Genomic DNA, 120,801 nt, shown 5'->3' on the forward strand with positions numbered 1-120,801 from the left:
AGGGTCTGCTCCTGCTCCTGCTCCTGTGCTGGTCCCTCTGCCTGGGTCTCTGTCTCAGTGTCTGGATCCTCCTGAGCTGAATCCCTAACCACGAGCCTAATCCTCTGTCCTCCAATCGTCACGGTGCCTGGAGGGGATCCATGGAATGCCTCTGTCTCAAGAACTGCACGCCGCTGCCGTGGCGTGAGGTCATCACCAATCCTCAGGGCACCTGAACGACCACCCCTCTCGGCTGCTTCAGCCGCTGCTGCAACTGCCTCTGCGACCTCTGCATCTCTGTCACTGGCCTTGCGCTTCTTGGTGGCCAGCTTCTTGCCTTTCCCTTTCTCTGCCGCTGACAAGCGACGGGGAGGATCACCTCCACTATCACCCCCTGGGGAACCTCCTGAGCCAGCTGCCGGACCACTGACGTTCTTGGTACGAGCCATTGCAAAACAAGCGTCCGACAAACAACTGACTGACTATGGAAAACAACGCGCTGCAGAGAATAGACAAGATAGGGTATATATAAGAAATTATAACAACTAGAGGTGAGTAAACCCTATAGATCGCAAGGGTAGATGAGAAACGAGAGCGAATAGCTTACGAACCACGGACGAGACGCGTTCCGGATGAAATATCACGATCGGAAACTGCCCGAGAACGCGTATCTTCTCCTTAAGGTGCTGCACATGGTTAACAAAGAAGATCGAGGTCAATAACCCTTTTCTAATCCAATGAAACAAAACCTCAAACACCTTAAGGGCATGGATCAAAAGGACTCACCCAAACCCTTGAAATCTCACGAAAACAGATCCACGCGAGAAGAGGAGGGAGGGAGACGAGTCCGCGGCGGATCTGGCGCGGGGAAACCTCCAAGGACGCCAGAGAATCGGCGAACGGACAACGGCGGCGGCGAGTCGGCGTCTTAGGGCACGGGCGGCTTGGGCGAAGTCGGCGGAAGAAAGAAAAACTACCGCGCGAAGCCCCTGGGCGCGGGCTTTATCCGCCCGCCACGGGGTCACCGGACGCTCTTAATGTGGCACCGGACGCGTCCGATGACCACCGGACTCATGCGCAGAGAGATATGCAAAACTGCATCGCACCGGACGATGGGCACCGGACGCTGGTCTTAGAGTCCGGTGCTTCAGGTCACGCCAGGTGAGCACCGGACGCACTACACCAGACGCTGCAGGGACACTGTTCCTGCGTCCGGTGAGTGCAGTCTGGCACACTCACCGCACCGGACGCACAGAGGCAGCGTCCGGTGCATCGTCCGGTGCTCCTCTGAGCACCTTTTCAAACTAAGCACCACGTCCAAATTTGACCCAACCAAGTTCCATTTCCAAAAGCACACAATTAAACACTAAATGGAACTGGTATGAGTGACTTCTCTCAAACCCTCAAATTTTCTCAAATATTTAGCCATAGGCTTAGTAGTTTTTATGAAAATAGTTCGAGAAAATCACCAAGGAGCATCGTATGGCCATAAAGCTAGGGGTTTGAATCACAATGAGCTTTGAATGCTCCCTCTATCTATGGACGAACACAGCGCATGCTCAACGATTAACCGAAAAGAAACGGTCAACTAACAAGCATGCATATGATATGAGTTGTAATGCAATACTTGAAAGTAAACTAATGCTTGTCAAGTTTGATCCAAGGTTAAGCTTTTTCACACACACAAGGGGGTTATCTTAACCATGTTAGACAAGCCCTACATGCAAGTTGGATTTTAGATTTAGTATGCATGATATGCAAAGCAAAAGTTATTTACAAGATTCAACACACAACTTTTATCTCTTAGTGAAGTTGGATAGGTCAAGCACATTAAGTTCATTTCTCAACATACAAAACCTAGCTTCATCTAGGGGTTTTGTGAAGATATCCGCCAATTGATTTTCCGTTCCCACATTCTCTAGAGATATGTCACCTTTAGCAACATGATCCCTAAGGAAGTGGTGGCGGATGTCAATATGTTTTGTGCGGGTGTGTTGAACCGGGTTGTTTGCAAGTTTTACGACACTTCCGTTGTCACACAACAAAGGTACTTTGTCTAGTACTACTTCATAGTCTAGCAAAGTTTGTTTCATGTAGAGTATTTGTGCACAACAAGCACCGGCGGCAATGTATTCCGCCTCGGCCGTTGACAAGGTAACACTATTTTGTTTCTTTGACATCCAAGAGACAAGTGATCTACCTAGGAAGTGGCACCCTCCGGATGTGCTTTTTCTATCAATCCGGCACCCGGCATAATCCGAATCGGTATAGCCTACAAGTTGGAATCTTGCACCTTTGGGATACCACAAGCCTAGGCAAGGTGTGAATTTTAGATACCTAAGAATTCTCTTGACCGCAATCAAGTGAGATTCCATAGGCATTGCTTGATATCTTGCACACATACACACACTAAACATTATATCAGGCCTAGATGCGGTGAGGTAGAGTAAACTTCCTATCATGGAGCGATAGAGAGTCTTGTCAATTGAGTTACCTCCCTCATCCAAGTCGAGATGCCCATTTGATGCCATGGGAGTCTTGATTGGCTTGCAATCCATCATCTTGAACCTCTTGAGAAGATCTTGAGTGTACTTCTCTTGAGAGATAAAGACCCCTTCCTTCATTGGCTTGACTTGAAATCCTAGGAAGAAGGATAGCTCGACAATCATGGACATCTCAAACTCCTTGGACATCAAATCACCAAATTCCTTGCAAAAATCTTCATTAGTAGAGCCAAAAATAATATCATCAACATAAACTTGGCAAATGAAGATTTCCCCATTCATTTTCTTGGTGAAGAGTGTTGTGTCAACTTTCCCAATCTTGAAGCCCTTCTCAATGAGGAAGTCCCTAAGCCTCTCATACCAAGCTCTAGGAGCTTGTTTAAGGCCATAGAGAGCCTTGGACAACCGGTAGACATGCTTGGGGTACCTAGGGTCTTCAAAACCGGGGGGTTGCTCAATATAGACAAGCTCATTAATATAACCATTTAAAAAGGCACTTTTCACATCCATTTGAAATAACTTGATATCATGACTAGATGCATATGCAAGTAGGATACGGATTGCTTCAAGTCATGCCACCGGTGCGAAGGTTTCACCGAAGTCAAGACCTTCCACTTGTGAAAAGCCTTTTGCCACAAGTCTTGCCTTGTTGCGCACCACTTTGCCTTGATCATCCTTCTTGTTCCGGAAGACCCACTTTGTTCCAATCACTCTTGCATCTTTGGGTCGCTCTTCAAGTGTCCATACTTGGTTGCGAGAAAAGTTGTTCAACTCCTCTTGCATGGCCATGATCCAATCCGCATCACGAAGAGCTTCCTCTATAGTCTTTGGTTCATCTTCAAGAGACACAAAAGTGTGATGTTCAATAAATAAAGCATGTCTAGAACGAGTAGTTACACCACGTGATGGACTCCCGATGATGAGATCTTGAGAGTGATCTTGGAGGAGATGTGATGTTCTTCTTGGCGCCACTTGAGGGGTTGGTTGGGGAGCATCAACTTCTTGTGCTTGTGCCACCGCTTGCTCATGAGTGACTTGGGTATCTTCATGAGCGTCTCTCACATCCTTGTCTTCATCTTGTGGACCTTGTGAGGTGGATGGTGGCTCAATGACTTGCACATCATCATCATCTTCTTTAGGCTTGATGTCTCCCACCGGCATGTTCTTCATGGCATCCCAAAATGGTTCACCACCTACATCATCAAGATTATCACTTGCTCCTTGGGAGCCATTAGTTTCATCAAATTCAACATCAAAAGTTTCTTCAACCATATTTGTGGCATGGTTAAAGACTTTATATGCCTTGGACTTTGATGAATAGCCAACCAAGTAGCCAATGTCACATCTTCTTTGGAACTTTCCCAAGTGTTGGCGCTTCTTGTAGATGTAGCACTTGCACCCAAACACTCTAAAGAATGAGACATCGGGCTTCTTCCCATTGAGCAACTCATATGGTGTCTTCTCTAGGAACTTGTGAGGAAAGAGCCGGTTTGAAGCATAGCATTCCATGTTGATTGCCTCGGCCCTCATCTTCTCCGAAGTGTTATATTCATCTAGCATTGTTCTTGCCAAGGTGATCAATGTCCGGTTCTTTCTTTCTACAACCCCATTTTGTTGTGGTGTGTATGTTGAGGAGAACTCATGCTTGATTCCCACTTCATCATAATATTCTTCAATGTTGGTGTTGTCAAACTCTTTGCCATTGTCACTTCTAATTTTCTTGATCTTCACATCAAATTGATTTTGGGCATTCTTTGCAAACTTCTTGAATATTGATGCAACTTCGGCTTTGTCTTGCAAGAAGAATGTCCAAGTGTACCGGGAGAAATCATCAACTATGACCACGCAATATTTGTTGCCTCCAAGACTAGCATATGTGGTTGGTCCAAACAAATCCATGTGAAGTAGCTCAAGCACTCTTGAAGTGGAGAGATAGGCTTTGGTTGGATGAGTGTTTGCAACTTGTTTGCCCGCTTGACATGCACTACAAAGCTTGTCCTTTTCAAATGTCACATCCTTCAAGCCTCTAATCAATTCTTTCTTCATCAACTTCTTGAGTGTGCCCATTCCAACATGTGCTAACCTTCTATGCCATAACCACCCAAGTGAAGTCTTGGTGAATAAGCAAGTCTTGACATCAACTTCATCGGATGAGAAATCAACTACATATAAGTTGTTGTGCCGGAAGCCTTTGAAAATCACTTCATTGTCATCTTCCTTGGTCACAATAACTTCCTTCTTCTTGAATAGGTATTCAAATCCAAGGTCACATAATTGTCCAACCGAGAGCAAGTTGAAACTCAAAGATTGCACATAGAGCACATTTGTGATGGAGTTGTCATTTGATATAGCAACCTTTCCTAGTCCCTTGACTTTTCCTTTTGAATTGTCACCAAATGTGATCTTCTCTTGGTTGTCAACATCTTCATCAAGAGAGGTGAACATCCGGGGATCTCCGGTCATATGTTGAGTGCAACCACTATCAATTACCCAATATGATCCACCGGTCTTGTAGTTCACCTACACACAAGAGATCAAGCTTGAGATTTAGGGACCCACATTTGCTTAGGGCCCTTGACCTTCTCTACTAGTTGCTTTGGCACCCAAATCTTCTTTGGCCTTTGCTTGTTGGGCGGCCCCATGAAGTTAACCTTGACCTTGCCACACTTGTCTTTTCTTACAATGTAGTGAGCATTGAAAGCAAATGGTCTTGCATGCTTGGGCAAGGATGGTGGTAGTGGTGCCTTACACTCATGAGCAAAGTGTGCTTCTTGACCACACTCAAAGCATCTCTTTGGCTTTGGCTTGCTTGGTTGATCATGAGTGGCTAGAGACTTGATGAGCTTTGTTTGATGAGCTTTATAGCCAATCCCACTTTTGTCCATCTTCATGACGGTGTTCATGAAAAGCTCACTTTGAAGGTCTTTCCCTTTGGTGAACTTTGCTAACCCCATGGTTAAATGTTCCTTCTCTTTCTTGAGCTTGTTGTTCTCTTGAGTTAGCTTCTTGATGATTGGGTCATTGTTGCTTGCTAACTCATCCAAGATGAATGTCTCATCTTCTTCTTGCTTGTCATACATCAAACCAAGCTTGAGATATTGATTTTCTTCTTTGAGTAACTTGTTCTCATATGCAAGTTTCTTGTCTTGATCAAGTGACTCAATCACAATGGTCTTGTGCTTGGCTTGGTCTTGCAACTCTTTCTTGAGCATGACAATTTCATCTTTGAGCTTGATAGTGTCCTCATAACTCTCGGCCACTACCACTTTCTTGCCCTTGCAATCAACACATTTGCTTGTGCTCTCCACAAGTAAGTCATCACAAGATGTGGCTACATCAAGCTTAGCAACATTGTTAGTAGCAACATGTGTTTCAATTGCAAGTTCATACGCAATCTCAAGGTTGTCATAGTTTGCTTTTAGAGTTGTTAGCTCTTCTTTTATTGCTCTATATCTAGTGATAAGCTCATCATGAACACTCTCAAGTTTATCATGTTTTTCTTTGAGCTCTTTTAGAGAGAGTTTGAGCTCCTTGAGCTTAGTGGTCATGATCTCATTTTGGTCTCTAAGCTCATCACTAGACTTAAGCTTTGTTAGAAGTGTTTCATTTTCAAGTTCAAGATTTTCATTTTCACTTCTAGCTTTTCTTATGACTTTTGTGTACTTGTTTAGCAATTTTACAAGTTCATCATAAGAAGGTGATTCATATTCACTATCACTTTCACTACTCTCATCCTCACTTTGTACCTTCCGGTCACCCTTAGCCATGAGGCATAGGTGTCTAGAGGATGTAGATGGTGGTGAAGATGATGGTGATGGAGCATCGATGGCAATGGCGGCAACCTTCTCATCATCACTTTCATTGCCGGAGGATTCACCACTTGAGCTCTCAATGTCGGTGAGCCAATCACCAATAATGTAAGCCTTGCCATTCTTCTTCTTGTAGTGCTCCTTCTTCTTGCCACCTTTCTTCTTGTATTGCTTCTTGTCATTCTTCTCATCATCACTTGAGTCATCTTGCTCTTTGTTTTTCTTCTTGTACTTGTCCTTCTTGGGCTTTGGACACTGATGAGCAAGATGACCAAGCTCACCACAATTGTAGCAATCCATCTCGGAGATGGGCTTCCTCTTGCTACTTGTGAAGAACTTCTTCTTCTTGGAGTCAAAGTTGACTCCATTCTTGTTGAGCTTCTTCAACATCTTTGTGGTTCTTCTCACCATGAGGGCAATAGATGCATCATCATCACTTGAAGTTGATGACTCAACTTCATTCTTCTTAGCCTTGCCCTTGTGAGAAGCCTTGAGAGCCAAGTCCTTCTTCTCTTTCTTGGCCGATGAGAAGCCATCTTGGGGATTCATGTGCATGTACATCTCATGAGCATTGATCTTTCCCAATATGGCGGTTGGTGTAGCGGTGGAAAGATCTCCTTGATGAAGCACTGTTACTATGTGCCCATATTTTTCAATGGGAAGCACACATAGTATTTTCCTCGCTACATCCGCCGCACTCATTTGAGTGAGTCCAAGTCCATTTAGCTCCTCTACAATGACATTCAAGCGAGAATACATTTCATTAGCATTTTCTTTGGGAAGCATTTCGAATGTATTAAGCTTGTTCATCACTAAGTGATAGCGTTCCTCGCGTTCACTCTTTGATCCCTCATGGAGCGCACAAAGTTCCTTCCAAAGAGCATTGGCAGTTTTGTGGCTCCGAACGCGGTTGAACACCTCCTTGCAAAGGCCTCTAAAGATGTGGTTTTTGGCCTTCGCATTCCACTTCTCGTTTTCTTGCTCTTGTGGAGTAAGAGCAGTGGCTCTTTCCGGAGGGGCAAACCCTTCGGTCGCGGCTTTTAGGCACTTTACATCGCATGCCTCAAGGTATGACTCCATCCGTATTTTCCAATACGGGAAGTCATCCCCATCGAACATGGGTGGCGGTCCATCCCCGTTAGACATCTTTCTCTAGGCGGTGAAGCCTAAATAATGAGCACTAGGCTCTGATACCAATTGAAAGGATCAAGATGCCCAAGAGGGGGGGTGAATTGGGCTTCTCTAAAAATTTAAGCAACCTACAAGCTCCAATTCAACCCCTTGTGCCTAGTGTTACCTAGAGAGCTACCGGATAAAAGTTTTGCAACCTAGTTCCAATCCTATTCTAGCATGGCAATTCTAAGAATGTAAAAGCACAAAGTAAATGCTAGAAAGTAAAGGAGTAGTGGAAGAAAGTGCTCGGCGATGTTTTGCCGAGGTATCGGAGAGTCGCCACTCTCCACTAGTCCTTGTTGGAGCACCCGCGCAAGGGTCTTGCTCCCCCTTGGTGCGCACAAGGACCAAGTGCTCTCTACGGGCTGATTCTTTGACACTCCGACACGGTGAATCGCCCAAAACCGCTCACAAGCTTGACACGAGCCACCCACAAGAACTCCGGGTGGTCTTCGTGCCTCCAATCACCACCGAACCGTCTAGGTGATGGCGATCACCAAGAGTAACAAGCAAAGAACTCTCACTTGGCCCAAACAAGGCTCTAGAGAGTGGTGGATGCACACTTGACTCTTGGAACTCACTAGAGAAGGATTCTCTCAAGAAAACACTCAAATCTCAATCCTCTCTAGGCTCTTGCAAATCTCTTGCTCCACAACAAGGTTCTCTGATGTTCAAATGGGCAAGAGACCTCTCATGGACGAGGTGGAGGAGTATAAATACTATCCACGAAGTCCAAAGGTCGGCCAACCGTTTTCCACTAAAAACGGGGTCACCGGACGCATATTATGTTGCACCGGACGCACTGCAACGAGCGTCCGGTGCTTCATAACGGCTACCTGTACTTCTCTCTGACAGGTCACCGGACGCTAACTCCCAGCGTCCGGTGCACCGTCCGGTGCTCGAGGGAACTTTACAAGCTCCCTGCGCATGGGACCGGACGCTACCCTGTGCGTCCGGTGCTAGCGTCCGGTGCTCAGGGAAGGCTTGCAACCTCCCTGGGTATGGGACCGAATGCTACCCGGTGCGTCCGGTGCTAACGTCTGGTGCCTAACCCTAAGCACCACGCTGTTCCAACGGCTAAGGACCTCACCGGACGCACTCACAGAGCGTCCGGTGTAGCGTCCGGTGCCCCTTTGGGCACCCAAACTTCGTCGAAACCTGATCGCTCCAAAACAAAGTTGGTTCCTCTCGATCTAAGGACTATCTCTGAGCTGCCTAGTGCTAGGTTTACCAAGTGTGCACCACACCTAAACCTAAAGCCTTGCCTAAGTCAGGCTACTAGATCAAAGCCCCTCTTAATAGTACGGTCAAAGGAAAATAAAGTCCTAAACTACTCTAAGTGCCCTTCTTCACCATATGGCACTTAGACCTAGTCTAGTCTTGACGATGTCCATCCATCCTTTGAAAACCGAAACGATTTCCACTATTAAGTAGGCATGTACGTCCCTATCCATCAAGTACCTATTTACCATGACCTTACCTATGACTTTGCCTCTGCAAAACACACGTTAGTCATAGTAATCAATAATGTCATTAATCACCGAAATCACTAGGGGCCTAGATGCTCTTTCAGGCATATACCATCACTGCCTTGGTAAGGATCCAGAAATACCATAAAAGAGAGATATGAGAGAATCACACAAGGAATCTCTGAGTTTTATTTGAAAATCTGCAAAAACTCTAGAGCTATAGCTGATCAAGAATAAGAGACATGGCACTTGACTAGACTGTTCTATCTTTTAACTACTCAAGACAGAAGTAACGGTTACAAGTCCCATAGTGAAAGGTAAAGTAAGTAAGTTTTAAGTCTTGACAGTTTACTCTAACTCAGTGATGAGATCTTTATTTAAAAGCATGTGTACCGTCAATTTTTAAAGTATTGCAACAACTTCTAATCCATCGTTGAGTCTATCCTTGCTCAGGGACGAGCAAGAGGTAAGCTTGGGAGAGTATGTTGACGGTCCTTAAGTATCAAATTTAATTATCAAATAAATAAAGAAAAGGATCCAAATGAAATCAACATCTAGACTTAGAGTTTTATCTGACAGAATTCCACGAGTTTTGGTGTTTGTCTATTTCTACAGGGGGATATCAGGAAATACGGAAGAAAGGCCCACACGTTGGGATTACATAGAGATATTAACGTGCCGCGCAATTATCTTACATCTATAAGACTCCAGAAGCCACGGGAAGAAAGCGGAGGCCGAACGGGGCCAGAGGCAGGGCGCCCGCCCTCCTGCCCTGGGCGCCCGCCCTCTGTTGGAGTCCAATCAGGACTCTGTTTCTCGGGAGATCTCCACCGACCAAAAGGATCAAGGATAACCGTTCAATCAATGTCGGTTTGATCCAACGGCCCATATTCACTTGAAGGGACTATAAAACCAGACCCCCTGGCCCCTGGAGGAGAGAGCCTCTCAACCCTAATTCATTATTCTTCAAGGGAGAAGAAGCCCCTGATCAAGATTAGAGCCACCACATCAATTAGATATCTAGATTAGCATAGCTACATAGGATTAGAACTAGAAGGAGTCAATCTTCGATTGGTTTCCGGATCTGTCAAGAGGATTCTTGGTAATTCTCTAATTGTGCTTCTAATTGCTTTCTAATTATCTTTGTTCTTCAATATTATGAATATGACTTTGTTCTACTTCAATATATTGCTTATGACTTTGCTCTACTTGCTTATATTCAAGATTATATTGTTCTTAGTTTATCATAGTTATGTACTTGGCTTAGTTAGATTGGATCTATATACATGCTTAGGATCGTATAGCGTTTATCCATCGGATCCATGGGTAAATGATAGATATTGTGTAGGCGTGGTGCTTATACCGTATTTATCTGCGATTGTACCCAATATGCCAGATCGTGGGGTAGTTCGTGATAGTGACAGCTTCATTGATTCTTATATAGTCCCCCTCTCGTGTATTGGGCTGGCAGAGCAACATTATTACAGGGGAGTGATTGCTATGTTTCTCATTTACCTTGCTAATATCACTATGCATGGGCGTAGTCTTGTCTCACAATGATTGCTAAGTATGCTTGCACTAATTATGATAATGCTAGACTATATAGTTGAGAATAACTTAGGAAATATTCTTGTAGTTCGTTCTAATTCCATGCTAATGACTTTCTAGAGTATCTAATTGAGGTGCTTATAATATTTATTATGTGGCTAAGTTATGCTGATCAGATTAATTATCTTTGTCACTATTTATTACTTCATATATCTTTTATGTGACACTTACCCCTGTATGAAAGAGTTAGATAAATGTTCTCAATTATATATGCAATGATAGATACTCAATCTTATATTTTATTATGTAATCAATATTGATGATTGCTAATCCCTTCCTAGTGGTAAAAAATATAAATAACGATACCTAAAATACTTCCCGGTTAAAATGCTACATCGGTATTAATCTGTGCACTTGCAGATCCCATTCATTATTTATTTAGAAGAGCAATTGCATATTTCAATACCGCGTCTCTCATGTCATGCTGGGGATGACAACTTCGCTTAAGTGGTATGAGGGATAGGTTTGGCATTTTTGGCACCGTTACTAGAATTAGAAAACTGTCTACTTTTGGTAATGATGTTAAGAATACCCAACAGCAGCTTCAGATCCCCACGAGAGTGCTACGTCGCCTCCCTTTCCTGCCAAGAATCCAACGGCTATTCATGACCGAGGAATCCGCAAAACAGATGACATGGCACAAAGATGGCAAACGGTATAATACTGAGAAGATGGTACATCCGTCAGATGCTGAAGCATGGACGTACTTTAATGACCAACATCCTGACAAAGCACCTGAGGCCCGTAATGTACGTGTCGCACTAGCAACAGATGGGTTCAATCCTTATGGAATGATGGCTGCCCCATACACATGCTGGCCCGTTTTTGTTATCCCCTCAATCTCCCTCCTGGCATCTCATTTCAGCGACATAATGTATTCCTATCGTTGATAATTCCTGGACATCCGGGTAGTAATATGGGTGTGTTCATGGAGCTTGTGATTGATGAATTGATCCACGCTTGGGAGAAGGGGGTATGGACATATGACCGAGCTACAAAGACAAGCTTCAAAATGCATGTTTGGTACCACTACTCCCTGCATGACTTCTTGGCATATGGGTTATTCGCTGCCTAGTGTGTTCACGGGAAGTTCCCATGCCCAATATGCAAGGAAGCTGTGAGGTTCATTTGGTTGAAGAAGGGTGGCAAGTATTCATCGTTCGACCAACATCGTCAATTCCTCCCTCTAGACCATGAATTCAGACAAGACATCAAGAGCTTTACAAAAGGTGTCAAAGTGATAGACCCTAAACCGCACTTGAGGACTGGTGCCGAGGTTCGTGCTCAGATAGATGCTCTCGTGCCTAATGAACAAGGTGGTTTTGTGGGATACGGTGAGGAACATATGTGGACTCATAAGTCTGGCTTGACGAGGCTCCCCTATTTCGATGACCTTCTTCTGCCACATAACATTGATGTAATGCACACTGAAAAGAATATCGCTGAGGCGCTTTGGGGAACACTCATGGACACTGATAAGTCTAAGGACAACGTTAAGGCTAGAGTGGACCTAGCAATGTTGTGCGATAGACCAAACCAACATATGAAGCCTCCTAGTGGCCGAAACAAGAACTAGAAAAGGCCTAAGGTGCCTTTTGTCTTAGGCATCGATCAAAGGAGGGAAGTACTAAAATGGATCCAGACGTTAATGTTCCCAGATGGATATGCAGCGAATCTTAGTAGGGGAGTGAACTTAGCCACTATGCGAGTCAACGGGATGAAGAGTCATGACTACCACATTTGGATTGAGCGGTTTCTTCCCACGATGGTCCGAGGCTATGTCCCCGAGCATGTCTGGCAAGTGCTGGCAGAGTTGAGCTATTTCTTTCACCAGCTTTGTGCCAAGGAGATATCTCGGACCGTCGCTCATGAGTTGGAAAAAGCGGCACCTGTGTTGCTTTGTAAGCTGGAGAAGATCTTTCCACCCGGCTTCTTCTTGCCGATGCAGCATCTGATTGTGCACCTCCCGACCGAGGCACGTTTCGGGGGGCCTGTGCAGGCCCGTTGGTGCTATCCAATCGAGAGATGTCTAAAGACTCTTCGCAAAAAATGTACAAATAAAGCCAGAATTGAGGCTTCCGTTGCAGAGGCATGCCTTCGAGAGGAGGTGGCAAACTTCACGACGCTATACTACAAGCCAAAACTTTCTAGCAATCATAATCCACTCCCTCGTTACAATGCCGTCGCAAATGAATCAACCCTCAGCCTTTTCTAAGGCCAACTAGGCAGCGCAAGTAGATGCTCACCGAAGCTATTGGGAAATGAAGAGTGGCGCAGTATAATGCTATATGTGTTGAGGAACCTTACGGAGGTGGAGCCATTCATCAAGGAATTTGTTCGTGAATTCTGGCATCAATCAAGGGATCCTACCTCGCATGAACAAGACACCCTTGTTTCGGCAGGTGCAGGAGCAGGGAGGCCTGATTTCATTTCTTGGTTCAAAAATAAGGTAATGTTGAATTTAGGTTGTACATTCGATCATCCAAGCTTATTGTTAGTTAGATTAATATAACAATCTATCATGCTTGACCTTGTAGGCCCAGACCGGTTCGTCCATGAGTGACAAGTTGAAACAAGTTGCAAATGGCTGTGATGTTAGGGTCAAGTCATTTGCTGGCTATGACGTGAATGGATATCGTTTCCACACAACCGGTTATGAGCAGATTCGACCCAAACGAAAAACCACAAATAGTGGAGTTTGTACGCTTGGCATGGATGGCCTCGACTATCATGGTAGAATTGAGGAAATCATTGAGCTCTCTTTTCATGGAGACAAACCTCTTAAACCTGTCATGTTCAAATGTCACTGGTTCGATCCTCGATCAACAAGACGAACCTCTCATCTTGGGCTAGTCGAGATTCGGGAAGATTCCATCTATCCTGGAAAAGATGTATACATTGTGGCTCAACAGGCCGTCCAGGTGTATTATACTCGATATGCCAACCACGACAAAGAGGATCTTAAGGGTTGGGCTATTGTGCACCAGGTATCTCCACATGGTAAACTACCTGCACCAAATGATGATGATTACAACTTCAATGCAAACACATATGATGGACAGTTCTATCAAGAAGATGGGCTACCAGGGACATTTGAGATCGTCTTACCTAGCCCAATTGAAATGGAAGTGGACAACGAAATGGTTGATGGCGAGGTCGATGGAGATGTGGTGGTAAATGCGAAGGACATAGCAATGCTTGAGCAATTACTTCTAGGCAATGATGATGATGACAACATAGAACCTTCGGATAGTGTTACCCATTTGGACAATTTTGACAGTAATGATGAGACCTATGATCCCAATCATGAAGATTATTCCTAATACCTGTAATACTATATTTTTTTATTTTGTGTTTTGTTTATATATTCTGAACCTATTTCTAATATATGTACTAATTAATCTTGTTCATTCTTTGTAATTGCAGGTGATTGAACCAAGATGGCGAGCAGACGTCCACGCCGTGAGACGCCCTTGGTTTACGGGAGAGACCGCTCGCGCCTTCGAGGTGAGGGGTCCTCGTCCGGGGCAGCGTCTATAGGAGGTGGCGAGAGGACGACCAGGGGCAGTCGTCGTAGGAGGCAGCGGTCTCCTCTAGCACCACGCGAACTTGTGCTGGAGGAGGAGCACGTGACGGCCATGACCACAAACACGTCGGGGGACGAGGCAGGTCAGCACACGGGCGAGGAAGGTGAGGGAGCCTTGGTGCCCGATTGCGAGGGAGGCGAGGCGCTTGAGGGCGAGGGAGGCGAGGCGCTCGAGGGCGAGGGAGGCGATGCGCTCAAGGGCGAGGGAGGGGGTACCACTGCTCGGACTCCCTACGAGCGAGGTCCTGTGAGCCTGCCTCCGGTACCGCTTCCTCACAACCGCGCAGTGATTCGGCCTGTGGCAAAGAGGTAAGTAACTATAGATGTCATCACAGCTACTTCATAAGATATGTTGGAAATCATAAGAGAAACTAATAAATTTTCTTAATCACTTGTGCAGGACCTGGTTGGTTTTGTCGGGTACTACAGCACGCACCCCTGCGAGCGTCCTTGGTGTTTTGTGCAGGAAATGGTACCCCGGCATTGTGAAACTGTCTCAGGAGCCGGCCTCCAACTGGGATAGGTACGCGCTGGCCACGGATGACACTTACCGCAACAAGCAGGAGCGAGTATTAGCGGAGTTTTGGGTAAGTCTCTCTCGTAGAACATTGCTTAATACATCATATTCGTTGGTTAAAACTTTTATTGAAATAATGAATGGATACATTGGTTTTGTATGTAGAAATTTTTCAAGGCCGAAGAAGGACTTGAGGCCCAGGCGGATCAGGCGGCTACTACAGCTTGTAGGAAGTACGTCACCGAGATGCACCACAATGCGCGCATCCAGTCCCACATAGACTACTACAGGTCGGTACTTCACCATTCCCTCCCCAAGCCTCAAGCAAGACAGGTTACGCTGACCCGAGACCAGTACCTTGAGGTAGGCGAATAACATTCACAATGATTCATTTTGATATTAAGTGGGTTCAATTTTATGTTCTAATGTGTCAAATACTCTGTTGATGATTTGTAGGTGATTCCCTGGTGGTGCCGATCGTTTCCCGAGTGCTGGGCCATGATCGTGGACAAATGGTTGTCACAGGACTATGTTGACACGCACGAGAGGCAGCGGGAACAACGTCTGATGAGGCAAGGTCCGACTCACCATCAAGGCAGCCGCAGCCTCCCTGCATACAAACAAGCATATGTAAGTGATTTTTTCATTTCTTTTGAGACTCAATTATGCTAGATTTCTCACCATCTTCCCGCCTTTCTTGCAGGAGGCTGCGCACCCGGGCGAGGAGGTCTCAGAGTTCTCTACGTGGGCTATGTCCCACATGGGCAGGGCGTCGTCCTCTGTCTCCTTCGATCCAGCTGCCCCCCACAGGTGTACTCTGACCCGAACGTGTACACTAAAGTTCAAGAGTACATATCAGCGGTAAGGGAGATCCATGGGGAAGATTACAATGTGCGCACTGAGCCCATTGATGCAGAGGCAATCATGAGGCTCGGAGGAGGCAAGAAGCACGGACGACTGTGGATTGCACATGGTGCCATTGACCCCTCCACTGTTCGAAACCTCGACGCTATCCGAGCACGGAGCACGAGCTCCAGTCAGGCCATACGCCCGCGCCCTTCTCCAGCACTGCAGCAGGTTGAAGCACTCCAGGTAATGGATCTCTTACTCATCGTATGTTCATATTTACACACCAAAATTAGAAGCAGATTACTGATATATTGGAGTGAAATATTGTAGGTTGAGCTGCAAGAAACGAAAAGGCAAACCCAAGAGCAGACCACGGCACTAACCGCACAGCTAGAGGCACAGAAGACCGCGTTCGAGGGAGCGCAGAAGCAGATGCGGAGATGATGGCGATCATGCAAAGTCTTGGGCAAGCATCGGGTGTACCTGTGCTGTTTTCAGCTCCTCCACCTCCTACTCCTACAGCTACTACTGTAAGTATAAAAGTCCGCTTTTCACTTGTCTTTGCATGTATGTTGGCCTTCGTGCCGTTGTGGATGTCGGCGTTCGTGCCGTTGTGGATGTCGGCCTTCGTGCCGTTGTTTTTGCAGGTTTTGTAAACCTCCCTGTTTAGGGGAGGTGCTGCCAAAATTTTTAATTGAGTCTAATCTTTTTGTATTCTTAGATTACTAGATGCAATCTCTAATTTCTAAAATTGTTTTCCCATATTACTCAAACATGCAATCTCTTCTTCTTTGTGCAGCCTCCGTCCGCGGGTTCAAATCATCCTGCGAATGTGTCACCAGGTGATCAGGTCTTTCCTTCACCATCGTCTCATAGGCTACCTTGATGAGGACTCGTGGTAGGTGATGTGGTTGGACTTTAGCGTGATTTGTGCTTTATGGTTGTGACTTGTGTTTGGATTTGATGAACATGTTGTAATAAATATGTGAACGATGATGAACATGCTGAGACTTGTAATATGGTTGCGATATTATGATATCACAACCATAATTATGAACCACAAATCATAATATATGTATGAAATGTTTATGTCTATGGAATGTAAAAAACAAATAAAAAATAAATTTTTCTGGCTCTTTGCCGAGGGCCTTGACCATAGCCCTCGGCAAAGATTGGGTCTTTGCCGAGGGCCTTGGCCATAGCCCTCGGCAAAGAAATTTAGGGGAAAAAATTCTGCGTACATTCTTTGCCGAGGGCCTCCTTGTAGCCCTCGGCAAAGAATTTTTTTAAAAAAATTCTGGTCATTTTTTTTGTCGAGGGCCGCTAGAGGAGGCCCTCGGCAAAGACTGGGTCTTTGCCGAGGGTCTCCCTGTAGCCCTCGGCAAAGAGTTTTTTGAAAGAAAATCTGCTCAATTTCTTTGCCGAGGGCCAGTGGTAGAGGCCCTCGGCAAAGACTCCATGCCGAGAAACGGCTCCGTTATAGTTACTTTTCTTTGCCGAGGGCCATGTTGGTCCTCGGCAAAGGCTTTGCCGAGTGCCCGACAAACGGCCCTCGGCAAAGGCCATCTTTGCTGTCTAAAAATTCCCCGAGAGCCCTTTGCCGAGGGCTTTTGGGCCTAGCCCTCGGCAAAGAGGGCGCGTCCAGTAGTGTTTATTGGTAGACGACAATGCCCTTTATAACAGTAAGATTCTACGATGATTTCATAATAAATCTCGAGAACTACCAACACAATCTTTCAGATGTGCTTATAGGGATAATTTTATTATTCTTATCTACTGTTTTTTGATGTGCCCATATGCTACTACTACAATTGGATGAGCATTCAAATCCAAGTCCGTGAACTGCTCCTCCCTTCTTTTTTTTACTTGGAACCTTAAACAAAGACTACATGAGTTTAACAAAGAAGGAATTCAAGAAACAAAGAGTGAAACACAAGAAAATAAGACAAAGCCTTCTAATTACACCAGAGTCTCTATGGGAGAGCAATAACAATTCTCTGAAGAAAGTAAGCCCGCAGGCTTCTAAAATCGGGTCAATTCCATTAAAATTGTGATTATTCTGTGCTGTCCAAATTCCCCAACAAAGTAGTATCACTGTTACCATGAATAATTGGGGCTGCAGTCTGTCTTTGAGGTAACTTGTGATTTCAGGAAGTGGATGTCTAAGTTGATAATCTCCCAGCATTGATTTGCAAACTGACACTAGAGAAATAGGTGTTGTGTAGTCTCCTCGGTATCTTGATTACACAGGACACAACTGTAAGAAGGTAGATACATGTTTCTCTTCTCAAGATATTTCTCATGCTTAATTAGTCTGTCCTTGATGAGCTATCAGAAAAAGATTTTGTGCTTTGCCTCACAAAAGCAATCCCATAGCCACTGAGCTATCTATCAGGGCATTGTAAGCACTTGATGGCACAAAAAATATTGGAGCCCCAGATGTACTTCGGGGTGTCACTATCATTATTCATCTACAATTTTTCCACTTTTTGTGAGATGATTTGCAGTTGTGTGAAGGTTATTTCAGAAACTTGCAGGTGGAGAAGTTGGCTGATAGCCTGATATCATCTTGGTTGCAGACAGACTTTTTCAACAGAGATATACTTATTCTTTGCATAGGATTACAGCTCTGGTGAGGTGGTTTTGAGAACTTGGTTACACCAGCTATCTTCCGTTTCCAACGTATGCGCTCAAATTGAACAATTAACCATTGCTCCGTCAGAACAGGAACATCCAGGGGACTGAGAACATCCAAATAAAACTGCGCGCGGCATCTATCGCCTGCATGCGGCTTTGCACGTGCGACAGCTTTGCCCGCGGCAGGAGCTGGAGGCCTGGAGTTGGATCGGAGCGTCGTCGAAGAGAGAGAGCTAGCCTCACGTTCAGAATTAGATAGCTGGATCGGCCAGCCATCCATGTTCCGACGTGATCACTGACGTCGTGACCACAGATTGCGTGCATGCATGCACTGCCGGCGAATCATTGGCTAGGCGATCCTATGTCGGGCGGGCCGGGTGCGCCCGGCAGAGCCGGCGGTTACTTGTGGCCTCTCCTTGCTGTTTGTCCGTTTGCCGCCGTACTGTGTGGCGGGGCGGATGGGGCGTCATCCTCTCCATGCGCCTGCAAGCGACGTCGAACGGCCAATATGTATTCCCTAGCGCGGGACTCGAACTCTTTATGGTGCTTCTCGAAGGCTGGACTCCTTCACGTACACAAAAGGCCTTGTTTAGTTCGTGAAATAAAAAGTTTTAAAAAACTATAACATTCTAGCGAAATCTGTCAATCATACACTAATTAGGTTTAAAAGATTTGTCTCGCAAAATATCAGGTTTTACAGACTCAGACTGGTAACGAAAGTTCAGTGCAGGAATAAGGCCAGCCAGATGCTAGTCGTCTTGAAAGTTCATCATCTAAGCCCCTAAGTGGGTGTTGATGCGTTGATGACAATATAATTAAGGATCTAATGAGATTATTAAGTATGGACATGTTTCCCAGATGATTGATTCCCGTCGTCACATCAACCATTGCATATTCTGACACCAGCGAAAGTTACTTCCATGTGGACAAGTGCACGAACGCGGCTACAAGCAGGGCAGCCTTGAGCCTGACGTTCCAGGGGATGCCGTAGCTTCCCTTGCTGACGAGCCCCCTCACGAACGGCCAGAAGCAGAGCACCAGCCAACCGCAGCACACGAACTCCCCGACGCCCGGGCCACTGGGACTGGGCACGCCTTCCCCCTCACCGGCGACCAGCCTCCACGCCCCAAAGACGACGGCGACGATGCTCAGCATCGTGAGCGCTGTCGGCGGGATGAACACCGGCGACGAGTCAAAGGTGAACCGCCCCGGGTCGGCGACGGCGTCCGCACCACCATCAGACGTGCTCTGCTGCTCCTTGCGCGTCACCTCGAACACCGTCTCCGAGAGGCCGAGCGTCTTGAGGACGACGGTGAGGAACGCGAGCAGCCAGGCGGAGGACGACACGATCCGCTGCATCCGGTGGTTGTTCCACCAGGCGCGCACCGAGAGCCGGCAGTCCTTGTACTCGCCCAGGTTGTACACGTTGTAACCTAGGAACAGGGCCAGCAGGATGACGAAACCCGGTTCTGACGCCTGCATCACATTGACAACAAGATGAGAATTCATCCAGGGAAGGTTTCGTTTCACCTGAAATGGTACAATACATTGTACTCTTGGTAGAAATTAAGATCGGTTTTACCGTACCTTTGGCAGGAAGGAGTGGTTTGCGATGACGCAGTAAGGTCCGAGCAACGCGTAGCACAGCTCAAAGGGTGCCCTAATGGCCCACACGTCGATGACTAGGTAGGCGACGCACTGCCGGAGATCGAGGCGCTTGAACGCGGCGAGAAGGAACGGGTTATGGCGGCTGAGGAGTATCTCCAGCAGGCCCGTCGCCCACCTCTTGTACTGGGTGAGGCTGCCGGGTCCGCCGGTGGGCGCGCCGCCGAGGAACGCCGGCGGGTCGGGGTTCAACAACGCCGTCCTCCAGCCGGCGGCGTGGATGCGTTGCCCCGTCAGGACGTCCTCGGTCATGGACCCGTAGACCCAGCCGACCTCCTGACCCCAGCTCGTGCCGGTCTCGTAGCTGCAGGCGGAGACTTGTTTGGCTGCTTCGATGAGACTCGTTAGGTCTGCCACAACCTCAGTTGGTGTTCTGAACATGTCCCCTGAAATGATGCTCCTCGCCGACTCGATCAGTTCTTTCGAGCTGCCAAACTTCTTATGCAGCTCCTTGTAAGATGGTGAATCTGCCAGAGTGTATGTAGTACAGTGCAGTTGCATGATCAGAAGAATACACCGGCGGAGAGCAGTCATTATTTTCTACAGGTTTTTCACCCCGAGATTTCACCTTTGATGCCGATGGTGGTGGTGGAGTCTGGTGGCACGCCGTAGATGACTTTCCTACGGTGAAAGCAACCTGTCCCGCCGTAAAATATGCCTTGAAGTCCGGCAACTCCAAATCCAACTTTCTACGTAAGCTCACAGCCACAGACGACAAGGTTTGTGGATATGTATAAGCTAATAACGTCAATCGCTGTTTCTTTATGAAGTAGTACTTATATGTATAATAACAAAGACATGCATGCAGTGTTCGTTTCTCTTAGTGATCAAAGTACTCCTATGATAATGATTAATGATAGTGATCTGTACGACTGTACTGTACTACCTCGTATATGACCTGCATCTGGTTGCCGAAAGGATCGTCCTTGAGGCCGCCGTAGAACTTCTGCGGCGCCTGAACGAAGCCGCTGTGGAGCTCGTCGTCGAAGCCCAGGAGGAGGCACATGGCGTGGAGTGCCACCTGCGGGTTGTTGGCGAACATGTCGCAGTCCACGTTCAGCATGATGGGCGCGTTGGTCACCACGCCGGACACCCTCGTCTGCACACCACAGCAATGATAGGCAAATGTTCAGGCTCAGGAGACAGACACCTCACCACTCGATCACTGATTTGCTAGTGCACTACACTACGGCGGCGGCGAGCTAGATAGCTTATCCTGACGATGATGCCATGCGTGGCGTTGCCACTCATGGCAAGCAATATGCGGCACGCCTCTAGCTAGAGAGCCTGAACTTGCTGTAATTCTTGCTACTGGCCGAACACCGATGATGCACGTACCAGGACGTTCATGGCACCGGCCTTGAAGTAGTGGTGCTGTGTGGGTCTCTTCTCCCGCGAGACGTATATGAGGCTTGGGATTATTCCATCGCCTGCAGCATTCTTGCTGTCGTCGTTGCTGCTGTTGTCCCACATCAGGACCTGAAGGAACGCTCGCGACAGGAGAGAAGAACGTTGCCATGTTTAATTCGTTAGCCCCAACAAAGAAAACAAAGCAACAACGAGATTTATATATAGGCACGTGTTTGACGACGACTATAGTATTTTTCCATGATGACGCTGCTCGATCGATCAGTTCGTCTCTACCTTGATTATGGTCGGGTGATTCCTGCGGTCAGCACCCACGAACTCAGCGAACTCGCCGTCGCCGCGCCGGACTAGAGACTCCTCGGCGTTCTCGATCCGGCGGACCAACTCCTCGTACTCGTTCTACATGCATATATACAAGAACGCCAACCGATCAGACACTGGCAGATCGGATGTTATTGACTGCAGAAACAAAATTACACTAGTTATATATATAGTTTTACCTTCATGGACGTCCAAGCGCGCAAGAACTCAGCGTCGTCGTCGTCGGCTGCGGCCCCGCCACGCTCGGAGAAGTAGACGAAGGGGGCCCTGACCTTGACGCCGTGCTTCATGCAGAAGGGCACCCAGAGCTTGGCGAACTCGGCGGCCTCGCGCAGCGCGTAGCAGGTCGCCGCCGAGCACCCGTCGTCGGAGACGTAGCAGGACAGCTTGCCTGCGGGGTAGTCCAGCGCTAGCAGCGACAGCACCGTGTTCACCGTCACCAGCGGCGGCTCCAGCTTCGGGTCCGCCGTCGTCACGAACATGTCCACCGCCGGAAGCTCGCCGTCGCTCATCCTAGCGATCGACGAAAAAAAAATAAATCATTACTACGAGCGTTTTCCTGGAAAAACCTAGTGTAGCCTTGGTGGCCACCACTTAGCGTACCGTTCGGCGAGGCGTTCAGGGTGCGTGTCGAAGCGGACCGGGTTCCATTTGGCGTTCATGTTGAGGAGCCACACCACCGTGAACCACGCCTCGCAGATGAGCGCGGCGACACAGCACCACGCCGCGCCGCCGCCGCCGCCGACGGCCACCATCAGCGAGGACACACGGTGAGCGAGGAGGGCCAGGAGCAGGAAGAGAACGGCGAGGTCGGCCAGCTTCCACGCCGTGCGGGGGAGCGGGACCCTCTCCTGCAGCTGCAGCTGCAGCTTCGTCTTGGCGCTCGCCATGGCCAACAGAGCTAGCGAGCTAGCCAGAGACGACGGACTCGCTGTTGCTGGTCACTCTCAGCAGTAGCATGCGAGAACCACAAGAAAACAACATACGGAACCAGTTGGTACGGGTGAACATATATAGATAGACGACACACGCTCGCAGCCAAGGTATATTGTCTAGCTTCGCCTGGCACATGGTAGAAGATTCTCTAAATCTATTTTATTTATTGATCTTTTCCCTCCTTTTTTTCGACTAGAGTGCGTGGTTATAAGCAGCATATTTCTGAATACTCGAAGCTCGTCCAACCAATAAATACCTATTAACAGTAAAAGTCCAAACTGTCGATTCAGTCCACAGCACATATATGGATAACCGTAGTGTCAGCATACAGACACAGACAGGCGTTTCACGACACCACAAACAGCACGATCGTTGAAGATTCACCCAGATCCATTCATCATCCATCAGCAAATTAAACCAGCATTCAAATTCACAAATAAAAATCTGAGAACTCCTTCCGATGCTCTCTTTTTCTTTACTTGGAGCATCTACAATATTGACATCAAAGACAGAGCCTCTAGTTTCTAATTTCTTAGTATAAGGGCTTCCGTCCTCTACTTTTCGGAGATTTGTTTTTAGCACGCCAAGTCCAACAAGACTATCTACGTCTGAGCTCCTATTGCATTATTTATCATATTTTGATATAATATTTACATATATCCTTCATATCACCGCTATAATTTAAACTTAAATATCTGTAAATAAACCATACAAATGAACCATATTAAAATTTAAATTTTCAAGTAAGACAATTTAAATCCAAACTCAAATACATTCTCCTAAGTACCTAAAGGTCTATTAGAAGGGAGTTCTTATTTGATTGGATGTCTATTGAACAAAGGTATATAAAAATAATAATATTACACTAAGCATGCATGATGTTTCATACAACATGAGTTAGGTCTTGTTAAGTTTGCAGAATTTTTTGGATTTGGCTACTGTAGCATTTTGCTCATGTGCATGACTTACTGCTTATGTGCAAGCATGGCGTGCCACTTTTTGGATAGGTCTTGTTTATGTGCATGATGTTTACTATTCATGTGCACGGCGCGTCGGTGCTTATATAGGTGCTAGATAAGGATGAGGTACTGTTAATTTATGTATGGCATGTCTCATGTGCATGGCATGGAACTGTTTATGGGCATAGGGCTTGTTCACCATGAACAGTAAAATGGGTCACTACCATGAAGCACAGGAATAAGGGTAAATGATAGATCAGCAGCAATACAAATCCGAGAACTGCTCCCCTTTCAGTCCTTGTTTAATTTATGAAAATTTTTAGATTTAACTACTGTAGTATTTTCGTTTGTATTTGATAATTATTGTCAAACCATAAACTAACTAGGCTCAAAAGATCCGTCTCGTAAATTACAGATAAGCTATGTAATTAGTTATTTTTTTATCTATACTTAATACTCCATATATATATACTGTAAGATTTGATGTAACAAGTAATTTTGAAATTTTTTGTGAACTAAATAAGGTCTTACTTTTTAGATCCTTTACAAAATACTCCTGTATAGCAGCGCCTTAAATTTGTTATTATCGGGGAGACGTGGAGAAAGCTAGCTAGCTAGCGCCTCTCGTTCCCCGACGTGATCAGTGACGTCGTGACCACAGGAACAGATCGCGTGCATGCACTGCCGGCGAATCATTGGCTGGGCGATCCCGTCGTCGGACCGGGCTGCGTCATCCTCTTTTGCTGTTTGTCCGTTTGCCACCGTACTATGTGGCGGCGGACTGGGCCGGGCGTCCTCCTCCCTGCGCCTGCAAAGCCACACGTCCAACGGTGAGGGATGCAACAGTGACGGATTTAGAATTTTAATTATAGGAGTACAGATAAAAATAATATATAGTTCATCAACATGAACATAACATAATTATATTACTAAACAATGATAAAATAATTGTGAATATAGAGTATTGAGGTTGTTATATGGGCTGAATAGACTAGCAATTGTATATAATAATGTATCATACATATTCATATTATTAAAAAATATATATACTAGATGTTTTTCAAAAAAATTTAGAGAAAACTATACCCTCATGCTAATACTGTAGATCCGCCCCTGGCATGGAATGGAATGGAATACTCTCGGGATGGTGTTTGGTTAGGAGGCGGCGTTGAGCGAGGACGTCCCTAACGCGAATATTCGTATAAGATGTGTATTAGAAAATTAGCAAATAACTTTATGTTTCACCAAATTATTTTCTAACCAACTAAATCCTGGATAGATTTTAGAAAATGTTTAGTTTTATTTATATTATTTGTTTGCATCTCAAAATAGAATTTTTTTTTTTAGTGTGACACATGGTTGGATGCACGTTATTCAAAAGGTATTCACATATTGGATCCGTATTATGCTAGCTTTGGATTGGATATACGTGGTCTCATTGTTTGGATTTGGATTAGAAACATGTGGACAATAAAAGGGAGATACAGATGGAGAAAGTGAGGTAAGATAATATGGATTGACTGACAAAACGTGGAGTAGGAATTGATACCTTTTTAATATTAAATTCATATATAGATTAAAAAACTACACAACAGGTCATGCATGACACCCTCCTCCCCTAGCGGCCAGCATGCATTGGGGAGAGCATAAGACGTTCTCTCTCGGCTCCAAAATAAGTGTCGCTATAATATCTGTATTGTCAAACTCTTTTAAGGTTGACTAACTTTTTTAAAAAAATATATAAAAAATATTTATATCTTCAAATAAGTTTATTAGAAAAATAGATTCAACAATTTATCTAGTGATACTAATTATGTATTATAAATATTAATATATTTTGCATATATTTGGTCAAAGTTAAAACTGTTTAGCTCCTCATGAAGCGAGAACGGCACCTAATTATTTGTGACGGAAGGAGTATGAGGCTAGTCTCAATGGAGTTTTGTATCCTAATTTTCAACACTTTAATGTGCTAGAAGTAGTTTAGACTTTATTAGAAATAGTGTAGACTAATTTCATCCCAACTCATTTCCTCCCATAAAACTATGTCCATAGCTCTTCATTTGTATTGTGCCATTTGCTAAGTTAATAGGTTATTGGAAAAAGTCTACATAACCCCCAAACTATCTAGGGTGGACTACTTCAGCCCCCGAACTATGAAACCGGATATTCTACCCCCAGAACTTTCAAAAACCGGTCAAATAACCCCCTCGAGTGGTTTTGGAGAGTGGTTTTGTCTTTTTCTTTTTTATTTATTTTTGCTGAATCTTTGAAAAATCATAATAAATCATAGAAAAATCATAAAATGAAAATTTTAATTTTGTTGGACTCCTGATGTGTTGATCTACACAGTGAATATATAATATAGTATACTTTAGTACAAAGTTTTTGCTATAGCTTTAAATCTATATTTTTCTGTAATTAATTTGAATAATTCATATATGCAGTTCCTGTGGTCCAATTGTGGTAAAATTTTTATGGTGGGCTCATTATTATATGCTTGAACTATGGTAAAAATTTCATAATCATTGGATCACGTATAACTTAGTTATAGATAAAGCATAGATTTAACAAGAATAAAGCTAAATAAATTGATAACTAAGTTATATGTGATCCACTAGATATGAAACTTTTACCATAGTTCAAGCATACAATAATGAGCTCACCATAAAAATTTCACCACAATCGGATCATAGGAACTGCATATATCAATTATTTGATTTAATTACAGAAAAACATAGAATTAAAGCTACAACAAAAACTTTATACTAAAGTATATCATATTATATATTCGCTGTGTAGATCTACTCATCAGAAGTCCAACAAAATTAAAATTTTATTTTATAATTTTTCTGTGGTTTATTATAATTTTTCAAAAATTTAGCGGAAATAAATAAAAAAAGAAAAAGACAAAACCACCATTCAAAACCACTCTAGGGGTTATTTGACCGGTTTTGAAAGTTCAGGGGGTAGAATATCCAGTTTTATAGTTCGGGAGGTGAAGTAGTCCACTCTTAATAGTTTGGGGGTTATGTAGACTTTTTCCATAGCTTATTTAATGCCATGAAACTCGCTTGATCGCGTAAGCATAGACCGGGAGCACAAGGACCCTCTGCAACAAGGCACCGCGTGTGCTATTTCAAATTTTCAATTGGTGTAGCTATGTAAATAGGTAGATGTCACTTTCATTGGCCACATCGTCGATGAGGTCAGCAAATTAAACAAAACGGGTTATGTTTTCTAAACGGTTATTGTTCTTTTATATATCGAGCGTCTGTTTTTAATCTACTTGCATCCTAGTATTCCTTCTTCCTTGTAACAAAATCTATATGTAATATATTTTAAAAAAAATTATTCAATCGGTAAACAAAGCTTACACTAGTACAATCAAACCTATAAGAAAGGTCAATCAATATGCTTGCTGCAGTCCTAATCGGTGTGCGGATATCCGTAGCAGGTGAGACAATATGATTCTTTCTCGAAAGAATGTTATAGCCCGAGTATTATTTAGGCACCTATGTGTCAGCGTCTAGACTCGTCGCCTAGACACTAACGAGTATAAGTCTACGTGTTTTCCTAAACTCGGATGGTGATGCAAGTGGAACACAGAAAATTTATACTGGTTCGGGCTAAGGATGCCCTACGTCCAGTATGAGATCGGAGGTCTGTATTGCCTTGCACCCAAAGGTGCTTGTAGTAGGGGTATACAAGCAGGTTGCGAGAGAGGGCTAAGTCCCAGGTCTCGACTTTATGTGGTGGACAGAGCGCTACTTGCTACTCTGAATGTGTGTGGTCTTGTTTGGAGTTCTAGTGTTGTGAGCGTGGTGAGTCTGCCTTGGATGTGTGCCCTGGTTCCCCTTTTATAGTCTCAAGGGGACACAGGGTTTTTACATGTGTGACCGGTGATCTTCTTCTGATGAATAGTGAAGCCACAGTCCCGACCCTGTAGAAGCTTGTCCATCCCGTCCTTGGGGTATGGCTGGTAGAATGGTTACTCCTGTGGAGGGTTACCGAGCCCTGTTGAGGTCGTGGGGGTCGGATCGATGATACTGCTGTGTGTCCTGTAATAGTAGGAGAAGACAGCCAACAGTGGCACAGGTTAATCACTTCCATACTTCTTTTACTGTGAGGTGATACTTCACGGTGAAAGAGGTAAGGCTGCATAGTGGAAGAGGTAAGGTTGGCCTGGGTGGTTGGAACAATTGTTGCCATGTCCTGCCGCAGTATGGGGATCTCAGCGTATGTCATGTCGAGGGTACGGCCACCGTGCTTTGGAAGCCTGGCTCCGAGATGGGGACTCGAGCGGGGAGGTGTTTGCGCCCGAGCCCAAAAGGGGTCGGGCGAGGCGGAACTCGCGCCCGAGGCCTAGGGGTCGGGCGAGACGGAACCTGCGCCCGAGCCGTGGTGATCTTGGGTGATTTGTCTTATTTCCTTTTTTTGTGATTTTTTTTATTTCTTTAATTTGGATATCCATTTTTATGATACTCAACACTATGGTTAGTGAACACAACGTCGGACATACAACCTGTGGGGGCAATTTATGTCATGGATCAAAAGTTTGCCCTCGGCAGGCATATCAGGTTGTAGACCATGTTAGTTTCATTACTAAATGTGCACTATTTCAATACGGAGGTAAATGTGTCACAATTATTATTATTTTTTGGTTGGAGGTACTCACATGTAGGTTGAGATGGATTAAACGTATAGGGGCTTCTTAAACCTGGCTAGTAGTGATCGATGCTAATTAGATGAATTGATAAAAAATTGCCATAGGCGTACATGTCATACGCGTAGACATCAGATTATTCTGGTGGCAACCATGTTGATCTATAAGTTTGGTTTGCTTTGTTACCCCCGAAGAAATGTCGGTTGTATATATGTACGCATCCGTCGCTGAGGGTGTGATATTACTAGTCTGAGCAGAAAAAAAATGAAAAAAAATTGCCATAGGCGTACGTGTCATACGCATAGACATCAAATTCTGGTGGCCAACATGTTGTTCTATAGGTTTGATTTGCTATGCGTGCATCCCGCACACACCATGCCACCAGCACACCAAGTACCACGGTCTCGTGCTCTGCGTGTGCCTTCATGGGGCACGCCGCATGCCCGTCCATTTCAGCCTAGTCGCGCCACTGTGGCTCTCCAGTACGGGACCAACAAACTAAATTACCCGAGGAATGGAAGCAGAATGAATCCATGCGTTCGAGCTGCTGGACTGATGCTGATGGGCCTGCTGCTCACCTCCCATTATTCAGTGCTGGACTGGAGCCACGAGTTGGAAATGGCCCGCTGGTCAAGCCGGGTGTAGTGAGGTCGCCTGCACGTACTCCTTCTAAACCTTGTCGTTCCTAATCGCCTGCACCTAATCTAGTCCATTTGCAAATGCACCCAGTTAACAGGCATCCGCGTTACTCCATTTCAGCTGATCGAGTGTGTGCAACTGCATCCGCATGCTGGTGGCCGCCAAGTGCAGTTGACATGATTCAAGGAGATGAGTATATATAATGACACTGAACAAGGAACATGACAGGCCTGAGCCCACCCAACCCAACAACATCCAGGTCCGTTTCGAGATCTTCTGCTACGTGACATTGTGACATCTGCTCATACGACTTATAACAACCCGAGTCTAGCGATGATCGATATGGAGTGATTCCGAGATGTATTGAACCGCATACATAGTTTTTTGACTCAGTCATAGCATGCTGCTCCTTATGAAATTCATCGACAATTTTTTTTCAGATAGAGATGCTGGCTGGAAAACATGGCTGCTCAGTGAGGTGTATCCCTTCGACTGTCATCTCACTGCCCCCTACAGCTACCTCTGGAGAATTATTGCTGACGAACTCAATACTTACCGTTCAATCACTTATGTCATCCTTGGTAAAGGTGCGTCCACCTCCTCTGATTTGATCACTGGCTTCCTCGTGGCCCCTTGTGTTCCTCGCATTCTGCCCTTTTTTCCCGCTCCACCATGTCTAATATTTCGGTGCGTGACGTTTTCCTTAACGAGTATGATTTGCGCTTGCGACCTAGGCTGACCAGTGCTGCTAGCAATGAGCTATGCAGCCTCCTTTCTTGCTTGCAGGGATTGGCGTTGAGCAACAGAGATGACATGCAGCTGCTCAAGTCAACAGGCAAACCCTTCAAAACGTGCAACGCCTACGCCGCACTGGACACTGCAAGAGACGCCATGGATCCGTACGGGCGTCGGATTTGGAGTACTCATCTCATCTGTCAAATAAAGTCAAAAATTTCGTGTGGTTTTTCTTCAAGGAAGACTCAACACGAAAGACAATCTCCACTCGAAGCATGTTGTTGATAACACATTGTGCCAACAGTATGCACACCCCGTAGAGAGCAGGCACCATGTGTTCTTTGACTGCCCGCAGAGGAACAACATCTGGACAATCCTCCGCCTTGATCATGTGGCCGACCTTGACACTGAGGGTCTGTGGGCGCCGACTCTGCCGTCAGTATTGGATCCTACTCTATGGCCCTTCATCCTTCTAGCGATTCTTTAGGGGATCTAGGACAATCGAAACGGAGCAATTTTCCGCGGTGAAACTTTCCAAGCCAAGCTAGTCTTGAAAAGGGTCTGTGACGACCTTGTTGTCTGGCAAAAATGCCTTTTGCACGATCTTGTAGACAGCCTTCACGGCTAGCAAACTTTCATTCCTCATTGTAATTCGGTCGCTGTAAACCCCGCTAGGTAATCGGCGGGAAACTCTTTGTCTCTGAAGGTGGGGAAACTCTCCCCCCCCCCCCCGTTTTACTTTCAAAAAAATAGCATGCTGCTCAATTTATCTCAATAGTGTAAAATAAAATAATCAGACCTTATTTAGTTACACCGGAAATTCAAAAACTTTTCAACATTCTCCATCACATCAAATCTTACGGTACATGTATATAGCATTAAATATAAATAAAAAATAACTAATTGCACAACTTGTAATTTGCGAGACGAATGCTTTGAGCCTAGTTAGTCCATGGTTGGACAATAATTATTCAATACAAACGAAAGTGCTACAGTATCCAAAAACTTTTCAATAAACAATGCCTCAGGCAGAAATATGAAAAGAGAAAAGAAAAACATTATGAAACTATATGTCTCAAAGAAAGAAAGGTGAAGAAATCGATGTAATATGAAATTTAGTACATCAAGTCTAGTATGCACGAGTGATAGTGTATGAATATATTATACTCCTACATGCAAATCCGAAAAATCATATTACAAGAGAAATGACATTAAATTATTATTTTTATTTATTGTTGAAAAATAAAAATAAAATGGCATTAAATTTATTTTTATTTATTAAAAGTAAACAAAGTAGCCGACAACATATATGACATACGGAGCATGCTGGCTTGCCCTCGTGAGAAGGTGGACGAAGTATTATGTATTATATATGGATTTTCATAATCCGATTCGGATCCTCCTGAGGGCAAGACATCAGGTGTGCACACGCGGCCAATTATGGAGGCTCGGCACGTCTATAGCATCGGCAAATCTCCTTAATAGGATTCTTGCAACAAAAGAGACCTAACTAGCATAACCACGTCATTGGTATTTATCGGCCGTCGGATCGGGCTCACGAGCGGGCCAGATCGTGCTCTCCTTAGTTGTTTTGCAAAAACACCCTCAAAATTCAGTGGAATTCTTGCAAAAAAAGGCCCAATTAGTATGGCCACGTCATCGGTATTTCTCGTCCGTCGGATCGGGATCATGAACGGTTTGCAACAAAAGAGGCCCAACCAGCATGACCACATCATTGGTATTTATTGGCCGTCGGATCGGGCTCATGAACGGGCCAAACTGTGCTCTCCCTAGTTGTTTTGCAAAAACGCCCTCAAAATTCAGTGGAATTCTTGCAACAATAGAGGCCCAACCAGCATGGCCACGTCATCGGTATTTCTCAGCCGTCGGATCGGGATCACGAACGGATCGTACTCTCCCTAGTCGTTTTGCAAAAAAGCCCTCAAAATTCAGTGGAATCAACCCGCAGTCCATGCCTCCTCTCAATTGTTTTTGAAACAGACCCTCAAACTTTATCGAAATCAACCCGCAATCCAGGCCTTATAAATGGGTCGGCCTGACTCCCGCTGAGGCCATACATCGTGGACCTGGGCCTTACTAGGTCGAAATTGGCCCGAAGACATCTTCGTATTTTCGTTCAAGTTTATTCTTTATCTAAAATGGTTGAAATTTTGTAGAGGACATAATAAAAACAAATAAAAAATAAAAATGTCAAACTAAGTTTATTGAACTCTACACAACTACCACTGCACTGCAAACACATAACATCACATATTTCAATGATTTTTTTGCTATTAATGATAGCTTAACCATACCACTTATAAAATAAAATAATTGAAGATTTTACCAGCTTTATAGGCATAAAAAATATATAAATATACTTTCTTCAACAAAATACCATTATGTTTATGTATTGCAAATTTCACGATTCGAGATCAAATTCTCCTCGTGTCGCAATTACATTTAGCTTTCGACTATCATGGTCTTCCCTCCTTAATAAATACTTTTAATATTTCTTCCTCCATAATAATTTAGCCAAAAAAGTGATACCTCTATATCGATAACCAATAAAATATATTATGTCGCAATTACATTTAGCTTTCGGCTATCATGATCTTCCCTCAATAAATATTTTTAATATTTCTTCCTCCATAATAAATTTAGCCAAAAAAAAATGATATCTCCATATCGATAACCAATAAAATATATTACTTAAATAATATAAGTTTGCAAAATTATACCAAATGTAACAACGAGCTGCAGACCGTGACACCTATATAAAAATAACAAAGCGACAAATTTTTCTTACCTATGTTGCTTAAAAAAATGTGCATCTATCTACATACAATTATTATTACTCTACGCTTGAAATAAATATTTATCCTACTACACTTGGCAAAACAAATTCGTATGGAAAAAAAGTCCATCAACGCCGCGTGCATTTCTAGTTGGGATTTAAGCTGGCCCATGTTCCTCGGTTGCCCGTACAAGATTAATTCAGGGGTGGATCCTTGAATTGAATTTATTTTAATAATTATAATTACAATTTAGGCCGTATCTCTGAACCGATCCACGCTACTCTGTAGGCCGTATCTCTGAACCCCCCGATCCACTAAAATCTGTTGGGCCTGGAAAATACTGCTTCGGGCTAGGCCCTCGGCCTTGGCCCACAGCCTACCTAGGCAAGACAAGATTGTGTAGCCGGCAGTCGGCACAGCAACACCAGCACAAGCTTTTTATTATGAGAAAATAATCACACCAACCAAAAAAAGATCAGATAAATAAGAAATGGTCCAGAATCCAGGTGGTACCAGCACATATGGCCAAGCACGTACCCGTCATACTTACTATAATAAACTAGTACTAAATTACCATTTTGTCGGGTCACATCCAACTTGTGTGATCTAGCACTAGTAGAACAATCGCTTGTAAGTACTCTCTATCGAAAAGAATATGTAATTTTGCTTTAAGGAATATTAATATTTTAAATATTAAATAATTATCCTAATTTTTAAATAGTGATAGTATATTATTTATTTGATGTTATGGATATTATTTTATAAAAATGTTTAAGATAGTTTGATGGAAGGTTAACAACTTGTTAATGAGCCAAAAGTCAAGGTGACTCATCAATAAATAAATAAATAAATAAATTTACACCTTACATTAAAGATTTTAAAATAAATATTAATTTTGTCTATGTTTTTATAATTATCATAACAGTGGGGAGTTTTTTTGTCTTATTTTTTACTTCTCAAACTGCATTTGTGCCCTTCATGTCTTATACAGATTTGGTTATGTTCATTCAAGTTACAACAGCTCACACTTAGTGGCCTAGACTCATACGAGTTAGAATAATTCATGTCTAACTGTGATCGGTATGGAGTTCCAAAACATATCTCATACACGATCTAAACTCATAACTTGTGCTTTAGAACACCTCGCGTGTAGTAATAATAAATAGTCTGATACATATATATTGAGTTCTATTGTAATGTACATATATATTATTTGCTAGCAAACAAACAAACAAATAAATAAATAATATGGCCGCATTTGTTTGGCGGTCCGTATGAGATCATTATCACGCCACCTCTTTTGCCAACACAGTGCCCATCCAGTCATGACGTGTGTACAAGACTACGAGTACAAACAGAGTACGTACTACTGTATTATCCTCTCTCCCCTTGGAGTATTTTTATATTTGCGATGCGGGGTCTGGTCTTACCAATTTTCCTTGAGGAGACCAGGAGAAGAAGGTTGGAAGGATGGTGGGAAGACCGTGAAAGCTACTGTAGATGCATTTTTTGTGGCTGGAATTTGATTTTGGGGCTCTGGAGAAAGGTGGGCAGCTAGCTGGTGACTGTGACCAGGGTTGTTGATGGCGCATTTGTTTATATACGGATAAATACGTCTGATCGAGACATCCGCTGGAATCATGGGATGTGAAAATCACACGGATAACTTAGGATTTGTTTAAATCTAGCGCCTAAAGTTTTAGAGTGTCATATAAAATACCGAATGTCACATCCTCGGTACTCCAAGAAACAGATTAATTAAGCTTAAAAGAATCATCTTGCAAAAATTATAATATATATAATTAGTTATTTTTTAATCTATATTTAATACTCTAAATATATATATATTTCAAACATCCGAGATAGGAAGTAAACTGTAGGGCCTTAAATTCTAAGAACCAGTCTCGCCGTATATTGCCAATAGATTGCATTTCTGCTACTATAGATGTCCAGGTGATATAGTATCTCATTGGCCGTCCACTTTGGCCTTGTTTAGTTCGCAAAAATTTTCAAAATTTCTCATCACATCGAATTTTTGATCGCATGCATGGAGCATTAAATAAAGACAAAAATAAAAACTAATTACACAGTTTAGCTGAAATTTATGAGATGAATCTTTTGAGTCTAGTTACTCCGTGATTGGACAATGTTTGTCAAATAAAAACGAAAGTGCTACAGTAGCCAAAAAAGCCAAAATTTTGCGAACTAAACAAGGCCTTTGTTTAAATGTCCATTTAGATCACCTTTAGATTATACTCTCTTCCTCATTCTTTTTTACATTTTATATTAGATTTATTCTAAATCAAATATTCCTAATTTTGATTGTTGATTTAAAAAATATGTAGTAATTTCACAGCGTGTGAGTTTTATATAATGAAAATATTTCATGTAGTAAATCTGCAATATAAATCTTTTTTTTAAATAATAGAACAAAGTTCTAGCCTTTACCATCCGTAGATGATACACAATTGTACAATATAAATATCTTATGTGTTAAGTTATACATTTTGTTAAAAAAGATTGGTGGTAACGATATAAATATTTGACTTAGGACAAACTTAAATTAAAGCTTAGAGGGTAGTACTCAGATAAAATAATCTCTAGGTGATCCAAACACTCTAGAACAACAAATCTATAGTTCTCTTAGAAAACAAAATCCCGCTACAAGTTCCATCTTAGGCCGTGTTTAGTTCGTGAAGGAAAAAATTTTGCGACACTGTAGTACTTTCGTTTGTTTGTGGTAATTGTCCAATCATGGCCTAACTAGGCTCAAAAGATTCGTCTCGTAAAATTTCGACCAAACTATGTAATTAATTTTTATTTTCGTCTATATTTAATACTCCATGCATGCGCCTAAAAATTCGATGTGACGGAAAATCTTGAAAATTTTTGGGATTTAGGGTGGAAGTAAACAAGGCCTTATACCATAGTGATCCATGTCATCAAGTAGCTAAACAATCCCATGCTGAAATACCTCCTCAACAAGCAATATAAACACAGTTAAGTCCACCCACTATTAAGGAAACGGAGAAGTTTGGGCATTCTCTATTTTTGTGGAAGGATAATGATTAGCTTCAACAATTTAATGCCTACTAATTTAATACCATGAGATGAGGATTAGCTCGTTTGGTTTCGCCACTAAGTTAAAAGAGTCATTTTAGAGTTGCACATGCTGGCCAAGGAGAAGGGGAAATTTGTTATACCCCTATATTGTCTCTTCTCTCATCTTTCGTTCCATGTCTATTCCCTGTATTCTCTCTTCTCCCATCCAAATCCACCGTGAAGGCTTCACTTGCTAGCACGAAGGTCGTGCCTGCTCTCGTCGATTGACTCGTTTGGCGCGGGGACCTCTCCTAGCACCGGCTACCTCGACTTCATTGGAGGCCTCTCCCAACATCACTGCCACAGCTACCGCCTACCGATGGACTCTTGTAGATCTAGTATGGTGTCCACGCCCACCATGTAGAGCCCCACGCTCGCCGCACTGGCGCAGAAGAAGAGGAAGGAGGGCGTCAACGAAGGAGAAGAGGAGGAAAGGCATCATTGGAGAAGAAGAGCTCGGACACTGCACCTTGGTGGCATAGTAGGAGAGCACTTGATGTCGTCGAGGTCAATCTCTCCTTTGATGTCGAGCAAGGATGCATCTGCAAGGTGAATAGAGAGAACAAAGTGGGTGCAAGGGAGCGGTGGATGGCACTATGGTTTAGGGAGTAGAATCTAGTGGATGGTACAAGATGGACATATAGTCTAAAACGACATTTTTATGGGACACAGTTCGATTCCTAGAACGACACTTTTATTGGGAAAGAGGAAGTATGTATAGTGGTATCACATTTCTCAAATCTAAACAAGAGATTTTGAATGCGTTAGATATTTGAAACCACATATATAGATGTATTCACAAGAACATCGTATAGATGTACTTAACCATAATATGGGCCTACACCTTCTCAAGCTTGTTCCATCATGCGTGCGCAACACTCGACACAAAGTTGATTTGAGAAAAAAAAAAGGAAAAACGCAAAGATGTCCATGCATGACCACTGTCTAAAGGGCTGTTTGGCACTGCTCTATGAACTCTGCTCCACAAACTCCAATATGGAGCAGCTCCACAAAAAACTACAGTTCGTAGAGTACCTCTTTAGGTGCTCTCACAACTCCACCCTTTTTCCTCGAGCTGAGTGCGTGGAGCTGAAACTGTTTTGCTAAAAAGCGTAGAACAGAGCTGCAAAACGTGGAGCAGAGCAGTTCCAAACATCCCCTAACTTCGAAATCGAACCCCTGTGGCGGCCGCGACCGGCACTATCGTTGACCCAAAGATTTTTTTTACGAGGCAGTTAGTGGAGCACTAGTGTACTAGTTTTAGAGTGCCCTTTCCAATAGGCCTTGTTTAGTTGGCCAAAAATTTTATGTTTAGTAATTACTATAACACTTTCACTTATATTTAGTAATTACTTATCTAACTATAGACTAATTAGGCTTAAAACATTCGTCTCGTAAATTACAAATAAACTATACAATTATTTATTTATTTTACCTTAAAAAATTTTAAAAACTAAATTAGGGCTAAAGAAGATGATTATCTCGCAAGGCAAGAAGACAGCAAGACCATGGCCTTGTTTAGTTCCTAAGAAATTTTGTAAAAAAATTTAGATTCTTCGTCAAATCGAATTTTGTGACACATACATGGAGCATTAAATATATATTAAAAAATAACTAATTGTACAGTTTGACTGTAATTTACGAGATACAATTTTGAGCCTAATTAGTTTATGATTAGACAATTTTTTTAAAATACAAACGAAAATGATAGGATGTATATTTTGAAAAAAAATACGCCTAAGGTCTTGTTTAGTTCCAAAAAATTGGTAAAATAGACACCGTAGTACTTTCGTTTGTATTTGACAAATATTGCCCAATTATGGACTAACTAGGCTCAAAAGATTGACACTGTAGTACTTTCGTTTGTATTGGACAAATATTATCCAATTATGGACTAACTAGGCTCAAAAGATTTGTCTCGTAAATTACCGTTAAATTGTGTAATTAGTTATTTTTTTATCTATATTTAATACTCCATACATATACAGTAAAAATTTGATGTGACGAAAATTTAAAAAAATTTGCAAATTTTTTAAAACTAAACCCCTGTCCCCTGCCACCCGCAAAAAGTCGTCGGGGTCTGTGCGGCGGCCGCGGCAGCCCGCAGGAGATCCCAGCAGCAACACGGCGGCGTGATCCAGGAAGATTCCTGCAGGCCACCCCACCAGAAGGAAGGAGAGGTGCGCGTCGCGTGAGCGTGCGTGCATCTCCGCGGACCCACCACCCAAAAAGGCCAAAGCGAAGCCGCCTCCACCACCAAGTCACCAACCGCACGCCACCTGGCATCTCGCTTCCGCGGACTCGTGTCTTGGGCCCAAACAACCGTCTCTGACGGTGGGACCGACGCGCTTGGGGACCCAAACATCGTGTGCACGGGTAAGCTAGTGTTTGTATATCAGCAGTTCAGCACAGGGGAAAGAGCGAAAAAAGTGATCATGGCTATGTTAGTCCAAAAAGGCCAGCACGGAAATGGAAATCAGCAGAGGGGATGAGGATTCCTGAATTTCTGATTCGGACCTCGGCGTTTCCGAAAAATCCATTTTGAGATAGAGTTTTTTTTGCTTGGTTCATATTTCTCATCATATTATCAACGAGTTTATTATTATGATCCTAAATGCAGGGCTGATGGACCAGGGTTTTTCATCCGTGGAACTCTAGAACACGAGATGTTTGATAAATTGGAATGGCGATGAGAAATTGTTGAAGCTATTAGGCTCACTAAAACAGCGACGTATTGGAGCATACCACATGTGTACCTTTTTTTTACAGAGTTCTTAGTGAGGAAAACTAATAGCGTCGTTATGTCCATAATTAATGACGTTATCCGAGCAAATAAAGTTACGTGTGTATTTTGTCGTCATATAGTTTCTGTCTAGCTGCTAATTGGCCAATATGCATGCATTGTGGCACGTGAAAAAAAAATGCTCTCAACTACGTCGAGATATATATCGCGTGTTTTCTTCGTTTTGCTATAGCAAAATGAAGGAAACACGTGATATACATGTCGACGTAGAGAGAACAGGCGCATCAAATAAGAACCAATTTGGCAATGACTCATAGAATGCAAGCATGAATGCCAAATGAACGGATGTCAAGATCAAACATCAATTCATGACTGTACCTTTTTTAACATTCAAACACCTACCCTGTGGTGACGAGTTGACGACCAACAACCTACAGGGGTATCGGTGTAATTTGCATGTTTCCCCCTGGTGCACGCCTACAAGTCTGCAAACTAATATTCCAACATATAAATACCGCCGGGCTCCCGGCCGAGCTCCCAAATTCCATTCCGCTCCCTGCCTTCTCCGCCTCCTCCGCCTCCGCCTCCTTCCGGTCTCCAGTTGTCTTCCTCCCGCCTCCTCCCGCCCCCCTCCCGCAGCAGCCTCTCCCGCCCCCTCCAGCCAGCAAGCGAACCCTAGGCGGAGGGCCACCTTCCACTCTTCCAGAAGCTTTCCCAGGAGGGGAAGCCAGGATGGCGGCGACATCGGCGCCGCCCGCGAGCGCCCACGCCAACGGCAACGGTAACGGCTCCCTCGCGGGGGTGGCGGCGCCCGTGGGCGCGCCCACCAACCCCATGGCGACGGCGCTGCTCACCGATCAGTACCAGTTCTCCATGGCCTACGCGTACTGGAAGGCCGGGAAGCACGCCGACCGAGCCGTGTGAGCGCCCTCTCACCCCTGTCCCGTCCCGCTTCGTTGGTGTGACTTGTTCGGCGGTGCCGGTTGGATTGGGTTGGATCGGGAGCTCGTGATCTGGCGCGAGCGTGGTGGGCGGGACGGCTTATCCGTGCCGGGTTAGGTTTTGAGGGATGGGGCTTTCAGGGCCATGTATGTATTGGAGTTCGGCCCCTCACTGCTGCAATTCCCTTGTTGCTTTTCTGTTGCTAATGTGGTGCTATCGTTTTTGCGGTTCTGATTAATGTGCTGGTAGCGTTTGTTCTCATACGATCGGTTGTTTGATATTGCTGAATTTTTCCCTCTTATTACTTCCTCACCGTTGTTTGTTACGGCAGTGTTCTCTACCTCGTGGATCATTGATTGTTCAGAGCACTTTATCTATTTTCGACTCGGTGCTCTGGTTTTGCTCTGCCTTTGGGAACCATTTTCGTGTGTAGTTATCTCTTGTTGCAGCAGTGATATTTCAAGCGTCTCTTCGTCTCGATATCTACTGTTCATCTTTTATGTTTCTGTGTTAGTACATTTGCTGTATGTCAATATGGATTACTTTTTGCTAATACAATGTTGCCTATGTAAAATATGAACAAGTGGGATGTCACCTTTAGTATTTTGATCTGTGCTGTTCTGTGTTCAAACCGGACTTTCATTTTCATCACTCAACTTTGTATTTCTCCACTAAGCCCTTTACATTGTGCAATTTTAATTGCTCCTTGTCGATGTTGGTATTTATCTGTGTTTTATTTGTTTGGACTTTGGAGTGGACGATGCATTCATTTGGGATTATCGTGCTCTTGTTAGAGGTATATTCTCCTAAGTTGGATTTAGGAGCCAAAACTTTTTTCCCTACTTTTCTAATTGTATGCCTTGGATAGTTTTCACAATTTGCACATGACATTGACACATGAGTAGTTTTTTTTTCTTGATCGTGATGTAATTCAGAGGGTACGTGGACATTTGAATGAAGACAACAGATGAATGACATTTACTGCTTGAGTAAACAAATAAGTCAATCAATTATCTTTGGATTTTATATTTAAAAATTGCTTTGGTCATCAAGGTTTGAAATGTGTACAATCACAAGCAAATGCAAGAAAGTGACTTTGACTTAAAACAGTTGCATATTTTAGTAGCGGAAAACTCTTTTTCTTTAGAGAAGAAACAAAGTGATATCATCATATGTGTGTTGCTGCTAGTTCAGGAACAGGGGAGTGTTGTACAGAAAAAAAAAAGCTATAACTGTGTCATTCAAGGAATATTCTGGGAAGGTACCTTGAAACTACTACATAGGCTGTTTTATATATTGCTAGTACAGCAAGACAGTGCATAACCTATTGATGGATGTTGAGCTAAACAAGGAACTATGTTTGATCTTCTCTATGTCTTGGAAGGTAGTCATAGTTCTTAACTAGGGGATTTCGAACCAATTGCTTTGCCTTTATCAATCGTCATATGTGGCTCCATACCCTTAAGTTTCATATGGATAGAACCTGCTTGTATGCATTATACCCTTAAGTTTTCATATGGATATTTGTCGGCTTCTGAAAAAGCAATGTTTTATTATCTCAGCAGCTCCCTAGATTGCACCAGAGAATGCCTCCACTTGTCTCCAAATAAAGTGCGGCCAATCTTAAAATAATTTTTATTACAATTTTAGGGAAAATTTAATGCAAGTGGCATTGTGGCAAGTTAATGGTAGGCCATGGTATAATTCAATTAAGCCAAGTTGGGAAATGATGTATTACAGCTAACAGCTTTGTCAACTTAATTCTGATTTGAATCATTTTCCTTTGACAGGTTTGACCTATACTTTAGGAAAAATCCATTTGGTGGGGAGTTCACTGTTTTTGCTGGCCTTGAGGAGTGCATCAAATTTATTGCGAATTTTAAGTTCACAGAAGATGACATTTCTTTCCTGCAATCAGTCATGCCAATCTGTGAGGTATCATCTCATCCATACATGAGTAGTCTCTTTCTTCCCATGATTCTGAGATAGGTTGCTGGGTTTGCTGAAAATCATGCCTTTTAGTCACCAAGACCAATTAGCATGAACTAGAAAGTATTGGCTACTTCAAACGGAGGAATTAAGCGGGAGTAATTTTAAATGCACGTGCTGTGCCTTGGATCTTTCGTTTTTCACCTAACTTTTATAAACACTCCTTGTTTGGTTGTTTCCTGCTAAATGTTCATTTTCTGATGTCAAGTTGTCAACTACAATTCCTAGGGTGCGTTCTTCGATTATCTCAGGGAAGTTGACTGCTCGGATGTAGAGGTGTACTCCATTCCTGAGGGATCAGTAGTTTTTCCAAAAGTTCCCTTAATGAGAGTTGAAGGTCCAGTTGCTGTAAGTACAAAGACATCACCAATTGTTGTGCTAATACATGTTTGCCATATGAGCATTGACCAGATTTTGAAATGCATCTTATAACTTACCATTTGTTATTACACCATCAGGTGGTTCAACTTCTTGAGACTCCATTTGTAAATCTTATCAATTATGCCTCTTTGGTAACTACTAATGCTGCACGTCATCGTCATGTTGCTGGAAAGTCAAAGGTTCTGTTAGAATTTGGTTTAAGACGAGCACAGGTGTGATATTGAATTATCCATCCCTTTTCAACTGTCAATTGTAAAACATTAGTATTTCTATGTTAAATATTGCTGTGGATTTATTACTGCAGGGACCAGATGGAGCAATAAGTGCCTCAAAATATTGTTTTATGGGAGGTTTTGACGCAACCAGGTGGATTATTTTGCATTTACAGTTTATAACTAAAATCCAGCATATTTATGATCCTTTCTCTTTATAATAATGCTTGAAGAAGTATATTTTCAGTTATGCTTGCATAGTTGCCTTTTTATCCCTTACGATAAAAAATATTTGCCCCCAAAAATGTTAAATGTGTTTACCTTTTGTTCAATCTTTTTTTTTGCAGTAATGTTTTGGCTGGACATCTGTTTGGCATACCACTTCGTGGAACACATTCTCATGCTTTTGTTAGCTCATATATGGTCAGTAAAGTATCCTTCCTGCTATGAATGAATGAAAGTTTACACAGATGCAGTTACTTTCGTCGTTGGAGAGCATTATGTCTGCATACTGTAGTTTCATTGGTCAAACAAAACCTTTGTTCTTCACTGCATTGGTTGCTAGCCCCACTGTTGCTACAGTGTTACAGGATTCTGGGTAATGTGTTTCATTTCTTCTCTTTTCAACCATGCTAGTTTTTTCTTGTTATGTTCTTTTAGTCTGATGTGTGGAATATATGGATTATCAATTTATCGTTCCTCCTTTTCATATCATTTCTGTGCAGTGTGCACAACAGTTGGTACTGTTCCTTTCAAAATTTTCCCTCGAACGCGCAGGAGAGCTGCATATCATTGCATTAATAGGCTGTCCCTTGAATGTTCATGCTTAGATGTCTATTTTGAGAGTATTTTTCTTTGTGCCAGTTATCACATTTTGCTTGTTTCATGATTTAGTAATATACTTTCCACCCTTTCAGAGCCTTGATGAGATACCAGACAAGGCCCTCAGGAGCAAAGATGGCTCAAGAGTTTGCCAGGATTTTGTTAGTTTAGTGCAAGAGTGGCTTCAAAAGATTCAGGTATGATTCCAGAAACTTGTTATGTTGGTTTTAATTATCATGGTATTCTTATGTTACTTTTTTGGTTGATTTCAGACAGCCGATTCATTAGGTGGTGTATTTGGTGATACAAATAAAAGTGAGCTGGCTGCATTTGCATCCTATGCATTGGCTTTTCCAAGCAACTTCCTTGCTCTTGTGGACACATATGACGTGAGTTGTTAGTTTGTTCGAGCTTCAAGCTTTTCTCTTGTTGTTTGTACTTCAATTCATGTCTGAATGTGTAGGGTCAACTCTCTTTTCTTGAGGTTGTGAGTAGGTCTGAAAACCTCCCTTTGTCATTGCTGACTTCTATAATTTTCTGTTTTCTTTCTGAATGCTCCTTCTTTCTGTTCGGATATTAAGAAATCATGATTTTTGTTTTACTGCCAAAACAACTTTATGCATAGACATGTATGGACTTTTTTGGACTGAGGGTAGACTGATTGGTGATTGCACAATTCCAGAACAGAATGTGTTTTCACTATTATCATTACCTGGCATTTATTCAGAAGGCATAGTCAATTCCTACTCATTCATGTATATATGTTGTGTAACAATTACCGTCCATAAGCCATACTCACCCTCTTCTCTACCTTTCAGGTTATGCGAAGTGGTATTCCGAATTTCTGTGCAGTGGCTCTAGCACTTCATGACTTAGGGTATGCCAAATGTCCTTTGGCACTCAATACCTGTGTGTTTGACCACCCCTATTAGATACGATACGAGCTTATCTTCACATGGAAATTCATTGTGTACTCAAAGAAACAAATTCATGAGAACACAAATGAAGCTAAAGTTATTAAAAAAAGGTCACACCAATAGCATATACTTTAGGATGGTTTAAATTTATAACTACCATGCTTACAATTTACAACTGAGATAGGAAATTCCCCAATCTTGTGCTCAATCTTTAAACATAAGCATTTTGCGTAATCATATATTCTTTTGTAGGTACAAGGCATCTGGTATTAGATTAGATTCTGGTGATCTGGCCTATTTGTCCATTGAAGCACGAAAAGTGTTTCATGCAGTAGAGAAGGAATTTAATGTACCTGGTTTTGCAAAGATGGTCATTACTGCTAGCAACGACCTGAATGAGGAAACAATTGATGCCCTCAACAAACAGGTAATAAAGTGTTTGGTTGGGGCTGTTAAAGTTTAACAGGTACTATAGCATTTTCGTTTTATTTGACAATTAGGCCATGTTTGATTCCCCTTGCTAAATTTTAGCTACCTAAACTTTAGTCACTTTAGTAGCTAAAGTTCCAAACACATTGACTAAAAGGAGCTAAAATAGTTTAGTTCCATTAGTCACCCAAGAGTAGCTAAAATAATTTTAACAGCTAAAATTTAGCAAGGGGAACCAAACAGGCCCTTAGTGTCCAATTATGGACTAATTAGGCTCAGAAGATTCGTATCGCAAATTACTCTCTAGCTGTGTTTTTAGTTTTGTAAATAGTCTATATTTAGTACTCCATGCATGTGTCCAAACATTTGATGTGACGGACGGTAAACTTTAACAGACGCAACTAAACGGGGCCTTGTTTACAATTTGTCAAGGACTATTTTACCTTTTGTATTATGGCAGCTGTGGTTCCAATTTTATCTGACATGTATGCTTGTTCTTTTGTAGATTTATTCATCCGGCCAATTGCAGATATAATTTAAGATCTCCATTAATTTTGCAGGGTCATGAGGTTGATGCCTTTGGAATTGGAACTTACCTTGTGACGTGTTATTCCCAAGCTGCTCTTGGCTGTGTCTTTAAGCTAGTTGAGATAAATAATAGACCTCGTATTAAGCTTTCTGAGGACGTGGCAAAAGTATGTCCAGTATTTGTGTGTTAGAATTATCTGCTTTGTTTTATGTATATTGGTTGATGGTGTGATAATATGTTTCAGGTTTCCATTCCGTGCAAAAAACGATGCTTTAGACTGTATGGGAAAGAAGGCTACCCACTGGTAGATATCATGATTCGTGAAAGTGAACCATCACCTAAGGTAACAATGCACCTCTGTTATCTTCTTGTTGACATCTGGGCTTTATATTTAGCACAAGGTTCCCAAGTATCACACTACAGAATTTTAGAACATATCTTAGAATGGGATATAAGCTGAGCTAGTACTTGTTTTCATCATGTTGCTTCCTATATGTGTTATGCAGCACAGCTATCATACTCTGTATCTTGTCTTGGACATTTCCATCTGCAGTAACCTCTAATGTTTAAACTGGATTTCATATTGTTAAAATATTGCAGGCAGGAGAAAGAATCCTCTGCCGCCATCCATTCATTGAATCAAAGAGAGCATATGTTGTCCCCCAGCATGTTGAGGAGCTTCTACAGTGCTATTGGCCTGGGACATCAGGTATGGACCTTTTAACTCTTTAGCGAGAATTTTGTTAGCGGTCACACACCCATGCCTGAATTTTCAAAAGTAGTTACTGAAAATGGGAGTAACCAGCATCAGCATTGGATTGCCTTCAGAAATCAGAAGGATTTATCGATCTCGTTTTGCACTACATATTTTAAGCAGAGGAATCTTAAAATAGAAAGGAGTAGCATGACAGGCTTAAATTTCTTTCTGAACATAATTTGATAGACTAAATTAATTTACGCGTCCCATATTTCCAGTGCTCTGTTCTGTTCATATCCTACTGTTGACAATCACCAGAGCCACAGCTAAGGACGCAAATCTGTAGACTTTAGTGTCCTGGCTCCTGGCCTCTGTCTTGTTATGTGTTAGTGACATGAGTACTGTGTTTCCCTGCAGATAAACCTAGAGCAGAGCTCCCCTCATTGGAGAAGATCAGAAGCCGCTGCATGCAGCAGCTTGAAAAGCTGCGTCCGGATCACATCCGGCGACTAAATCCAACACCGTACAAGGTTTGTTTCTTTGCATCTCGTCTTTGTGTGTCCTCATCTTGATATAATGACATGTCATAACCGGAAGTATCACTAACTCCTCAATATGGGCAGGTGAGTGTAAGCGCAAAGCTGTACGATTTCATCCACTGCCTATGGCTGAATGAGGCGCCAGTAGGTGAACTGCAGTAGATGATGGTCGCATAAAAGAAGTTTTGGGTCATCTTTGATACAGCAGCAATTCATCGAAAAGAATTAGAGCTCTTCTGCACAAGCTCATGGCCCATGCCGTAGGATTTTGCTCCCCAGATTTTTTCCATCTCGAGTTACCGGTATAGTAGAAGCAGGTTAATCAACTCGTCTAATTTATACATCCCTTGATTGGTGGGATACTATATACACATCATCATGGAAGGAACAGAATAGTACATCATTTGGAGTCGATGGGAAGATTAATAGCCAAAAATGTTACCAGATCCTGCCGTGTTTGTCCTCTGCAGTGTACGTACACATTTGCAGGTGTTGGATCCAAGAGAGCAGGCACCAGAGCAAAGCTGCTGGTTGCCGCGCTAGCAGGCTTGAATTGCTGCTGTCACCGTTCCCTGTTCTCGGGTGTTGTGTTACGCAAGGACTGGGAATGCCGTGGGGTGGGAATTGAGAATTTGGGATGAGTCTAACTTTTTTCTCTCTTCGTTTTCTTGATAAGGGGATGAGTCCAAATGCTGCAGTCAGTAGAGTAAAGCAAGCAGGAATTGGTGATGCGCTCGCCAACTGCCCTGGCATTAACACAGCAGCACTTTTTGGCTGATTATTTTTTCTAGTGGTGTTTAGCATTTCTGTTTTTCTAAACTACCGTTGCGTTATGACAGCACATGTAACAGATCGGTTAGTTGCTTTTGGATCTTGTGGTGGCATGCGTGGTTGTTTGTTCTTTTATGCGCAATTCCTGCCAAAAGGGTGACTAGGCCTGCTGATTTCCACGGAAGGGGGCACACGTTTTCATGAATGCAGAGCTTGCAACGATGGAGACTTGTGAGAGGTAGGTCTACGGTTAAGCATCAGAATGCTATTTTCTGACAAATTCATGTTACCTACGGTTTTTAGGCTCAGATACAGATCTGAGCACTCCATTTCTCATTAGCCAGTCCAAATAACTTTTAGGTCCTATTTGAAACATGGGGGAAAAATTTTCTATTCCTACATTTTTTTCCTACGAAATTGAACTGGCTCATATGAAATTCATATATGCTTCAAACAGACCCTTAACATATCCAAGAAAGTAAAAAAAAAGGCAAAATATTATAGTTTTCGATAGTTCAAAAGTGTATTAGGTAAAGTAATTCCTCCAGGTGCGCTCTATTTTGGGTGCCCAAAATCTATCGTGTTAGAGTATCTCCAAGAGTTTGCTATTCCACTTGGTATACTACAAAATTTGGCAAAAGTTTCAAAAAACGTTCTCCAACAATTTGCTATTCACAGTTGCCAAAATCCTTAACTTGCCAAAAGTTTTCTCCGCGCGTCCAGGTTTCCGCGCGGCGGAGAACGTCGCCAAATCACGTGCGGCCTCGCGCGGTGTGAGTCCGTTTCGTTCGTGCGTTCCGTGGGAAGTCGCCGCCAGAAAACCTAGCTACGCCCCGGTTCGTGGCCGGTGAGTTCCAAATCGAAGATCGCCGGTATACTGCTGATCGAGGTCCGGAAGATCGCCCTGTTCGTGGGATCGTCGGAAAACCTAGGTACGCCCCGGTTCGTGGACTCCTTCTCTGCAATCTTCTGCAATCTGTGGCCACGGCAGGGGCCTCCTCTCGGGTTCGTGGACTCGTTCTCTGCAATCTATGCACCGGTTCTGGGATGATTTTTTCTGGATTCCCGTCTCCATATGTGACGATCATCGGCAGCCTGGTTTTTCCGATTAGGTCCACTGTCGTTTTGATGTTCAGCTGATGTATCAACAAGAGTGTTTTCTCCCAGTCCAGTGGGGTTTAAAATTTCATGTTGCTAGTTCTTGAGAAGACAGTCTTCTAGCTATGTTGTCCGTTTTTATTTTTTTATATACTTCCGTATACTTTAACTAGAATTGATCGTATGAATTCTGAATGATCATTATTTTTTCAGACTCATTGCGATGGATTAGGGAGGAGATGATTTCCTGTCGGACATTCTTCTGCAGGGAGCTGGCAACAATGTTGCTGGTTTAGACGACCTGGTCATTCTATTGACTCCTCAGGAAACTCAGATTAGTCCAGATATCGAAGTTGTTGCTAGTCGTGGAAATCAAGGAACGAAGACGTCCAAAAATTTTAATGTCGAAGAAGACGAACTTGTTTGTGAAGCATGGTTGGTTGCTAGCAAAGATCCCCTCCACCGGGCCAACCAAAATCTCACCCATAGCAAGTAATCGTGCTGTGTCCGTCTCATTGGGTTGTCTGAGGTATTCATCTTCATACAGCTCAACAGCTGCACGAACGAAGTGACGCAGGCTCTCTAGTGTTGTACTTTCACCAATACGAGCATACTCATCTGCCGCATCAGCAGCTGTTCCATAAGTCAGCATACGCATTGCCGCAGTGACTTTTTGGAAGCAACTCAAGCCAAAAACATTAGCTGCATTCCTTTTCTGCACAAAGTAGTCATCGTGGTCTTCTACATCACTCATTATGTGTAAGAAAAGATTTCTAGACATCCGGTACCTGAACCAAAATAACCAAAATATTTACACAAATAAATATGAGATCAAATATAACAATTTTATCTAAAAATTAATATGAACAACCTTCTACGGAATAATTCGGACCCATATGTTGGATTCTCAGCCAAATAATCTTGATACATCCTTTCATGGCCGGCTTCTCTATCACGGTAAATAACTTTGTGACCTTTGACAGATCCACCATGTGGCCCTTTTTCCTTGCTAGCGATTTGTAAAATTTGAGCAGTCGATAATATTATAGAACAATCGTCATCGGATGATGAATCATCCAATTGTTTTTGGAAAAGAGATCTCTTCCTAGGCATGATTCCTGAGGAATTACTGTCTACATCAGCAGTCTTTCGAAGTTGTATGAACAAAAAACCAAAAAAAAATTATCGGATAGGAGGTTCGTGAATTACCTGTGCGAGGGAGTCACGCACCCTGCTGCCTTGATGTAACGATGGAGGGACTGACGCTGGTTGATCTCACGAAGGAGGGAGACTCACGCAGCCTTGATCTCACGAAGGCGCCCTGTCTCCACGCCGCCGCAATCTCCCCGCGACCAGCAATCACGAAAGCCTCCCGACGGTTATACTGCTGGGCCTATTTTTTGTGGTTTGATAAGTCTAAATTGGCAAACTCTTGGAGATACTCTATTCACTTGCTATTTTTTTTACGGAGTTGCCAAACATCACAATTTAGCAAGCTAAAAATAGCAAACTCTTGGAGATGCTTGTGCGGAACCTCTCCGGTCACCTGGCCACCGATAGGAGGCAGCTAGCGGCCATTTGGAGCACAGCAACACACTGCTGGAAGCTAGAGGCCAGTAGATGTAGCCAGCGGCAACCAGGGCGTCTGTAATTTGCCTTTGGACAAACAGAGGAGCACAAAGAGGTGATATGGTGCTCGTTGAGTGGTTTTAGTCTTTTGTTGCAAGTAGTGAGGGAAACGGTACGGATATTTTCCAACTGTATTTAAGACCAAATTCGTTTAGATGAGTTTAGATCTGTTCGTATCCGAGTTTAAATATTCAACATCTGATACCTACGTTACACGAGTACGGGTACGAGTATCCGATACAATACGTACCGGATACGCGGATACACACTTTCTTAAAAGAAAACCCACTAAAATGGTGTATCTGAGTATCTGTATCTGCGTATCCGATGAGTATCGGATACGGATACGTCAAACCCCTTGGAGTATCCGTGTAACATAGTCTGATACCGTATCCGTATTCGAATACTTAAATCGTATATTCATAATGTCGACATCTAATCGAATTTTATCCGACATGGTTGACATTATCTGTATTCGAATCCGAATTCGACTAAAAATATGAAACAAAATATGATATTGATGATATCCATCTTTATCCGATCCGTTTTCATCTCTAGTTGTAAGGTATCCCCACCCTAGAAACCCTCCAAATCTGTTTTTGTCTGCAATTTTCCGCACTCTTGGAGATGCCCAACAATGAAGCAATAACGTTTAATCTTTAGTTCCCTGAGTCTGTTTAATTTCTGACTCACCTAGAAACTTGTTATTCTTGTTTGCTTATTTCCACGAAACAGCACATGTTCGATGGATCGAGAGAACCAGCTGCGAGAGATGTATCGCCATAATGCACTTAAGGTGGATGTGTGACATGGTTGCTGATCATCCTCTATAATAAAATTCGTATGATTGACAAACAGTTTTTAAAAAATCACTCGTAAAAAAACAAATTTAAGCACGTCGATTCATATGATTACTCTTCTCGATTTAATTTGCACCTTGCGCTTCCTGGAGGACGAGAATCACGTGGCTGAGGTGTTGTCGCGGTTGGCAACCGAAACGACGGCGTCGCCGCGACAACAGCTTCCAACCGTGTAGTACGTAGTACGTTTTGCTAGGTCCGTGCTGGCTTCTCGGTACACAAAATACTACGACAGCAAAGAAAATTTTTCTTCGGAAACGCACGAGGTTACCCCTAGCTTCTATAACAATTATGAAGTAGACCACGCTGACATTTGTATCTTCAAAGATATAGGTCATTTCAGCATTTAAATATGGGTTTGGTATATAGTTTTTGTTACTAAAACCCGCGGACTCACATGACCCCCCGCCGCGCGTTACCTCCTTGTGAGACGATTAGGGCACTTATAATGCAGACTCTATCATAGAGACTAAGGCCTTGTTTAGTTTCCAAAAAATTTTACAAAATTTTTCAGATTCTCCGTCATATCGAATCTTTAGACACATGCATAAAGTATTAAATATAGACAAAAATAAAAACTAATTGCACAGTTTGGTCGAAATTGACGAGATGAATCTTTTGAGTCTAGTTAGTTTATAATTGGATAATATTTATCAAATACAAACGAAATAGCTACAGTGTCAATTTTACAAAATATTTTGGAATTAAACAAGGCCTAAAGTTATTTATTACCTCGAACAATATAGACTTGGAGTCTAAATAAGACTTGGTGTCTTATTTTTTCTACCTCTTTCTTCAATAAATATGTTGCCACATCAGCAAAATACTATAAATAATATGTAATTAATTGTCTTGAACTCTATGATAGAGTCTTGCATTGTGAGTGCCCTTAGGGGCAACGAGTGGTCGATTGCCCACCACCAGAGCCTCCCCTCTAGCTGCTCCCAGGCTGCCACTGCCCACTGTCGCTCCTTAGACTAGAGATGTGGCAACATACATTTTAGCTATCGTTCATCATGCAAAAACCACGTAAATATTAGAGTTCTTGGTACTCACTCTAATTACACTCATATTGAAATATCGCTTATTTTTTATTAGGAAAATCTCTTGTTTGTTTACTATTATGTATCTATTATTGATGACTTCTGCAACGTGACAAATAATATATATAGAATTTCTGATGTAAAATTGTATTCTATATTTTAGGAGTAAATTATCAAAATTATTGGAGACGATCTTATTTATTTCTCTCAAATACTTTTTGGCGAGTTGAAAACTCTATTTTTTAGAGGAAAATATTGGTGACTAACCTTAATTAATTTGAAGCTCTAGTGGATCAAATAGAACCATAAAATCACCCAAAATACAAGATCCATTTGTCCTTTGGGTAGCGCTACAGGTAAAAGGTTCCATACCTATTTTTAGTCTTCTCCAACAACAAGACCTAAAAGACAACACTCTCTGCAAATGGGTCTCGAGGAGAGAGGATACCCAAATTTGGGTTATGTCTCTTCTGATACCCAAAATGGGTCTTCTATAGGTACTCTGTTGGAGGCTATAGGTATTGTGTTGGAGACCCATTTTAGGTTTGGGTTCCCAAATGAGTCTAAGACAGCCTAAGCATGGCTTCATAGTCCTAGTGGACCCACCACAAGCTCCAAAACCCAAATTTTTTTGGAAAAAAAAGAACTAAACACCCCTTAATCATACTGTTGAGCTGCTGTTACCGCTGTTTTTATTTATTATAATAGTTTATTAGTTTGTGAGAGTAGAAAAAGCGGCTGCCATTTTTTCATTTTCTCCCATGGTAGCAAAAGCGATTGTGGGCTGTCGGCTGTGGTCGCTGCTGCAGCAGCAGCAGTGCAGTCGAACAGGAATCATCCGGTCCTGAGATTCCCACGTTTGAATCTGAAAACGGGGTGTGCAAGTTGGAATGCCACCTCATGACTCCACTCGATCCGCTCGCGTCTGAAACCGAGAACTGTTTGCGTTGCGTTTGCGACCTCAAAAATATCCCCTGTTGTGCATTTGTTTAGGTGATCCGGTATTGACTTCTCTATCTCCCCCTCCCAATTCTAATAGTCGCTAATTTCTGTACAATTATGCAAACAGCCTGTCAGGCTGTCACTCTCTCCTCCACTGGTCCTGCAGTCCACTCCTCCCCGTGCTGTTCTCCACTCTCCCCGCACTCGTCTCTCCCCTTCTCTCTATCGTACGTACTACTCACTAGTCACTACACTCTCACTCTCACTCTGAGCAGTCACTTTTGTACTGTCCATGCTTCCTTGTGCGTGCATTTCTTGTTGATTTGGACTGTGATTGGCCTCTAATGATCGCCACCAACCACCCGGGGCCAGCCACACACCTCACCACCACCACCACCACCACCGTCCTCCTCCACCTCCACGCCAAAAATCCATGCTAGCTTGCATCAGAGCTACTAGTAGCTAAATTAACCACGCTTCGCTCGTCGCTCGCTCCTAATGCTCACGCCCCGCAAAATAATCCAGCGAGTCTCAGCCCCCACATTGCCCGCAAATCCAACCTTTTCGGGCCCAATCAACCTCCAAATCCACCTTTTTCGTCACTCCATCCTGTCCTAAATCCCCTCCCTCCCCGCAAAGTCATACCTTTCCCACTGCACCCTCCTGCAGAAATCCAGAGATTCTTTGGCCACTCTGGTTGTTCCCCGCATGAATCCGGCTTCGCGCGCACAATTCCCTGCAAAACCCCAGTTCTTGGCGGTTTTTTTCTTGGGAAATTTCTTTATTCTTTAGTATACTAGCGCCCAATTCTGCTGGGCGGGGGGGTTCTTGGGAGGGAGATCCGCCACTTCGTTTCGGCAGCTTGAGCAGCCGGGGAGCTGAGCACAGAGCAGCGCGGCGCGGCGCCCATGTCGGACTCTGAGCTGTCCCAGGGCACGCTCGTGTTCGGCCTCCACCTCTGGGAGCTCGTCGGCATCGGTGTCGGTGCCGCATTCGTGCTCCTCCTCGTCCTCCTCTCCCTGCTCTGCCTCCTCGCCTCCCGCCGCCGCCGCCGCCGCCGTGCCGCCCCCGTCCTCCAGCTCCCCGTCGTCGTGCCCAATGCCCAGCCCAAGCACCCCGCCGCCAAGCCCCCCAAGGACATCCAGGAGGTGCCCTCCCGCGGCGGCGCCGCGGCCCCCGCCGCCGCTCCGGCGGCCAAGGCGCCGCTCGCCCAGGTGCTGCAGGCGCCGCCGCCGGACTCCATCCAGATCGAGACGGGGAAGGAGCACCGCATCACGTTCCCGGAGCAGCCGCCGCCCCCGCACCACCAGCGGAGCGGGGGCCCGTCGTCTCGGGGCGCCAGCGGGGAGAGCCGTGGCGGTGGTGGGGAACCCGGGGTCCCGGAGGTGTCGCACCTCGGGTGGGGCCACTGGTACACGCTCAAGGAGCTCGAGGACGCCACGTGCATGTTCGCCGACGAGAAGGTGATCGGCGAGGGCGGCTACGGCATAGTGTACCACGGCGTGCTCGAGGGCGGAGTGCAGGTCGCCGTCAAGAACTTGCTCAACAACAGGTACTGATGCTACCTGTGGACTGAAGCATACATAGCCGTATTTATAAGCTTGTGTGTTCGATTGGCTATCGTCTTTCTTTTGCAAAATGTTGATTATAGTCTAAGCAAGATGTATACGAATTGTCAATGGAGATGTGACAATTCAGATGGTGACACTCACAAGAACTTTTTGATAGAAAATATCGAACTAAGCCGTGTTTTGTTGGGTTCATGCTTAGTAGTGTAGTCTGCCATATATATAACATAGATGATGAAATGTGTGTTTGAATTAGTGATTTTTGTGCTGCTGAATTTGATAAACTTTGATGCTATGTTCTATCAGGGGGCAGGCGGAACGGGAATTCAAGGTTGAGGTGGAAGCTATTGGACGGGTGCGACACAAGAACCTTGTGCGGTTGTTAGGATACTGCGCTGAAGGCAACCAAAGGTATCTTCTTGTATGGACAATAGCTTTAGCTTATATATTGTGAAATTGTAAAACCAAGGAGTTTGTAGTTTTATCATAAATTTCATTGTATATGGTTCTTTTCCAGGATGCTTGTGTATGAGTATGTTAATAATGGAAACTTGGAGCAATGGCTCCATGGTGATGTTGGTCCTGTGAGCCCTCTTACATGGGATATAAGAATGAAGATTATTCTGGGAACAGCAAAAGGGTATGCACCTTTTGACTTTTACCGTGGTCCATATTTCTTTTGGCTGTCACTGTCTGCTTATATTAATTTACCTAATTGTGCAGGTTAATGTATTTGCACGAGGGGCTTGAGCCAAAGGTGGTTCACCGTGATGTCAAGTCGAGCAATATTCTTCTTGACAAGCATTGGAATGCAAAGCTTTCTGATTTTGGGCTAGCGAAACTTTTGGGTTCAGAGAGGAGTTATGTCACAACCAGGGTCATGGGGACATTTGGGTTAGACATCAACACTGCTTATAAGATCAGGATCACGCAAGATAAGCAAGAATGTGGTGGCTTATTTTTTATTTTATCGCTTGCAGGTATGTTGCACCAGAGTATGCGGGCACTGGCATGCTGAATGAAACTAGCGATGTCTATAGTTTTGGAATTCTTATCATGGAAATAATATCTGGCCGTGTACCTGTTGATTACAACAGGCCGCCAGGGGAGGTTAGTAATGGTGGTACCTCCTTGCATTCGCTGAATAATGAACTTGAGAAGTGCATATATGAACTTTGTGGAGCAATCTTTTCAGATTAATCTTGTTGAGTGGCTGAAGACAATGGTCAGCAACAGAAACTCTGAAGGGGTTTTGGATCCAAAGATGACTGAGAAGCCTACTTCTAGGGCATTGAAGAAGGCTTTGCTAGTGGCTCTGCGGTGCGTAGATCCTGAAGCTCGCAAGAGGCCGAAGATTGGGCATGTCATTCACATGCTTGAAGTTGATGATTTCCCATACAGAGATGTAAGTTAAGATGGCATGTGCATATTTTTGAACTTATTTTTGAGTACCCATTGTTTTAGTAATGTTAATATTGTATTGATTTTGTTGCCCGTAAATCTTATTTTCCACCTATTCTGAAGCAAGAAGGTCACCATGATGAACACTTTGTTTGCACTCATTGTTTACATTTGGATTTGCTGGGTAACACCTTTATTTACTTGTTATAGTCAAGTATCCGTACAGGTTACTTTATGATATGTACTAAATTGGTTGCACTTATTGTTATCACGATTCCATGACTCTCACGGGGCAACTTGCTAGAGGACTGTGCTCTCATTAATCCTTTGTAGGTTAATTGGGGGGCTGTCCTCCATTCTTCATTTTTTTTAATTTGTTCTCATAGCATATGAGTTTAGATATCAATCTGGTATGCCTGGTCGTTTTTGCTGTAAGTTATGTGTGCCTTCGCCTTCAAAGCCTGCAAGAGATGCGCCAACTTGTTCTTTCTTCAAAAAATTTCAACGATCATGATAAGAGTAATATGCTGATATTTTTCCAAATTGCACAGACTTAGATTGCTAACATTTTACTAATGTTCCCAGGAGCGTCGGGGTGGCAAAGCTCCAACTCAAGCAAGATCAGTGGAAACACCTGCAAGTGAACCTGGCGATAGCAGTGGAAACAACACTCCAAAGGATGCACCGAAGGGAGAACCTTTCAAGTGGAGAAATCAGGAAGACTAGCTAGCCATCAGGAAAACGGTGGTTGCTACGAGTCTGTGCCTGATAAAGAAGCTGGATATCGCGTAGGGACAGAGGAAAGCTCATCTGCAGTCTCATCGGTTGGTTGGTCAGGCATGCAAACTCTGCAAGCACCTGTGTCGATCGTCGTGACAGTATATGTACATTGTTGGATCAATATGTTAGCGATAGCGATTTTTTCTGTTGGTTTTCTTGGGGCCTTATTTATGCGAGGGATGATTTTGTATGATAAAGGCGCGCGTGTGTGTACTCCTGAGGGAAAAAAAAAAACATTGAGCATTGTTATAGCTGAAAACCGTTCCAGTGGGATTGGCCGATGACCTCCAAAGTCCAAACCTTGATGCATGTTTGAGCCGTCTGCCTGGTATATAGCCCTCAGTGTCTGATATCATGCTCTTACCATATGTTGCTTATTATGCAGTCATAGCAATGTGATAGCTCAGCTGTTCAGGCTGGATACTTTCATGTACAGTGCCGCTTGTGCCATGGATCATGGATGGAATGGAATGGAATGCTGTTGGGGTGCGTCTCCTGCACTCCTGTTTGTGAGGGCCTGATTGTATTAGGCTTGCAGCTGCCGTTTGTTGTTTGGCACAAAAATAAGAGGATTGCATCTGCACAGTTACTAGGTATTCATATACAAATGCCGGTGGTGTGCTCAGGTAGAGATGGCCGATGAAGGCAGGCAGCCATGACGGACAGGTGGATTGAGGCTGATGATGATCCTCCAGACTGAACGACTTGGAGATGGGCGATGGGCAACAAATTCGGCTGCAGCCTGCAGGTCCTGCGTCCACTTGGAGATGAGACGACGACGACGACGACGACAGGCAAGGACCGAGAGGAGCTGAGCTGGCCCCGAGTCCCCGACGACGATGAGTGAGATATCAGCTTCGACGGCCCCGATGGAATCGCTGTCCAAACACGCGGCTAAAGGCACGTTCGCGAGGAATCGCTGTCCAGATGCCTTTCGGTTACGGTCTTAAGCGTCATACGCCGCAGTCCCCGTACAGCCCGTGGATCCTGACGGCTGACGGGACGATGACCGCCGCCGACAGGTTGCCGTCGGTGGCCACTCTTTTTCCTTGGGCGCGTGCGCGTTTAGGTGTGGCTAAGCGATCCGAGTACGTGACACTTGTAATAATTACTCTCTCCATTCTATTAAAAGTGTCGTTTTTGACATTCAGATTTCTTGTTTAGCTGTTCCTCTTATTCAATTTTTTTACGTAAAAAGTAAAATAAATAAATCATTGCTAAAGTATTGATACAAAAAATTTGAATAAGACAAACGACCAAACAAGAAGTCTTAAAGTCAAAAATGACAATTTCAATAGGACGGAAGGATTAGTTAGTTAATAGTTCATAGCTAATATTAGCTGGTATTAACTACAGGGGCAAAGTTAGAGCAAATCAAATGGTGACGTGTTCGCCTTGAAGGTGTTTGAATTTGAGCTACAACCATAGTGAAACTCTTATCGTAGTATTAGTTTTCCTTTTTTTGTGGGTGCAGATACACCCACAACCATTAATATGACTTCGCCACTAATTAGCTAGTTTGATATAACTAGTGAAATAGTTGTTAGTTGACTATTCAGCTACTCCCTCGGTCCCTCAAAGAATAAATTTATAGCCTATAAATTTGTCTCCAAAAGAATCGAGTTTTGGACGTGAACGGGCTGCAGATTCATATTAATCTTTCTTATAGTTTGGGTTACATTTAACACAACCGATACTTCAAACAACACTACTTAACTAATCTTCTCGGTAACTAGAGAACTAGTAAGATTTATGGTATCAAATTAGTATCATTTGATTTATTGTAGAATATATTTTCATGTGATGCGCATTTTATGTCATAGATGTTGTTACTCTTTTCTATAAAGTTAGTCAAACTTAAGTGACTTACACGGATTCTAAGAATTGATTCTTTTGTGAACAGAGAGAGTAAACTATTGGCGACTTTTGGATCCAAAGAGCTAATTGTTAGCGGCTAACTATTAGAGTTTGCTGAACAAGACCACAATCATGTCCGGATCACCTAAATTAGTTTTTAGATTTATCCTCTTTTTGTTAACAAGACCATAATCATGTCAAAGTTGTTCGCTGATCTGAAAAGTCATGGCTAAAATTACTGTTGACTTATTTATTGTGAGAGAGAAAGTACGACTGATAAGAGAAGCGGATGGTTATTCATGGAAACGCATTAGTTACGTCATTAGGCACAAGCGGAACGGTTTGAAGTAAACAAAGAGGGTATCATCCATGTGTGTCGAACGAGGCTTTCAAATTCTTTGCTTTCTTTTCGATGGCCTTTTAATATAGGTTTGATTTTTAAGTTGGCTCGGCTTTCTGTTTTGTCAAAGCGTTTGTAACAATTGGTCTGGTTCCCTTAGTTAGTTGATTATAAGGGATGAAGCTGAATTTTATTCATTATTAAAAAAAGTTGTCAGTCCAACTAAAATTTAGTCATATGTTATCCAGATACATAGATTAGTCGTAGAGACTAACAGAGTAACAGCTAGTTGAGTTGGACTAGAAATTAGTTCATCTTTTAGTCCACCCATGATGAAACTGACGTGATCAATCTTGTACAATTTACCGCTTTCATCCCTGTTTTATTTGGAGAAAATACACTGGACATGACACGAAACGGGATGAACTGAGACCAAGACCGCAAACAGTTAGGCCTTGTTTTGATGTAGTCGGATTCGCATCAATCCACATGTATTGGAGTGGAACTTGAACTAAATTCCACCCTAATCCACTCCAACACATGTGGATTGAGGTGAATCCGATAACATCCAAACAAGGCCTTAAGTGTGTATCCTGCCATGTATTCTCGGTATCTTGTTTTTGAGCCGACTGTAATTTCCTATACCTATCGGGTGATGTTGCGAGCTGGGGCGTACTAGGACGAATGGTTGGTGCCGGCGTTGATTCTTGGGCAGACGCGATTGAGTCAGTGTGTCGTGCTATACCTCAACTCACACCACAACCATGGACACGATCCATGGCCATTCCCCTTGTTGGTGTATGTGTGTAATGTCGAATTGTGTATTGTACTATTGTAAATACAGGAATTATGCTGTGTATGTCACACTGACTTGTGAGTTGTGACTCTATGAGGTGCACCATATGGTACACCATCAATTTAGCTTATGCGTTTAGGTTGCCATGTGGCATTTAACTCGGCTTAAGTTCCAACTTACCATCTGTTTATGTCTATTTTCTGACTGTATTTCCTAGTTTTGTATCTATATCTCTTATATAGATAAACCCCACTAGATAATTCTCTTGATATACAAAGCATCCACATCATCATCTACTAGAGCATCCCACTAACTATTTCTCTTACCATGCAAAGCGTCCACATCAACATCCACTAAATCATCCCACTAATATATTACCCCACCATGCAAAGTGTTCACATCATTATCCACTAATAAATCGAACTAACACATATAATTTATCATGTATCTATGTTATTCACATTAGCAAACCACATTATTTTCTAACATATATTTAGTTGTCCATGCTAAAATACTAAAAATCATCCACTAACATATATTATGATAGTATAATTTTACCGGTAATTCTCGCAGCAACGCGCGGGGCATTCTCCTAGTATCCATATATCCTGCTATGGCTACTGCTCCTGAGTCCTGACTATCCTGCTCGCACTATCGGTGAAATATTATGGTAACAAAATTGAGAGAGATTATTTCCTGTCCATTTCCATATGTTTTCATCTCTATTTGGATGGTCCAGGAGTGTTTAGTCCAGTGATTCAAACAAACCATAATTTATAGGAGTAGCCACTACCATTACGGCACGACATCGTAGATTATCACCAAACTGATAGCAGCTCACATATATTCAGGAAATGGAGTAAAAGTTACTCATACTTACATGTATATAGGACTTTAAAAGATTGAATTCGTGTAGATCTTAAAATCGATGAATCATAACAGACTCTCGTTATTGATAGACACATTGTCTCAAAAAAAAGGTCTGCCTCTTACAGTGGCGGATCAAAGATTTCAATAATGAGGGTATGGACCTACGTGAATTAATTAGCCAATAATAGATACCACAAAATAACTATAGAATAGTTTATATGTGTTGACCTAAGGATTCAATTTGACAATATTATTCATCGCTAAGTATAAAAAAGTATTTCCTCCAAATTTGATTGATTGTCAAGGAAGATCCATACTCAAACTTCATAACATTTTGCAAGGACGAAAAGGCTCGGTTAGTCTTGTGCCATCTTTTTTTAACTTTGTTCCATCTTTTCTTAGTCTTGTGGTGTATGGATCGGTACATTTTGGGTTCAATGCTAGTACTACGATATTATATTGTAGAGTGCTTTTTTTCATCTTGGATGATGAATACTTGGGCTGAAAATATTACTATTTAATAAGGTGGTATAATATATAATAATGTATTATGAGTATATATACTTAATATCTCTACAGAATTTATGGAAACAGCTATACCCCTATGCACCTTAACTAGATCCGCCCCTGGTCTCTGAAATATAATATTAGTCGAGCATTCAAATCCATATGGCTAGGTCTTTATCATAGAAAAAATCTAACTAACTAAACTATAGTCAGCTTCTAAGCACACGTGTTTTCAAGAAAATAGAATATATTTGAAGTAATAATAAAGAAAAATATAGCCGACTTTAGTAGCAGGCCGAGGCGGAAAATAAATCCATGCCCAGTGCATAAAGAACGGCTCAGCCACACAACGCAAAACGGCCCAAATATATATTTTTTTGAGTGGATAAACGACCCAAATATGTACCCCGGGTAGTACTGGGCCAAGAAGTCCAGCCCAGATGCAGAAGGCCCCGCCTCCATTTTGACGCTTATACCCCTCACTCGCTCTGCTCATCGAACCAAACCCTACACCGCGGCGGCAGCTATATAAAAGCCATCTCCCGACCCGTGCGCTAGGGTTCTTCGTTCCTCCCACTCGCCGCCGCCGCCGCCGCCTCCCCAGCACCAGGCGCTCCAGCACCCGGAGCTCGCCCTCCCGCCGCCCACCATGGTAAGATAGCACGCGCGAGGATTAATCCGCTGCTGCTCCTCGGCTTCCGTCTGTTCTGTTGCCGGTGTTAATATTGCGTCTGTTTTCTTCACCCGCAGATCATCCCCAAGAAGAACCGCAATGAGATCTGCAAGTACCTCTTCAAGGGTACGTGATTCTTGGTCCACTGAACTCGCAGTAGGGTAGGTTGCGTTGATTGGCTGTTTCGTTTTATGGGAGGAGACAGATCTTCAAGTTCTTTATTTTTATTAATAGGAGAGTGCTAGCGTATTATTTTGAGCTCTCCTTTTTGTGCCAATTTTAGCATCCCACAAACTAGCTAGCAGATATATAGGTTTGACACAGCGAGCTTGTGAAGTTTCCCCTCCAATTCTGTTTGCCACAGTAAACTAGGGAATGTACACAGTTTCTTGTTCGTTGTTACATATTCACCACCGATAATTCAAAGCATGGACTGATGTGTTGTGTGTTGTGTCAATACAATTTCTCTTAATTTGATGTATATCTGTTGCTGCAGAGGGCGTGCTCTATGCCAAGAAGGACTACAACCTGGCGAAGCACCCGCAGATTGATGTGCCCAACCTCCAGGTGATCAAGCTCATGCAGAGCTTCAAGTCCAAGGAGTACGTCAGGGAGACCTTCTCCTGGCAGTACTACTACTGGTACCTCACCAACGATGGCATTGAGCACCTCCGCAACTACCTGAACCTCCCGTCTGAGATCGTGCCTGCCACGCTCAAGAAGTCTGCCAGGCCACCGGGCCGCCCATTCGGCTCTGGCCCTCCTGGTGACCGCCCACCAAGGTAAAACCTTAATTCTCGAGGCGCTTTGGCATTCATGTTAATGTGTATACTTAACAAACGTGTCTAGTGATGATTTCACATGTTTGCTTCTCATGTCTGGTGATGATTTCAGATGGAAAAGTACAATCAAGTCATAAGTAGCTTTTTGAGTACATGTTTATTAAAGAATAGGGGCTTTGTTGTACTTATTTATACTGAGTTATTGGTTTGATAAGTCTGCTCTAGGATGACACATTTTGCTGTGTAAGGATATCCTTGTAAAGCAGACAAACTAAATTTAAGCAGATCATATTTGGATGCTTTTAACAGTGTGTTTTATTGAGGAGCAGATTAAAGCTAACCTATTAGGTACAAATTGTTAGTTTTGAATTTTTGATGCTGTTATTTAATCTTCTCTTTGCTTGTAATGTATGTAGGGGCCCAGGTCGTTTTGAAGGCGACAGGCCAAGGTTTGGTGACAGGGATGGGTACCGTGGTGGTCCTCGTGGTGCTCCTGGTGACTTTGGTGGTGACAAGGGTGGAGCTCCTGCTGAGTTCCAGCCATCTTTCAGGGTAATCATATTCGTTCGTTGATGCCATGTTTTATTCCTAAGGTTTGAGCATACTGAGTTGAAATTCCACCTGTTCATGTGTTGTGCATAGAGATACACATCATGCAGCTTGAAGTGAAATTGACAATTTGAAAGCATCACGATTGAAATGAATACATTAGGATTAACTTTTTTCTGAAAACATTTTCATAGATTTGCTGCCAATTAGAAATCTTGAATGGACTTTGTATGAGACATCATTCTGTCCTGATTAACTCAATCTTTTATATAGTAGTAACCATTCTTCTTCTACTTTAAAAGATGGAGTTGGTGGTGATTCTCTGTTTGCTATCCTGTAAGCCCTACAGGCCTCCACCCTGATTGTTTGAACTTATCAGCTCAATCTGCCTACCATTAAGCACTGTTTTTCTCTCACAACAAATCAGCGAACAGTACTTTTTGCCATGGCTTTTTAGCCAAGCGAACAGGACCGGCTAGAGATTTGGCACGAGTCCCTTGTTTAGCTGTATTTAGTTATAAACATTTGGCTAAAGTCATCATATCCTGTTAATTTACAAACAGAAAGCAGAAGCATGATGCACAGTTGTTATGCTAGGCTGATCACACTGCAACTGTGCTCCGGTGCCTCTGGAAATGTTCTTGTAGGAGATAAATAAAGTTAACTGATAGCTTTTGTTTACTAGAAGGTTTTACCTGATATATCTTTAGTTTTAGAAGGGACATGCGATATTGAATGAAGATTGGGTGGGGCGTTGTATTGTGGTTTGTGCACTAATTGTGGTTTTTAAAGTAGTATATTGAAAGGATAATGTTGATTTAGAATTTGGAAGTTGAGAGGCCTCACATGTGAACTGGTAGAGTTTTGCTGAGCTTTGAGGCCCCACATTTTAAGGACATTTATGCTACATACATGCTAAACCTACATGCTCTCATTTTACCAAAATTCGTGTACTACCATTTTCTATAATTACAGTAATGCTAGTGTCAAGTTCGCTTTTGAAATTTCATTAGCAACTTGCCATGTACTGTATTTCATACATGCTGATATATATTTTCTGCACCTACAATATTGCAGAGTTCTGGTGGCAGGCCTGGGTTTGGACGTGGTGGCGGCAGTGGCTTTGGTGCTGGCCCGACCTCTTCTTCCATGGAGTGAAGTTGCCCTTAGTTTGGACATGATGTTTCTGTTCGCGTGATGCGTTTAAATTTTGAAGGACAGCTATTATGTACTAGTAATGTTATCCGGATCGGCCAGTGCTGACAATATGCAAAAAGAATTGGTCCATCGTAATACATTGGTTCCAGTATAATAGTCTTTGCAAAACGTTTGTGTTTTCAAGTCAGTACCTTTTTCGCTAAGTAATTGTCCAGTTGACTGGTCTGATGTGTGATGCAGGGATGTTTTGCTTTTTCTTCTAGCTGTTGCTGTTTGTGTTCTCCCTCTGTCCCTGAATGAATTGTTCTCTTGGCTGGGGCCAATAGAGCTAAAACAGCGATTAGTTTTGGTGCTTGGGGCTCTAATTTCTGATGGCGCCCTCCGAAAATTGGCAGAGCTCAGCCAAATTTCTGATGGCGCCCATGGCATCTCTAAACACCCCACGGCCGCTACGATGGCAGAACATAGTTCCAGTGAGCCATGTTGCATTGGTACCTTGCTGGGGACATGTAACATGTTCCAGATATGAGACATGTTCCAGTGATGCACATTTTTGGTGTTGAATTGCGGCTTATTTGGCTCTTCGTTGCAGGAACTGATAGTTGTCTTTCGTATTCGCAGATGATGTAGTACAAGTACTGCATATGTCAATGTCTTTTATGCACTATTGCTTAGACTTGGCACACCCCAACCAATTGAAATCAAACTCATGAAATTGGCTTTGCCACTAAGAGCCTCACGTTATCTAGGTTTTGAACTATTTCCTAGACCTAGCACACCTTAACTGAATCAAAACAAACTTATAAAATTGGCTTTGCAACAATGTTACACTATCATCAAGGCTTGATCAAATCGAGCTTATGAAATTGGCTTTTGCTAGTGTAAAATATGACTACCTTTATTTTGCTTTATGTTTTATGAACTCTATTATATTTGCATTTGTATAGGACATAGCCATTTCTCTTTTTTTTATGGGTACTTAGCAACTCTTGTAAGCTTATGTGGCTATAAAAAAATAAAGGTGTATGAAAAATAGCTCCAAACATGTTATTCTATTAAACCGTTTGGTAGGACTGGAGCTGATGCTGGAATCAGAGCCCTACTAAATGGGGCCTAGATTCATCCCTAATATTCAGAACCATAATGGTAGATTCACCAGAATGCTACTTTGTGACAACTCTAACCCAATGTTAGATTCACCGGAGAATGCTAATTTTGAGACCGTGCCCATGGCACCTCCGACAAGTTACGGACTTCAACCAAGGTGCAAGGATGGCATGGTGTTGGTCTAGTTATGAGAATGTTCTGGCTTGGTTTATTTTGCCGTGGAGCTTGGCAGCTTGCACTAGGCATGACATTATTTTTTAACCACAGGGCATTTTTCTTGTGCTGAATTGCTGGCATGGCTTTATTTTAACTGCTGGAGGTTTAGCCTGCATTCGTGGCTACGTTGGATACACATGCACCGGGAGTGTTTGGATGTGGTTCTTTGCACCACGGTCCACGGTCACTACTCCGGCCTTGTTTAGTTGCACTCGAAATTCAAAACCTTTTTAAAATTTCTTATCATATCAAATTTTACGACACATGTATAGAGTATTAAATATAAACTTGTCTATAGTTTACGAGACAAATTTTTTAAGCCTAGTTAGACCATGAGTTTTTTTTTGACATAGTTAGCCTATGGTTAGACAATAATTATCAAATACAAGAAAAAGCACTATAGTACCGAAAAAAACTTTTCAGCAAGGGAACTAAACAAGGCCTCACTATCAGAGTGCATATAGTAAGGTCTTGCTTAGATCCAAAAAGTTTTTGGATTTTGACACCGTAGCACTTTCATTTTTATTTAACAAACATTGTCCAATCATGGAGTAACTAGGCTTAAAAGATTTGTTTCACAATTTACAGGCAAATTGTGCAATTAGTTTTTGTTTTCATCTATATTTAATACTCTATGCATATGCCGTAAGATTCGATGTGACGCGAAATCTTGAAAAGTTTTTGGTTTTTAAGGTGAAGTAAGTGAGGCCTAAGCCCATACGAAATGCCTCCCTTGCTTGGAGCTCAAACTGACTCATTAGGCTCTCAGTTTGTCTATCAAGAAGCCTAAGGCCGTCCCCAGTTTTAGTTGTGCATCGATGAGCAAGAGCAACTGAGCAAGACTAAGAACGGGGCAACAAAAGGCGAGGCCGATCAAGATCATGGTTAAACGCATCTGTCCGCATTTGATGTTTGTGTTTATGCTACTGTATATGTGCACCCTGTCTCATACACAGACTAGTGTGGACTAAGCTGCTGACAGGCTGCAACCAATCTGTCTGTATGTACAACAAAATACGCTCGCTCGCTGGCTGCAACCAAACCAATCCGTCTATGTATGTACACGGCAAAATACGTAGAATTTACAGGCCCAGAAGGAGAGCAAGGAGACACGGTAGCAGGATGAGCCGCTGCCACTGCAGCACCGGCGGCGGCGGCGACCTCCACGCCGCCGCGTCGGACGAGGCGTTGAAGATGCCTTTCGGCGTCCTGCCGTGCCGCGGAGTGCACGTCCCGTTCGCCTGCTCAGAGACAGTGAGACACACAGTTTCATCTCTGTCAGTAATTTTACTAGAGGCTTTTGTGCAGCTAGCTAGTAGAGGAGGCATTACGTTGCAAGCCGATATGCTCCCGCAGCCGCAGACGAGGCCGCCGTTGGCCTTGTCCGTGGCCTCCGCCGCGCCGCCTCGGTCGCTCCTCTGCACGCGTTCAAGATCCACAAGCCAAAAAGTTCAGAGTTGATCTGAGTAGGAACCAACCAACCACGGAGATGAGACGAACGACGGGGCTGATGAGTGATGATCGCTGACCTTGTAGAAGTCGACGGCGATGAAGTTGGGCCACCGGTTCCCGGACTTGTCGTGGCAGGCGGTGACCATGTCCAGCAGCGGCGCCGAGTTGTCCTTGCACGCCGTCGGCAGGTTCGGGAGGTCCCTGAAGTAGTTGACGAGCACCAGCGACCTGGACAGGTCGTTCATGGCGGCCGACTCGGCGCGGTTGTGGCACGTCCCCTTCACCATCCCCTTGGTCCCGTCTGCAAGCAAGCAAGCAACAAGAAGCACCACCCGAGCCGGGCGTCAGAAACTGCATCGCTCATCACGTCGATTCGATGTGAGTGATCTTGACAATGCAAGGAAGGACGGCGGTGGCGGCGGCGTACACTGGTTCTCGACGACGTATCGCCACTCGTAGGCGATGCCCTCAGCGGCCTCCTTGGCGGGCCTGGAGGTGAAGACGAGGAGGCGGTGGTTGTCGCGGACCATGTCGCTGAGCCGCGGCCAGTCGCCGCCGGTCTTGGGCATGCGCCAGGGAGGGAACATGTAGCGGCCGAGGCCCGACGCGTTGAGCACGCCGGTGAGGCCCTTGGGCGACTCCACGTAGTCCTCCACGAAGATGGTCACCACCTCGGCGGGGTTCCGCGACAGGAACCGCTCCACCTCCCGGAGCACGTTCACCGCCGGTTGCTGTCACAGGGGGGGAAGAACTCGAGGTCAGTCAGTCAGACAGAGCTGTGTGTGTGTGTGGAGACGAACACGGTGAGTGGACGCCGGCTGGGAGGAGGAGGAAGAGCTTACAAAGGCGGTGAAGTTCTGGCAGATGCCGCCGTAGGAGTGGCAGAGCCAGACGTCGTTGCGGAAGTCGTACATGTCCAGCATCAGCCCCCTCACGCCGTTCTGCACCACAGACAGAGAATTAAAGTGAGGCCAAATCTATGTGCTGACTTGCTGTGCAGTCTAGTAGCAACCGAGTCATCCTTAAGGCCTTGTTTAGTTCCTAATTTTTTTTAAAGATTTTCCGTCACATCGAATTTTACGGTACATGCATAAAATATTAAATATAAATAAAAAAAATAACTAATTGCACGGTTTATCTATAATTTACGAGACGAATCTTTTAAATCTAATTAGTTTTTTATTAGATAATAATTGTCAAATAAAAACGAAAAATTTCCAGCTATGTATAACACAACCCACCCCACCTCATTCCGTCTTTTTTTATCTTTCATCACAACAATAATCGTCCAGAATGCCACATGGTTTATGGTTGCCGGAAATGCCATCGTGGGGACATCAAGGCGAGATAGAGACATTGACGCGGCAACCGAGAGCTAGCTCATTGATGCGGCCATCACAGAGAGACGTGCAGGACACAACAGACAGGGGGTCGCCGCAGTGCAGTGCCATGTGTGCCGCGACCATGCTCCAAGCAAGCGCAGCCGCAGCCGGGCGTGTGGTGGCGGTGTGGTGTGCCTCTCGCTGCGGCTCTGCCCCGCCACCGGGAGCGTGCACGCAAACCCGTGCTCGCTCGCCGTCTGGAGCGCGTGCACGCGTCGGCACGCGGAGAGCCCCCCGCGACACCTGTTGGCTGTCGCGTCGCGCCCGGCGGCGGCACCTCACGCCCATGCCTACCAACCAACCCGTGGAAGCAGCAGCAGAGGAGCTGTTGGCATGGCATAATGGCATTTTGCTCCAAGATTCGCGCGCGCCGCCGCCAGCGATCGAGGGACGACGGAGCCGAAGGAAGAAGGAGACAACCGTGCCGTATGTCTTACTGTACGTACTACTAGGAGTCTAGGACGTGGAAGCAAACGTTTGCGAGCGCCGCCGGGTCATCCGGAACGTGGACGAGACGAGCAGCAGGTAGCTCTGCCGAGCTCAGCTCAGGAAGCTGTGAGGAAGGATGGAGAGGGAGGGGGGAAACTCACGCTGAGCTGCTCGGTGACGGTGTCCTGCTGGTTCCACGGCGTGGCGATGGCGACCCCCGTCTGGGACCGCTGCCCGAGCCGCGCGAACGAGTTGTGCGTCGTCAGCCACGCGTACCGGTTGAACGGCAGGTCCCGCGCCTGCCACAGCCCACCAGTTGCCATGGGACGGTCAGTGGCAGCGATCCAGTAAAATCCGGCGGCCGCATTCGGGCGCGTACCTTGGTCTGCGGGTCGACGGGGGCGACGCGGGTGCAGCGGGGCCGCACGTTGCCGTCGGCGACGCACGTCTCGCAGTGCAGCCCGGCGTCGCAGTTCCGGTTCACCGCGCACGTCTCGCCCACCTTCCGCCCCGACACCACCACCACCACCGCGCCGGGGGAGCACAGCATCAAAATCAAGAGGACGCGGCGGAGAAGAAGCACCGCCGGCGCCGGCCCGTCCCTGCCACCGCCCACCATCTCCTTGCTTTCCTTGCCTTGTCCTCCCTCGATCCCCTCGCCGCCGCCGCCGCCTCCTGCTACTCTAGCTCCCGGCAATGGCCTGGGCACGGCAATATCCAGCTATTCCAGGCAAAGAAGCCAGGAGGAGAGCAGCGAGCACAAAGCAGGCGGCGGTCGCTTCGCTCGCGTCTCAGAGTGGTGCTCGTGTCATTGTGTGGCTTGCAAGGCCGGACATGCGAGTGGCGTCGGCACCCTGACCCGCCGTGCGTGGGTTTTCTCGGACTCGGACGCTCTAAAATTTCGGAAGAAAATTGAGTGCGGCCTCCCCGCACCGAGTCCCCGTGGGCACCAGGCTCGTGCTGATGACGCGTGTACACCGGGATTTGGAGAGCCGTCCGCTCGACTCGCATCTCAGCGCTTCGGCTCGCACGTCTTTGGCTCGCAGGGTCAAGTCCACGTAGCGCTCGGCTCGCAAGTTAGTTGCAGATCGCCCGACGCTCGTAGTACATTCTCGGCTCCTGGCTTTAACGCGCTGCTTGTACGTCTAGAAGTCGGATTAATTTTCCAACAGTCACTAGTACAATCACTTGAGTGCAATTTTACCACTGCTGGATTTCATAACTAATCCCGTGTAATAATGATGAAAATATTCAGATGCAGTCCATGATCTTTCTGATGGTGCAAAGGCTTTTGAGATATGTTTACACATTGTTTTTTTTTTGAAATACATATAGCATGTTGGCTATTTTTAAACTTATATAAGAGGCTATTTTTGCTGAAAATTATCACAGTATGTTGTGATCATAGAGAATAGAATATGCAAAAATTTGAAATTGATAACCAACGTAACTAGCAAATCCATCCAAAAAAAGTACTACAAAGTGACGTCTTGTTGAACAATATAGTTACATATTCTCATCAAAATTTAACTTCCTAGCGGATAAGGACATTGCAGCATCTTGATGAACACCATGTAAAAGATCCGTATATCCGCCTTGCATGAAAGGAACAGACACAGTAAAAGATTGCCCATACACACAGTTTGTGAAGTTTGGCGTTGTAGCATTATTAGTATCTCCGCCATGGATGAATGGAGCAACCATGGCTGAATCATTTGCAAATTGTATTGTACTATTACCGCCACTGTTGCCAGCATGAAGATCATGTGTCGTGTATAAGAAATTATTTATAACAATTTATTGTAAGTAAATAAAATATAAAACTAAAACAATAAATGTAAGTCATTTACGATTAATTGGTTTGGATTAACACTTCCGTCTCTATTCTCTACAGTATTATTTGTAGCATCTCCTGTCAACAAAAATAATTAATATATAAGTTAGACTTTTTCCTGGGAACAAAATCAGCTAGGAAAGGTAGGATCAATACCTTTTGTCTTGGAACTTTTCTTTTTCTTCTTTAATGTATTTTTTTCAACTGCACTTTGGAGTCGCTTATTCTTTGGGCCCTTTATGATATGGGGAACTCTAAATGATATTGTACCGTTCAATGTGTCTGTAGCACATTCAGTTGAAACTAGAGGAACATCATCGGATTTTTCTTGCAACTTGCTTATAGCAATATCTGCTTCCAAGTCCAATTTATCTATACCTTTCTCCAAATCATCAAGAAGTTCTTTTGACAATGAACATTTCAATGTAAGGGATGTAGCCTTTCGTGAGATACGCGCAGCACGCGTTTTCAAACTTTCTTCGCCGGTTTCTTGTTTCTCGATATAAAATCCTCTTTTTGCATATTTGGTCCATCTTCCCAATATATATTGCGGCGGCAATTTGAAAACATCGTTCACACTAAAAACTTTGAAGGCATGCTTGCACAGTATACCTACAAAATAAAGATATAATTTTTCATCGGTGCACATTAGAAACTATATTATAATTCAAAATGTGTGCACATACCTATGGATTCATACTTTCTGCACGAACATGTAATGGATATATTCGCACTGTCAAAAACAGTCGTTGCTCCATGATTAGCTTGCATATGTGTAACCATATATGTGAAGATTGATCCATCAGTTTGCAACAATTTACAAGAGAATGAAAAATATTCTTTAAATTCTTCCTCAAACTCCAAATACATCCTCTTTGTATAGGATTCAGCTGCGGTTTTCAATAGAGGTAAATTTGGGATGCAAGTAACTGGGTTCTTTCGACGTGAATTAAAATCCGCTTCTAACTCATTTTCACGAAGGCTAGCAGAAACCTTCTCGCACTCTATAAGAAGTTCAGTAAGTCCAAGTTTTCTACGAAATCTTTTCTTGAAGACGTTATTCATACCTTCACTTCTTTGAGTTGAATTCATATCGGCAGTAAAAGAGTCACGATATACAGCGGCCCACTTTTTCCTCAAAGCATATAAGTTTGCCATCCATTGGTTGTTCTCAAGGTTATACTTACTCAACAATTCCTGCCACTTCTGGATGAATAGATCTTCTGATCTATCTTCATACACACATCTCTTAAATTCAGGTAAAAATGTGTCAGGATAATTCTGAATTATGGGCCCTAGATGTTTAGCAGCATTAAGATAGATGTGCCACAAACAAAGACGATGACTTGTATTTCTAAATACATAGGCAATTGCTCCTGCCATGGCCGCGTCTTGATCAGTGAAAATTGTGTTGGGATGTTTGCCTGACATTGCTATTAGGAAGGTCTCAAAGAGCCAAACAAATAATTCAATAGTCTCATTAAATATCAGTGCAGCCCCAAAAATTATTGTTTGTTTATGATGGTTCGTTCCAAGGAGTGGAGCAAAAGGCATTTCAAACTTATTAGTCTGAAAGGTGGTGTCAAATGATATAGCGTCACCAAAGCATGCATAGTCCATAATCGACTGACCATCTGCCCAAAAGAAATTAGCTATCCGGCCATCTTCCTCATCTATTTGAGCAGCATAAAAAAATGCAGGATCATCTTTCTGCTTATTTTTCAAGTAATCCAACAATGACTGTGCATCATTGGACTCTAAGTACTTCTTCCGCTCACGACCGATCTCATTGTTGCTATCCATCTGTGCGAATGGAACTTTGTCAGATCCTCCATAAAACTCTTTCATGAACTCATACACCTGGGCTGGCTTCATTCCAGCTTCTCTTATCTGACCAATGAGCTGCCTGTCTGCTTCGGTTACACGACGCTGTGACTTCAACTTGTGCAATTTATTTGGACTAGCAAGATAATGATTGTGATCAAGTACAACCTTTTGTACTTTCCAAATCCCCTCTTTACTAACACTAAACTGAACACGGGCATCACAACCCGTCCTTGTAACGTCCCTGTTTGATGACTCATTTCCTCGAAATCCTTGGTTACTGCAAACTATATACTTTTGACATATAGTTTTATCAACTCGGCGCTTCGTATGACTCTTTCTAATACTAAACCCGACCTTACCAGCATAGGTGTTGTACATCTCATAAGCTTTATCCTCTGAATCAAAAGTCATTCCAACTTGAGGGCGAATCAAAGGTTGTCTAGTTTTATCTACTACCTGTTGTATGAGAGAGAGAAAATTTAAAGGTGTTTCGTTCGCAAAAAAAAGAAAATTTAAAGGTGTTTAATAACCAAAAAATACATAGTATGATTTTCTCCATGCTTATAATAATCAAACTGACATCTCATACCTCATCTGATTGTTGTGTCGTAGATTCTGGCAACTCCAAAATTGATATAGTCCTGTGCAATGTACACGCGGACTTGATGACAGCAGTGTTGTTCTCCTATATAAAAACACTTGTTTGAGATGTTCCCGCATACAAACCTAGCATAAATAAATTCTATAATGTTATCAGGTGCATAGCGATCCATACGTACCTGTGTTGCATCAATGGCATCAACGACACCATTGATTAGGGCAGAGTTCGTTTCTATGCTGTCTACTAGTGTATTTGATTGGGAACAAATCTCCTCTGAATTATCTTTGAAGGCGTAGTCCGTCGTATGGCTTGCGTGGCTACAAGACATCGCGCAACCGGCGGCAACTCGCACAACCGGCCGCGGTATGTATCGGCGGCGGCGTGACCTATTTCTGCGCTCTTTTCCGTGCGATGGAACTAACTCAGGTAACTATCCAATGATTACGGCGCTGATCGGGTGATGGAAACCAACTTGCGAGCCGAAGACGTGCGAGCCGAAGCGCTGGGATACGAGAAGCGCTGGGATGCGAGTCGAGCGGACGGCTCGCCAAATCCCAGTGTACACGCGTCATCAGCACGAGCCTGGTGCCCACGGGGACTCGGTGCGGGGAGGCCGCACTCAATTTTCTCCCAAAATTTCACCTTTCGTTCCACCCCCGCGGATCTTGGGCGTTGGTGGGGGCGCCTCATCCTCCGTGGGCCCCGGTCGTCATGTCACGGGTGGAGCCTAGCCCTGATGAAGCCGGCGGGAGGTGGGTACGGACGGGAGCGCCGGGTGACCGTTGCGGTGGTCCGGTGCGCTGCCGCCGCGGGTCATCAACCGCCAGGTGAGCTGGCACGGGGCAGCAACCGCAGCTCGTTACGTACGCCGCGCGCATTATTCATGGCCCATATGATTTGCTGATATATTGCCATTTTTCTCGTGCTGTTCTGTCACTCGTGAGGTGTTGTGTCTTGTTTCGGAAACTAGTACGAAGCGCGCGCCCCTGCACGCGTGTGGGTAAATAATATATGTGTTACACATTTAAATTATATGATAACTTAATTAAAAGTAAGTGGCTGTAATTGGTCTTACAACAAATAAGAATATATTACATATGGTGTTAGGGAGTAATGAAGCATAGGCATACAATACGTGCGATGCCACATGATTTGTACATGTAAATGTGGCTTTGGGCATGGTGTTGTTGTACAATAGACGGAATCATAGGTAGCATTGTTTCCCTGGACATAACTGAACACATTCTATGGAACATACATATAACAGTGCAAAAGTAAGGAGATTGTCGTGCTGATGCACCAAAGATGCTGCCCCAACAACATTGGGGGCAGTTTGCAAAAGATCCTCTCGGGTCATCTTTACTCCTACTGCAAAGGGAGGAACAAGATATCTTAGTGGCACACAATTACACCGACTAACAAATGTTGTGGTAGGGCCTTGAGCAACATGCTTACCTGTTATGGTGGAGGCTGCAATGCTGGCTGCTGTTGGTAACTTTGATACCTTGGATATTGTTGTGTAGGTGTATATGGCAGGATTTTGAGGGGGCAAGCAACCATATGGATAGTATCCTTGGGGATACCCATAATAGCCACCACTAAATTGGTCCGGCTCTTGTTGAGGCTGAAACAAAAATTCAACAAAGGGAATATGACCTCCCATGAGAGTTGTATGTTCTGGCTTCCCAGCTGGCTTCCACATAGCACCCTATGTGGTCTTCTCAGCTGATGCCCCGAAGAAACAACTTTTTTAGTGAATATAATCGATGTAGTAGTATCTGTTCCAGAAAATTATATAAGCATTTTCCACTACAAATTTGAAATCCTTTGTCGTATATGGTTAAAATTTACACAATACACTCTTGAGTTAACCAATTGGGTGCTAAGTTTGGCACTAAAATATTGGCACAAAAAGGTTTCACAATGGAACTGGATACTAAAGACAACATAAGTAATGAGCATTGGCTGGCCTATAAATTGATTTGCATAGTACATAAAACAGGATACTCTTCATATCTGTTAGAATACTGGACAGATGTTTGCAAAAAAAAAACGGACAGATCTACAACACTTTTGTACAGGTATTTCAACATAGAGATGTCCGTATAGGCTGAAAGTTTAGTTCAGAAGCTCACCACCTACAGTCGGGTTAGGACAACCAACATAATGAAGTGCATAAAATGAATATCAGTCATGCAGTTTGAGGAAGACAGAACTATTTACCGACAGTAGTATTGCTTTGATTGTTATGAAGTGGGTGGTAAATAATTCAAAAGATCGATCCACAACTCCAGTGGACCAATTAGAAGAAGTTCACAATAAAAAGGAGTAACATATACTCCCTCCATCCCAAATTATAAGACATTTGACTTTTTTTATCCCAAGTTTGTAATACATGTACAACTTTTATTAATAAACCACCAAGCCACGACAAAAGAAGTGATATTTTGTACAAATTTTTGAGTAAGACAAATGGTCAAACTTGGTATCAAAAAAGTCAAACGTCCTATAATTTGGGATGGATTAAGTACTTTCCAAAATTCATATTTAAGGACACCATCTGCAGCTGTCGTGGTTTCAATTCTATCAAAAAGGTCAAGCATGCCCAAAAACATACCTTCAGACACAGCATCCTAAGAAGGTATGTGAGCCTTCGTGTAGCTGGTTTCCTTGAACACAAGCATCAGGTCTTGGAACCCATTTTTTAATTCTCGAAGAGAGTGCTTAGCTGGTCTCCTTTTACACATGGAGCAGTGCGTGTAACACAATTTTGAACTGTGAAAGAGAGTGGTTAATTGCATATCTTGTTAGTCTATAGTTAAACACCACAAGGTTTGCTTTAGGAAGTGGATGACGGTATGATAGGTATAGAGAGGAAAGGCAAGTATGAGAGCAGAAAATAAAGAAACTTTAGTGCACAGGTAGCTTACCTGAAGATCAGTCAAAGTAAGTTTTTTGTGCAAGGACAGGAATATTATTAAAAACACAGGCAAAATGCTTGAGGCTGAATATTCTGTGGAGATGACCAAGATTCTAATAGCATTACTGAGGTTTTCAAAAGCTTCGACTTGCAAGAACTCTTACGACACCTATATAATTCATTTATGATGATGAAGTGAGGATAGAAACATATAGATGTCTTCGATATGGTTGGAAAAACTCTTAGACCGATTAGTGCCAGAGAAGGGTTGGCAACAAACCGATATCAATTAATAGACAGGAAGATGGAGCGCCAAAAATAAATACAAAGTTGGATGACCTATGAGCATGAAAAGTCAAAAGGAATTTGGCTAGAGTACTAAACGATCAATAGGAGTACATAAATATATCTTTCAGAAACCGGTAGTGATAAATTTTATAGTAGGTACTAACCACCCATTCTATATCTGCTACATTTATGGTCAAATATGTGATGCATTGGAACCCCAGCCTTAGGGGGATCAAACTGGAATTGCAAAGAAGATGAGGACGATATCAAAGATCTGAACAAATTGTCCACGGACCATTTAGTCCTCCCTGACACAAAACCAATGCAGAACCGCATGGCCATCCTGTGTAATCTCTTCCTTTGCTCCTAGAATTAAATTAAACATGGCAAATCCATGAAAATTAGATGCAAGGAAACGCAAAGAGAACAAGTACTATGAGCCGTAAATTCCAATAGCTCCAACTAAATTACTTTATCCGCATGTTTCCATCTGTTAAGTCCAGTTGTGAAAGGGTGACTGGAAAGTAAAAACACAGTTGCTCTAAGTACACTAAACTGTGATTTGAGTGCAGGAAAGCGAATGAGTTTTGTGAGACACATAAAACCTGACAATGCCATTGTAGAATTGGGCCAATGGAAGCATGAAAAGTTTCTTATATCATGTCGTTGGCTCCCTGGAAGCCTGTATCCCAAGAAGCTTGTAATCAGCACCAAATGAATCCACTGCTGATAAAAGGGACTGGATAGCCAAATCATTTGGACATTCTGTCTCCCTAGAAAAATAACAAAAGATTGAAGTTATTCGAATATGTCTAAGCCACCAAATGTACAACTTAGTAAATATACATAATCATAAATTGATATGTCGCAACAATGCTTTTTGGAGCTATAAAACTCCCTGGAACAAAAGCAGAGTGAAATAAAAGTAGCTTTCACTTTGCGGAAAAATGTTACTTCTTGTCAGTCGATGCAGATGGAAAGAAATAATCATCAGTGGCTCCTAAATCAAGTGATCTGAAGCATCTAATTAGATCAGTTCATGTGCTATGACAACAAAACTAACTGCCTCATAAAGGCAACATGATTGAACAGGCCGTTGCTTCAAATATTGTACTACAACTGCACATACACCATTGAACAAATCTGAAGAAATAAATCTGCGACTCTACGAAACTAAACATTAAAGTTGAAGCACCAATAGGAACGGCAAAGTACCCATATCCATCCATACTTGATGGCTGGACTTTTGCACAGCAAGAGAGAGGCGAGGACGAGGGATGGCCCTGCGTCGCCGCTATGACCGTGGAACCCCGTTTGCACACCGGCGAGCACGCGTCCGCACCACCTGTGTCGGGGCCACTGCAATGGTAGGTGACCTAGGGTTTCCCCTTGCCACCGCCGCCCTCATGGGGCCTGCCGTGCCAGGGCCCGGACGATCCTAAACGGCTAATGACACGGAGGGCGAACCCTAGGTCAGCAACGATGCTGCGGTTCGCCGCCTCAGAGGAGCCGACCGGTGCGTCGTCATGTGAGGAGACAGGGAGAGAACGAGGAAGCTGAGAGTAGAGAAAGGGAAAGAGGATTCGAGAGGTTTCAGGAGGGGGCACCGATGGGATGAAGCCGGTGAGCTTCGCCGCCACCGCCGACGGTGAGGAACAGGTACCTAGGGTTTCGTCGAGCGCCCGTGGAGGGCGCCAACACCCCGGCATCGCGTGAAGAGGAGGCCACGGTCCTTGGCCACCTAGCACGCCGCAACGCCGGAGGAGAGGGACAGAGAGAGGGGAAGCCCGCCCGCGGGTGGCGCCGTCGCCTGTCGCTGTCGCGTCGGGAGGAGAGACGGGGAGGAGAGACCGAGGGGATTTTTTTATGGGAACGAGCGAGGCGTCGGGAGGAGAGACGGGGAGGAGAGACTGAGGGGATTTTTTTTACGGGCCACCACATGCCGACAAAATTGGATAGGAGCTCAAATGAAATCTGACCATTGAAGGCGAAATCAAACGGCCCAAAATAATTCTGCTAACGTGGCCACGGTGAGCTTGCGGGGAGCTCCCGCTGAATGTAGAGGTAAATGAGGCACATGCCTCTTTGTGTACTCGTACTCTAGTTTAATACAGGATCGAGCTGTTATATGGTTTTTTTTTTTTTTTGCATCTGATTCATTTTCATCGGTTTTTTTTTCTTATGCTTTCGCTCACGTCCGCTCGCCCACATCTTCCTATCTTGTGCGCCGCCTAACCGCTACTTAGTCCTCCATTCAACTGCCACTTAAAATGGTTTTGTCTTTTCCTATCCTCTCCTGGCCTATCGGTTCTACACTGTTGCTTCGCTATCCCTTCCACCTCTATGTTTGGCTCTGCCTACTCTCGAATCCTTCATTCTAGACCCCATAGTGACAAACTCGCTCTTCTAATCTAAAGAAGAAGCTCGTCTCCCACCACCGACGTTGTCTCACTATACTTTGGTGACATGAAAATTTTTCTCCATTTTAGACAACTGCAATTTAGGATGCATAAGGTTTAATATAGTGCTTTGTTTTGTACTAATATAATGTGACAAGTCTTAGGGGGTGAATGAATAGGTAATGTTCGCCAATCAAACCAAACAAACACAAGCCTTAGTTATATCATTTCCTAATAGAATATGTCAATGTTGTTTATGGGATTTGTAATTTTGTGAAATCCTATGTTTGTCAACAATATAACCATTACATTATCTCCATAATGTCTATATATGTATGATACGATTACTACAAGATGCTCACCACTGTTGTTTATCGGTGATAACTAGTGGTGATAATCGAGGTCATCACAATTGTCTTTTGTAATGAGATGATGGTGAAAATATATAAAAAAATTAACACCATTTGATAGAGGTGCCCATCGATGTCTGAGAGGAGGACACCTCTGCAGACATCGATGGTGTTTTTGGGTGAAAATATTGAATGTTTGGACATCCTGTAGACATCAAATGTTTGGACATCTCTGTAGACATCGAATATTTGGACACCTCTGTAGACACCTCTCGTGCTCGCACCATGGGGGCCATCCATGCTGGGGCCACCACCGCTCTAAGTGAGGGCCATGGCACGGCCTGCCTCCTCGCTGGAGAGAGAGAGAGAGAGAGCACGAGGCCCCGCCTATTAGCCATAACAAAGAAGCATACACGCTGAGACACATGAGGGAAAGATGATGTATACTTTTCATCGTAGTTGGGAGTTTTTCAATACCTGTTTAAGTCTCAAACCAACGGTGGAAACACCATTGATAAAAAAAATAATTTTATAGTAGTATTTACCTTCTTCTTTTAGGGGAGGTCATATCCTTATCCTAGAGCGAGGTTCCATTGTTAACACAACTAGGGAATACACATCTTGTAAAAAAACCTAGGGAATACGATTAGTGAATGAAGATATAAAAAAGACAAGCATGAAAAGGAGGTGGGGATGAAAAAATAAGAGAAGAAAAATACATGAAGAAGATAGTTATAATATTATGCACCGACGGAAATATAAATAATACTGAAACCACACACACAATGACACAAATGACTAAGAGAGACACATTTACGGCTAGCAAATGTTGCAATATAAAGTAGGCACTCTCTTTGTACTCCCTACCATGCAGTGACCTTTCCCCAATTGCACGAATCAAATCTTCAAAATTGATGCCAAGTCGGAGTGGATTATGCTGGTAGTTAATCAATGGTTCCTAGCAGAGCGGCGGCCGGCCTCCGCGCGCCATGTCATTGACGCATTGTTAATTGTGTACTCCACCACCGTTCCAACGAGCTGTGAGTTAGCACAAGTATTGACCATCATAATCGTTAAGTACGTTGCACACGCATCGCCTTGTTTGGCATAAAAGAAGGACGCACTTTGTACATGCCAAGTCATGGCGCATGAGAGTGGTTGGTTGAATGTGGACGCATGTGTGAACTTGCCATCAACGACTCCATAGCTGGATATATATACTAGAGTAGTAAAATGAAACTAAATGAATACACGCAATTTGCAGGTATGAGGCATGTGTGTGTTTATGGACGTTGTGTTGACTGTTGAGGATAGTCAAAAGGAAACATGCAACAAGCAGCTGGTACCGTCTGTTATTGATATATTGAGGCTGAGGGCCTTGGACGTGGCCATCGATAATAACTGGCTACTCTCAACATCCCAATTTATTTATAAGTTATTCTAAAAATTTTGAAGAATCAAAGTATCTAAAGTTTGATCAAATTTATATGATAGCATAATAATATTTATGATATCATCTAAATATTATTAGATTCTTCATTAGTTATATTTTTGTAATTATATCTATTTAATGTCATAAACCTTTTAAATTTTTTTTATCATATTAATTAAACTTGAGATGCTTTGAGTAGTTAAGATTTTTAGAATGATTTATAAATTAAGATGAAGAGAGTAGTTTTGAATTTAGACAAGAGCCTTGTGGCCAGAGAAAGCTGATTGGTTCTTCAGATGCGGAAGCGCGGATGTAGACAGAAGCAAGCTGATCCGTGCTCTGGTAACTCACCTTTCTTAGGCTCTTTTGGGGTAATTAGTATAATACCCGTGCTAACGCTACGGTTTTATTTTAGGGTGCATATGAAAACAATCAAACAACAAAATAATATCAATATTAACTTATATAATCTTTTGAAATAATACAAAGTTAAATACCAAAAAAAGATAATTCACATGTATACATACTAATCTCTATGATTTATACTGCCCAAAATTTCACATGTATAAGCTAAGGCCATCTCATTGGGGAATTTCATCTTAGATTGAACTTTTTCTCTAAAATTTCGAATCAGTGGGGTCATAAAACTCATGGCCCTGTCGACGTCATTGCCACCATTGTTGCCTTGTGTCATTGAGCTGACAAAACTTAAATTTTTTCAAAGACAAATAAAACCACCCAATCCCTGCTACAAGAAAATTAATTCTGAAACTGATAACCTCTAATATTTGTTTAGCCAACTTTCTTATTTCAATTCTTTCCTTTTCAACAATTATATTGCAACTCCACTAAAACTTTGTAGCCAATTACATTGCAAGACCCTAACGATCTGCGGCGCCAGATCTTCCTCGCTCCTTGCTCAAAACGCCTCCAGCATCGGCAACTCTGACCGGCCGCGCCGTGTGCCGCCCCGGCTAGGCCGCACCACCTCAACACCCACAAGCAAACCCAAACCCATACACTAAAATTGTGTAGCACATTGAAGCACAAAAGATAGATGTAGGATTTATATATTTCTCAGAATGTCTAGCATGGAAAGAAATTTATCCATCTAGAAAAAACATGCCAAGATAACAATCTCAACGACTGATCAAATACAGGATATTGGTGAGGGTATACATAACAAAACAGTTAAGAGAAGAAATATATTGTAGGAAGTACAATAGATTTACTAAAAGAAGAGCTTACAACAAACGGAAATGCTTATTCAACAACTGCATGCCAAAGAAATATAAACAAACCGCTAACTTGGATCTCTTTTGGGAACGTCGCACTAAACAGCATTGTCTGCCTGACACCTGGAAGTGACAAGTCCACTTGCTCAATAATTCTGCTAACTGTGGTTCAAAACACATATCAAGCATTCTATCTACCTCATCACAGGGCAAAGCTAGAGTGCAAGATATTCTTGCCCTTTTCCAACAAAACAATCATTCAGTCGTGTGTGGCTACCTTGTTCTTCATCTGAGTAGAATTTTTCCAGACACTACCTACCTTGCCTCCGAACCTGTCTTACACGAATCTCATGTGTGGCATGATTCATGCAAGAAGAGATCACACAAATGAGCTAGAGGAAAATTCCAAATTACTTGGAAAGCAAAGCAACTAACCTTTTCCATCTCGTTTTGGATCTGCAGGAGCTTGCCGAAGGAAAGAAGCAGACCACCGTCGATGGGATGTCCCCAATCTTTCTGTCATCTAAAAAATAGATACCTTTCTATTGCCTACTTCCCCCTACCAATACAGCATTTGTGTCAAATATATTCAAAATTTAACCTCACTAAGAGCATCTTCAAAGGCTTTGGCAAATTAACTTGGCATTTGTTGTTGTTTGTAAACTCCCATGACAAAATGCAAAGAATAAAAACATGTCATCTCCAAGGGAATTGGCATTTGGAGTTGGCAAAGGATAAAAATAGGAGGTCTCCGGGCGCGCGCTTTCCTCACGCGTGACTTTGCTCGCGCGATCGGATTTGCAAAGCCGTCCACAACTTGGCATTTTTGCCAAGTTTGCTCCTTCATTTGTCAAGTTGCCCAATTTGCAAACTCCAAATGCAAAACTGTTGGATACCTTTTTTGGAATTTTTTGGCAAATTACTCAAATGCAAACTTCAAATGCAAAACCTTTGGAGATGCTCTAACAATTACCAATCTTTCTGCCATCTATAGAAACATTGTTCTATTGCCTACTTCATTGCAGCAGTTAGATGGAGAGGCTAATTAATATGCGGTGGCTAAACACCCCGCTTGAGGAACCCAAAGCACCGGCTATACCACAAATCATCGAATCTTTGGACACATGCATAGAACATTAAATTTAGATAAAAAATAAACTAATTACATAGTTTGGTTGAAAATCGCGAGACGAATCTTTTAAGCCTAGTTAGTCCATGATTACTACAGTAACCCACATGTGCTAATGACAAATTAATTATACTTAATATATTTGTCTTACAGTTTCTAAACGAGCTATGTAATTTGTTTTTTTTATTAACCCCTCTCGAAATTCTTCCGATACATTCGATGTGACACTCAAAAAATTTTCATCTCCAAAGCCTAACATGAAGAACTTTTCATCTGAGAAACACAGAGAACAATAAAATTGAGCAGAGAACTCCTTTGGCACCTGCTTGACCGCCGCCGCCTAGCAAGTAGTAGTACAGTAGAGATGACGTGATGGATCAGCTCCTTGACAGGTTGCTTGACTGCTGATGCCTGATGGATCAGCCGCATGAGCCGATCAGCCGCGGGGGTACGTGAGGTCGTGAGGATGGCTAAAACGCGACGCCCACGTGGTCGACCGCTGCCGCCGCTACGAGTTCACCGATCAGCCGCGGGCGTACGTGAGGATGGCCAAGACGCAACGCCCTTGTGCTCGAGCACCGCCGCCGCTATGAGTCAAAATCGGTCGCAACAGCCGTGGGTGTCCGTGTGCGAGGTGAGGGAAAAGAGTTTGGCGTACGTGAGGATGGCCAAGACGCAACGCCCTTGTGCTCGAGCGCCGCCGCCGCTATGAGTTCAGATCGGTCGCAGCAGCCGTGGGTGTCCGTGTGCGAGGTGAGGGAAAAGAGTTTGGTAGTTTGATGTAGGCTTCAAATTTTTCTCTACCACCGTTGGATTTGATGCTAGTTGATTTTGAGTCGTTGATTTTAATAGAGATAAAATCCCGTGTGCGTTTTGCTAGGTACATGATGATTGAGGCCTTCAGTAGGGGATGTTTTCTTTGGTAGACCAAGCATAATTTTGTTGGATCAATTATAGTAGAGATAATGTATCACAACATGTAATATATGTTTAGCATGCATTTTTTTATCATTTAAAATTGTTTTGAGATTCGTGCTACACATACTACGTCCTTGTTTAGTTCCCAAAAAGTTTTATCAAAAAATTTAGATTTTCCGTTATATCGAATCTTGCGTCACATACATGGAGTATTAAATATAGATGAAAAAAATTACACGGTTTACCTATAATTTGTGAGACGAATCTTTTAAGCCTAGATAGTCCATGATTGGACAATATTTGTCAAATACAAACAAAAGTGCTGCAGTACTTGAAATCCAAAAATTTTGCCAACTGAACAAGACCTTAGTTTACCCTAAAACCAAAAACTTTTCAAAATTCTCCATCACATCAAAAATCATGCGGCACATGCATAGAGCATTAGATATAGATGAAAATAAACTAATTGCATAATTTACTTGTAAATCACGAGATGAATCTTTTAAGTCTAGTTACTCTATAATTGGACAATGTTTATCAAATAAAAACGAAAATGCTACGGTATAAAAATGCAAAACCTTTTTGATTTAAACAAGGCCTACCTAATATAAAATCCTACTATTTTAAATGTCATATATCTCAATACACTATATAAACGATTCACGTATACATTGAAAAACTGCTTTCTTTTAGGTGGGCTGGCTGTATGTATGCGGATACAGCGTAGCGCTAGCGCCGCGGCCCCGAGACGACTAGGAGACCTAAGGGCAAGTACAACGGGACTTTAAGAGTCGTCTGCAAGACATAATTTTATCAAAAAAGCCCTTTGCGAGTAGTAGACAGGCCGAGGTCGTCGTCTCGCGAGACGACGACGACGGCTCGTGCTCCCATGCGTAGTCGCCGGGTGAACAACCGTTGTACGAGAACGTTTTCTTGAGTCTGACGCACACAGATCCTGCTGTGGTTACGTGCGGCCTGCTCCGGCAACTTGCTCCTCTCTAGACCGCTACGCGTGATGCCAGAAGAAAAAAAGATAAGAACTGACAGAGTATATCAGCTTTATTCGATCGATGTGAGATGATGTGACACAACAGTAGTGAAAATGGTGATGGCCATGACCCTATGGCCTTGTTTAGTTAAAAAAAATTTAAAATTTATCGTCACATTGAATTTTTAAGACGTATCCATAGAGCACTAAATATAGATAAAAATAAAAATTAATTATATAATTTGCCTAAATTACGAGACAAATCTTTTAAACCTAGTTAATCCATAATTAGATAATAATTATCAAATACAAACGAAAATTCTACGGTATCCAAAGCCAAATTTTTCGCGAACTAAACAAGGCTAGGCCGTGCAAATTTTTAGCTTTAGCTACTATAGCACTTTTGTTTATATTTAATAATTATTGTTCAATCGTGAACTAAATAGACTCAAAAGATTTGTCTCACAAGTTACAATGAACAAGGCCATTGTGTTGACGATTTTAATTAAAAAATATTGCAATTAAGTTTGATCTATGTTTAATCTTATTTGTAATCAACAAAATAGTATACATAGATGATGTGCACCTCATTAAGACTTGATATGGCAGTGTTGTGGAAACAAAGAAAAATAAGATAAAAATGTTACCATTATATATAATATGTGACTTATATTTATATTTTTCGAAAAAATCTTATAAGAATGTTCATCTTATTTATGCTTCATTTATTTTCTATCAAATAGCAACAAAATAGTATATAAAGTGGTATTCACAATTGATCTTAGCTACATATAAAACATTAAACAGCTTAGAGACAGCCAAACAAACAATCATTGTATGACCTGTCTTTTTAACTGTCTGTGTTCAGATTCCAAAAACATATAGACAGAAGGCTGTCTGTGGGTTGTACATGCCCTAACTTGCCATGTCAAGAGATGGCAACAACGGTGTGGCGACAAGAAGCTGGGGTCTACCGTCTGCGTGTGTTGTTTCAGTCAAATGAAATGCCCGGTCAGTCACCGTAGTACTTTCGTTTTCTATTTGAGTCTAATTATAATTAATTGGGCCTAAAAGATTTGCCTCATAAATTACAAATAAACTATACGCAAATTTTTTTAAAACTAAACAAAGACTCCAAAAACCAAAAACTTTCCAATCGAATCTTGTAGCATATAGAGCATTAAATATAAACGAAAACAAAAGCTAATTGCATAATTTGCCTATAAATCATAAGATGAATCTTTTGAGCATAATTAGTCTATGATTGAATAATAATTTTTAAATAAAAATGAAAGCACTACAGTATTCAAAACCAAAAAATTTCAAAACTAATCAAGGCCTAAGCCTGTGTATATGTTCAACGTTGACATTTGCATCTCCGTGATCCGTATGCTTCCTTTTTTTAACATCGGGGCCTTGTTTAGTTCATCAAAAATCAAAAAAAATTTAAGATTTTTTATCACAAAAACATTAAATATAGATGAAAACAAAAATTAATTACACAATTTGCCTGTAAAATCATGAGACAAATTTTTTAAACTTAGTTACTCCATAATTGGATAATATTTGTCAAATAGAAACAAAATTAGTACAATTTTAAAATTTAAAAACTTTTTAAATCTAAACAAGACCATATTGCTGGGTTTCGGATGGCTTTCATAGGATACCAATACCATACCAGCAATCAGTTGCCTGACAGAATGTATGGAATGATAAGCTAGGCTGCCGAGCATATGTTCCGTCACGAAAAAAAATCAATTCATTGACTAAGGCCTGGTTTAGATCCGAAAAATTTTTAGATTTTGATACTATAGTATTTTCGTTTATATTTGGTATTTATTGTCTAACCATGAATTAACTAGTCTGAAAAGATTTATCTCGTGATTTCCAACTTAACTATGCAATTAGTTATTTTTAATCTATATCAAGTGCTCTATACAGGTGTCGCAAGATTCGATGTGATGGAGAATGTTAAAAAGTTTTTGAATTCTGAAGAGAACTAAACAAGGTCCAACTTTATAGAAAAGAGTAATAACATCTATTACATAAAATATACATCTTTTAAAAATATACTTTACGACAAATTTAATTATACCAATTTGATACTACAAATCTTTGCATCATTTTTTAGAAGTTTAATTAAAATTTTAAAAAAATTAACTTAGCATAACTCTAAAAATCGATTCTTTTCATGGCCTAATGGAACGAGGGCGGCCCTGGCGCATGTGGCTTGGTCCTGGCCTTGTTTACTTTCTCTCAAAAACCCAAAATTTTTCAAGATTCTCCGTCACATCGAATCTTTAGACGTATGCATGGAGTATTAAATATAAATGAAAATAAAAACTAATTACACAGTTTGGTCGAAATTGATAAGACGAATCTTTTGAGCCTAGTTAGTCTATGGTTGGACAATAATTACCATAAACAAACGAAAAAGCTACAGTGTAACGAAATGTTTTGGTTGAGGAACTAAACACGGCCCTAGTCGTTCATCCTTCGGCCTTGGGCCGTGCAGCACGGCCATACCACCGCAGACGCAGATGCCTCTCAGCTCTCATCTCGTGCAATTTTGTTCGCTTAAGCTTATCAACCAAATCTACTAATGATTTAATAGTATTTTATTTTTAAAATAAATCAGCCAATAATATTTTCTGTTATGATTTATCAGCCAAACATAGTTGGAACTCGAAAGCACAGAGAGTCTAGAGTACATAGGTCTTGTTTAGTTCTATTTTTTTTTGCAAAATAGATACCGTAACACTTTCGTTTGAATTTGATAAATATTATATAATTATGAACTAATTATGCTCAAAGAATTCGTCTCGCAAATTATAATTATTTTATCTATATTTAATACTTCATGTATGTGTCGTAAGATTTGATGTACACAAAACTTTTTAGAATATCCTAGAGAATGTCTGCATGAGGCGGCCAACATAAGGCCAGCATCGTCATCTCCATGAACGCCAATTTGGGGCGCCGGCTTGGGGAGTTCTCTCTCTCTCTCTCTGGTATACGCAGGAAAACATGCCTCCTCAGCCCATACCAGATCGCGACACTACACAACGCATGTCCCCAGTGGCAGGCCATGCCCTGTGGCCTGTGGGCGCGACCGTACGTACGCGTGGTAGCTTTGCCGCAGCAACAAACGCCGTAGCAGAGGTTGTCGCGGACTCCCGGTCCCGGGGACATTCTGGCAGGCCCCGAAACCACCGACTTGTTGTTGACAAAACTTTTTTTTCTTTTTTATATGGTAACATTTTTATTTATATTTAAAAATTATTATCTAACAATAAACTAATTAGATTTAAAAAAAATTATTTTGTAAACTACAGATAAATTGTGTAGCTAGTTATTTTTTGTCTATACTTAATGCTAAAATTAGATGTGACTAGAAATCTTATAAGCCTAAGGCTTTGTTTAGTTTTCAAAAAATTTTATAGATTCTTTGTCACCTGGTTAAATATAGATAAAAACAATAACTAATTACATTGTTTACCTATAATTTATAAGATAAATTTTTTAAATCTAATTAATTTATAATTAAATAATATTTATTAAATATAAACGAAAGTACTATAATATTTATTAACAAAAATTTTAGAAGTAGGCCTTTAATCCAGTCAGTAGGCCGTCGCCCGAGATGGTCGTCGGGTCAGCGCCTTGACGAGACCAGACGAGACCGCGCCGTCACGAGATGCCCCCCGCTAGCGTCGCGACGGCGGGGCGATGGCCGAAATCCTCGAGCGCGGCGCCGCGCGCGGCTGCTGCTGCCACTGTGGTATCTGTATGGGCCGGTGCCGGTCCACGCCACGTGCGAGACCCATTTGGCCGGCCGCATATCCCCCTCTACTATACTATCCCACTGCGCGCCCGTGAGCCCAACCCACCCACAACTCCTCCTATAGATGAAAAGGGGGCCTGCCACTGCCAGTGCCGCCTGCGCCCGGCACGGCAAAGCGAAAAAGCGGCGGCCGGCGAGCAAAAGAGAGCGGGGGGAATCGAGTTGGCGTCGGGTGGGCAGCCTGGCATCCCATTCCTGCCTTCCTTCCTCCCCGACGACCCAGACCAGACGGACTATTTTTTTCCTCCTCACCCGCACTGCCACTGAGACTGACTGCACGCTCTCCGACTCCACTCTGCCACTCCCGCGGTGCCGACCCAGCCTCCTTCGGCGGGCTCGATGCGGCGGCGCCTCGCGCCGGCGCTGCTCTTCACCGCCGCGGTGCTTCTGGCGGCGCGCCCGGGCCCAGCGGTGATCGCGGCAGGTAAGCGCCCGCCGATGCCACTCGGCCCGCCAGGCGCCGGGTTCCCCTTCCTTCCTTCCTTCCTTCCTTCCTTTGCAGCTCATATATATTCGCCAGCTGTCGCGCGCGCTTCTCACCGGTGATCGCTGTCGCTGGGGTTCTGGAGGCTGGTGGCTGGTAGGGTGGGTGGGGGTGGCGGCGGCGACTGTGCTCGCGAACCGGAAGCGCGCACTTCGCTCAACCGGTGCTTCCATTATGTTCTGCTCTTTGCTTCCCTGCCTTGGTGGTGATTCATTGAGTTGATGAAACCTATTTTCCCCCCTTTTACTCGAGACTTTCTGGTGACGATTCTGCATTCCGTCCCAGATTAGCTGTCGTTCCCCAGAGCTGCATTTTTATGAGTATGTTAGTATTATATTTTTCGTTCCTCCTGAGGTACTGAGGGTTTGAGTTCGAGACGTGGTCACCTCGCTTGGGGGGAGTGGGGGATACTGCCAGAGAAATTGTTCGCGGCCGCCGCATGTGTCGTCTGCCATAGGGGGACCTCGCTTCGCTAGCATTTGGAGACGGGAGTCCTCGCGCCATCAATTCGCTTACCTAATGGGGTTGCTGTACTGCGCCGGGTTAAACAGTTCATGCCTCTCTCGCCTTGCTTTTGCGGCCGTTGGATTTTGCTCTCCGCAGAACTCCCCGTCCTGTCATTTGGCGTTACTGAATCACTTAATTTGTTTTGACTTCACCTTCACCTGATGTTTTCACGTGGGTTGTTCAGACTTGTCACTTGTGCCCTACTCTCTCTTCTAAATTAGAAGTCACTTTGATTACTATTTTGGTATATTCATTCTACTTTACTATGCATCTAGATAAATAATATGTCTAGATATATAAAAAAAATAGATGTACATAAAAAAATCTTATAATTCAAAACGGAGGCAGTACAATACTGCTGAATATCTTGAATTCATATACGCTTATCCGTAGGTACCCCACATTCTGAATACCTGGTATAGCACGTTCCATAGTCCGATGAAATCGGGGGATCGTATTTGGAATTTATTGCATGTTCTGTTGGTGTTGGGCATGCAAGATGTATCTACCTTGTACTGGTCCTGAGGATCTGAGGCATTCACTTCAGTTTCTGTTTTCTACTCCGTAAGATGCAATTCGTGTCATGAACCGAAAGAGCCAGCTCCACGGCTTTCATTGAAGATTTTGTTCTTTCTGTGTAATATAAAGATGTGGAGTGATTGAGATGGTCTTAAAAAGTTATCTTTTTTTTTTCTGTTTTCTTATATCCATACTTCTGCAGCACCATTCATTATTCATAATTGTTCTTCCTTCATGCAGATTGCCCCTTAGATTTGAGTTGGCCCAACTACGGACTGATAGCTTCAGTGTGCTCGGACCAAAATGGACACTCAAAGTGTTGCCGCTACATCAATGCTGTTCTCGCGGTCTCATCTGCCATGTATGCAAACACAACAGGCACCCTTGGGGTTCCGGCTCAAATTTCTGATGCCTGCATTGCCAATATCTCTGATACATTGGTGTCCAAGGGGATACTGCCCACTGCCGCTTCGTTTTGTGGCCTTGGGATCAAAATTCAGGTGTCCTATCAGTGTGTTGGGATGACCACCGTCCTTGAGATGTTGCAGTCTCCGAATTTCAGCGATGTCACAAGAAGCTGTGCAACTACACTTTCGGATGATATCACTTGCAAGAGGTGCTTAAACTCTGGTCTGTCGTACCTCCGCCATCTTATCGGGGAACCAGATAATGTCACGTTGAATACCTGCCGTGATGCTGCTTTTGTTGCATTTGTGAGTCAAGGGAATATATCTACCATTGATACGGCTGGTTGCTTTTTTAGCGTTCAAGGGCTTAGTGCTCTTCAAGGTTTGAATATTTGATAAATCAATTCGCCTTCCTTTTCTGAGAATGGCTAGTGTCATTAAAAAATCTTAGGAAAAAACTCTTTTAGATTCTGTTATCTTAGCAATATTCCCTTTTCTCTCTCTGTGTTTTTTGTGATATAAAGATGACTTCTCTTTCATTTAAGTGGATCATATAATGTGACTTAACATATAAAGCCTGGCACCTCACAGAATCATTTCCTAGTTTTTCCCCCCATCGCTTGATGCTAGTACATTGCACAAAAACAAAATGATTGCTGTGGATATTTCTTCTGGTTCAAACAAGCTTTTCATACCAAATGGTTGCTCTGAATTCTGCGAATCAACTTTACCCCTGATAGCTTCCTGTATAAATATTCAACAATAGGTATCCATCTTAATCTAAACATTCATAATAATTATATATTAGTATCATTGTTACCTTTACCTCTTATTGTAATAGTTAAGCATGAGCATACTGCTTTTTTTTGAATCTTTGCCAAAAAAAAAAAAAATCTATTCCATATATTGGTTAATAAGATGAAACTATTGCTTTACATCTGCTTTTGTTATGCAAAACTGTAGCTGTATTTCTTATACTTATTGATTTGCTTCTTTAACGATTTAGGTACTTATGTGTATTAAAGTGTGTTCTCTGAAAAAGTATTTGTTTGTTGTGATTCTGTAATCTGTTCCTTGACCTTGTCCAATATGTTGAACTTCTCATCGTTGAATATATAATGCAGCGAACATCTCTGGACCGGCTCCAGCTGGACTTGCCGTGCCCGATATTTCTCCTAGTCCACTTACAGTGCAAGTTCCTGTAGTACCACCCAAGCATCATCGCAGTTACAAGCTTGTTCTATTCCCAGCAATTGGAGCTTTGGTTACTGGAGTAGCAATTCTACTAATGATAGTACTGATTTTCCTAATCCGTAGAAAGAATAAAGAACTCAAAAAGCTGGAAGGAAATAACCCTCTGGATGCATGGAGTTTTTCCTGTGTCAAGAAGGGCCAAGAAGGTAACGATTTCCTGATTTTTTTTATTGTGATATTGTAATTCTTTCACGAATGTCTGCTCATTTGGATGTCCAACTGTCTTGGATAATTTAAAGAGGTTATATGGCATCTGATACAAGTGCTGGATACTAGCATACTACCATTTCTTTGTGGAATATGTTTGATTTTAGATGACACAGAATTCATTTATGGCTATCGGCGTGTATGTGATAAGGGAAGGAACCAAAATGAGAGTTACAGCCTAAGGCAAACATGAGTTCCTAGAACAAGTTAATATGTTTGGCTTCTTCCATGCTGTTCAGATTAAAAAAATATATACCATGTGCACAGTAGACGTCAATATCTCAAGTTGGTATACATGGTGTCCCGTTTGTACTCATTATCTTAAATAAAAAAACACCTTTGAGGAACTAGGTGATTTCTAATTTAAAAGTAAATAGACACCCAAATTCAAGACAAAGAGGACTGAACTTGGATGAGGGTGTACAGACTCCCATAAGCTGAGCTAGGCTCAGTTCCTTTCAGTCATTATCATGACGCTACCAATAATATGGATAGTAATGATGTGGTCTGAATTTTTTTGCCACAGTGCATCGTACTAAATACTATGATGGACTTCCTGTAATTTATTCAAAACCTTACCCTTATGGTTCAAAATAGGATAGATTGATGTCACAGGCTTTATCTTCAAATTACTTAATAATCAGAATCAGTTCAAGAACCATTTCAACTTATTTGCCTAACTGAATATTTTGCAGGCAATTCCACCATTTTTGGCAGATTTAGTTACAAAGAAATGAAGAAAGCAACAAGGAACTTCAGCACAGTGTTAGGAGGAGGTGAAAATGGTACAGTATTCAGAGGACAACTAAATGATGGATCTGTGGTTGCTATCAGACACGTTGAGTGTTCACCAAAACAAAGTCAACATGAATTTTGTAAAGAAATGGAATTTCTTGGGCGATTGCATCATCGGCATCTTGTTGGACTAAAAGGTTTTTGTTCAACAAGATTTGAGAGGTTAATATCTGTCGTACTTAAATTCAGATATCCACCGAGTTATGGTTCTTACAGTGTTCTGTAATCCAGGTTTCAGGTGTATGAATACATGGAAAATGGAAGCCTTCAAGATCACCTACATTGTAATATGTCATGTTTCGTTCTCATTCTTCTGATGATGCATCATTTGTTGAATTGATGCTAAAAAGCATTTTGCTCTTTGCAGCGCCAAGTAAACACCTGCTACCATGGAAAAATAGGGTCCAAATTGCCATCGATGTTGCTAATGCTTTGGTGAGTTTCAGGAAATCTGTGATTGTTTCTTTCTTTCTTTCTTTCTTTCTTTCTGCAGAAATCAGTGTTCGTGATAAGTGAGACTTAATAGTTGTTTCTTATGATTTTGCCAATGTGCGCAAAGGCTAAATCAATCTTTACCATATTCCCTGTTGTGATTAAATATATTTTAAATTTTATGTTTAACTTTTTATGATGTTTGGTTGCAGGAGTACCTTCATTTTTATTGTGATCCTCCACTATACCATGGAGACGTTAGGCCTAGCAATGTCTTCTTGGACAAGAATTACCTTGCAAAGGTAAATTAAAACAGAACTTCGTCACAATTTACAATCCTATTCTGCACATCCCAACCGTTTGCATTTTAACAGCTTGCTGGTTGCGGTCTTGCACACCACTCTAGTATTGGCAATGCAACTCCCAGTCGCACCCCAGCAAATGTCAAGATCCAAGCAACTCCTGGTAAGGCTCTCTTATTTTTCTGGTGCCTTTTGCTCTGTCAGTTAGTACATGAAGGATGCTATATTTTGAATGAAATATGGTTCCGACCTCTGCATCCGACTGTTAAGCCAAAGCACTCAGCCATTATAAATGCGAAAGAATAGAAACTTAAGAGCCTGTTCGCTTGTCTGAAAAACCATGGCTGAAAGTATTGTTATTGTAAGAGAAAACACTGCTGGCCGGCAGAAAAAGTACGGCTTAGACAAACAAACGAATGTGCGCAACGTGTCACCATGTCACAGGCCAAAACCTACCTGACAACGTCTCACCACGCAGAGAGGATCAGAACTTCTATAGAGGTTGGAGCTGCCATTTAAGATGAGGGAATGGTCTCTGGATTTTTCATGGCATTTGTGATTTTTTAATCCCACCAATTAATTTCACCCAGTACTGTACTCTGTACTAGTATCCCAGTAGCAATGTATAAAATCAAAATCTTTGAGCAGGCTACGTAGACCCCGAGTACATGGTGACCCAGGAGGTGACCCCGAAGAGCGACGTGTACAGCTACGGCGTGCTGTTGCTGGAGCTGGTGACGGGGAAGCCGGTGATCCAGGACAACAAGAGCCTGGTGGAGTGGTCCCGCGAGCTCATCGGCACGGACTACCGTCTCCACGAGCTGGTCGACCCGTCGGTGGCGGACGCGTTCGACCTGGACGAGCTGCAGGTGGTGGCGGACGTGATCCACTGGTGCACGCACCGGGACGGCGCGGCGCGGCCGTCCATGAAGCAGGTGCTCCGCATCCTCTACGAGCGGCTGGACCCGCTGTCCGGGCGGTTCGCGCGCGCCGTGGAGGGCGAGGAAGGGTACTACTACTACAGCCACGGCGGCCGGCGGGTGAAGGGGAAGCAGGCAGGCGGCGGCGGCGACTTGTCGTGGCTGCCGTCGTCGAGCAGCACGTCCAGGTCGCACTGCAGCCGCAGCGTGCTGCTGGAGTGCAACTCGCCCGAGCCGGAGTCGTCCCCGGCCCACGGCAACGCCGCGTTCCTGGCCTGATAATACCGGCCCGTCACCCGTGCTGCGCGTCCGTGTTTTGGTCTGCACTGCACTGGAGCTGGCGCTGCACCTGCACTGCGCCCATCCGTTGCGTCGGCAGTTCTGCAGGTCTGGCTGATGCGGTGCCAGCTGCGATTTTTTGAGGAGACTTTTCGTGGTGATTTTCTGGTGACGAGTGCCGACCGACGGATCCTGCAACGAGATCGGGAGGGAGTGGAGCCGGCATGTGAGCCAGGAGGCAGAGAGTGATGGGAGCACAACTGTGCGAGGTGGCACGCGTGAGAGTTTACTGACTGCTGTCTCGGTTCGTTTCCCTAGGTGTTGGTTGTTTGTTTTTCATTGATCACTGCATTGATGTGCTTCGGGAACATGGCTGCATCGTGACACAGATTTCACTGACGAATTGTTGTCAACTAACGACTAGACTAAAAAGATTTATCTCTAGATTTATAAACTATATAATTAATTTTTGTTTTCGTCTATATTCAATACTGTATGTGTATATACCACAAGATTCGATATGACAAGAAATCTTGAAAAGTTTTTGGTGTAAAACTGTTTAGAACTTTAGTAGGGCTTGCCAGAGTGTTTCGCTAAGACTGACTGACTCCAGTAGCGTATCCATTAGGTAACCCATACTTAAAATGGGTGGCACACATTGTTTTTGCGGTGAAAATACACGCTCCAACGGAGTGGGCAACCACGGGACCAATTTTGGGTCGACTGTGACGCCGAAGGCAAATATGTGTCCGCCATCCCTCTTATTGCGTCTTGCCGGACCAGGCCCTCTCCCCTCTTGCGTCCTGTCCAAGGAAACGGGCGACAACTCCAGCCACCCGTCGTCCCGGTCCCGCGAGCGCCGCGACACGGCTGTCCCGGAGCTTCCCTCCCCTCACAAGGTGGAGTCCGGTGTGGGCACAGCGGCGGCGGATGACGCGTGGTGCTCGGAGGTAGGCTCCGTGGTGCAACAATAGCGGATGACGCAACGACGAAGATGACATGCGGGGCGGGCTCGTGTGGATTCCCCAACCTCTAGCTCGGCACCGACATGGCCAGGCAACCGAGCGGACTGAGCCACCGCAAGAACCCAGCCGCGCCGCTGCACCGCCCCGACCTGCTCTCCTGCGCACCGAGTCAGAGTGTGGCCGCCATTAACGGTCGGCTACCGTCCTCGCCCTTGTTGCGGTTCCGTAGAAGCACATTGCCGCCGCCTCTCTCATCTTTGTGGCTGCCCTGGGACCGTGGGGCGCCCACCACGACGTCCACATGCCAGCAGCCACCAGATCCCGTCGGCGTGCGCGCGGCCGCAGCCTTGCACCCTAGCCGTTGCCGGTGCCGGTGCCGCTCCCCAGCAGCAGCGAGTCAGGCAGGCAGGCAGGCAAGCAGCTCCGTGGCACTACTGTCCCTGGCGCGCGTGCCCGTGGCAGGCTGCTGCGGAGGCGAAGTCACTGTCAGATCGGCCGTCCGATGCCATCGATGCCCGCCGGCAGACACGACAAGGCTGACCTCACGCACCTGCCGTGCCGCCCACAGCAAGTGTGGCGTTTTCCCGGCGAGTTTATGTACCGCGGATCGAATCGAAAGTATTCTCCGGGACTGTGCGCATCGATCACGATAATTATTATTAGAGTTTCAGGGCAAAAGCCTCGGTCATTGCATTACCACAAGGACCAGAGTAACAGGTTTCGCGATTTATTGTTATATATATATATTATCAATCATCAGGAGAACTGGAGAACCGACTGGATCGCGATCACGTGACACTAGATCGATCGATCCCGTCCGGCAAGCCAGTCAGGCAGAGGGTCAGAGGGGAGCTCCGCGAACGCGAAGCATCTCATTCTCGTCTCTCCACAGTGCCGGTGGGGCGGCGTAGGTAGGTAGGCGCAGCCCGGTGGAATCCACAAGTCAATGCTTGCACGTAGGAGTAGCAGGGGATCGGTCGCGGCTCACGATGCGGCTGCACGCGGTCCGCGGCGGCGCCACGGTTGGCGCAAATCGGGCGGATCAGATGATAAGGCCGAACGACCGAACCCCAACCCAAAGTGCACTGGACGGACGGACGGGTTGATACTTGATTTGAAAAACAAACACAGGAGGGAGCAGACCAGCAGAGTACTCTACTCTACGCCAATCCACGTTCCGGGGGACGTTTCCTAACCAGCCAGCTAATATCTGGGCTTTGTAAACAAACAATTCCTGTAGCCGCCCCGCAAGTAATTAACCTTCACATGGGCGAGCGGGCGGGCGATGCGTTCTCCTGCCATCTAACGTGTAGTAGTATGTGCCTCACTGTCCCAGACGTCACAAATGCGTCAATGCCAGTGCCATCTCGATGGCTGCTGTGCTCCAGACCGTAGAAACTCGGCATCGGCAACGGGAACTGTTAGGTGCCCGGTTGCCATCCAAACCATGATCCAGTCAGACACCCAGTGCTGCACGTCTCCACGAGCGTCCTCCTCCGACCCGGGCCGGCAGCCCCGCAGAGCACACGGAGCCGTTCACGGTTCACCTTCACCGACCCCGGGAACCGCAGCGGAGACTGAGAGCGAGTCGCCGGGTGGTGGGCGCGCACCACTCCTGGAGTCCTGGGTCTACTACTTCTACCGCCCGGCGCCCGCTGACCTGACCCAGCGCCAGGCACCGCACCTCCACCTTTCTATTCTACTACTACCTGCAGTGCACACAGCCAGAGGAGCCAGCCGCGATGCTGCAGCAGCAGCCGCCGCCGCCGCACCGGCACGCCAAGACGGACTCGGAGGTGACGTCGAGCATGGCGGCGTCGTCGCCGCCGCGGGCGGCCTACTACGTGCAGTCGCCGAGCCACGACGACGGGGACAACAAGACGGCCGCCTCCTCCTTCCACTCCTCCCCGGCCGCGTCCCCGCCGCGGTCGCTGGGGCGAGCGTCCAGGGACTCCTCCTCCTCCTCCCGCTTCTCCGCCAGCGCCAAGAGCGCCGGTGCCGCCGGACCGGGAGGCGTCGCGGCCGTCCCCGGCGGCCGGCGACGCAGCAGCCCGTGGATGAAGGAGGCGGCCATCGAGGAGGAAGGTCTCCTCGGCATGGACGACGACGACGGCGACGGCTCCGGAGGCCACGGCAGCGGGATCCCGAAGCGGGTGCGGTACGCGCTCGGCTTCGTGGGGGCCTTCTTCGGGCTCTTCTTCTTCTTCGCGCTCATCCTGTGGGGCGCCAGCCGCAACCAGCGGCCCGTCGTCACCCTCCGCGCCGTCACGTTCCACCGCTTCGTGGTGCAGGCCGGGACCGACGCGTCGCTCGTCCCCACCGAGATGGCCTCGCTCAACGCCACCGTCGCCCTCGTCTTCCGCAACACCGGCACCTTCTTCGGCGTCCACGTCTCCGCCGACCCCGTCACGCTCTACTACACACAGCTCCAGCTCGCGTCCGGCAATGTGAGCACTCCGCCATTCATTCTTGTTTCGAACTTGTTCGGATTTTTACATTACAGTACAGCAGCAATCTGTTTGTTTTACTAGTATGAGTTTGTTCATGGATCATCATCACTCGGTGTGCGCCGTTTAGCTCAAAGCAGCCGGTCTTGATCGATCGAGATCGAGCCTAGTAGTTAAATCGCTCAAGTCGCCATTGATTTTAGGACGGATACTGGAGTAGAATGGTAGAGAATTTGCCATTTTAAGGTTGCTAATCCAAGCGCCTCAACTAAAAGTAGAATCGCTACGGATGACATTTCAAGGTTGCTAGTACTTGCTAGAAGAAAGGTTGAAGCTTTGTGTCTTGATAACATTTTTTTTTTTGGCGAAAAGTGTTCCTTGATAACACCGAGGACTGTTTGCAAGGTTTCTCTGTTAATTAGGGGCAGTGAAAAAATTCACAGATTTTGCCAATACATCTCCCGAACCAGAGCAGTAGCTGCCTCAAAATGCAAATTGTTAAAACAGGACAGTAGATAGAGTACTTAAAAATGAACAGAACAGTGGACTACAGCTGCACAGTGACATTGACCCGAGCGAGCAGCACGCGGTAGCAGTAGCCGTCGATAGCGACTTGCGACGGGAACACGAGCGCAGAGTCACCGGGTCCGCGCCGTGGAAACTCGAGCAGACACACAGCTCATGCCTTGCAGTTTCCTGCATCGTAGCTGTCACCCAGTTCTCACTCGCGTCGCCGTCGCGTTCCCAGCACCCTGCATGCCTGCTGCCTGCTGCGTTGCATTCGCAATTTCGCAATCGCATTTCCGGGGCCAATTTCTTCTCTTTTTTTCTTTGTCATGGTTTAGTTCGTGAAATTTTTAGCTTACCGTAGCACTTACGCTAGTATTTAAAAGTTATTGTTTAATTATAGACTAATTATATTTAAAAGATTTGTCTCGTAAATTATAGATAAATTAGTTTTTGTCTTCATCTATATTTTCTGCAAAAGAAAGATCCTTTATTTGACCGACGACCATCGTGTCGCGTTGCATTTGGTCGCAGATAAAGTACTTCTACCAGTCTCGGAAGAGCCAGCGGAGCCTGAAGGTGGCGGTGGTCGGCGACAAGGTGCCCCTGTACGGCGGCGGGTCGGGGCTGAGCAGCACGGCGACGACGCTTCCGCCGCCCAAGAAGCGGGCGCCGCCGGTGGTGGTGCCGCCGCCGCCCGTGCCGCTGCAGCTGACGGTGCGGCTGCGGTCGCGCGCCTTCGTGCTGGGGAGGCTGGTGAAGCCCAAGTTCTACAGCGAGGCACGCTGCAGCGTCACCATGGACCAGACCAAGCTCGGCAAGCCCGTCTCCCTCAACAAGGCCTGCACCTACACCCACTAGCTAATACTCCTGCTGCCGTCGCCGTCGCCATCGCCGTCGTCATCGCCGTCGTCGTGAACTTCGCCGTTGTTCTTGAATTCTCCGATCTCCATCGTGTTACACTGCCTGCGTGCGTGCGTGCGTTATATCTGGATTGGATGGGAGCATTGTTGGTCGGTTGTGTTTGTACAGAGGAATTTTTGGTATTGGAGAGTTTTGTTGAGATGGAATAAGAATCAAACCTTTCTTGATACGGCGTGTGTGTGTTTCCTCCCCCGATTGCATGCCATGCCGTGGAGGGCATGTAAAAATAAAATGTCGGTGAAATTCAGTGCGCTCGATGCAGCAGACCGAGACGTAATTTTTTTTTTGGCCTTGTTTAGTTCTCAAAAATTTTGTAAAATTTTTTTGATTCTCCGTCACATCAAATTATTAGACGTATGCATGGAATATTGAATATAGATAAAAATAAAAACTAATTGTACAATTTAGTCGATATTGACGAGACGAATCTTTTAAATCTAGTTAGTCTATAATTGGACAATATTTGTCTAATACTAATACAAATAAAAGTGTTACTATTTTTATTTTATAAAAATTTTTTTAACTAAACAAGGCCTTGGTGAAAGACGCGTAAAACTCCTGACAATCACCGGAAGTGCTCGAATGAAATTTGGCAGCTCAAGTTTGTCAGTTGTTTCAGAAGACATCTGGTCTCCAACAAAGAGATTAGATGGCTCCAATCAGCATTTTGCTCTTCATGTAGATCTGATTCTGACAAATGTAATATTGTAACACAGAGCTCCTCCTGCCTCCGATTCTAAAAGAAAATACGGAGTAACCACGAAGCTGGATCTGAGATAAATGAGCGCATCCGTATCACTGTTGCAAAGTTGCGGAACGAGTGATACATTAACTAGTGCAGTACCCTGTTCTAGCGATCCTAGTGCATTGAGGCCTTGTTTAGTTCCAAAATATTTTGCAAAATCGACACTGTAACTTTTTCGTTTGTATTTGACAAATATTATCCAATCATGGACTAACTAGGCTCAAAAGATTCGTCTCGTCAATTTCGACCAAATTGTGTAATTAGTTTTTATTTTTATCTATATTTAATACTTCATGCATGTGTCTAAAGATTCGATGTGATGGAGAATCTGAAAAATTTTGCAAAATTTTTTGGGAACTAAACAAGGCCTGAAACGGGCAGGGTTCAGATGTTGAGTGAAGGGATGGAGCTCACATGGACAGGTCAGGCAGAGATCGGAACGTGTATCCTCCGATGCTTCTCAAGATAAAACCATCGTGGTGGAACTCAGTTTTCGCCATGGCATTGGCATGATCCAGCACCCATCCCCATCTTATTAGCTGAAGCCACAGACCAAAAAAAAAACAATATACACGGCAAGCATGTTTCAAATCTAATCTTTTATTTACTTTACGAATCCTGCCCCATCCTCTCCGTCACCAGATTTATCCACATCATCTGAAATTTATCTGCCGTTCGATTCACAAACTGACGTCGATCAAGCCGTCCACGCATCCATTCTCTGCCTCCCCTCCTCTCTCGCGAAACCTCCCTCTCTCTCTCTCACGGCGGCGAGGCGGGCGTGGCAGGGTGTACTAGGGCGAGGTGGCACTGGCTCCCGGCCATGGCAGTCGAGGCACCCTTGTCCACCGGCACAACGATAAGTTGGTCCCGGCGCAGCTGCTCCCCGGTGCGGGCTGCGGGATGTGGACAGCTCCACGGTCCGTGCGTGGCCACCCCCCGTGCCCACGCGACTCCGCCGACGCAATCTAGGTGGGCCCTTCGCGACGGCGCTCGGGCGGGATGGACTCCGATGCCGTTGCGGGCTACAACGTCGAGCGAACCTGAGGTAGCAGCGGGGCCTCCGGCCGTGAATCCCCATCATGACATTGTTGCCCTGCTTAGCTTCTGCTCCGCTACAGGCGAGTGATCTCCATCCTCAAGTTCATTCAGCCTGTTCGCTTGAACTGGTGGGTCATGTCAGTTAGGTGTTTGATCTAATGTCGTGAACACCATGGTGCAGCATTACGGTGTGTCACAGCTTCATTCTTTTGGTTGGGCTCTGGGCGTCGTGACCAGCCAAGCCATGGCAGAGTCACAGCTTCATTCATTTGGTTGGCCTCTCAATGTCGTGACCGGCCAAGCCATGGCGTGAATGTGGCGATACCAACCTTGGTAGCCAAGATTTTATATTTGACAGGTCATTGCCCATTGCATTGCTGCATAGATATCTTGCAAAGGCACTGCTCTCCTGTTTCTTCTCTGTAGTTTGTATAGGGCACTCTTGAGAACTGACGGGAGGCAAGCTCAGGATCCAGAAAGCTAGATAGTAATTGCCCAGTTTCCTTTTCTATGGAACAAATTAATGTAGATGACACCTCATCCAAAACACAAAACTTCCATTTGCTAAACCTCCATGCTTAGTTTTGCTACTACCATGATAACTGGTGTGATTGAGATATGAGAATACATAAATATTATACCCTGATTCCTTCCGGACAACCAAATACATTTGCGAATGCTGGATACACACTAAGTGCTTAAGAAATGCCTTACTGGAATATATAATTTCAAGCCTCAGCAAATTCAAAATTTCAATGCTACACATTTGTTTGACACTTCAACTATATACCTCAGAAAGTGAGCAGGAGTGCAGATGAAGCCATTTCATATTTATGAATGTAGCATTCTGCCTTCATCCTCTTCTTCAGGAACGATTTTGCTGCGAAGACAATGATCCAAATACTGATGTTACTATGTTACTATGTTAGTTTCAGCTTATATTCTTGACAGCCTGATTGCCAATGAGGTCTCTCCTGAGAAAACAACCCAGCTAGTATAGCTCTTCATTTTAATATTTAGCACTTGTTGCCTTTGAGAAGCAAGTTGCAAATTGACATGGGTTCATTCTAAATTTGTGTGAGCAAGATGCAGACCCCTTCAGTGTGAACAGTGTAAGATGTGATAGTCATAGCAAGAGAGTGATTAATCTGTAAGAATAAGGGAACCAAGGCCAACTTGGAAACAATTTTACAACTTGTCCTTGCCGCTATAAAATAGTATAGAGCTTAATAACTATTTCTTGTTTTTTTTTTTCTTTTTCAGGAACTTATCCTGGGAGCGAGTTCATTCCACATTTTTTTGATAATCTGTTCATTACATCATTGTACCTTTTTTTAACAAATCAATGTAATTGTTATGACAAACTAATGGCTCACAAAAATAAGCAATACCATCTCTGGTTCACTTGCAATTTCAATGAGTCATCGTGAGTGGTCTTTACCTTTTTTATTCAAAAGCATATCTGTCTTATTTGTTCGATCTCATGGATACAAAGATATTGATCCATAAGCTGATCTAATTTATCTCTCCATTCTCCAATAAGTAGCAATGCTACTTTCCCATTCCTTAGATTCCAATTGTATTTAATTTTGGTAATGTAGCTTTGTTGAGAACCTCGGTTATCTGGTATGCACTTCTGCTGTCAAACATTTGTTTCATCTAAACCTCTGAACTGTTCAGTCTGCTGTTGCTTTAACTATATACATTGAAGAGTTGTCAGTTCTGACTGTAATGCACATTTTGTGGCTTGTTTTCCAATGAGCAATGCACTTGCTTTGGAAATTCAAAAGCTGCAATACTCTATAGCTTTCGTTCAGTGTCAAGGCCAATTTGGCTCTTTTATGTTAGATGTATCAGTCAAACTCTGAGCTTCTGTTTCTAAACTTTCCCATGCCATAATCTGAAATTCTGAACTTGCATGCCTGTAATCTAGCAGAACATATATAAGGCCTTGAACATCTCAGGATCAACAGGTACACAGGATGTATCAGAAAGTATGTTAAGATGAACCCAGGTTTCACAATCATACATGTTGAGCGACTATTTCTCCTTTATCAATCTATTGCCAACATAACAATACTACTTAATTACATTTAGAATCTAAATTAGACACTTTAAAAGTAGATTAACGAAGAGCATAAGATCGAACATGATATAGAGGTTTCGGTGTCCACACAAGCCAGTGGCGCGGCAACGCCGTGCCCATGTCTTTCTAGTATCATCCACAAGCTGTCAAATCTTTCAACAACAATATACTCGGTAACAATTAGTTAACCTTCGTGCACAAACGTTGCAAGAAGTCGTCCATCGGTGGTTCTTGGAGCATCACTTGCAGAGTAGTATATCTACCAATGAGGCAAGAACAGATGAAAGGCCATCACTGAGTTAATTGCTTCCTCAAACAGATCATGGCGACCACTGAAAAGGCCGACGAGAAGTTTAGCCTATTACTCCCTCCATCCTAAATTATAAGTCATTTCAAGAATCTTGGAGAGTCAAATCATTTCAAGTTTGATCAAATTTATATGGTAAGATAATAATATTTATAACTAAGTATCATTACATTACTTATTAATTATATTTTCATAGTATACCTATTTGATGTTATAAATCTTTATAATTCTCTCTATAATTTTGGTCAATGTTGAGATGCTTTGACTCTCCAATATTCTTGGAATGGCTTAGGCCCTGTTTAGTTTCCCACCCAAAAAATTTGCATCCATCCTATCGAATCTTTGGACACATGCATGGAACATTAAATGTAGATAAAAAATAAACTAATTACACAATTTGGTTGAAAATCGCGAGACGAATCTTTTAAGCCTAGTTAGTCCATGATTAACCTCAAGTGCTACAGTAACCCACATGTGCTAATGATAGATTAATTATGCTTAATAGATTTATCTTGCAGTCTTCAGACGAGCTATGTAATTTGTTTTTTTATTAGTTTCTAAAAACCACTTCCGACATCCTTCCGACACATCCGACGTGACACTCAAAAATTTTTCATTTCCAATCTAAACAGGGTCTTATAATTTAGGATTAGGATGGAGGTTGTACTATCTTTCGATTTGATGTCTTTTCTCAATCATTTACCCAAAGTGATACCACAGGACACAAGAGGATAGAAACTTGGCTCCGTTCATTTGTCTTATAAACCGTACTTTTTCTATCAGCAGTATTTTTCTTTCATAATAAATCAGCGAACATTATTTTCGACTATGACTTTTCATTCAACTCCTTAAGGAACCCCCTTTTTATCTTTTGCACTTTAATATCTTGTAAACATATAATTAATATATCAAATAATGCATCGATGCTTCGTATGCAAAATACACATACACCACAAACTTGAACATATGTATCAATAGCAACCAAAAAAGAGCGGCAAGGATTCAATATATGGAAAGAGAAATACTGAATCATGAAGAGTTAACCTCATGATTTAGGTACAAACTCTTTTCTGGGAAAAGACCACGGGCGGTGGTGAGGCAAAATTCACCCTGTTCACTTGTTAGTCATGGTATAATGTTTTTCTCTCGCAACAACTCATTTCCATCGCTTCTGTCTCTGAATATCTTTTTTTTTCCCTGGAGCGTTGGTGTGTTGTCTAACCAACAGCGCAAGAGATGCGGTGCTGAGCCCGCACCTACAGTCCATCGGGTCGGACTACCGGCACGGCGCCAACTTCGCGACGCTGGCGTCGACGGTGCTGCTCCCCGACAGAAAGAAGATGCAGGATGCATCGATCTCGACAAGCATACAGTAAACGCTTGAACTGTTCCGACACCCAACTGCTCACGGTAAGCTCTCCTAAATACTGTCACTGCAAATTTGGTTCATATTTACATCCAGTGTAAAAATTGACTGATCTGGTGTTCATCCCAGGGCTGAAGTACGGGACTAGAGCTTGGTGTGGATATGTAGTAGTTGTTTCAGTCATACAGGATTGCTACATGTTGTGCTTGTTATCTTAAGAGTTCAGACTTCCAATCAAAGATGACTCCCAAATGCAAGTGCAATTCCTGTAAACAAATTCCAGCTGCTGATTCAAAAAGAAACACTTACACAACCCAGTTCAGCAATTGTGCTCTTAATGCTAGCATAATTTCCAGGCTAAGTACAAGTTTAAGAGCTCAAGATACACTCTGAGATTAGAGTATATGCAGATCACTACTACACTCACAAACACATTGTTTTTCGGTTAATTTTTTTCACTGTAGGGGCTCCAGATTCCTCAAAAACAAAAACAAAAAAAGGAAACAAGACCAAATTCAGGACAGTCAGTACTCAATACCATGTTTCTCTTCAAGGCTTATAGCAGATGAGGTTCGAAGCTAACAACACAAGGTCATGCCGTTGCCAGATCGTTTCACTTGTGCTAAATCATAGCCAATTATACTTAAAAAATAGTAAAACAGAATCAGTTGATAGTAGAGGTCAGAACATCACACGTTACTGCAAATATTGCAATGGATGCAAATAATAAGTTTCAACTTCCCATTCAAAAAAAGATAGATCCACCTTCTTATCAACAATTTACTAGGAACTGAATCTTACAAAACCACCATCACAAGCAAGAAGCAACCATCAGCCATAATAACTTAACAAGGCCCATTCCAATCAAGCATTCTGAAAGCACGGCACGCAGACCATCAGTATTCACGTCGTGAAAAGCATAGATCACTGCATTTCTCTCAAACAAGCAGCCACATATAGTAGTTCACTGATAGCGTCACCACAACAGGAGACAGGACGAAACTAAAAACTCAAGAACAGCGCACTCCTAGAACAGAGCATAAACACCTAGTATGTAGTGTAGCAGATAGATACAATGAAACAGCTAGGCGCGCTCCCCGCGGATGCGGCGGGCGAGCTGGATGTCCTTGGGCATGATGGTGACCCGCTTGGCGTGGATGGCGCAGAGGTTGGTGTCCTCGAAGAGCCCCACCAGGTAGGCCTCGGCGGCCTCCTGCAGCGCGGCGACGGCGGAGGACTGGAAGCGGAGGTCGGTCTTGAAGTCCTGCGCGATCTCGCGGACCAGGCGCTGGAAGGGGAGCTTGCGGATGAGCAGCTCCGTGCTCTTCTGGTACTTGCGGATCTCGCGGAGCGCGACGGTGCCCGGGCGGAAGCGGTGCGGCTTCTTCACGCCGCCGGTCGCCGGCGCCGACTTGCGCGCCGCCTTGGTCGCCAGCTGCTTCCGCGGCGCCTTGCCGCCGGTGGACTTGCGCGCCGTCTGCTTCGTGCGGGCCATCTGCTTCGTGTGGGAGTGGAGGGCGCGGCAGGTGATTTGGGCTCGGAAACAAGACGGTTTTGGTAGATGGGATTCGCTTGGGGTTTGGGTGCGTTTAAGTAGCGGTGGGATTTTCGGGAATTGGCGCGCCGGCTTCAAATTTCTTCGCGGTTTTGGGCAAAAATTTGGAGGGGATCCGGCCGGGGAGCGCGACCGCGGGCCGCGGCGCCAGCGCAGCAGGGGGGCGCCCCGGGGGAGGGGAGCCCTTGGATGAGGGTGGATTTGACGGCGGGGATGCCTCCTGCGGCAGCGCTGCCACGGATCGCGATCCGCGTGTGTGGTGGCCCCTTGCCGGCCGCCGTGCGTGGTGTTGGACTGTTTGGGCCGGCTGCAGCTTGTGTGTCTCCACTTGGGCCTTCTTTAGGCCTCGTTTAGTTTGCAAATTTTTTTAGTTTTGGCTAACTTCCATTTCAATTTAATAATTGTTGTCAAATTATGGACTAACTAGTGTCAAAATATTTATCTCGTAAATTACAGATAAATTATATAATTAATTATTTTTTATCTATATTTAATGCTCTATGCATATGTTGCAAGTTTCGATGTGACATGAACCTTGAAATTTTTTTGGAAACTAAATAAGATCTTAGTTCGCAAAATTTTTTGGATTCGACTAGCACCTTCGGTTGTATTTATCAATTATTGTCCAACCATGGGCTAATGGGCTCAAAAGATTTGTCTCGCAAATTATAAGCAAACTGTACAAATTGTTATTTTTTAATCTATATTTAATGTTCTATGCATACGTCTAAAGATTTGATGTGATGAATAATCTTCAGATGAACTACATCCGTGTATTTCTCTTCAAACATGGGTCCTCTTATTTTCTCCCTATGCAAACGCCTCGAGAAAACAGAGCCGTTCACGTTTGCTCCTTTGTCGCACCTCCACCGCACCCTAATCACGGGTGTGCTTCTGTCTCCCGCCTACACATGCCCCATGGGTGTGCGTCGCTCTGTCTTCCTGCATCTCTGTCAGACCTGCCGCGAACCAGTAGCCAGATAGCCATCCCAATAAGCATCTCTATTCTCTCATGCCATAGACGCTGGGCGAGCAGCAAAGAAGTCGGGGCGACAGAGTCAACTAATGATATGACGAAGAGTTGGGATATTCGTGTGTTACTAGACGGAATAATCCGTGTGAGCCTAGAGCTTCTAAACGGTAAGGTGTGAGAAGATGTGAATAGCCTCCATGTGTATTGAGATACACACGGAGACAGGTAAGCTATATAGTCGGAGAGGGAGGGGAGCGGGGTCACCGAGAGCGCCGGCGTGCAAGCAGCTTCCGCTCCACCCTCATCGCGCTCCGAGAAGGAGGAGAAATGAACAAGCAAGCATCTCCCTCTAGTAAGAGAGAAAGGATGCTTGCTTGTCCGAGAAGGAAGAGAAATGAACAAGCAAGCATCCCTTCTCTTACTTTTCTTGGATGCCTTATGGTACCGCCAAGGATATATTGGCGGTTTACTACAACCCTAAGAAAATGATATTTCTTTGGCGGCTAGATTACAACACAGAGAAATTTTAGACCCTAAAGAATTATCGGTTTTGGTGTAGTGAAAATAAAGCTCATGGTAACAAAAAAACAGGTTTAGGAAAAGGAAACTAAAGTTTAGAGTCTTCAAATCCCACCAATTTCAATGTCTAATATGACTTCTAATGAATGGTAGATCAAAACCTCACCCCTCAGATCTTCTCATTCCCTCTCTTAACTTCAAAAAAGGGAAAGGACAAACCAAACCATATAAGAGAATCTCCTCTCTCCCTCTCTCAACCCTAAAAGGAAAAAGGAAAAACACACCATAGAAGAGAAGTTTAGCTCCCTTGGTTTTACCACTTTTTCGTAATCTCTCCACCCACCCCACCACCACACACACACCCCGACACACCAAGGTACATAATATTGCAAACAATTCCCATTTCAGCCTATGCAGTATGCAGCATGTATGGAGCTGCAACACCACAGCCCACCTATGTCAAAAATATTAAAATGAAGCTTCGGCTCAATACACGATTATGATGAATTGAACAAGAGACCAAATTGTCCCTCCTCCGCCGCCGAGTGCCTCTACTCAGCCGCAGCAGGGTGACCCTGTGTGGGACCAGTGGACTGGTTCACACTCTGCTCACCAGGGGGAGCCGTAGGTACCTCGCACGTCCCTTTACTTGTTTATGTGTTGGACTTAGTTGATGGATTGTGTTGGACGTGGATGTTCGTCGAGGATGAACGATATGTGTTTATGTGATTCTGATGGATGATATGTGGTTATGGACATGTCGATGGTTCGATTATGATATGTGATATATTGTGATATGTGATATATTGTGATATATGTGATATATGTGATGAGTACATGTCGATGGATATGCTGTCCTAATAGCGGATTGCGCGGAAATAGCCTGAACATTAAAAAAAATGAAATTTGCCAGCTTCGCCGACTGCGGCACTCGGTTAAGCTGGGACACGAAACCGTAAAAGCCTCGGGCTCAGTGGCTTCGCCGAGTGCCATGTGGCCGGCACTCGGCGAAGGCAGGGGCTTCGCCGAGTGCCAAAGTCCCACTGGGCGAAGAGGACGGAGAAGCCAGGGGCTTCGCCGAGTGCCAGCCACGTGGCACTCGGCGAAGAATTTTAAAAAAATAAAGCCATTTCTTCGCCGAGTGCCTCGTGGCTCGTGGCTGGCACTCGGCGAAGACTTCGCCGAGTGCCAAAGTCCCACTGGGCGAAGAGGACGGAGAAGCCACTTGCCGTCATCTTCGCTGAGTGGGCCCTTGGCACTCGGCGAAGGCTTCGCCGAGTGCCCGAAATTTGGCAAGTGCTCTTCGCCGAGTGCGGCACTCGGCGAAGCCTTCGCCGAGTATAAAGTAGTCTTCGCCGAGTGCCCCAGGCACTCGGCGAAGTACTATTTTCATGTAGTGAGACCAAATTGTTTCTTGAAAATTACTCGTATATGACCAAATATTAAATTAAAGTGGAACTTAATTGTTTGATCCAGGATCACATTCGATAAGAAGAACGCGAACTGAAAAGGTGAACTAATAAAACAAGCTACCCTCAGTAAACTTATTTTCTTTTTATAATACTCTCACTGAACTTTATTTCCCCAAACAGCGCATCAGGCCATCAGCACTGCGAGAGATGATCGGTTTTCCTATATTCCACATGCCATACGAAGATCACTGGTTCCCGACTGCTGCTGGCAATTTGCTGCTGGGGCCTTGTTTAGTTCTAAAAAAATTTGCAAAATCGACACTGTAGCACTTTTGTTTGTATTTGATAAAAATTATTCAATCATGGACTAACTAGGCTTAAAAGATTCGTCTCGTCAATTTCGACCAAACTGTGCAATTAGTTTTTATTTTCATCTATATTTAATACTACATGCATGCGTCTAAAGATTCGATGTGACGGAGAATCTGAAAAATTTTGCAAAACTTTTTGGAAACTAAACAAGGCCTGGCTAGCTTGAGCTGAAAAGGTACCAAACACCATTAATCTTATAACCATGTTATAGATCAGCACTCACACTTGCAAATTCAGCGAAACAACGTACTCCAAAACCTCCTTTATTTGCAAATTCATCACTCTAAGTCTAAGGTGGATATCATACATCATACAAGTAAATACTCGAGAATAGAGAATAGAGGCCATACCAGCAATGACTCGGTGTAGAAGCTCACAAAGGGATAAATAATGCTGTCGACGACTCTGCCCATCTCGCACACCTTCCTCGCCTGCAACTGCAATGACGACCCAACAAGCTCGATGGTGAATACGCCATCTTCTGTGCTTACAAAAATGACATTGGCGTCTTGGGCAACGCCACTCAAACATGGCTGCCTCTTAAGGTTGCCAACCGGGAGCAGCGTTTTGAGATCGATGACCCTGCGCTGCACCCATCGGCCATCGTCGTCTCCGGCGGTGCTTTCCGTCTCCTCCCTTGCCAACAGGTAGAGCATGGTACCCGTCTTAGGACACAGGCAGGCCAATCCGAGCCCGCCGCCCTCCGCCGCCATGACGACGACGTTTGTGTTCTTGCCATTGCCAATGCCGAGACGCTTCTCCCTCGGCAGCTCCATCATCGACAGGACGTCGCGTTCCCTGATGCCTGCTGAGATGATGTCCCTTCTGCGCACACGGCGTAGGAGGCCGTACCGGTACCGCAGTATCCCCGCCGTCGGCAGAAGAAGTAGAGCGAGTCCCCCACCAGCGCGGCGGGGCGATCGTCGAGGTTGTACCGGCCGTGGTCGAGGTGGATGTTGATGTGCACGCTCCACTCGCCGGTGTCAGACGCGTAGAAACAAGCGTGTGCGTCGAAGTAATGGCTCTCCGGTATCGGTATGTTCTCCACGCCGACGAAGGCGACGATGAAAGGTCCCCCGCTGCAGCCGCGGTGGTCGTCGTCGCAGCCTTCGGTGGCCGCAGCGCAGACCACAGCTGGGCGTGTCAAGACATCCGGCACATCGGGGAGGCTGTGCCGCTCGCCGGTGGCTGGGTCCCAGACGACGTAGGAGCCGAGCACTCCCCTGGGGTCGAGGGAGCCGTAGTCGTAGAAGACGGCGTGGCCGTGGCGGCAGTCGAGCGCATGGCACCGGCGATGGTCGGCGTCGGAAGGGCGGAAGGACGTGGTGGAGACGAAGCGGGGAAGCTTGCGGTTGCTAGGGTTGTGGAGGAAGCCGAGCACGGGGGCCGTTGGGTGCAACGCGCGGTAGCGGCCGGGGAAGGCGGCGTCGGTGATGATGCAGCGCCAGCCCTTGCAGACGGCGGAGGCCCGGACGAGCCCCGCAGGATCGTCCGGAGGAAGGCGGAGGAGGATTTCCGGAATGAGATCGTCCGGCAGAGTCCGCGGAGGCGGCGCCATTGGCGTAACCGCCTCGCGATCCAAGGAGGGACGAGCAGGAGAATGTGAATGAAATCGTCCTCCTATATATAGTTATATGCCTCGCCGCTAAACCCCTACCACAAATCTAGGAGAGCTGGATAATGATGTCGCTGCTTCCTTGTATATGTCCAGGTAAAGTTCATCATCTTCCATATATATCTACATCGATTTGATCTGTGTGAATTGTTGATTGGAAAGTTTCAAACGCTGCGTGCACTTTCCTTTTTATTCTACAAAATTTGCCACCCAGCTTGAATTATTTTGATTATTTTGCAAGTTAAGCACAAAATATAATAAATCAAATAGCTTTGCAAAAAGTTAGACATAAAAGATAATAATTATAAGTTAATATCTACTAGTTACACGTAGAAAGTTAGATATAAAAGTTGCATACATAAAGTTAGACATAAAAGTTACGTGCAGAAAGTTAATAATTACAAATTATATGGTTAAAATTTACATCTAGCATTTTAAAATAAATGATTTACTTTTTTATGACATCAGTGGTGGTTATGGAAAAAGCACACTAGAAGGGGAGATAGTTTAAACCTTTGTTACATCAAATCTAAGTGAACGATCGTCCAAATAAAATAAGAGTTGATAGCATATATAAAAAGAAAAAAAATGATAGACTTATATAAAGAATAAAAAGAGAAAAAAAAAGACAAAAGAAAAATCTTTTATAACTTTTGTGTTTCAAATTTTAGCATAAGTTGTAAGTTATATGGTATAAGTCATATGGTAATAAGTTTTGCAAAGTGTTATGCCAAGTTGCTAGTATAATTTATAGAAATAAGTTATGTTCTATAACATATATATGTATAACTTAGTTACCTTCTAAAAATGGAAAGTTGCGGAAATTATCATTTCCAAATAAGGAAAGTTGCGGTAGTAGCTGATGGTTCGCTGGATTTGTTACCGGTGATCGATCGTGGAATTGGAAACGGGCTCTACCGCTCCGCCTCCGGCCCAGCGCCGCCCCTTCCTCCGGCGCCGCCCCTGCTTCCGGCGCCGCCTCCTCCCCGACCTCCCCCTCCTCCCCCACACGTGCCATGCGGTGCGCACTAGCCTGCGCCGACGGACAACGACGGCGCGCCCCAACCCCGTTGCCTCCGCTCGGCATCGTGTGATGTCCGCCCTACTTCAGTCGGCATGCTGGCGCAAACGCCAGCACCAACTCCGCCTCCATCTCGCTGCGTGATAATTTGTCCATGGATCCAATCCTGCTTCCACCGCTTCGGTAGATTTTCCCATGTTTGATAATTTGCTTTGTTCTGTGTCCATGGACCCGCAGGCCGCAGTAATGTTGGTAGTATGCTCTCACTCGCCCAGCACCTCCGCTCGCGCAACCCCGCTGCAGCAACGTTGGTAGTATGCTCTGCCTTCTCTCTTTCTATTTTGTCATTTTTGAGAAACGATATGCAAATCTGGATCCAATATATATATTCAGTGATCTGGTGTGTTGCCCAACGTAAGGTATGTAAAATTGTAAATCCTAACTTGCTCTGCTCTGCTCTACTCAATCGAATGTACTAGGGTTTATGCAAATTCTGAGATAAATATACATAATTATTTAGGATTTTATACAAATATATACATTTATTTTTCTTATCTGCACAAATGAATTAGACATAATGTACCAGAGTTTATAAAATCTCTGAGATAAATTATAAATAAACATTGTTTTCTATTGGTGTAGGAGAGTTATCTAGGGATTGTATAATAACTTATACAAATATGTATATACTTGTAACCAAATGTTGTCTTATCTGTACAAATGAATTAGAAATAATGAACTATGGTTTACACAAACTCTGAGATAAAATAAACATTTTTGCATTGATGTAGAGAGTTATCTAGGAACTGTACAGTAGCTTGTATAGATTAGTTTTTTTTTCAATTGTCCACACCAAACTTTTCTTAACCGCATAAATTTAGAAGATCATGATTTGTTTGGAGTTTTGACCTGTTTTATTGGTACAAGCTTGTTGTTGAGTCAATTGGAATCAGTGGGAGCCTTGAAGAAAGCTAAAATGAAAAAAATGTAATTGCAAATAGGATATGAGGATTCATGCTTGATTTTTCTGGAAGTGGTGGTTTTACTGATATTTAATGTTGCAAACAGAAATTGCTTAAATGAGTTGTTGTGGATGTTGTGAAAAGGATGATGAGTTATCCCTAGTAGCAGATATACTGGCTCAGGATATTCATTAGCTTCCCATGAGGTAAAGCGATATACCAATATATGATCGATTCTGTGCCATATAGAATGTATAGGTTTTGACAAGTCTATCTAATATGTGCCTGAGCTTATCAGATCCACAAGCTCATGGATTATCTTCTGATAACCAGATCCCCTGGTTATTTAAATTGGATATGTTTTATGCTTTTGAGAAATAGCTTGGCCTCATATTAGCACTGACAGTGGGTGGACAAATAGCTGAGTGCATAATTCTCTTATAGTGGCCAGTCATTGGCTTAATGAAATTATGAAGAAATGTGTTCTCTAAATACTGTTATTGGTACTTGGTAGTGCTATGCTTATCAGAAAATAGTGCCAAAAGTCTCCGTCTCTTACTAATCGATTACAGTTTTATCCAAAACCAATGCCATTTTTTATGTCAACATGGTTCCATGTGACCATGTTGGTTATCTTGCTTTTGCACTATGTAAAATGCTATATCTCTGTCTGGACATACTTTCACCGCTGCTGAATTACTGATGTTGTATTGAGTTCAATTTACACTTGTTTTCTCTGGGGACATTTTACATCCTAATATTGATCTTGAGGAATGGTTTCGTTCCGAAACAAAAATCGTTCCATATTTTAATTCCATTCAATATACTAGCTGCTGTCCAGTTTGTTCACCTCAAGCTCATTTTGTTATACTGTAGTTAAGTGAACATGTGTTGCTGCTATCAATGTGTTGACTTTAATGCAGAGGTTTAAGGTTGTATATAGGATTCACATGTTAAATTTCTTTAACTTAACAAGTTTCATTGGATGCAGTTGTTTTAGACCAGCTGGTATACCATTATCTTATTGAAATTTAATCATTGATTGTCTTTATGTGTTATTCTTCTTAATACAGGAACTAAAGGAAGGAAGACAGATAAGTCGTGCTCAGAAAAAATGGGCAGCCAATGAATGACTAAAGCTTTGGAAAAATGTATGTTGCTTTCTTCCTCATACCGGTTTGTTAGTTTACTTATGGTTAAAAAAATTATTTGGTCATAACTTTTTTGAAGGATGAAATCCGAAGAAGATTTCAAGAAGACCCTTCGGCTTTTTAGATGTTGGCCCTACCATTTTAACTATTTTAGGCCTTCAAATTTTATTGCTTTCTTACCTCAACTTATAGCCTTTGGAAGTTCAATCCTTGTCCCATGCGTTGACTAGATATTGTTTTTTTATTCCCATGATTTAACATTGCTTTGAGGTAAGAGATAGCTTTTTTGACTAGTTTGGATCGAACAGATAGCTTCTTATAGTTCTTATATTACATTGTCCCTTAGAAAGCACCTTGGTATTTTAATGGCCTGAGCCTCTTGTGGGGTAATTGCTTCCTCACTATGGCTTTCATAGCTCAGTCACACGCACACATGGTTCACGCAAGCTCAGTCACAACCTCGCAGGCACACTTCACTGCTTGTGTGTAAGTAAATCGCGCTGTGCTTTCTACTAGGCTCAACACACACGTACTTAATTAATTTCTTCAGAATCATGATGAGTTAAATACTGAGTTACTAAGTTGTATTTTCGACTTCAAAATTTAGCACTAACATTTTTGTTTTCATTGCAGACAACTTGATTATTTGTTAGTCATAAAACTAATGATACTGGTGCTCGTTTAATCAACTTGATTCAGAGATATATAAGTTCCGAGTTATCTGAATCATGGAAGCTTTCTCCCTCTACTTCTTTATCTACATCTTTTGTTGCACTACTTCCATTTGCATCATTTAAGATTGGGGACCTACACAAAAGGACTTGGGAATATCATTTGAAGATAGATATTTGATTATTTTTCTACCTTATTGATTGTGTTTGGTTACAAATATAACTCTGTATGCCAGAAAGATTTAAATGATTGGATTGTGCTGTTAATATCTGCTTTCATCGGTTAATTTCTCAATGAATTTGTGCTATTTTGATATTAATTACTAGCAAATTTCAGCATGTATGAATTGGTTTTGGAGGCATTTTTAAAAATGCCTTTAAAAACTATTATAGGCAACTACAAAATGCCTTTATATGTTGATATTGGAAGGCGTTTTGAAAAAATGCCTCAAAAGACCTTTTAAGTCCAGTTTATAGCAGGCATTTTTAAGTATGCCTAAAAAAGTTTTTAAAGGCATTTTAATGATTTTTAAAGGCATTTTTAAACGCCTTCTATAAACAGTCATGTTGTAGTGTTAGACTATTTAACCCCATCAACTTTGAAAGTTTTACCCCCTGAATTTTCCAAAACCGTTTAAATAATCCACTCATGTGATTTTCGATTTGCTACAATAACCATGGTTTTGCTACAGTGACATTGGTTTTGTCATTTTCTTTTTTATTTATTTTATCTGAATTTTTGAAAAAATCATAGTAAATCATAGAAAATTATAAATAAAAAATCTAATTTTATTGGACGCCATATGAGTAGATCTGCACAGTGGATATATAATATGACATATTTTAGTACAAAGTTTTTGCTATAGATTTTACAAAAAATAATATGTCATTAACATGTGTTTTTGTAGTGGTATTGTTTAGTATAAGGTCACCATGATGCTAATTGATTGGGAAATTATGGTAGTCATACCCCAATAATGAAATTGTTTTGGTTTTTACAGGATGTGTACAAAGGTTAAGGACGGAATAGTTTGAAGTGTCATTTAATATTCAGAGACACTTATAATAGTATAGGTCTCTTTTATCTTTTGGTTGTACTATTAAGGGGTACAAACAGGTAGCTTGACCTAAGTTTGAGTATAATAAGTGAATATGATATACATAATTATCAAATCTAGCACTATGTAGCTTAGTGGAAGGCCAAAGATCAATTGGAAACCAAGTTATTTTCAAAGTTGTTTGCTTTCAAAGAAAATAGTGTGGTGTTCACTACAACCATAGCCGCAGCTAACCTCCTACAGGTACTCTAGATTGAACTAAAAAAAGTTGCTCCTATGACTTTAATCTCAAGTGAATGTGCCCTAGGTTGTTTATATAACCACTGGAGGTCCCGAGTCAGTGCTATAGCAAAACTGCCTAGTTTAACATGATCCTGAGCGCACTCGTCAACCACTAGCTTTGTGATTTATGCAGGTCTTCACATATTTCTTGTTGATCAAGTTAAGTTGGATTATAAAATTAGGGTTTTAAAAATCTAACACTTAAGATTGAGTTGATCAAATCACATTATTCCTGTTTAACAATTTTGTTGTTGTTCTTTCATATGTTTGAGTCTTTTTATTACACCAACCTTATTTTAACGAATCATTAACTAAGCAAATGATTGCATGTTTAGTGTTAATGGCCTTTCAAATACTTAGGGTGTTATAGGTCACCACCGCAGCCACTGGAAGGTTAGGCTAAGTGTTGGTTGACTAATGGCAAACTGTGCACAAAACCTTAACTTGTAGTGGTCAACAGAGTTGTACCACCAGAGCTTAGGTACAATGAGACTCACTAGAGTTGTTTGGTGGGATCACTAGATAGCTCCACTCAAGCTTCATCATAATAGAGAAGGCACTAAGGGCACTCGGCAAAGCCCAAAATACACTCGACACTAGAGCTCTCAGACTAACCCAAGTTTTTTAGTGAGCCACCAGAGCTCATTACTGGAGTTACGTGCATACAGTAACATAGCTAGCTCAGATACAACCATTTGAGCTTATCTGGAGTTCTCTGGTGCTAATTCAAAGGGACTACCCAAGCTTTCAGGTGAGTACTTTTCAGCTAAGTCGAGTTCAAATGGATAGTTTTTGGGGATGTCGCCTGTATATAACTCTTGCACTCGTGCTTTGACTCCCTCTTGGAAATTTGAGGAGTTAGCTACACATGTTGTTTATAGAGCCATTGGAGCTCCCCGATGGATGTTATGGCAGAACCACCCAGTTTAATGTGATTCCAAGTGCACTCATCAGCCATTAGATTTTTTATTTAAGTCATACATATTTCTTGTTGATCAACTTAAGTTGGAATGGAGAGTTAGGGTTTTAAACTGTGGCACTTAAGATTGAGTTGATCTAAATCACATTATTTGTGTTTAACGATTTTGTATTTGTTCCTTCATATTTTTTAGTTCTTTTTTATGATAACCTTATTTAATCAATCATTAACTAAGTAAATGATTGTTTGGTTAACATTAACGAACTTCTATCACCTAGGGTGTTACAAACCCCCCCTTAAAATAATATTATCTCGAGATTCAGTATGAAAGCCTTCTAAGAGTAAGGAGTGTGCCATGCATTTAATGATTGTTTAAAAATTACACCAAAGGTTTTGTATTGGGTTGTTGGGATAGGAGTTGGTACTTATGACAACTTTAGTTTACTTTGAGAGGAATCCAAGATAACTGTTACCTTGAGATGAATCCAAGGCAACCGTGTTACTTTGAGATGAATCCAAAACAATTTTTTATTTTGAGGAGCGGGTCATAGTTTCTCTTGGGACATAGCATGTAGCAGCTCTTCATAAGGGGTTGAGATTTGCGTAAGACCGTAAGCTTATGGGGTGTACTCATATGAGTGTTTATTCCCAAAGTTTGAGAAACGTTCCTCTATCTAGTGGCTTGAATACAACTTTCCTTTATGATATAGTTGCAAACCAACAACACCTACTTTTGTCGAACTACCTTTCTTATTGATGAACCTTTTTTAGGATCAATCAACAATCCAAGGTCAAGTAGAATCCTTTGCCTATCACCTCATGTAGTTAGTTAAAGTTTATGTCTATTACCTGTTCTTTAAAGGTTATCCTCTTTGCGACCTAAAAAGGAAGCCCTACTATAGCTAATCCAATAGATGGATCTCCTGCCATAACATTGAAAGAATTTTAATGAAGGATTCATGACAAGATAGCACACTGTTGTAGTTCTGTAGTGGGCTAGAAACCTCGATACCAGTGCATGCCAAGCAGCACAACCATGCATGTGACCGTAGTACATAGGAGGCTCTCGCTTTCATCACGACACCATAGGTCACTAATCATGACACTAATTCCAAACATACCCCCAATGAAATACTAGTGGTATGGGTAGAATTTTTGTAAGGGAAAAGTAATGTCATATAAGGCATAGTTAGGAAATTAAGGGCTCACTTCTAGAGGTTAGAAGATAAGAGGAACAAGGTTCAAGGGTACACATGGATGGTTGTGAGTTAGGTGGTCATTTGGTTATTGGATGCTTGTCGTTTATCTTGGTAAAGATGACATGCTTAGCAAAGCTGGCAAAACTTTGGAAGCGACTAGCGTCAATGAGGTTTTAGAGAACAAGGGTGGTGATGCAATAGAAAGCATGACAACACATCTCTTAGTGGTGGTCATAGTAGAGAGGTCCAAGGATGATGTAGCTAGAGAATCCAGATGTGCTTAACAAGGCCTTAAGTTTATCACGTATGTGAATATAACAAAATTAGGTTGGTGCAAGAACATGACCCAATCATGTTAAGTTATCAAGAACGTTGCTTTTGTAAGACTTTATATGCTTTAAGATTTTAGGATACCATGATAACTAGACTTTGAACTGAATTAAGAGAATTATAAAGCTAACTAGTCGACATGAAAAGTTATGCAGGGTAGGACAAGTTATAGTTACTTTAACACGACTATTGGACATCTTTTTTGTGGTTGCTTTTTAGTAGTGATGACCACATAATGGTATATACATTAGTGTTTATAGATAGCATGATATGATCTCTTTAGTGTTTTAAGGTCTCAACCAGATCTTGTTCTTTTAATCTGTTCTATTTCCTGAAGTACCTTCTCCAACAAAGCTATTAGAAGAGCGGATGTTCTACACATTTCCTAGCATAAGAGAAGTTTAAAAGTTTCCCTAACACAAGATTAATTATAGGTGGGGATAGAGGTGAGAAGAACAATTAATGCATGAGTACATGATATGATGCATGCATGGCCTATTCATGCTCACATTACCACCAAGGTGGCAGTTGTTCTCATTTTTGGCACATCGTTCACTCCCTTTAACTAGTCGAAGGCTGTCAATCTTTGTTCGAAAGTTAGTGTACCTGCAGAAAAATTCATTTTAGCCCATCCAAGCTAGCAGAGTGCCATCTATCCTAGTTACATAAACATAGTAGTAGGGCTACTTATATAACTCGCTTGCAATGTTTCCTAAGTTTTTTAAAGTTTTTTTTGTCAACTTTTAGTTTAGAAATAGGTTTTGAAGCTTTGCCACTCATTTATGCTCTCATATGAGTAGTGGTAGAAACTTGTCTATCCATTGGTATTAACTGATTTCCCACAAGCACCTAGAAATCATCATTTAGAGGGGTCACTTCACAAAACCCCATTTTGTGAAAGAGATTTGAAATTCTGATTCAATATTTGGCCTTTTTGAGTTGATCTTTTAGGGTAGATTCTAAATGGGTTGGTCAAGGTGTGTGGTAAGTTTTAGAATTTTTGGAGCTTATTCGAATTTATTTTGAATTTTTCTTAGAGAGAATTCTGCTGAAAACAACAAAAACTAGCTAGTTTTTGAACTTACTCAGATTGAGCTAATTTTTTGTGGAGATCTTCTATATGGTGTTACAAACTGGTCCACAAAATTTCATGATCATTGAAGGTTGTTTGGTCAATTTTTGACTTTTGTGAGCTGTGTTTTGAAAAAACGAGCTCATGCCGATTTTACAAACGAGCTCAAGCCAGTTTTTGCAGTTAGTTTGCTAGTTTTGATCTCTATTTGCTTCCATGATTGTTTCTCTGCTATCTTTGAACACCTCTAGGTCATCTTGTCACCTGTTGGCTTGTGTGATCTAGGGTTGGAGTAAGAAAGCACTCGGGGTTGATTTTGTGATATAGGCCAAGTTCTCGACGAGAATTTCATTTGGTTCTCATTCACCTCATCTCTGGTCGCTTGCTCGATCCTTGACTGTTTATCATATTGTGTGAATTTTATGAGATCCAAATGTTGAAGGGAGCACATGGTAGCAAACCGAAACATTGAACACATGTGGCACTTAAAAAAACCTTATAAAGAATTCATTACTCTTGGAGGTGAAGCCTCCTAGCCGACTAGACATCTCCCGACAAGCATCCGAGTTCGCGGAAGGCTGCAGATTTACATGTTCAAATAAAATTTTCATTATTCTGTGCTTCCAATGTATGTATTCCGGATAACACAATTTAACAGATTCTGCTCAAATAAAATTAAGCAACCACATGTTAGCATTCAATGTGGATGGCTCGTAGAAACCATGTGGCTTATGGCCGGGTTAGGAGAGCTCTAATACATAACTTTTCTCTCTTGATCCTTTTCCTCTATAAAGAAAGAAATAAACATCTTTTTCTATGCTTGGAACATAAGAGTATGATTACTTTTCTTGTGACAGTTTTGGTAGTTCCATTCTTAGACTGGGCCCAGACAGAGGGGCAATGTTGGGCTAGGCCTATCACCTTTTTTTTCATATATCCTTTTGTTTTCTTTCCAACTTCTTAGCATCTTTAAGATTTGTCATTTTGGATATAAAGGAAAATTTTATCAAAATCAAGACAACACATTGAGCCACAGCCACTGCCCTCCAAAAGTCCATAACCAGGATACACATTTAGCCCAAGCTGTGATTTATCTTTTCTCCGTAATAACTAAAATAAAAGGAAGAAAAATACTTAGGGCCTGTTTGGTACAGCTCACAACAACTTCATGAGCTGTTGTGAGCTTTTTTTTTTTGCCAAACACTTATTTCCAAAACAGCTTCATGGGTGAAGCTGTTTTTCCCATCCTCTCACAAATACATAAGTTGGATGAAGCTGGAAAAAAGTAGTTTATTGCAGCTTCTCCCTCATTTCTCTCTCTCAACTATGTATGAAGTAGTTGATGAAGCTATTTTGCCAAATATTTTTTCCAAAACAGCTCAGCTTCATCTAGAAAGTCACTCATGAAGCTATTTTCTAAAAAAACAGCTTTACTAGTGAAGTTGAGCTGTGCCAAACAAGCCCTTATTTGTCATCGACCATATCATCACCATATAACCTGAGAGTTGGAAGTAGTACACATCAAACTTTGCTTTAGAGCACATACACATGAAAAGCATACAGTTTGCTTTTGTTAAGACATTTGCTAAGCTTTAGATAAGGTCTAGAAACAAAAGCGGCCACCTTCTCCGATCCTTTTTCTCGTTGGTATTCTTGTGCCCACAACAAGCAAAAAGCCGCACGCTTGACACACCAGCCGCT

At 43.3% G+C, this 120,801-nt stretch overlaps 11 protein-coding genes and 1 long non-coding RNA gene across 17 annotated transcripts; 5 read left to right on the forward strand and 7 right to left on the reverse strand.

Annotated features, from left to right (window-relative positions):
• Window positions 18,781–22,481, reverse strand: LOC110436385 (cellulose synthase-like protein H1). The gene is made up of 8 exons (XM_021463399.1): window positions 22,089–22,481; window positions 21,665–21,998; window positions 21,441–21,563; window positions 21,135–21,275; window positions 20,683–20,895; window positions 20,365–20,485; window positions 19,719–20,263; window positions 18,781–19,607 (listed from the first exon to the last, which is right to left on the reverse strand). The coding sequence occupies exons 1-8, from the start codon at window positions 22,373–22,375 to the stop codon at window positions 19,044–19,046; spliced, it is 2,328 nt and encodes a 775-aa protein (XP_021319074.1). The 5' UTR covers window positions 22,376–22,481; the 3' UTR covers window positions 18,781–19,043.
• Window positions 38,610–46,404, forward strand: LOC8077610 (nicotinate phosphoribosyltransferase 2). Its single transcript, XM_002446443.2, has 15 exons — window positions 38,610–38,983; window positions 40,796–40,940; window positions 41,223–41,342; window positions 41,453–41,587; window positions 41,680–41,741; window positions 41,935–42,010; window positions 42,505–42,606; window positions 42,682–42,798; window positions 43,228–43,286; window positions 43,579–43,753; window positions 44,316–44,450; window positions 44,529–44,627; window positions 44,885–44,993; window positions 45,399–45,511; window positions 45,605–46,404. Exons 1-15 carry the CDS (start codon window positions 38,796–38,798, stop codon window positions 45,680–45,682), a joined length of 1,713 nt encoding a protein of 570 aa, XP_002446488.2. The 5' UTR covers window positions 38,610–38,795; the 3' UTR covers window positions 45,683–46,404.
• LOC110436390 lies at window positions 47,681–49,136 on the reverse strand. The gene is made up of 3 exons (XM_021463424.1): window positions 48,599–49,136; window positions 48,261–48,507; window positions 47,681–48,177 (listed from the first exon to the last, which is right to left on the reverse strand). Exons 2-3 carry the CDS (start codon window positions 48,500–48,502, stop codon window positions 47,700–47,702), a joined length of 720 nt encoding a protein of 239 aa, XP_021319099.1. The 5' UTR covers window positions 48,503–48,507; window positions 48,599–49,136; the 3' UTR covers window positions 47,681–47,699.
• Window positions 52,083–55,931, forward strand: LOC8074000 (probable serine/threonine-protein kinase At1g01540). The gene is made up of 7 exons (XM_021463429.1): window positions 52,083–53,415; window positions 53,738–53,842; window positions 53,949–54,071; window positions 54,155–54,325; window positions 54,412–54,541; window positions 54,627–54,836; window positions 55,418–55,931. Exons 1-7 carry the CDS (start codon window positions 52,772–52,774, stop codon window positions 55,556–55,558), a joined length of 1,524 nt encoding a protein of 507 aa, XP_021319104.1. The 5' UTR covers window positions 52,083–52,771; the 3' UTR covers window positions 55,559–55,931.
• On the forward strand, window positions 60,477–63,347 carry LOC8074001 (40S ribosomal protein S10-1). Its single transcript, XM_002446445.2, has 5 exons — window positions 60,477–60,634; window positions 60,733–60,781; window positions 61,152–61,437; window positions 61,854–61,989; window positions 63,064–63,347. Exons 1-5 carry the CDS (start codon window positions 60,632–60,634, stop codon window positions 63,142–63,144), a joined length of 555 nt encoding a protein of 184 aa, XP_002446490.1. The 5' UTR covers window positions 60,477–60,631; the 3' UTR covers window positions 63,145–63,347.
• Window positions 65,319–68,671, reverse strand: LOC8074002 (PI-PLC X domain-containing protein At5g67130). The gene is made up of 7 exons (XM_002447799.2): window positions 68,110–68,671; window positions 67,892–68,029; window positions 66,762–66,860; window positions 66,347–66,650; window positions 65,997–66,220; window positions 65,799–65,885; window positions 65,319–65,708 (listed from the first exon to the last, which is right to left on the reverse strand). The coding sequence occupies exons 1-7, from the start codon at window positions 68,347–68,349 to the stop codon at window positions 65,550–65,552; spliced, it is 1,251 nt and encodes a 416-aa protein (XP_002447844.2). The 5' UTR covers window positions 68,350–68,671; the 3' UTR covers window positions 65,319–65,549.
• On the reverse strand, window positions 69,695–72,320 carry LOC8077611 (protein FAR1-RELATED SEQUENCE 5). The gene is made up of 6 exons (XM_021463587.1): window positions 72,171–72,320; window positions 71,981–72,076; window positions 71,751–71,847; window positions 71,196–71,474; window positions 70,386–70,859; window positions 69,695–70,176 (listed from the first exon to the last, which is right to left on the reverse strand). The coding sequence occupies exons 1-6, from the start codon at window positions 72,318–72,320 to the stop codon at window positions 69,695–69,697; spliced, it is 1,578 nt and encodes a 525-aa protein (XP_021319262.1).
• On the reverse strand, window positions 73,034–77,041 carry LOC110436122. 5 transcript variants are annotated; one of them, XR_002453799.1, is made up of 4 exons: window positions 76,864–77,041; window positions 75,496–75,973; window positions 73,448–75,081; window positions 73,034–73,360 (listed from the first exon to the last, which is right to left on the reverse strand). It is a non-coding gene; the product is annotated as an uncharacterized LOC110436122 (long non-coding RNA). The 5 variants fall into 5 exon arrangements; XR_002453798.1 differs by having other exon boundaries at window positions 73,448–74,767; window positions 74,923–75,973; window positions 76,864–77,040; XR_002453796.1 differs by having other exon boundaries at window positions 73,448–73,770; window positions 74,610–75,973; window positions 76,864–77,036.
• LOC8077612 (probable receptor-like protein kinase At1g49730) lies at window positions 87,597–94,083 on the forward strand. Of its 2 annotated transcripts, XM_021463280.1 has the most exons (9): window positions 87,597–87,919; window positions 89,246–89,794; window positions 90,537–90,812; window positions 91,569–91,830; window positions 91,900–91,952; window positions 92,036–92,103; window positions 92,313–92,402; window positions 92,475–92,565; window positions 93,051–94,083. In XM_021463280.1, exons 1-9 carry the CDS (start codon window positions 87,835–87,837, stop codon window positions 93,599–93,601), a joined length of 2,025 nt encoding a protein of 674 aa, XP_021318955.1. In that variant the 5' UTR covers window positions 87,597–87,834; the 3' UTR covers window positions 93,602–94,083. The 2 variants fall into 2 exon arrangements, with proteins under 2 accessions (XP_021318955.1, XP_021318956.1); XM_021463281.1 differs by lacking the exon at window positions 87,597–87,919 and having other exon boundaries at window positions 89,439–89,621.
• LOC8074003 lies at window positions 95,986–98,613 on the forward strand. The gene is made up of 2 exons (XM_002446447.2): window positions 95,986–97,013; window positions 98,055–98,613. The coding sequence occupies exons 1-2, from the start codon at window positions 96,309–96,311 to the stop codon at window positions 98,379–98,381; spliced, it is 1,032 nt and encodes a 343-aa protein (XP_002446492.1). The 5' UTR covers window positions 95,986–96,308; the 3' UTR covers window positions 98,382–98,613.
• Window positions 104,756–105,605, reverse strand: LOC8074004 (histone H3.2). Its single transcript, XM_002447801.2, has one exon. It carries the CDS (start codon window positions 105,482–105,484, stop codon window positions 105,074–105,076), a length of 411 nt encoding a protein of 136 aa, XP_002447846.1. The 5' UTR covers window positions 105,485–105,605; the 3' UTR covers window positions 104,756–105,073.
• On the reverse strand, window positions 109,596–110,378 carry LOC8077613. The gene has a single exon (XM_021463588.1). The coding sequence runs from the start codon at window positions 110,376–110,378 to the stop codon at window positions 109,596–109,598; it is 783 nt and encodes a 260-aa protein (XP_021319263.1).

The sequence above is a fragment of the Sorghum bicolor genome, chromosome 6, assembly GCF_000003195.3.
Source record: "Sorghum bicolor cultivar BTx623 chromosome 6, Sorghum_bicolor_NCBIv3, whole genome shotgun sequence".
NCBI classification, from domain to species: domain Eukaryota; kingdom Viridiplantae; phylum Streptophyta; class Magnoliopsida; order Poales; family Poaceae; genus Sorghum; species Sorghum bicolor.

Excerpts from the sequence above, each read along its gene's own strand:
- LOC110436385 (XM_021463399.1), bottom strand. The coding sequence starts at position 22,375 with ATGGCGAGCGCCAAGACGAAGCTGCAGCTGCAGCTGCAGGAGAGGGTC. Across the intron at positions 20,896-21,134 it reads CCGGTGCCATGAACGTCCTG|ACGAGGGTGTCCGGCGTGGT; the intron begins GTACGTGCATCA and ends TGTGGTGTGCAG. Across the intron at positions 19,608-19,718 it reads ACCACTCCTTCCTGCCAAAG|GCGTCAGAACCGGGTTTCGT; the intron begins GTACGGTAAAAC and ends AATGTGATGCAG.
- LOC8077610 (XM_002446443.2), top strand. The coding sequence starts at position 38,796 with ATGGCGGCGACATCGGCGCCGCCCGCGAGCGCCCACGCCAACGGCAAC. Across the intron at positions 38,984-40,795 it reads AAGCACGCCGACCGAGCCGT|GTTTGACCTATACTTTAGGA; the intron begins GTGAGCGCCCTC and ends TTCCTTTGACAG. Across the intron at positions 41,742-41,934 it reads GGAGGTTTTGACGCAACCAG|TAATGTTTTGGCTGGACATC; the intron begins GTGGATTATTTT and ends TTTTTTTTGCAG.
- LOC110436390 (XM_021463424.1), bottom strand. The coding sequence starts at position 48,502 with ATGCCTAGGAAGAGATCTCTTTTCCAAAAACAATTGGATGATTCATCA. Across the intron at positions 48,178-48,260 it reads TCCGAATTATTCCGTAGAAG|GTACCGGATGTCTAGAAATC; the intron begins GTTGTTCATATT and ends ATTTTGGTTCAG.
- LOC8074000 (XM_021463429.1), top strand. The coding sequence starts at position 52,772 with ATGTCGGACTCTGAGCTGTCCCAGGGCACGCTCGTGTTCGGCCTCCAC. Across the intron at positions 54,072-54,154 it reads ATTCTGGGAACAGCAAAAGG|GTTAATGTATTTGCACGAGG; the intron begins GTATGCACCTTT and ends CTAATTGTGCAG. Across the intron at positions 54,542-54,626 it reads ACAACAGGCCGCCAGGGGAG|ATTAATCTTGTTGAGTGGCT; the intron begins GTTAGTAATGGT and ends CAATCTTTTCAG.
- LOC8074001 (XM_002446445.2), top strand. Across the intron at positions 60,782-61,151 it reads CTGCAAGTACCTCTTCAAGG|AGGGCGTGCTCTATGCCAAG; the intron begins GTACGTGATTCT and ends CTGTTGCTGCAG. Across the intron at positions 61,438-61,853 it reads CCTGGTGACCGCCCACCAAG|GGGCCCAGGTCGTTTTGAAG; the intron begins GTAAAACCTTAA and ends TAATGTATGTAG.
- LOC8074002 (XM_002447799.2), bottom strand. The coding sequence starts at position 68,349 with ATGGTGGGCGGTGGCAGGGACGGGCCGGCGCCGGCGGTGCTTCTTCTC. Across the intron at positions 68,030-68,109 it reads CCGTCGACCCGCAGACCAAG|GCGCGGGACCTGCCGTTCAA; the intron begins GTACGCGCCCGA and ends GGGCTGTGGCAG. Across the intron at positions 66,651-66,761 it reads GCCAGAACTTCACCGCCTTT|CAACCGGCGGTGAACGTGCT; the intron begins GTAAGCTCTTCC and ends CCCCTGTGACAG.
- LOC8077611 (XM_021463587.1), bottom strand. The coding sequence starts at position 72,320 with ATGTCTTGTAGCCACGCAAGCCATACGACGGACTACGCCTTCAAAGAT. Across the intron at positions 72,077-72,170 it reads ATGCCATTGATGCAACACAG|GAGAACAACACTGCTGTCAT; the intron begins GTACGTATGGAT and ends GTTTTTATATAG. Across the intron at positions 70,860-71,195 it reads TAATTTCTTTTGGGCAGATG|GGCCCATAATTCAGAATTAT; the intron begins GTCAGTCGATTA and ends CTAAACATCTAG.
- LOC8077612 (XM_021463280.1), top strand. The coding sequence starts at position 87,835 with ATGCGGCGGCGCCTCGCGCCGGCGCTGCTCTTCACCGCCGCGGTGCTT. Across the intron at positions 91,831-91,899 it reads TGTTCAACAAGATTTGAGAG|GTTTCAGGTGTATGAATACA; the intron begins GTTAATATCTGT and ends TCTGTAATCCAG. Across the intron at positions 92,104-92,312 it reads TCGATGTTGCTAATGCTTTG|GAGTACCTTCATTTTTATTG; the intron begins GTGAGTTTCAGG and ends GTTTGGTTGCAG.
- LOC8074003 (XM_002446447.2), top strand. The coding sequence starts at position 96,309 with ATGCTGCAGCAGCAGCCGCCGCCGCCGCACCGGCACGCCAAGACGGAC. Across the intron at positions 97,014-98,054 it reads TCCAGCTCGCGTCCGGCAAT|ATAAAGTACTTCTACCAGTC; the intron begins GTGAGCACTCCG and ends ATTTGGTCGCAG.
- LOC8074004 (XM_002447801.2), bottom strand. The coding sequence starts at position 105,484 with ATGGCCCGCACGAAGCAGACGGCGCGCAAGTCCACCGGCGGCAAGGCG.
- LOC8077613 (XM_021463588.1), bottom strand. The coding sequence starts at position 110,378 with ATGGCGCCGCCTCCGCGGACTCTGCCGGACGATCTCATTCCGGAAATC.